The sequence below is a fragment of the Podarcis erhardii genome (genome assembly GCF_964252035.2).
Source record: "Podarcis erhardii genome assembly, chromosome: 3".
Classification (NCBI taxonomy): domain Eukaryota; kingdom Metazoa; phylum Chordata; class Lepidosauria; order Squamata; family Lacertidae; genus Podarcis; species Podarcis erhardii.
Genome location: NC_138507.1, coordinates 40,243,423 through 40,371,533, shown reverse-complemented (window position 1 = coordinate 40,371,533; position 128,111 = coordinate 40,243,423). Strand labels below are relative to the sequence as shown.

General features: G+C 40.3%; 2 protein-coding genes across 7 annotated transcripts; one reads left to right on the top strand and one right to left on the bottom strand.

Moving 5' to 3' along the window:
* The first annotated feature begins 17,188 nt into the window (after nt 1-17,188).
* PHIP (PHIP subunit of CUL4-Ring ligase complex) lies at nt 17,189-84,843 on the top strand. 6 transcript variants are annotated; one of them, XM_081856689.1, is made up of 40 exons: nt 17,189-17,627; nt 17,760-17,818; nt 17,931-17,960; nt 18,168-18,227; nt 33,297-33,447; nt 33,533-33,631; nt 34,344-34,504; nt 38,042-38,263; nt 38,709-38,809; nt 41,780-41,850; nt 42,351-42,451; nt 42,542-42,582; nt 43,717-43,815; nt 48,233-48,386; nt 48,953-49,087; nt 52,757-52,885; nt 53,192-53,417; nt 53,743-53,868; nt 54,902-55,085; nt 55,943-56,063; nt 56,907-57,047; nt 57,548-57,624; nt 59,292-59,523; nt 62,108-62,227; nt 64,482-64,589; nt 65,206-65,330; nt 65,808-65,890; nt 67,213-67,324; nt 67,523-67,635; nt 69,613-69,768; nt 70,178-70,298; nt 71,364-71,489; nt 72,647-72,719; nt 73,541-73,591; nt 73,973-74,122; nt 74,513-74,665; nt 75,275-75,438; nt 76,206-76,465; nt 77,460-77,621; nt 77,940-84,843. In XM_081856689.1, exons 1-40 carry the CDS (start codon nt 17,555-17,557, stop codon nt 78,611-78,613), a joined length of 5,544 nt encoding a protein of 1,847 aa, XP_081712815.1. In that variant the 5' UTR covers nt 17,189-17,554; the 3' UTR covers nt 78,614-84,843. The 6 variants fall into 6 exon arrangements, with proteins under 6 accessions (XP_081712815.1, XP_081712817.1, XP_081712816.1 ...); XM_081856691.1 differs by having other exon boundaries at nt 55,940-56,063; nt 76,206-76,456; XM_081856690.1 differs by having other exon boundaries at nt 55,940-56,063; nt 77,943-84,843.
* Nucleotides 84,844-85,384: 541 nt separating this feature from the next.
* IRAK1BP1 (interleukin 1 receptor associated kinase 1 binding protein 1) lies at nt 85,385-91,100 on the bottom strand. The gene is made up of 4 exons (XM_081857444.1): nt 90,675-91,100; nt 89,942-90,007; nt 88,772-88,902; nt 85,385-86,820 (listed from the first exon to the last, which is right to left on the bottom strand). Exons 1-4 carry the CDS (start codon nt 90,945-90,947, stop codon nt 86,538-86,540), a joined length of 753 nt encoding a protein of 250 aa, XP_081713570.1. The 5' UTR covers nt 90,948-91,100; the 3' UTR covers nt 85,385-86,537.
* Nucleotides 91,101-128,111: the final 37,011 nt, after the last annotated feature.

The following is a 128,111-nucleotide window of genomic DNA, read 5'->3' as shown; positions in this document are numbered from 1 at the left end:
AAGTTGGATACGTAGTGTGGATGCGGCTTGAAAAGGAGATACATTTTGGGGTTTAGAATAGTGGGCTGTGGCTGCAGTAAGAATGGATAGATTACTCTGTAGCAAAAAAATAACACAGTCAATAGAATTTTGAACAGCTGAGGTTATACTAATCCTTTTGTACATCTGCGAGCAAAATACCCAGGGGATTAAATATTGAATGGAGACAAACTTTGCAGTTCTAGATTCCCCCTCTTTCTGCTACCTGAAATTTGCTGTCAGAGTTTGAGCGCCCCGTTTTATTTTTCAACAAACCATGTAGCTGATGGTTGTGTGTGAGAGATATTTAAGGCCAGTGAAGAAGTGGGATATTTAGAACAACAACTAATTGTACACAAATGGCCCCTTTATGCTTTGCTATGAAAGTAGAAGTGGGATTGTTCTAAATATCCCACTTCTTCACTGGCCTTAAATATCTCTCACTAACTACACCCACTTTGGCGCATGTGGTGCTGTGGTCTAAACCACTGAACCTCTTGGGCTTGCCAATCAGAAGGTTGGCGGTTCGAATCCCCACGACGGGGTGAGCTCCCGTTGCTCGGTCCCAGCTCCTGCCAACCTAGCAGTTTGAAAGATGCCAAAAAATGCAAGCAGATAACTAGGTACTGCTCTGGTGGGAAGGTAAACAGCGTTTCCGTGTGCTGCTCTGGTTTTGGTGTTCTGTTGTGCCAGAAGCGGCTTAGTCATGCTGGTCACATGACCTGGAAAAACTGTCTGCGGATAAGCGCTGGTTCCCTCGGCCTGTAAAGCAAGATGAGTGCTGCAACCCCAGAGTCGTCTGCGACTGGACTTAACTCTCAGGGGTCCTTCACCTTTTTATATCAAAGTTTACCAGGCTTGTGTGTTGAGCACACTGCTTTATGGTAGTGAGATGTAGGCAACTTAACATCCAGGAGGAGTGATGCCTTAATGCCTTCCTCATGCACTGCATCAGGAAGATTTTGGGCATCACGTGGCAGGACAGTCTGAAACAAAGATGTGCTCTCCCAAGCCCACATTCCCAGATGTTTGCATTTCAGTCTCAGTAACATCTATGCTTGCTTGGTCACGTCTACAGAATGGAAGATTGCAGGATCCCCAAGAACATGCTCTACAGAGAGCTGGCTTCAGGTACCAGGACCATTGGCAGACCAACTCTGATGTCTGCAAATGTGACATGAAGGCTAGCAACCTTAATTTGACCGTGTGGGAATCCCTTGTAGATGACCGCAGAGTCTGGTGACAATCAGCCACGTTGCGTGGCGATACCCGCCCCCACGCACAGATGAAATAAAGACACCGGACACCAGAATTTAGGTTGATGGGTGAAAAATGGCCACAACTTTATTGATTACAGGTAAGAGGGGTATTGGCCCTAGGCATTGGCCCCTAACAGACTATCCAGTCTAACCGGGGAGGGTTAAGCACCAACAGGGGAAGCCCCCCAGATGCACATCCGTAGGCCCTCCCCCAGGGGTTACCGCTCGGGAGCGCGCTTTAGGCCCTAGCCTCCGTAGGTTTCGGACAAGGCGACGCCCCCCGGAGTCCTTTAACGAACGACCCTCCAATCAATGGGGGAGGTGATGGCGATCCTCTCCCCCGACCTCATTTGCATAACAATACCCCGGCCAATGCCTACCGCCAAAACCAAGGAGTTGTGACGTTTTGCTACGAGGTAGGCGAAAAAACCAAGTGGCTTCAAATTCAGCCAATTAGCCAAATGGAAAAACTCCTACCAGGCCCCTTGCGGCGACCAGCCAAAGCCCATAGCAAAGTCAAATGCCTACCTAAAGGGTGGGTGGGTGGGAAACCGGGCTGCTGCAAAGAGGGAAAAGGGGCGAGCCCAGGCTGCCCTGACCTTAAGTGCCCCCAGTTAACCCCACCCCCAGTGCCAGCCCATTGGCTGGCGCTGCCAAACATGAATATTTATGAGATTCCTGGGTCCTGCGGGGCTGGCGCCACCCCACGAGAATGTGGATGGGGGCGTGCGCCCGCAACCCCCCCTCCGTAGTTCGGGAGGGGCTTTCTGTAAACACAGCAGTAGCCAGAGGAGGAATGACCACTGGGAGGAGCGCAGAAAGAAGAAATGCCATGGTACACCTGCATCAGCAGAACTGGACACCTTCATCTGCCCCAGCTGCAACAAAACATGTCTCTCCTGTATTGGTCTCTACAGCCACAGCAGGTGGATAACAGCTTGACTTCACCCCCAAAGGCACACTCCCTCCACTGTCTCCGGAGACAGACGGATGCCAGCAATATCAGTTTACTTCTGCTGTTTTTACTTTATTTATATTCTACAACAGCAATGGCTTTTCTTTTACAGCTCCGTATTTCACCCATATGGTGAAATGAGTTTCATTATGAGTTTTTACATAATCATTTTTTTCAATTGAAACTTTAATAATTTTTAAAATGTCTGTAACTATTACTTTATTGGCATTTAATTAGAGGGAAATGGAAAACGCAGTCAAAGTTGGTATACCGATAGCATACTACAATGTAAAAGAAAACTCTATTTTACATTAAGCTAAAGTACCCTAATTTAAGTTGAATAAACACTTCCTTTGCACATTTACTTGGAAGCAGATCCTACTGAAATTAATGGGGCTTTCTTCTGAGTAATTAGGTTTATGTTTGGATACAAATCCCATTGACGAGTCATCCAGCTTAAGTTCTTATTAGCAGTAGTAACTAAACGTGTCACTGGTTTATGTAGACTGCATTAAAAAACACCATCCATTTTTCAAGGACTGCATCACCAGTCCTACAGTCCTCATCTGTATTTTGTTTCTTCATCAAATGAAACGGTTAATCTCTGAGCAGCAACATGCATAGGTCACTAAGCAGTATGGCAGGCTTCTACGTATGATGATTTCATCAAAAGGCAGGGTAGAAATTTTGTTTAAGTATTCTTCAGCTGTTCAGAACTGTGTTTCTATTAAGATGAAATGATAACTTAAAAGTAGTGTAGTGTTTGTGTTCAGTTTATTTCCCAAAAGCTACCTTCCATTTAGCAGAATATAATTTCTTATATATTCTATTACCTTAATATTGTCTTTAAAGCTGTTTTGACACTTTTGGCACTTTTGCCTGTGTAAATTTCTTGACCCGCCCCCCCCCCCCCCAAGAGCTAAAGGCTTATCTTAACTCCTGCATCTCTCTTTGCAGTGCCACTTTAAAAGGCGTCAAGTAGTAGGACAGAGTGGGAGCTGATCTGAATCAATGCTTTTAACTTTTCAGTACAGATGGACTGCCAAAGGCTTCTCAGCCTTACTGTCTGAATCAACCTGTTTTACACACCTTGCCATCCACCTTCAATAGCAGCTATCTTTAGAAGGAACTTCTTATTACAATTAGACAGATCTAGGGGGCTGGGATGTTGACTGAAATATTTACAACCATAGCAATCCTGTGCAAGAGGAGAAGTGGAAAGCTTGCTGGGAACTTCCTGTTGCACTACTTGGGGAAGAGCTGTGCTGAAGGGGGTTGGTTCAAACACCTGGGCTGCATTCCCAGTTCTTACCTGCTGGTTGGGTTGAGACTGCCTATGTCAGAGGGGTTGCCATTTTGGGGGCCCAAGGAGACAGGGACAAGAGGCCCTAGTATGCTTTTGTTGCTAGACAGCCTTAATGAAAAGACTGAGGAGCACCCGAAAGAGAGTCTGGGAACATGGTTCTCAATGGGCATGGTGTGCCACACAGGAGAGGATGGCAAGAGTGGTGGGAAGATTCAAGGACAATCAAAGCAACATTTAAACATTTCAGTGTAGTGTAGTGTAGTATTGTATAAAAATAACTTTATTTGCAGAATATGGATATGTTTTCAAAATGAGAGCAAGAGCATCAAATGATACTGAGGACTAATAAATAATAATAATATGCTAGTTAATATGCTAATTAATATGCTAGTATGATTTATCGACTACTTTTAAAATGAGGCTGCATTTTAACCTGTATTTTAACCTGTATTTTAAATTGTTTTTTTCTTTTCTTTTTCTTTTCCGCCTATTATGTTTTTACTGTGATGTTATTGGTGTTAGCCGCCCTGAGCCCGGCTCTGACTGGAGAGGGCGAGGTATGAATAAAATTTATTTTTTATTATTATTATTATTATTATTATTATTATTATTATTATTATTATGATCCAGAATCACCGTTCGAACATAGTACTAGAGACCAGCATTGTCTATTCTTCTACATTACCAGAAGTAATGTATTTAGTGCTAACTCCGGAAGTGTATACTCGATTCTGACCAAATCAAGTTTCCTGGTGTATATTGTGCTCTAGTTTGGAGGCTTAGTACCCACCCCTTATGCTGTCATGACTTAGCTGAATAGAGATCAGGTGAGTGGCACAGCCTCAATACTGTCCACTACTTTCTAATGCTAGAGGTGCAGCCCTGGCCTTTTATATGGCAAGTCAGCTGTAGCTAATGTGTCACGTTATTTCACGTATTGCCAGAGCAGACTGTGTGATGACTGAGATGTTGCTATGTTGCCGAACATAAATAACTATATAATTCCTATCATCACACACTCTATTATCTACTGCACAACAGCAACATTTGCTGGTGGTGTTAAGACACGTTCTGCTGTGATCTCACCAGCCAGCTAGGGACACAAATATCGTGGCAGTGCTTTGACTCTGCGCAACCTAAAAGACGACAAGTAGACTGGATTTTAATTCAGGAATAATTTCAGCAGCCCACCTGCTGCCAATAGAGCTGACATTTCTAAAATAAAGCTCTGCCTCAAAATAATGTTTTGTTTTAGACGGCACTAGGACTATATGATATATAAGAAAGGGATTATTATACTTTTACTTTTCAGGGCAAGCACAGAAGAAAAGCCTCACTCAGCAGGTTTCTTCACATTAACTACCTTTCGGACAGAAACCTGCAGTGAAGCTTGCAAAAAACACTTAATACATAATTTACTATTGAATGAATGCACCGATTTGGGTGTTCTAATTAGAGCGTTTACTATACAGCAGTGGTGCAGGTAGATAATTTCGGAACCTGGACTTAATGGTCTTACAAGCTACCCTCCCCCTTTAGATGGCCACATGTATTACCTCAGTTGTGAAACAGAATTAACATTTCTCTCCCCATCGCCTCAGGTCATTCTATGCTTTACAGCTGCTTCTATATTCTTGATACGTGAGATTGAAACACAGACAGCCCCAATTTAAACAAGAAATATTCTGAGCTGGTGTAGTTTCATGTTTTAAACTCAGTTAAATAATAGGATCATCGTGACTATGGGAATAAAATGGAGTTTGCTTCTGTTGCCCTGCTGCTACGCACATTTTTTGTGAATGCACATCACTTTGCTGTGGAAAATATGTGTGTGTATAAAATAAATAATAATAATAATAATAATGATAATAATAAAGGTCTAGAACTCTGTAGACATACGCACTGTATTTACTTGAATGTAATGCTCACCTTTTATGGCCAAATTATGTCACAGAAATTAGAGTGCACATTAGATTTGATGGTGCATTTACATTTGCTAGTAAATACTTCTTTGGTTTCAAGGTTTTGAAAATTGAGGTGCACATTAGAGTCACATAAATACGGTATTAAAAAGAAAGGATATTGCAACAGTCAGCATCAGCACCATGCTGGTCCAGGTACTGACACCAGGCCTGTTAGCTGCTCCTCCTATCACCTACCATTCACTAGTTGTTGTCTGCAGCTGAAATACTAAGAAATACAACAACTGATTATCAAATTAAACAAACACTACATTTCAATCTTTGGAAAGCAGACCATAGAGGTATGCATTTTTAAAAAAGAGTACTGTTTATTCATCTATGCAGATAGAAGTGTGTTGTGCTTTGTGTGTGTGTGTGTGTGTGCACGTGGTTGGGGGGGCAAGGAAGTGCTTTCCACTATGAAAACCCAGTATCCATCCCACAAAAGATGTATTGATTAATTTATTATTTTAGGAATTTATACCCCAACTTTTTCATAAATATGTTTGGCTTCCAGGATAACAACAATAATTTATTTGCTTTAAAATGCTTTTTTACTACTACTACTACTACTACTAATAATAATAATATCACAGTAAATGCAGCAGGAACAAAGTCTGGAAAGGCTCGATATGCTGGTATTAATTGCCAGGCCAAGCCTAGAATAGGAAGTAGGCATTCAGCAAGTGCCAGTAATGAAGGAAAAGTAGATGCTTGCCTTATCTCAGAAGGGAGCTTTTCTATAAACCATGTGCAATAACAGAAAACATCCACCTCTTTATTGTTGCAAACAGACCTCCACTGACTGCGAAACAAACAGGAGGGCCTCATTTGACAATCTTAAGGGAGAAGGCATTCCCTTAGAGAACCTGGTCAGAAGTTGCTTATGGCTTTATAGATAAATATCAAAAGCTTAAACCTGGCCCAGTAGCATACTAAAACCAGTTCAATTGTTTTTTAAATAAAAAGATGGTGTCACAAATTTGCAATAAATTGCCCCAATTAGAAAGCTAGCCATTGCATTCTGCACTAACTGCAGTTTCTCGACTGGCGTTAACAGCAGCCCCACCACAAATACAATTAAAACAACCCAAGAATGGCAAAATTAAGGAGGCAAAGATAGTAGCTAAAACAATAAAAACATGCATTGCAATGAATGTATTTGCATAACAGGTGAATATAAAATGCAATGAACAGGCAAATAAGTGCTGCATTAAAAAAATACTTTTAATTAAAGATTTTAGTTTACAAAAGCACATGCACTGTCGCTTTCTTCAGGTTTTTTCTACAGATAGTTACATTTGCTGTGAGACATTGACGTTAGATGCAGTATAGGGTTGGGAAGAAAGGGGAGGGGGGACGGGACGAGAGAGGGGGTAGGGTGGTAAAATTTGTGTTCTTTTACTTAGTGTATGTGTGGGGTTTTTGGGTCAGCATCACTTGGGTAGGCTCTCTTTCTATTCGCTTGTTATGTTTCCTTGGTGGTGAGAGGTTGAGGTGGACAACCAGTTGTTTTTCATTGGCTACAGTGGGATTTGTTTGTGCATGTATCAGGGGGAGTTTTTTAGATTAAGTTAGCCCTACTGAATCGTATGCTGTCGGTGGGTTCATGCTGTTGTCTTGTTGGGCTGTGTGTAAGTGCTGCATTTTGACTAATAACTAACTAATCAAGGATGTTATTAGCAGGAGGCATAGCTGCTCAGGACCCCTTCACATGCAAGCAAAATTGGCTGCTGCACATTACTGCAGACACTGTATCAGGAAGTGCAGCCAGCCTTGTAAGTTCACATACATTGCATGCACATATGTGCACATTAAAAATGTGTGAGCTGCCCATCAGAAATTTTCATAATTTCCTTGCTTTATTTCACTCACATGAGATGCTGGCCGTACTTGCTTTGTGGTAGTTTGTCACATCAATATATGTGTTTACTTTGCCCACCACCACTTAAATATTTAATTGGCAATTAATATGCTGAATTTTTACTATATTAATCAGTAGGTGCAAATGTTAAACAGCGAGGCTGAGTCTTAAACACACAGTTCTTTTTAAAGCTATTTTGGTTCTAGTGTAACTGTAACAGAGAATGAAAAAGGATATTCTGAGTGATCAGAAATGAACGTCAGCTTTTCCTTAATCCACTGTGTGCTCTCACAGTTCCTTCAATATCTCAAAAAGGCCCCTTCATTTATATCAATTTGAAATTTAAGTTTAAATTATTTTGTTGAAAGTCACGATGATTAATTGACTAAAAGGTTTAAATCGGTAGATAGCCCCACTTATAATATGTAAGCAAAACAATTCAACAGCTGCAAGAGCCAATTCCCAAGAGACAAGACTGTGAAAGCAGACAATATACTGTTCTAACCAAGTAGGAATAATTTATCTTTCCCCCATATATCTTATTGTGACAAATGGAATGTGTTTGTACATTATGTGTTTTACATGTACATTAAACAGACATATGATGTAAGGAAACTGTATACTTGAATGCATAGTGAATAACTGATTTGGAAGTAGCTCATTTAGAGAATGCAAAAACAATAAATATGCGATAAAAGCTTTAGAAATATATTTGAATTCTTAATGGCTTTCAAAGAACTTCTGTTAGATATAACCAGTTCATATTAGTTTTATAAATACAGTACTTGATTTAGTATCAATTGTAAATAGAAATATAAACATTGAACTACATTAAAATACCGTACCTACAAATAAAGGAACAATCAGTAGACCTTCCGAGTCACCAAATAAATCATTCTTGAAAGATATTGTTATAACTTTGATAAAGGAAATCTGCAGTAAAATATTATTCTATTCTTCCTTAATTAAGTTGCTTCCTAGCAATGTGATGCTTCAGAAAAAATACTTTTGCATTAGGAAAGGCTTGCATTATGTCCACAGAAAACTTTACTAATCTTGTGTGCCTAAACTCAGTTGGTAGTAGTTTGCGGCCTTATCAAGCTTTTATGAATATATATGATGCTGCCTTATACAAAGTCTCTGGGGCTTTTAAATCTGAAAAGGCAAGTAAAATACAGGCATATAAAATTATACACACTGGCAGAAAGTAGAATGTGAATGTTTTCTTCTTCTCCTAATACTAGAACTAGGTAAAGGTAAAGGGACCCCTGACCATTAGGTCCAGTTGTGGCTGACTCTGGGGTTGCGGCGCTCATCTTGCTTTACTGGCCGAGGGAGCCGGCGTACAGCTTCCGGGTCATGTGGCCAGCATGACTAAGCTGCTTCTGGCGAACCAGAGCAGCACACGGAAATGCCGTTTACCTTCCCACCGGAAGGTACTTTGAATTGCTTTCGAACTGGTAGGTTGGCAGAAGCAGGGATCGAGCAACAGGAGCTCACTCTGTCGCAGGGATTAGAACCGTCAACCTTCTGATCGGCAAGCCCTAGGCTCAGTGGTTTAACCCACAGCGCCACCTGCGTCCCTACTAGAACTAGGGCTCATCAAATGAAGATGAATGTGCAAAAGGAGGCATTTCCTCACACAGCATGCAATTAAAACTACAGAAATTTCTTTCACAACATGTAGTGGTGGCCACTAACTTGGAGCTCCGACTTTAAAATTCATGCATATGACTATCAAAGGCTACTAGTCATGATGGCTATGTACTACCCCCAGTGTCAGAGGAAGTATGTTTCTGAATCCAAGTTGCTGGGAACACAAGAAGAAAGAGTGCTGTTGCACTGATGTCCTCCTGCTTATGGGCTTTCCCTAGTTATCTGGTTGGTTACAGTGAGAACAGGGTGCTGGACAAGGTGGTTTTGCTCTGATACCAAAGGACTCTCGATATATTCTGAAGCCAGGTTATAGGTCTCGCTAGCTCTAGGCAACCTAATGTGAGTGGATGGATCTTTTCGATTGTTGTTACCTGAGAGCCTTTAACTGGAAAGGTTAGGGATTGAACTTGCAACATTCCATGCACACCATATACACCTTAGCACTGTTTAATCCTTTCTCTAGAAAGCTCCCAATCCGATACCCAGAGGATTCTTAATAACCATAGGAGACTAGATAAATGGTTATTTACAGAATTTAAAAAGGAATGGCATATGTTGGAAAGATACACAACGGCAAGGTTTTGGATGACCAAGGTTTATGATTCTGGGAACAAGTGCTCCTTCTCTGCCTCACCCCTCAAATCCTGGCTCATTATCTGGGCTTGTTAACTGACAGTAAACCAGAACCATCCTTCCAGTAGCACCTTAAAGACCAACTAAGTCAGTTCTTGGTATGAGCTTTCGTGTGCATGCACACTTCTTCAGATACACAGCTCATACCAAGAACTGACTTAGTTGGTCTTTAAGGTGCTACTGGAAGGAATTTGTTTTGTTTTGACTATGGCAGACCAACACGGCTACCTATCTGTAACCAGAACCATCCTGTTCAGATATAATGGGAACTTGGGCTTACAGCAAGCCAAGAATGAAGCTGCTGTGTGAATGGAAGAACATTTGATCCAAATTCTCATTCCTGGCTTCATAAACCATGGTTCATCAACTTAAGAAATAGCTTGAACGCTGCCAGCAAATGGTAGTTTAAGATGATGCTAGTGATGTATCTTAAAATGAAATATCTAATGTAAGGAGGCTTAGACTTGAATAACTGTGTAGTATACAGTAGGCATACACTTCTATGTAACTTCTCCCCATGGGCTTATTATTGATTTTAGATAGTAGCAACTAATGACATTTGTAAAAGGAGAATGAAATATCATGCAATTCCACTCCATACCACCACATATTATTGTTAAACTGTTCTACAGGGCAAGTCACTCATCTGACTAATGTCTTGAAAGAAGCAACATATTAAACACAAGGCTGTGTATTAAGATCAGTGCCCTGACTGAGTAACCCCTCAATCCATGTGGAACCCATCTTCCAAGAACTGTTTCCTCACTCTCTACAGATTCGTAGCAGATTCATTTGTGTGTATAAAAATTAACACTACTCATCCTCTCACATCCTACAGCTTAGGGACTGCACAAGGGTAAGGTAACACTTCAAAAATGTAACATTTAGCTGATCAGCTGTTTAGAAAGAGACAGAGGGTGCTTAATGCAGTCCTCCTGTCCACCAAACAGCCAATTTGGGGGACTCCCCCTCCCCACACCACCTTTGTATCAGGGCACTGGTTCTGAGCTGTTGACACCTCAAATGTTGTTTTCCCTTCTATTATCTTGAGGCTTGCTTGGTGATGATTGTTGTTGTGTAGTCGTTTAGTCGTGTCCGACTCTTCGTAACCCCATGGACCAGAGCACGCCAGGCACTTCTGTCTTCCACTGCCTCCCGCAGTTTGGTCAGACTCATGTTTGTAGCTTCGAAGACACTATCCAACCATCTCGTTCTCTGTCGTCCCCTTCTCCTTGTGCCCTCCATCTTTCCCAACATCAGGGTCTTTTCCAGGGAGTCTTCTCTTCTCATGAGGTGGCCAAAGTATTGGAGCCTCAGCTTCACAATCTGTCCTTCCAGTGAGCACTCAGGGCTGATTTCCTTAAGAATGGATACGTTTGATCTTCTTGCAGTCCATGGGACTCTCAAGAGTCTCCTCCAGCACCATAATTCAAAAGCATCAATTCTTCGGCGATTTGCCTTCTTTATGGTCCAACTCTCACTTCCATACATCACTACTGGGAAAACCATAGCTTTTACTATACGGACCTTTGTTGGCAAGGTGATGTCTGATGTCACTACTTTTTAAGATGCTGTTGGTGATGATACCAGAAAGCTAAGATCAGGATCAATCTTTGAGAAGGATCTTATTTGTAGCTTTGAGGAACGTTTCTGTAGCTGTTGTAGAAAGTTGTAAGTTGACTCAAGCTGTCTTTCAATCACTCATAGTGAACAAAGCCCTTGCCTTCTATGAAATAACCCTAATTTTTGAAATAGATACACAGCATCAGAAACCACATTAGCGTTAGGTAGCTCACTAGTCTGCTGTGTTGTAGCTTCTTAGCAGATTGGTTTAGCTTCATGACAGTAATTGTCATTAAGTAACTGTAGTGAAGTGAGGTAGGCAACTGCATTTAGGGACAAAAACCAATTGAAAGCAGTACTGTGAACTAAAAATTACAACTTTCCAAAGGTACAGGCCTTTAGCTATTAACTGACTTGTTGTTGCAGGGTTTTCAGACGATGAGTGTTATACTTTGTACATGTGTGTTTTTAAATAGTTTTGTTTTCAGTGCTGTTTTTAATACGGTTACTTATTTGTTTTTTAATATTTATATTTATTGTGTCTTTTAGTTGTAACTGCATTAATATATGCTGTGAGCAGCCTTGGGTCCCGCACTGGGCAAAAGGCAGCATGTAAACTAAAAAATAATAATAAAAATAATATGCATCTATTTAGAACTGCTGGTATGCAGGTTTGCTTATTAATAGTCTGAGACAAACTCAAGATACTCTGGGATGAGAGTGTTTAGATTCAGCAGATCCCAGACTTTCTTTCTAAGCTGGGGCTTTGGTGGTGTAAGCTCCTCACCCTGGTTGGGCTGGAGATAAGATGGTGGAACTTAGAACAACATAAGTCCCCCAAAAGGGATGACTGGGAGACAGGGCAAATAGAAATCTATTCCAAAACCTGTTCAGCCCAGTCATGTCACCTAGGGCCCACTCTTCAAAACTCATGTCCACACTCACCTGCCAGTTTAGTTGGCAACAATCCCTCCCAGAGGCTCCTAAATGCCATAACTTCCTGAAGTTAGGATTATTCTGCTAGTCCCCATTCACAATACTCACATGTCATGACTGAACTTCTAGGACTGAAATTACATGAAATGTCTAAGGGAAAATGTGCAAATGTTAATCCTGGACAATGTTTACATAATTAGCATTTAGAAGACCTTGATGCACACTTGTATGTAAAATTTAACACGAGAGACAAAATAGTAAAAAATAACTATAGAGGAAGAGAGCCAGAGTAAGAAATATTAAAAAGGCTATGAAGTTCATTGAAAAAAAATGTTTGCAAGACATCTCAACTACGGGCATCACCCCTCACATATATTTTCAGCACTACTTCCCACTATAGAATGTGACAATTTAGGATAACTTTAATTCCCTATGTTTCAGGCCTTTGATTGTGCAACAAACAAATTCAAGAATCTACCCTCACATATTCTCAGTGTATTAGCCCTGGCAACTTGCCCATTGTACTTGTTCCTCATTACTAAAACTGCAAGTTGAAAAGTACAAAACAGGCAAGGCAAGAGATGTATTGCTCTGGCTTTTTGCAGAAATGTATTTGTGTAGTCATTTTAAACAACTTTTCACAACATTCCTCATTTCACCACTTTCCTCAACAGGGTGTGTGCCAGCAAAAACATTTATGCAAATATATTGATAATGCACTATACGTGGGTCTGAAAATGGTATGTATAACTTGAGTTATCAATCCATATTCATTAGAGGTCTTTTACTCATACTGTGTTCTACTAGTATGTTATAGCTGTGATAAATATGTAGAAACATTGCTATTTCCTTTCAAAAAGAAAATATTTCCTGCTATTTGATTGTAACAGTATGTTTAGATCCAAATGTGTTGTTCTACAAGCAGAAAGCATTTTCTGCTCATGGAAGGGCTATTTCTGACTTAGCATTATGTGAAAGAAAGTGCAACACAGTTAGTGCAAATCATTGCACAACCACTTGTGAAAGACAGTTTGCTATATCTCTCTGGTTTCCATTGGTTGGCATTAGAGATAGCATGAGCGTCACTCTTGACTTCTATGAATGGAAGGGGGAATTTGATTCTTAAGGATTCCTTAAACCTCTGCTCCAGAGGATTGTGAAACCTTTCAAAAAGCATGGAAGGTGGCTCAGGTTGACTGCAGAAGGAGGGAGAAGTAGGTGAAAATCACTTTTTCCCCCTTTACATTTGCAAGTGCCTCTAGTAGAATAAAGGCCCTTGCAGATGTGGAAGGGCGCCTTTGCATCTAGCTCCAAATCTTCCAGAAATGCTTATAAGTTTAAATCACACATTTGGAAATCAAGCCCTAATGGATAAGGTGTGAGAAGCTCCCCATTGCAAAGCAAACCTTAATGGCTGGGGTGCAAAGAGTTCTGCATTGCAGAGTGAATATTGCAATGTAGAAATATTTGCACCCTAGCTCTTAGAGCTTGCTTTGCAGTGGGGAACACCTCTTAAACAACATGGGGCCCCCTATCTCCCTATAATTGATCATATGCCTAGATGCAACACTTATACACTACAGTATGGACCATACTTCGTTTGCATACTGTGGTGTACCTCCAGGTGCTTTGTTCCATAAAGTTTTCAAACAGTTCATGAAACAATAATAAGCATAGTTGTTCCACTCATGTTTCTTTGGATCCATCCCCCAAAGTGTTTCTCAGCCTTAATAAAAACATTTTCCTTTGGGGCAATGCCCTTCATGTTTCTCACAATTTCCTGTCTTACTGAAAGAAATGTACATACAATGATATGCAGTTAATTATATCTATTTCTAATATTCCAGAAATACTTCAGTCAGTGTTATCTACATTTGTTTTAGTTACAGCAAATATTTTTATTGTCAAATATTTTTCTAAAGAAGGAAATAGTTTCATAAACTGCTACTAAAGGTCTTTCAATTTCTCTGTAAAATATTGTGTTGCATCTACCATGGGGAAAACAAATATTTGTAAGTTTCCTGAAACTCAGCAATCCTACAGTAATGAAAGGCATGCCAAACATTCATTTTCAGAAAGTTAAATTAAAACCATGTTACTACCACTTGTAATTATAACATGATTTTGTAAAATTAAAACCATAACGTCACTAGTTAGACTACATCGTTACATATTTTAAATAGCTATTTTATTCTGAAAAGGGGAATCTTACTAGTGTAGGACAAACCTCATTATAACAGAAGCAGTTCACAAAGAACCTATTACATCTCAATGACAGTGGAACTAAAATATTTCTCTTTAAGGATAATGCAACTCGACACAAATGCAGGAATTTCAAAATATACTACTGGAGATCGTGTGAGAGATTTCAGGAATACATTTTTCTAGCAAAGAAAACAATAACATTACTGGGACTTAGCACAATGCACTGCTGAGATATCACTGATAATAAGCTGTTACAATTAAAAGAACGAACAAACCTCAACATCCTCTATTCTAAATGTACAATACCAAAATAATTCTAAGACTTCTGTAGAAGAAAAAACAACTTGCATGCAAAACAAAATCCAATGATCTTATTGCAGAGAAATAATTTTAAAATGATAGAACTGCACCTTCTGCTTGTATTTTTAGTGTGCTATACTGGTGATAATAGAAATGTCAGTGTTTTTGCATGTGAATTCAAGCAACAGAATTACTGTGGGATATATAATACAAAAAAGGAAAGCCTTTATAGTCACAATCATCTTTCTTCTAATTAAAAACTAATTTCTTTCAGAGTAAGTAACATTGAAATACTGATCCAATATCAACAGATCATAATTTATATAAATACCTTAGCTATATTTGTACACATATAAGCAATCATAAAAAGAGCAGGATAAACTTGCAAATCTTATTAGCACTGCCTATTAAGGTCTTTATTCACATTCTACATCTTAAATATAAGGCTCCAGAGTAACTGAAAAATATAGTACTTTATTAAAAGATTGATTAAATTAAAACCTTCATACAATTCTAGAATGTAAAATAAAAGTATCAGGTTCAAATGGGGGCCACAAAAATAGTAGGGAAATGAAATGGTGAAGATGCTAAAACAGAAAAGCTTGTAATACAAAATCACTTCAGTTCTAACTTAATATTAATCCTGTATTAATTTGTTACTCATCTCAAGATGACATGTGTACCTTCTAGATATCAATTTTTCTAATTCCAGAAATAACTAAAAGCAGTGTGGGACTTACTTCATACATTTTCCAGATATATGGTTTCTTTTTTGTGATAGGATGCAAAAGACTACTGTAGCAATTGCTCTTGCAATGCAATCATATTCAAGTTTACTCAGAAGGAAGACCCACCAAGTTTAATAGGGCTTATTTCAGGTGCAGGTAAGTTGGTGTAGGATTGCAGTCTTACTACAGTTCCAGTTTTGTGCTGAAATAAGCATATATGCAGCCTCTTTTGTGAGCTGGGGCCTTAATAACTTGACACTTAGAAAATCATTAATACAACATATTATATAATTATTTACTTGAAAACTACATACCTTATTTTAGTTCAAAGCTGCAACTTTGGAGAGAGGAAATCATTTTAGGTTAGCATAGTTCGAGCATCTCTAGAACATATCACTGTAGCTTTACTGTATTTGATGAGCAGTTTTTAATTGATTTGCACTAATTGCTTAAATGGCCGCTTTTTCTTTCTTTTTTGGAATACAAAAGTTGCCCTATGCCCAACTTTCAATCCCAAAACATTGATATATTACATAACAAATGCTGACCACTGTTTACTCTGATAAAATTCAAACTGTAACACATCATGCTTCTAAAGACATTTCCCTAAGATGGAAATAAACACTTTAGGCAGGTGAGCCCTGTTCATTACCTAAATACAGCATGAAACACAATATGTAAATGTAACCATTAATCATGCGATAACCCTTCTGTATGTTATCGATCCAGCTGTAAATTACCTCAAGTCCAGCCATAGGTTGCATCCATTTTCATCCTTTTCACTTGTCTGCTTTCATAATAATATTGCTGTCTTAACCCGCCGTCTCCCACTATCTAAGTAATAAACCAGGGCAAACGCAAATGTTGACATTGCACCTTTTAATAACACCAGGAAGTCATTTCATGCTCCTCTTTAAGCCAGAGGGAGAGAGTCAATAACAAAGGAAAAGCTGTAGAGACAAGGCGTATGAAAAATATATATACATTTTTATTTCTTCCTTACACACACATACATATATACACACGCTCGCCCACCCCTAATGAGTAACACTTAGGAAAGAGAAAGAAAACAAACCAAAACCACGCATGACATTGCAACTTACAAGCAGATGGGAATCTGTAGCATTTAAAGGCGACAAGAAGGCATGTGGAAGAAGAGAGAAAGCCTGGAGAGGACGGGCCCGACCTACTCACCCCCCTCCCCCAGTAGGCCCTGGCACGGCGAGGGCCGAGAGGAGCCTCTCACGCCCGCCTCGCCCAGTGGGGCCTGCGGTCCCTGGGGGCATTTTTTTTTGCCTCATTCGGTTCCTAGTTCGGCTACATTGAAACTGAGCAACTTCCAGCGCCACCGCCGCCAAAAGGCCTCTCGCGCGCGCTCTCTCTCTCTCTCTCGCGCACAACCCTCCCCCCCCCCGCCTTCCATCGCTCCTCCCGCCTCCGCGCGCGCCGTATCCCTCCGCCGCCGAGGCCTCCCAGCCCTTCTCTACAGAGAAAGCGCCTTTCAGCCGAAGCTGCCCGCCCACCCATCCACACCCCGCCTCTGCCAGCTCGCTCCGACATCTTCGCTCGGCTTTCCCCCCCCCACTAGTCCGGAGCGAGCTTCAGCTCGAGCGCCTTGTTTTGTGTGGGGAGGGGGAGGAGGAGGGGGAAAAGAGAGGCAGGGCTCTCTAGGGCGGGGAGCGCAATACCACCACCACTCAAGCCCGGGGAAGGCGACCTGAAGGAAAGGGAGTGAAGGGGCTTGAAGGAGGGGGGCGTGTGCGTGTTTGTGTGTGCGCGCGCGCCCGCCCTGAGGGGAGGGGGGCTGGGACTCTTTGTCTCGGCGGAGGGATCGCGTTCTCTACTCCGCCCGCTCTCTCGCTCGCTTGCGCCCGAAGCTGGCTGGCTGGCTGGCTGACGAGAGCGGCAGCAGCAGCAGCAGCAGCAGCGCTTGGGTTGGCGGCGGGTTTTGCTGCGAGTTGTTGTTTCCTCCTCCTCCTCCTGCTGCCGCCGCCGCCGCTGCTACTGCCGCCCGGGGCTTGAATGGTGGAGCCGAGCGCCTCGCTGCTGCGGCTCTTGCCGCCGAACAAACAGTGACAGCTCCCGGGCGAGCGCCGTCGTCTTCTTCGGCTCGCAGGGCCCCGCCGCCGGGGGAGCTCGGCCTCAGCCAGCCGGGCTCCTCTCGCTCGCCATGTCCGGGGACGGCGGCGGAGGCGGCGGCGGGAGCAACAACAGCGGCAGGCACACGGCGGAGCTGCGAGCGGGTAAGTGAGGGGCCGGGCTGCCGCCTCCTCCTCCTCCAAGGCCGTGTTTCTCCCCCCCCCCCGTCCTCTCACGGCGCGTGTTCGCCTTTCTCAACCCCCCCGTTTTCGCCCTTCTTCCCGCCCCCCCTGCAGAGCTCTATTTCCTCATCGCCCGCTTTCTGGAGAACGGACCCTGCGAGGAAGCGGCTCAGGTAAGCGCGCTGGCGCCGGGGTCTGGGCCTGCGGGGTGGGCTGCCGCCGCCGCCGCCGCCTCCTCCGGCTTCTGACGGCCCTCCTTCCGCTCCTCTTTTGTTGCTCCCGCAGGTCCTGATCCGAGAAGTCGCCGAGAAGGAGGTAAGCGCTGCGAGCGCCTTCCAGCCCGGCGCTCTCCATCCGCCTCAGCGCCGGCGGCTGCAACGGCCTCGCCTCCTCCCCTCCCCTTTCCTCCGCCATCCCGGGCGGGCGGGCGGGCGCTGCTGGGGCGTCGGGAGGGGGGTGGGGGGGTGGGGCGGCTAGTAGCCCTCGGTGACCGGGGGTGTGTGTCTTTTTTTCTCCCCCCAGTTGCTTCCTAAGCGCACGGACTGGACGGGGAAGGAGCACCCCAGGAGCTACGAGAGCCTAGTAAGAGAAGCGGCCGGTCGGCGTGGTTGCGATGTGATGTACTAGGGAAAGTTTGTGAGCAGCCCTTTAAAAATTGAATTTCCCGCAATTTTTTTTTTTAAAGCAACTTAAAAAAAAATAGGGGCCAGTTTTTAAGCTCACGGTTTTTGCTTCCTGGACGTGGCGGTGTGTGTTGTTTATAGGAAAGCAGATGGTGCCCCCGAAGTCAGAAATCTGGGGTCCCCGAGTTAGGGTAAATAATAATAATCCTACTAATGCGAGAGCCCTAGAGTCACTATGCTAGAAATAAAGGTACGTCATGGATGTTGTGCGGGGAAAGCGAGAGAACAGGGAGGGGAGGAGCGAGCAGGAACTGCTTGCGAGAGACAGGCAGGCCTGTAGGAGATGGGGGCGCTCTATTCCATGCAGTCTCGCTTCACATACACAATGGGGCTGAGCAGATATTGAGCAACTATAAGCAGGCTTTCTTCAGGGAAGCCCCACAACTTCCTTAAGCTTTTATCTTTTGCTTGGAACATAACTAATAAAAGCTGCTTTGTGGTTGTAGTCTCAGTCAGTATATGCATACAGTAACCTGCTCTTTGTGTCCGAGTTCTGGCAATGTGGAATTTCAGAGCAGAACGTTAGTTTTAAATAGAGATCTGTTAGGCAGTGGCAACTTTGTGGACTAGTGTGCTGTTTTATTGAACAATTATTGTGCGTTCATATATCACTTTGGTTGCAGAATTTGTTTTTTTCTGTCCTTCATGTCATTCTGCTTGTCAGTTTTAGGTGGGCTTTGTTTTCTACTCTTGATTGAAGGAGTGCTTGCTTTAAAACAAGTCAGGCTAAACTAGAAGAGGCACTCAGATCTGGGGTTTTTTTGGGAGGAAGTTCAAAGTAGCATTTAAGATGACTGCAGGATATATTTTACTGCCCACCCTTTTCAGGCCAAGGAGCAGGTGGGTGAAGAGTTGTAGATCAGGTAAACAGTACAGAGGTGAGAAGAGCTGAACATCTTTTCTAGCAATTTCACTCCTTCACATAGCTGCTTGTAAAATGTGTGAGAGAGAAATCTGAGAAATTTGATCATTTAGCCTTCAGTGGTTTTACTAGTTGTGTCTAAATCAACATCTCAAACTTCTATTAGTTAGGACACACTTTTTATGAGCTAAAATTCAAATTGTGCCATCATTTGTACACTCCCCAAACCATACTTTCATAGTATATTGGAATAAGAATTATCCACTAAAAGAACTGTTCATCTTGTGTGTTTATTTGAGTGAGTGATGTGGCCATGCCTCCCTGACTGAAAGCAAACAGGGCCAGAACAGTGACTCATACAGGACAGGCACAGCTAGCTGCAACATCCAAGGGCAGGTAGTTCTGCTTTGTTTCTCAGCAGGAGTGACTGAATGATAATCACACCCAAAATTTCCAGTGCCCAGTGAAGTCTTTATTACAAGGGCATAAGGCCAAAGCAGTAAATTATGCAGAGTTGCAGTGGTCTGCCTCTTTTCTGAGTGGGTACTATTGGCTCACAGAAGCTTTTAAAGTATTTTTGACATTCTAACAGTTTCTCGTGCAATGTGAGTTTTGGCATGGTCCTGATTATTTTTAATATGCTAGTAGTTTAGATCAATAAGCTGGAAATGTTTAGTGAACGATAAATGACTGTTAAACTACTACAGTCGGAATGTTCTTCTTTATACATCCATTGCAGCATGTGAGTGATATCCCTGGAGAGATAGCTCGCGAGTGCTTATGTTTTCCAGTGTTGTTAATACTTGAATGAGGCACAAAGGCACATGGAAGGCAGCAGTGTTTTTGGAAAGTAAAGTTTATGTATAATCCCCTTATTTTTTAAAAAAATAAACAAGTGTGAAGTCCTGGATATTTTTTTTGAATTGTTGGCTCCCCCCCCCCCCCAAGTTATGAAGTCAGAAATGTCTCTAGGCTCCTGGTTACCAGTACAACAGCAGACTTTTATAACAGCAAACATGATTTGAGGTCATGTTTGTAAAGTTCACTTTTAACAAATTCCTAAAGTGCTTTAACTTGACGCTGAAAGAAGAGGTGAGGTGAGGAATCATAGGAGTGGACTCCTTAAAGAGGAATCAATATGCCTACAGTTATTTAACTCTTCTTTCAGTACAGAATTGAAGTGCTTTTAAGAATTTAGACTCTAGCCCTTCTCAGTCACAACCAGCATGGTTGGGGATAATGAGAGTTGTGCTCCAGCAGTATATGGAGGGCTCAGGTTCTCCATCCCTGCTTTAGATAATGTAACTTAATTTTAAATACTGTAGTGTTGATGAATTAACTGTTCTGCATTCCCAAAGTTATATCCATGTTGAACATAAAAATGCTGAATGAAATTGCTTGTATGTTTCACTTTCTAAGTCAACAGCCAAATTCTGTAGTCTAACTAAGCAGATACCTGGTACTTGGACTCTTATTACAAGCAAAACAGTTATCACATATTAAGCCAGCGGTGCCCAGCTCTACCAGCATGAAATAGCAGAATTAAAATAGTGTTAAACAAAACGACCTGTAACACACCTGTCTGGTTTTTTCCAATTGCATAAGTTCTCAATCATTCATGTTGCAATGAAACAGTTCTCCTAGCAACACCATAGAGAAGACACTGGTTGGGATGGCTTGGTGCCATTGCAGACAGCCAGATAATTACCAATTGTAGCCAGTGACCAGGACTGAAACCATAGGTTAGAGTGCTACAATATTAAATGAAGGACGAAAGTCCAAATTCTATTCTTCGTAATTGATGCCATTTATTTCTTATTAAGGATTATTTTTGCATTGCTTAATAAGAAGAAAACTCTGTGATGTACATAATAAAATTATCAGCAAAACAGATAATATAAACAAGAAATTGTTAAACACGCATAGATAACTAAATTATATGTCTGGGTAGGCTTGCTGAAGTAAAGTTTGCCCCATGCTCACTCTGGATTTGAAGTTGAGCCCAGTTTAATTTTTGTTACAGTGAAATTTGTGGATACCTACATTAAAATACATTATTCCTACATTGTAAAAGTGTGTGTGTTAGAGAATGAATGAGAAGGAGGAGGCACAGTCTTTCAAGAAATAAAAGTGAAGGGTTAGTCAGTGGCTGATGCAGTATTGGGATCTATTCTGGCTCCTGATAGACATTGCATTGATTTTTTTTTTTTAAAAATAGAATGATCTTATATTTATTTTAAATTGAGTGATACAGAAGCAAGGATGAAGTTAGCCTTTCCTTATAAATCTGATACACACATTACTAATCACATGAATTCTTGCTAGCCTGTCTGTTTGCATATACTGCACATTAATTTCTGTCATATTAACTGCTTGAAGAAAGATAAATAATCAGACCTTAAAATTAAAAAAATAAAACCCCTTCCTTCTCTCACAAGGGTTATTCTTAACTGTAGCAGGCAGCCTGACAAGTAAGTGTTGTCAACTCAAATGAATAAATTCAGTACTCATTGGGATTGGAATCCTGTTACTCATTTGGAGACTTCCTAAGCAGCATCAGACACCATTCACAGTAATGCTTATTTAATCTTCATTAGACCTGAATTGTGATGTGCCACTTCCTTGTCCTCTCTCACCCTAAGCTTATTCCTGGACCCCTAAGGTTTTGGGTGATGTTGTCCACCTTCAAACCATAGCTCTGTGGGTAAAGCTAAAGCATGTAGCTTAAGGCCTCAGGTTCGTGTGTGTCTGGAGACAAATCTTGAAGACACTGGAGGGAGCTATGCTGGTCAGTATGTTTGGATTTAACAAGTGATCCAACACAGTACTATTGACTTCTTACACCATTAGTCCCTTTCTTCCTCATCTTTCCACTGTTGTCCACTTGTGTACTCTTTTGGTTAATTTATTGTATGGCTATCATTTTCTAAAGGTTCTAGATTCAGGTAGGTAGCCGTGTTGGTCTGACGCAGTAGAAATATATATTAAAAAATAAAAAAATTGTCCAGTAGCACCTTAGAGACCAACTAAGTTTGTTCTTGGTATAAGCTTTCGTGTGCATGCACACGTCTCCAGATACAATGAAATAGAAGTCACCAGACCTTTATATATAGTGAGAGGGTGGGGAGGGGCATTACTCGGAAGGGTGGTGGGAATGGGTGATTGGCTGATAGGTGTGGTAAACCTGTTGGTCTTACAGGAAAAAGCAAGGGATGAGATGGCCAAAAATAGCTTTATCATGTATAATGAAATAAGAATCCAATGTCTCTATCCAGACCAGGTCTCTTCATTAGTTTTCTAAAGTTGCTGCCTTCATGGCATAGTGGACCCCTGCTGTTAATTCTTGGTTGCTGAATGAACAACACTGCATGTTTTATTGAGCATATGGTCAGTAATACCAGAAGTGGCTATTGGGGACTGCTTAGCCATTTTTTTAGAATCTTCCGTCTACTCAATTCAGTCACTGGGTTACTGATCGCTGCACTTCTGTGTTGCATTTTGAACATATTAGATGTGTGTTTTAAGTATAAAACATGTGTTTTGGGCGCCTTTAACCAAGTATCCCCTCCTTCTCAAGTGTTAATGTATGTTCACATTCTCAAGGTGATTGCTATTAGTAGTTTCACTTCTCCATCTGCGCTTTCCGCAGTCCTTTTTGAAAGTCCAAACTTAGGTTCCTTGATGCTGCTTGTACAAGGGATAGTAGAGATGCCTTTTGGGTTGGTTGTATCTATGGGGTGGAGTACTTGGTCCTCTCATGGTAATTTATGCTGTCCTTCCTTCTTTTTCTGAAGCCTCCCAGGGGCTTGTGGTGGTTTGTCTATGGAACTTTTTTTTACTCACTGTGTTATTTTTATGGTTGCAGTTTGTTTTTTTATGAACTGCTGTGAGATCTTCATATGCCTTAAGTTGTGTGCATGGTTTGTGGTGCAGAATTGCATTGTTGCAGTTGCAGAATTGGAGTTTTTAGTAGCTGTTCATGTCTGCAAAGTGGAGAAGATAACACTGTGTCCATTTCTCATCACCAGTTTGTCTTCCACTCAGTGAGCCTGTTGTGTATTTCTTGTTGCTTGCATTCAGTATTCACGATCAATTTTTCCATAATGTTGCAGAGTGTGGAGCAGAGTAGTGATATGTGTGTTCCCCATCCTCTAGTTGCAGTTCAGATGTGACTGTGCAGTGTTGACTTATCGTGGCAATGTGTGCTGGCATTTGTTTTTAGTTGTGGTGCTTCATAAATATGTGTTACCTGTTGATAAAACATGGCTTCTATTTCCATAGCAGAAGCATTGTAAGATACATTGAATCTGCAAGAACTGAAGTTGAGTAGGGATCTATGTAAAGTTTATGCAATAGAAATCCAGACCTGTTAGATGCTCAAAAAGGGATGCGCAGAATTGAACTGTGATATACTTTTTTTCTTGAGCTGCATGTGTGTTTTGATGTTCACAAATACCTCCTGTAGGAATAAGCTTTCCAGTCATTTCAGTGGAAGGCACAGCAGTTCATGAGTATCAGTAATGTTTGCTTCTTTTGAATTGAGCTTTAGAAAACCCTACTGTTATGAGAACTCTGCTTGTTCATTGAAGCTCCTGTGCCTGTGAGATGTTACTAGACTTGGGAATTACTTGCTAGCATGCTTTTAATGTGCCACTTAATGTATTGGATTCCTATTGCTCACTGAGGTTTCTGAGTACTTCTGCAGTTTTCCTGTTCTTCCGTAAACTGGAAGGATATGTTTAGTTGTATGAAAAAATAGGTAAGTGTAAGAACATAAGAAGCCCTGCTGGCTCAAAGGCCCATCTAGTCCAGGACCCTGTTCACATAGTAGCCAACGGGATTCCTATGGGAAGCCTGCAGCAACACTCCTGCCACTTGTGTTCCCCGTCAACTGGCATTCAGAGGCCTGCCACCTCTGATACTAGAGAAAAAAAATTCAATCTTGGGAATGCCAATGATTTAAATAACTATCTGATAAAGCTACATGTCCAAAGTGTAGAATGCAAATCTAGACACTGCCAAATGCTTCTAAACATTGCTTCCCTAACTTGGTCGCCAAATGGTCATTCATTCAATGGAAGGCAAAGATGGGATCTGTTTGTGTAGACTGGGGACCCTTATTGTGAGTACAGATTCTTGTTTGTAAAGCCTTTTTTTGACTTTCTGCTAAAAATGTGAAAGTTAGGCGCACTCTGGCAGGTTCAATACTGCTCCCCCCACCATGTTTTGGTAGAATGTGTGGCTGGAACATGTAAAGAAGCTGTCTGAAAAATGTAATTGCACATCAGAAACCATTCAGTTTACATGCATTATATCCATTCATTATGTTATTAATTAATTTTATGAAACAATGCCTTTTTAGAAATGGATTTTTTTCTGTCAGAAAAATATATCAGTGGACAATTTTCTGGCACACATCTATAAGTATAGTAAGAATTAAATTAGACTCTTGGCAGTGGTAAATGCACTTGCTAATTGTGTTAGCACAACATTGAGGATGATTCATATATGACCCTTACTATGATAGGTGTAGAGTTGTGTTGGGAAAGAAATATTTGTTTAGAAGTTCACGATAGTTGCTTTTCTGTCTGTGCTATAAGATTGCTTAGGGGAAGAAAAAGTTATAGCATTTGGCATTCTTGTTATGACGTAGCTGGCATAGTATTTTCTAGCTGTATATATTCTGCATACTGGATTGGAGCCAGATTAATTTATTTGCACTTTGATTTTGAGTGAGAGTGTCAAGTATTTCTCAGAAAGCATATACAGAACAGGAAAAGATATGGAAAAAGACACCTAAGCTGATTTAATGACTGGAGCACTTCCTTTGCAATGAAGTACTAAAGCAGTTGCATTTCCTTGTTGAGAAAAAAGAGAGCGTGAGGGAATAAGGAAGTTGGTAACATTTTCTTCTTTTAGAGTGACGCTGGTAGCTTCGAGGTTAAGGACTTTCTCAGTGGTAGCAACTGAGGATGATATTGGTAATAACAAGCTGCAGAAAGTTTTTGAAAATTGCATGTGCTATTGCATGGTTTATTTTCCTACTATCTATTGTGTTTTTAAATGGATTGAATTGTTCATTGTTTAGATTTTTTTTAAAAAAGATTTTTTTTAAAAAAAACTGTGGCCTGTCTTGAGTAGACCAGAAAATAGAATATGAAATAATGTAAAAAATGCTTTTATTTACACTTACCAAAGCTGCCCTTTCAACTTTTCTATTGTGAAGCTCTGCATATCACACTGCTGGGCACATTTACTTGCATACTCACACTACATCATACCTCATACAGAAGCTCTTGAGTTGTCCTGTTCTTCCAGGTCTTGTTTACAGCTCCTCTCATGTTGATTATTATAGCTGTGAAAGTTCCTAAGCCCATGTTGGGATGCCTCACTTTGTCCCTACTTTCCAGTAAGTATTATAGCCCTAGTTATATTTCTGGACCAGTCCAGACCAGAGTCTATTGTCCTGCATTCTGTTTAAAGTAGTGACCAGCTGCATGGTTTGCAGCTTACTCTCCTATTAGTTGCTGCCTATAAAATGGGGATTCAGTTTATCACAATTATAATCCCTTTAGAGGTATTAACCACAGATTTGTGTGATCCCTTATACTGTCATCTAAAGCTAGTGACAACCATCATATTTTATGTGTGTTATACTTAGTCTTTCTTAACTTTTACTTCTAGCTTTGTGTCTCTGTTTACCTTAAAATCATATTGAGTTTGTTTTTGTTTTCCCCTAAACCTTTTTCTGATTCCATCTGTTTGGAAGCATCTTCTCACTTTTTGGTTTTAATGCTTTTAGTGGCTGTGCTTGGTTATCATAGGAATGAGCCACACTGAGCCTTAAACTTGTGTGCTCCCTCTCCTTTGGCATGGCTCTAAGGAAGCTTTTGCTTCCATTTTTGATTACTTACAACTTGTCATTATGTCTAAATCCTAAACTTTTGTTAATCTTAACTATGGTTTGTTGCTTCAAACTATGCATACACCAGAGCCATGTTTTCATTTACTCATGGTTTTCTTGTTTGCTTTCTTTAATTGTCTGTTGCTATTACTTTAATTTCTCCTGGCAACCTAGCAGTTTGAAAGCACGTCAAAGTGCAAGTAGATAAATAGGTACCGCTCCGGCGGGAAGGTAAACGGCATTTCCGGGCGCTGTTCTGGTTCGCCAGAAGTGGCTTAGTCATGCTGGCCACATGACCCGGAAGCTGTACGCCGGCTCCTTTGGCCAATAAAGCGAGATGAGCGCAGCAACCCCAGAGTCGATCACGACTGGACCTAATGGTCAGCGGTCCCTTTACCTTTACCATTACTTTAATTTACAAATTCTAGGGAGTAAAAACTACATTTAAAAAACAACTAGTTTAACTACTTAAAATAAGTTTAAACTGGTTTAGATTCATTGTTGCAAATTCAGTACTTACAACAAAAGTTTGTTGTTAAAAGCAGTTTGGGTGAGAGCTAATAACTGCAGGAAGCTCCTCTGCCACCACCAGTTCATGCTTGCTGAGAAGCTACTTGCAAATGTTGGAGAACCAGGAGCTATAATCAGAAGCATCAGTTGCAGAAATCCTGGTGCATGCACAAAAGTGCTTGAGGGGATGTATGGGGATATTTAGATGCTGTTGTTATTTGCACACTTGTAATACAGTACCACATTTTCAAGAATGAATTGAGTGCTTAGAAGGAGAATGAATTTCATCCCTCCAGATGATAGTTCCAATTGTGGTTATACTTTTCTCATGCAAACTAATTTATATCAGTTACGTTTATTTTTATGATTATGTGTGCATCTCCCCCATAGTAAAAAATATTTTTACTTTTATTGACAAGGAAATAATACTTTTGAACCTCCACCCATGAAAGACCTATGCATTTGTGGTCCTTGCTTTGTCTAGATCAGGCAAAGGCAACCTTCGGCCCTCTAGATGTTTTGGACTACGGTTCCCATCATTCCTGACCACTGGTCCTGTTAGCTAGGGATCATGGGAGTTGTAGGCCAAAACATCTGGATGGCCGAAGATTGCCTTTGCCTGGTCTAGATGCTTTGATGCTTGAATTGTCACACTCTTTGGGAACCTGATCAGTGTTACAAATTTGTATCCTGTCTTCCTGACTGACAATAAGACTTCTAAGTTATCTGAAAGTAGATGAAAACGGATACATATTAACAAATTAATAAGATTGTTTAAAGAGGAAGGACTGACTTATATTTAAAAAGGAAGAGGGGAACAGTGATGGCACATGTTCTCTTCCTAGGCCTTAGATGTTGCCACTTCTGTGTCTGTTTCAACTGCTGTTCTCTGAAGGTTCCATGGAAACCATAGAGGATAGTAGACCCCTCCCTTGTTTGTTACCTATAAATCAGGGCCAGGGAGTACCAGATGTTTCAGTCCCCAAGAAAATAGAGCATCTTCTCACATGGGCAGCTGGACAATCAGCAACTCCTAGCGTTTTCTGATAATGGAGGCCTGATGAAGGTACTGGGGGGACGGTGATGGAAAATGTCCTGTCTCTGAGCTTTGCTACTGATGCTGTGATTCTTTCAACTGCTGCTTTTAAAAGTTCCATGTTGACACTATGGGTGAACAACACCTCTCCTCAAAAAAGTATGCTACCTTATAACCCATGATCAGCCACTGCCAGATAGATTAGTAATCATCTGATGTTGCAGCTCCAGACTTGCTATAATTTAGTTCACTCTAATGGTCCAGTATTTTTACCCTGATTCCTTCAGTTCCCCTAGTCACTGGCAAATGGGTACTGATTATAATTTTCATGGGGCACATGACTGAGTTCTTCCCTCCAGCCCCAAATAATTTTTTTCCACCCAGGATTACCTTCACAGCTAAAGAAAGGATCAACATTCTTCCCTGCAGGGAAGCAGTTGAATTGGTAGCAAGTACTTTTTAACTCTACAGTTTTTATTTGAAGTATTTTGGGATGTCTAACCTCAGAAGTTCAGGATGGTGTCATTGGATACAGCCTTTCTCTCATACTAGTTGGAACATGGTTCCCTTCAGGTAATTGATCATGCCTGATTCTCATGGCAATAGCCTCAGTCACAGCAACAGGCTTTGCCTCAGTTGCCCTTTCAGGCTGAGAGCATGGACAGAATTCATGATGAATAGATTAATCAGATGATGCTCAGTCATGCACATTGTCCTTCTGCACAGCTCAAATTACCACCCATGTCTATGGATCTGTGGAGGAGGAGGATGGATCCAGCTGGCTGGCTAACTGGATCCAGAGGCTGATAGCTTGTGAACTGACACAACAGCTAAGACTTCCTTTCTGTTCACTTGTTGTGGTGCTTCTTTCTGGAGATGATTTGGCCATCATGAGGCCCCTTTTATGTCTTTGCAAAAGCTATTCGACTGTGGGCTCAGTTTTCCATCTTGTGAGTGCTCTTGGCAAGGTACTCTGCGAGTCCTGTTTGCTCCACAGATTTCTGTGGCGGTGGTCATCACATGATTCTCATCAAGGTTGGGGAGTAGGTTGTGGGAAACTCATCATTTCTTCTTTGTGGTATGAGGCCCTTGAAATGTCCATAGTCTTCCACGCATTTTGGCCAGCAAGATTCCCCTTGCATAGCATAGCAACCATTCCCAGAATAAGTAATTAGAGAAGTATGGAATCAGGTACTCTTGCCTCTGAACTTTAGCATAGCAGTGGGGCGTACACAGTGGCATCATTCCTACAGCAGTTGATCTCTGGGAGAGGATGATGATCTCGCAGGCTTCTTGGTCAGATGGGATGCTGATTGCACTGTGGTCCAATACTTGTTCCACTTCTGGGGATCTCTACCTCTGCTAACAAGAAGTACCTCGAAATCTGTTGCTGAGCAACCATAGGTTGTTGGAGAATGCATTTCTTTTCAGGTGGGATGAATATTTCCTTTCATACTATCTTGCTGATAACAAGGACCATCATAAAGATAAGATGGACAAGATAGACTGCATTCTTTCCAAGACCGCCATGGTTACTACTGTTTGCTGGACTTTTCAGACCTTTCTCCTTCAGATGGAGAGCAGACTTTCCTTCCCAACAATGTCAGATCTCAAGATGATAGTCTATCGGGTCTTTCGGATGAGACTGAGGGCACACAAACAGCTCATGTGGTCTTCTCTAAGGATCTCACTTGACAAGGACCCCAGGGATGCTCTGGAAGAACAACAACCCTACAGAGAACTTCTTTACACCTGGGACCTGGAAGAACTCTGTTTCATTGTTGATTAAGCAGAAGTTTGTTTTTTGTTTTTTGCAGGGGAAACCTTAGGAGAAGTGGAAGTTTATGCAGTATTTTCTTATAAAACAAAACTTCTCTGCTTTAACAAAATAAAATGTATCATAACTTAGAATATAAAATTGCACCATTTAATATATTTTTTATGAAATTTAAAATGGTGAACTGCGAATATCCCAAGTTTTAGTCTGCTTCTGTGGTTGGTGCTCAGTTCTTACTCAAACTTCCAGATTTTTCCTTTCAGGCTCTGGAACCCATAGTTCCTGTTCCACCTTTTTCCTGACCTTTTTTTAAATCAGCCAGCAGGCCAGGGCAGTAAGTTACTTGTTTCCCAGTTTGTAGCCAGGTGTCTGTCACAGTCATTTTGAGGGAAAAGGTGGAAGGGACCATCTTTGAAAGCATTTCACTCATTCTAAAAGAAAAACATATTTCATAGGACACTCACCCACAATGTTCTCCCCACATTTCCCCTGGAAACATTTAAAATTTATTTTGGAGGGGAAATAATTCTTCCCTACTCTGTATCTCCGCCCCCCCAACATGGGTCTTGAGGTCTCTAACTTGACCTCTTTGGGCCTGGAGTGTTTGCTGCATATGCTGGAGGGTCTTCAGAGCAGGTCAGCAGCTTTTAGCCAGGATTTCTCAGTGGATCCTTTAAGTTCAGAAGCATTATGGCACTCAGTATCAGGGTTGCGGGGAGGCAGGAGAAGGCTGCTCCTAACCCTAATGTTTCACTCATCTTTCACCTTCTCGGTTTCAGAGATTGCATTTCTGAAAGCCGAAGCAAATTATCACCTATTGACGAGGAACCGTAATGAAGGCTACTCAAGTTCTTTTTCATCAGATCCTTGACCAAGTTTTTTAAACAAGTTTTTGTGTTTCTTCAACCTCTAACAAGAGTGCTGCTGTTGAGTTCCCCACGACTCTCTATGACTTTCTTCAGAATGCTAAGCTGTAAAGGGCTCATAGAGGCCAATTTTGTTACCCCAACATTTTGCGTCCCCCCCACATTTGACACTCTTTCCATAGTTTCTGGTTTATACTGAGTGTGCTCAGTCCTCATTCTGTTTTGTGAGCTTTCCCTCTTGTACCTTCTGCAATCATGCTACATCTTCACCCTTTTCCCACCTCAGTGTCTCCAGTTTGCCTCCATTGCTGTAGGTATGGTTTTCCTATTGGAGGGATAATAAACCTTTTTGAAGCCATGCTAATTATCTTGGAGCGGTGAATTTCTTAGTTCCATCATGTGTTTTATGTAAAAGTTTTTTATTTTTGCCTGTTCTGAATGTACTACCAGTATGTTCTGTTGGGTGGCCCTGAGATCAAGTATTAGGAGAGAGGACAAAATCATTTCTCTATCAGCTTTTTCTACACTGCATAAGTTTATGCAGCTGTCACACCTCACTTCTTAATCCTCCCAAACTAAAACACTGTAGCTCTTCCTTACAGGGGTGATGCTTTAACCTCTTATTTTGGTCACTGTTTTCCACATTTCATTGTAAAAGATATGGTACTGGAAAAATCTAACATCTGACATGCTATTTTAGGAACAGTAACTACTTTTTATGTATTGTTTTAGTTCAATTTGCATTTACTTACTTTTTGAGGATTATCTTAAATATGTTTTTAATGTTTCATATTTTATCAGTATTTTAATTTGTGTGGGTCGCTTATGTCTCTGGGTGAAAAGCGGAATATAAATATAATAATTATAATATTAGTTACTAGTGTCCTTTTTCTTGCTTGTTAATACTAAAGTAAGGCTCTAGAGGAATACATTAAAAATACATTCCCCCCCCCCTCCTTATTCGGGGCCTTACTTTCTTGCTTCTAAAATTTTGCTTGCATATTGACTGACAAGCCTCATTCACAATCACAAAGGCATTTATATATATATGATAGAAAAATTGAATTAAAAGAAAAGGGAGAAACCTTTTAAATTTTCTCTAGAAGCTATAACTGGTAGTGAGAAAAGCAAATAGAAGTAATTTTTCACTTCTAGAACTTTGGTTTTGGTTGATTGTTATGCAAAGTGTGGCCAGAGCATGTTGTAAATTTAATTTAATTTCTTACTAAAAAGTTAGTGATGCCATTTAAATCCAGCAGTTTGTGTTAATTCAAATCATGCCCCAATTGGTTTTTATCCATTCACTTCGGTGAGTACAGCAAAATATTCTCCTGTGCACTATATCAGTATGAAAGGGGGAGGTGTGCCACCTTTTTCTTTTTCTTTTATAAAAAATAGTCTTTAGATGTGTTGTTCTGCAGCAGTTGACAAAAGTGCAGTGAGAAAAACACTACCACACCCATCTACAAAGGCAAGGTAGGGGGCGGGAGGACCCTTTAAAAACAAAAATTAGTTTTTTTTTTAAAAAAAGATTATCTTTTGTGCAACTACTTCAGTGAGAAGGGAGAAAGCTGGGTTGCTTGTCACTGATTACGTCATAAATTGTCTCCTGTAGATTGATGAACTTGGATAATGACATTTTCATGTGGCAATTAAAATAATAATGAACATTTTTATCTGGGGAGGAGTACTGCATTTTCCTGCATTCTGAATATAATAACCTTGTAACTTAAGTGCTATTGAGAGAAAAGACATGCAGATGTGCACACAAATTAGAAAAAATATTCTTTTAATATATAATAAACTAGTCATCTGGGAAAACCCGTTGTTAAAAAGAGTATCATCACAATTGATACTGTTTGAGTATTTGAACAAGAAGTGCATGAATTGCATGATGGGGTTCATACTGAGAGGGAAAATACAGTACGGAAAAGTTTCCCTGCTGAGAACAGTACACAGTTCTGTCTTTGCAGATCCAAATTTGGCTGCATTTGCATGTAATGGTAAGCCAGGGTTTCTGGCTTATTGTGGTATACTATAAATAAACAGTGTGCTAGTTCACACTGTGCGATCACTCCTTCTTTGCTTCTCTGGTGCAGTAAACAATCCAGGAAGCCTTGGCTTTCCATTATGTCCAAACCCAAGGATCTTGGTTTGTTTCTCCCTAATAAGTCATGATCTATAAGTTAGCAACAAACCTATGGCTTAAAATTTGACGAGAAACAAACCTCAATCCCTGGTTTGGTAGAACTGACTTTGGTAACTGCTCCTAGATTGTAGAGAAACAGACCACAAGCCTGGGTTCAGACAGCATTACAAATCAGACAGTAAGGGAGGTGGTCAAGGGAACTTCAGTGTGCTCTAGCACACTCATTCATATTAAATGAATCAGGCCTATGTATGTGCAGTGTTTTAACTATCAAAACACTTTAATGTTAATGCTAAATACTATTACTAAAATAGGTCACCTTGTTTTCAAATTGACTCATTATGATACTGTGTACAGTGGTGCCCCGCAAAACAAATTTCCTATGGGCTTGCTTTGCAAGACGAAAATGTCTTGCGAGTTGCTGCGGGTTCCCCCCCCCCTTTTTCTAAGCCACTAAGCCGCTTATCTGCTTATCCGCTAAGCCGCTAATAGCGCTAATCCGCTAAGCCGTCGATGGGCTTCCTTCACAAGACGAAAAAACCGCTAGACGAAGAGACTCACGGAACGGATTCTTTTCGTCTTGCGAGGCACTACTGTATTCAATACTATTTCTGTAGTGATTCAAATAATTTTGTTTGCAAAATCATAAATATTTTAAGCATTAGGTTAAGAAAAAATCAGTCTAGATTTTATTTGTGCATGTGATTCCTCCTTTAAATACTGCTTTCATTGCTGTGTATACTAGAAATCATAGAAGCATTTCAGGTGTCAAATACTGTCCCCTTTTCAAAACATCACCCCCCGATAGTTTTCTAAATTAACAGAAGAGTATTGGATATTTAACTCCTGGTTTCTTCTTAACAGGTAAAATACTACAGACACTTGGCACCTGATCACCTGCTTCAGATATGCCATCGACTAGGACCACTTCTAGAGCAAGAAATTCCTCAGAGCGTTCCAGGAGTCCAAACATTATTAGGAGCTGGAAGACAGTCTTTGCTTCGCACAAGTAAAAGTATGGTTCCCCCACCCCCCAAATGACTTGAACATTTATTTTGTTATGTTTCTATGTTTATGCTTTATTTTATATAATCAAATAGGCTGCAAGCATGTGGTGTGGAAGGGATCTGCTCTTGCTGCATTGCACTGTGGAAGACCTCCAGAGTCACCAGTAAACTATGGCAGTCCACCTAGTATAGGTAAGAGTCTTACTAAATAAGTGTGTAACATTGCTAGTGCAGCAGTTGGATTTATGTCAGTAAGGTTTGGTGGATATTTGTTGCTGTGGTGTGTGTTACTTCTACCACTTAGAATTCTTCTGTATGTTAGTGCTAGTGCTCATAAATCCTGGTATGACGTCGATTTCAGGCTTTAGGAAGGCATCTACATATTCAAAATAGCTGATTAGATGCCTTTGCATGTGTTTGTAACCATCACATCCCAGTGTCTGGGAGACTTCAGCACTGACTGAAACCTGCCAGACATTTGATTATAGTGTACATCTAATGAACGTCTAATTCTGTGCCTACAGGATTATTTCTGCATGCATGCTGTCTCTTTACACTCTTATTTTTTTGCCCATCAGTCTAGGTAGCAAGTCCAAATTGCTTCCCTTTCTTTTAGTTAGTAGTTTCTGTGCAAGAAGGTACTTGGGAGTTTGGAGAAGATGACATGTTTGCAAGTTAGTATAGAAAATGGCCAAGAGGAAGTCATAATCTGTTTCTTCCCACATTTATTGACTTCCTATTGAATAGTAACAGTGAAAGAATTGGGGGAATCACTGGTGGTCAACTTTTTACTGTCCAAAAAGGAACTATTTAGGAACCATTTTTGTATTGCTTTAGGAATGGTATTTGCCTCTTTCTGGATAGCCACCTGACTAACATACAAAATGTTTTTTTTTTTAAATAGCTGAAACTCTCTTTTCAAGAAAACTAAATGGAAAATACAGGCTTGAACAACTTGTTCCAACTGCTGTATATCAACATATGAAAATGCACAAGCGAATCCTAGGACATTTGTCTTCGGTGTATTGTGTAACGTTTGACCGAACAGGCAGACGGATATTCACTGTAAGTGCAAATTCATGAAAACAGGCATAGTCATGAAAATGTTTAAATATATCTTTAAGGATTATGTTCTGTACACATTACTATGATGCAAAGCAGGTAGGTTATGGCAAAAGGTTAATTCATCTCATTAAACACAAAATTTCTACATTTCTCTCTCTTATGGTGCTCTTGAAGGGGGGTGGTTCTATGGAGCCTCTTCTGAGGTGCTGGTCTGAGCAGTCCTATTTCAGGATGAATGTAATACTTTCTGTGGTGGTACAGGCCAGCCTCATAGTCTTCTTTTGTCAAGAAGACCTGCTTTCTTTGGAAATAGTTGCGAAAGTATTTTACTTGGATATACCGTATTTTTCGCTCTATAAGATGCACCAGACCATAAGACGCACCTAGTTTTTTGGAGGACGAAAACAAGAAAAAAATATTCTGAATCTCAGAAGCCAGAACAACAAGAGGGATCGCTGCGCAGCGAAAGCAGCGATCCCTCCTGCTCTTCTTGCTTCTGGAATAGCTGCGCAGCCTGCATTCGCTCCATAAGACGCACACACATTTCCCCTTACTTTTTAGGAGGGAAAAAGTGAGTCTTCTAGAGCAAAAAATACGGTAAGCAGAGGGACATTTTGGAAGCAAGAACTTTCCGCTGGAGGCAGGAAATTCATAATGAACTTAACTGAGAGAGGGGGCTCCATGGTCTGCTTCTGCTTGTTTTGCTATGATGTTTATTTCTTCTGTCACGTGTGCCCTTGGTTGCGTTTTCTTCCTCTTCCTTTTCTGAGTGGATGAAAGGTAGGGCGCCGAGGGCCTTCTGGCGGTTCCCTCACTGCAAGAAGCAAAGCTACAGGGAACCAGGCAGAGGGCCTTCTCGGTAGTGGCGCCCACCCTGTGGAACGCTGTCTCATCCGATGTCAAACAAATAAGCAACTATCTGACATTTAGAAGACATCTGAAGGCAGCCTTGTTTAGGGAAGTTTTTAATGTCTGACGTTTTAATGTATTTTTAATCTTTTTTTGGAAGCTGCCCAGGGTGGCTGAGGTCTGGCTTTAGCACTTAATTTAGGTGAAAAATTGTATCATTTTTCTGTTTGTGTGGAAGATCTCACTGTAGTGCAGTTCAGACTTCTGACTCTAGGAGAGGAACATTTGGCGAGTCATCTTGCCACTCCAAAGTATCGTAGCTTTGTTATTTCACTTTCCTCTTTATCACCTAGGATCAACCTGGGGTTAGTGAAGGTGATAATGATGGACTTTCTGTGTTTTTCTCCACCTGTGTACCTTCTGTTGTGCTGGATAGGAAAGATTAAAGGTTGATTGGAAGTGACTGGAGGATAACATGGAATAATTCCCATTTCAGTTGGATGTAGTAGTAGGTATCCAAATGAGTTATGTACCCTCCTGCTGCTTGGAAGGCAGGAAACCACAGATCATAAGTTTGCTGCAGATTTCCCCATCAGCTGAGTCTTCATTTCATTTCTTGACTCAGAACAATCCAGTTTCTTCTCCTCCATTGTGTTTATTTCTCAAGCTCAGAGAAATGGGTTTTTTCCTTGTATTGCTCTCTTTTTCCTGCCATTTTTGTCTTTGCCTCTTCTCCACTGTTGCTGTTGTCTATCATTTTTTATGTAAAAAAGAAGAGAGAAATCGTTCTATTCCTATGCCTTTCTCCTCTCAGACTTACCCCTTGCAAGTGCTGCTCAACTCTTGGCAAGTGAAGCACCAAGTACAGTGGTGCCCCGCAAGATGAATGCCTCGCAAGACGAAAAACCCGCTAGACAAAAGGGTTTTCCGTTTTGGAGGCGCTTCGCAAAACGAATTTCCCTATGGGCTTGCTTCGCAAGAAGAAATGTCTTGCGAGTTTTTCCGACTTTCCCCCCTTTCCCCCCCTTTTTCTAAGCCGCTAAGCCGCTTATCTGCTAATCCGCTAAGCTGATAAGCCGCTAAAAGCCGCTAATCCGCCAATGGGCTTGCTTCGCAAGATGAAAAAACCGCTAGCCGAAGAGAATCGTGGAACGGATTCTTCTCATCTTGCGAGGCACTACTGTAAAGCATACCTTAGTGGTCAAAACTAAGTGGGCTGTCTGAGCAATGCCTACAGTGAAATTTCCGCTGACTTCCTCACCCATTGTATACTTGTTCATCAGGAGCAGTCAGATTGTCTCCTGGAAGGGCTTCAGCTATCTTGGCTGTAGATGCAACTAGAGCATTGATTTCTGCCATTTCACTCCCCAATTGACAACTCTGGTATCTTCCCTGCTCCCCACAAAAGCAGCTAATACTGTCTCCTGCCCCTTTGTCTTCTACTCTTTGCCCCGCAGGCCTTAACTGAATTGCTTGTAACTGTGCAGTGCCTTATATGAACCAGCAGAGGGTGCAGGATCCCAACAACTTGATTGAAAAACACAATTGGATGGTGGGGGGCTTACTCTTAATGCTGCTCTTGTTGTAGGTGCCGTGCAGAGTGTTTGGATAAAACATTGGAACATTGATGCCACTTCTAGGTCTAATATAGCAACAATCCTAGTGGAAGATTGCAGCGTTTCCTACCTGCATGGCAACATGAAATGGAAGATTGCTGGAAAAGTCCAGTGGTGGCAATATTTGTATTAGTAACTTTAAACTATGGGTTCAACTTCCCCTGCCCCCAGACACAGTCATGGCTATATGCACTTTGTATTTCTCTCTCTATTCCTCCCCCCAATGTTTGGAGGTTTGGAGGAAGGCTTAGATGGGCTTGAGCCCTTTTGTTCTGGTGATCAGGATAATTGGTGATGGTTGTGGTGGCAATTGAAGTTTCTTCCTGTTTGCTTTTTCTGTTCTAGTGAACAGAGCGCAGTGCTGGAAATTGTTTATGTATGGGGTCACTGGGAAAGATGTAGTCTACTCTCCTCTCTCGAGGGGCCCTTATAGGTGTCACTGAACTTCCTTTCATACATTCCCTTATTAAGAGAATTTGCTGTCGGACTTAATGTTGTAATGCTTAGATCTCAGCGAAAGTGATAATTAAAAGTAGGCAATCAGACTAAAAGGATTTTAGTTTTTCTTCTTCTCCATGAATTACCTATGCCAGCACTCGTACACTGAGAACTTGTAAATGATACTAGGGATAAGAATTCTTTCTTAACACAGTGTAGTAAATAGTCCCTAAAGGCTTATTTTAACAGAAATGCTGGCATTTAATGCAGTGTTTGGAATTCAGTTTAATTGCGTTAATTCTGTAGCTTTGCCATCATATCATTAATGTTTTGCTCTTTCTTAATTTTTAGCATGTGTAATTTTTGCAGTTGTTGAAATATATATGTCTATTTCTGTTGTAGAAGGAAGGTGTGTGATGCTATTGGGCAGGGCAGGGAGGAGAGGTTCACATTCGGTACAATGACTGAATAGGAATCAGAAGCAAACTTCCTTGCAGAAGGGGTTGCTTGGATCCAAATGAGTGTATATTAGGGTCCGTATTAGGATCCATATGAAATCTGTATTGGAGTCTCATAAACTAGCTAAGTGCCATGAACCTCAATTGGGCAGTAATTGTGGTTAATCTGTTTTAAGGGTTCTGATGATTGTCTCGTGAAAATCTGGGCGACAGATGATGGAAGGTTGCTTGCTACTTTAAGAGGACATGCAGCAGAAATATCGGACATGGCTGTTAATTATGAGAATACCATGATTGCTGCAGGGAGCTGTGACAAAATGATCAGAGTGTGGTGTCTCCGAACATGCGCCCCTTTGGCAGTTTTGCAAGGCCACAGTGCATCCATAACATCACTACAGGTAACAGTTTGCTTCCTTCTATGGCATGATTTGAGCATTATTAATGTTATCTTCTCACTTGTGGATATCTATGACACTTGACTTAAACAAGGCAGGGCTGCTCAGTCAGATATCAAATGCCTAGACAAATGCTTATGTGTGAATTGTTAAGTGGATTATTTTGCATTCCTGTTTGAAACAGTATAAGTTTTAACGGTTCTGAACAAAGACAATAGCAGGGGAGAAGGAATATTATTTGTGATTGTGTGTGTGTGTGTGTGTGTGTGTGTTCTTCTGCCTGCAGTGAAGAGCTTTCTGACAGACTTATGCATGTGGCTGATTAAGTAACTTTTTATAGAAGTGGTAATTATGATAGAAATTTCACTTTATACTGAATCATTTGGATCACTTGTTTTCACTGTTTGCCAAAAATCAAGAATTATAAATAGCTTTATTTGTTTTGCAGTTTTCACCACTATGCAGCGGCTCAAAGCGATACCTGTCTTCAACCGGGGCAGATGGCACTATTTGCTTTTGGTTATGGGATGCTGGTACACTTAAAATAAAGTTAGTTTCTATCTTGTATGGTATTAAGCACACTGTGGAATTAAACATTGCAGTTGATAATGGGTGGCTTTTGAAAGTTATGGGCTTTTATTGTTGCTGTTGTTTAAATTTATATACTGCCCTTCACCTGAGGATCATAGGGTGGTTTACAGAATGAAAGCACAAACATACATTATATAATAACAAACAAAACCATACCCCCTCACAGTTTAAAAGGCCATAGGTTGTTTAAATAGCCAAAGGCCTGTGAGAAGGAGGTTTTTGCCTGGTGTTTAAAGAAGGCACCAGGGAAGCTTCCCTAGGGAGAGCATTCCACAAACAGGAAGCCACTGGAGAAAGAGCTCATTCTTGTGTTGTCAGCCTTCAGTCCTCTTGTGGAGGAGACACACAAAGAAGGGCTTCGGATGATGATTGCAGCGTCTGGATCAGTTCATGTTGGAAGAGGTGATCCTTAAGGTATTGTGGTCCTGAGCCATTTAAGGCTGTGTAGGTCAAAGCAGCACTTTGAATTGTGCCCAGAAACTAATTGGCAGCCATTGAAGTCAGATCAGGATTGGTGCAATATCCTCAAACTATCCTCCGCTGGTGAGCATTTCTTATTCTCTCCCCCCCCCAACTCTCCAGAGGTGATTTTGTGTGTGTATTGGGGGCTGGAGGGGACAGGAGAAGTGGAGGACGCTCCATAGAATTCTGCCCTAGGTTGTTTCTGTTTGTGTCGGTGCTAATATTATAATTTATATTGCTTTCTATATATCAGAAAAAGTAGCAGAGGATTCATACTAGCATAACAGAAAAATCCTATGCCTCTTCAATCATAAGTAAGCTACATTGTCTTCAGTGAGGCATGCTTCTTGGTTGATGTTCTTAGGATTATAGACTTACAGATTTTTCTTATTCAAGTCCCATTGAGTTTAATTAAACTTCTAGTTAAGTATGTGTAGGATTGCTGCCTGAGCCACGAATCTTCAGTGTTAGGGTTCAAAAGTCTCCTCCCATCACTACTTTTGAAATGATGATGCAGCATTTAAACACAGTCTGTTTACTATTTTACTAATTTCAGTTACAGCATCTTTTTTATTATAAAAACATTTCAAAATGTCTGAGCTGAATGTAAACATCCATGTTAAGGCTACTAATGTAACCTCTTTGGTAAATCAATGACTCTACTGGACGTCTTTGTGACATTGGGTGATTAACAGATGGGCAGCCTTAGACACCTGTCAAATTGGGCCATGAGGAAGGAAGATAAGAATCTAGCCCTTTGGCCACATTCAGTTCTCCACCCTCATTGTATGTGTCTACATTTTCATAGAGCAAAATGTAGGTAGGTAGCATGGGCATAGGTTTTAGATAGTGCTTCTATGCTGTATGACAGATCTATATAATTACAAATCAATACGTTTTTTAACCACTATAGTATGTGTTCTTATACAGGAAATACTCTTAATGAAACTGACTTCAATAGGCCACTGATTCATGTTAGCAACCCCTGATTGGCTTTCTCCTATATTAGAGCATAAGAAAGGATGGGATTCTTGATTTGTTTATTGAAATACTAGGAGAATGTGCCTGGGATATATACCCGGGATTCACAATGTGGCTGTAGCTCTAGGGCACGTACCCACTGTGTGTTTGGAGACTTGTCTCCCTGTCACATCTTTCATATTTATTGCAACAAACACCAATGTACCTGTAGTGCAGGGGAAAGTTTGAAATTGCTCTAGGCAAAGAGTAGACAGTTTATGAAATGATTTTGTAGTCCTTTCAAAAAGAAATAAAAAGGCATGGCTCTGGAAAATACTGACAATACCCAACACACAGATGTGGTTTCTAATGCATCACAGCCTTTATTTTATTACTAAGAAGTACTGTTCAGATCCCTGTAAAAGGAACTAAAATGTATACTGTTATAAAAACCTGTCTTTGGTAAGGTTGTATTTTGCTTTTCTGTTACAATGGAGTTTGCTTCATTATCCTAATTTGAATCCTACAATATTGCCCAGGGAATATAATTAAAGAAGATTTCCTACATGTTGTCCAGGCCTAGGGCTTGTGTCTAGATGTAGTAATAATTTTATGAAATCTTGGATTCTGATGCACAGCATGGTGATTTTTGCAATTATGAAGTGAATGAGACTCTGATTTATAACAAGCAGTTGGTAAAGTGCTGCAAGAAAAAACCCATGCCGCCATTTATTTTTTTCAAACTCTCCCCTACCCCTGCCCCCTATAATAACATTGCATGGAGTTGGTTGCTGATTGCAACCTATTTCACAGAGATCACTAATAAACTAAAAACAGATTAAAATATGCACCAGCACTCTCAATATCTGGGTAGACTTATCTAAACAAAAATGTTTTGTACAAAGAGTACAGTGAAGGTGCATGCCTGATACCAATAGCCAAGGAGTTCCAAAGTGGATACTATGTGATACCTGTAAATATGCCAGTTCTGCAAATTGAAGCTGCTGAGTAGGTGTATATGGGGTAAGGAGGTCTCACAGGTAAACTGGCCCCAAGTTGTTAAGGGCTTTATATACTAGCAGTAACACCTTGAACTTGGCCTGGTAGCAAATTGGCAACTGGTGCAGGTCTCTGAACACAGGTGCTATATGCTGACAGGTCTCATTCCTGCTGCAGTGTTCTGCTTTAGCTGCAGCTTCTGGATCAAAACATGGGAAACCCCACAATGAGTCTTGAAATTACCAATCCTTTAACTTTTGGGGCTCGACTATCCCTGTCTAGGAATAGCTGTAGCTGTTGAACCAATTGCAGGTAGTTCTAGCCACTGAGGCAACCTGAGCTTCCAGTGACAGAATATATCTTAGTCTAAGAGAGTAGGATGAACTCGTATTTTAGTTAAGTCTTCCTTGTCATTTAGATTAATGCCTTTATTTATGAGCTACTGACTAATTCAGTTGCTGTCTTAGATTCTGTTCATACTTTTAACTGTGTGTTTTAACCTTGCAGTCCAAGACCAACAAAGTTTACAGAGCGTCCAAGACCTGGAGTCCAAATGATCTGTTCATCTTTTAGTGCTGGTAAAGTGCTCCTCCACTCAAACCCTGTATTAGTGACATATTCATAACTTTTAAAAATGTAGCAGTAGAATTTGCTAAGTAGCATCCTGATGCTGAGTTCTAGATGTCTGAATTGTAAACAGTAAGCAAAGGATTTGTTGAAGGCCATCTTGTAAGGAGAGCAGTGTCTGAGAAAGACTAGTGATTTTCCATTAAGTGGCAACGTTCTTAAATGATACATAAATGATATACTGTACCTTTATCCTCTTCTGCCTAGGAAAGCTTAATTGCTAAAATATGTGCTCAGGTGAAGTATCTAATAATTGTGTCTAGAAACATTGAATCTCAATATAGATTTGGATAGCAGTTGAGTAAAAGTATTATTATTTTGGTGTTAAGATTTTTTTGTCCATGTCCATAATGATCAGTACACTGGAGCAGACATTGGGAAGTGAGATGGAAGATTGTCAAATTGAGAAATAGAATATTATGATGATGATGGTACTTTTTGTTTTCTTTAGGTGGAATGTTTCTGGCCACTGGAAGTACAGATCACATCATTAGGGTTTATTACTTTGGATCAGGTCAGCCAGAGAAGATATCAGAGTTGGAGTTTCATACTGTAAATACCTCCTCAAAATTGCTTAGCTATTTGATTGAAGTGCTTTGGCATCTTGTAGTCATGATGTTAATTTTTTTCTTGTTCACACAGGACAAAGTGGACAGCATTCAGTTTTCTAACACTAGTAATCGGTAAGCAACTTAACCATTTGTTCCAGTTACAGATAGGTAGCCGTGTTGGTCTGCCATGGTCAAAACAAAATAAAAAAATTCCTTCCAGTAGCACCTTAAAGACCAACTGAGTTAGTTCTAGGTATGAGCTTTCGTGTGCATGCACACTTCATCTGAAGAAGTGTGCATGCACACGAAAGCTCATACCTAGAACTAACTCAGTTGGTCTTTAAGGTGCTACTGGAAGGAATTTTTTTATTTTGTTTTAACCATTTGTGTATATCATAAGGAATGCCTATCAAATTTGACCCCTGTGGAACCAAAATCATTTTCCACCCATGGCCTAAGGATTTGGCAAGCTGAAAGGGTGTGTGTGCTGGTGAGCAGGGGGAGAATGGTTTTGATAAGGAGTAACAGGAGGGGATGGTTTTGACAAGGTGATCGGGGGTGGATAGGTAGGTTTGGCAAACAAAGTGAGCAGCCCTTAGACGATAAAATATATACTGGGGAGGGAAAAAATGCTTTTAAAAATATTGGCTCCATCCCCATGTGAGGTTTATTTTTTTTTTTAAATAAAAAAGGCTCTTACATAATCCTGACCTTGTGTTCTGCAGGCTTCTGTTCTGCCTCTACTTGATTCCTCTCTTCCAGCTGTGTTATCCAGCAATTCATTCTCCTTAGTGCCTTTTTTGCTTGGTGCCTGACCATTACCTGTGCTGCCTGAATCCAATGGCAGCTGTAGTCGAACAGCGCCTAGATGGCACCAGCATTGGCTTCACCTGCTTCAGATTATGTAGTTTGGAAGCTTTGGCATTGGGCTCAGGTTGTTGCTTAATAAAAGTTGGGCTGCAATCCTAAGCACATTTCCCTGGGAGTAAGTTCCAGTAAATCCATTGGACTTTGCTGAGCATTGGTCTACTTCTGAGTAGGCATGTATAGGATTGCAGTATTGTTCTCGTTACACAGCACTTTGTGTATGTCTTGCAGTTTCCATCTAACGCTGCTAGTCAGGAATTCAAGAAACCATAAATAGACTAGTGCACTTAAAAGTATTACTAGATTGCAATATGATCTTTTGTGAATTCTGTAGAGAAAGCATTGCAAAAAACCGTTTTGCTTGTGAAAGACAATAAAAGGCATTTTTCTCTTTGTTAGATTTGTCAGTGGAAGTCGTGATGGCACAGCACGCATCTGGATGTTCAAGAGAAGGGAGTGGAAGAGTATTTTATTAGATATGGCTACTCGGCCTGCAGGGTAAGGCATTTTGATCTTACTTATGTTTAGGTATCATCTACTGTAATAAGGGGTTCAGGGGTACCCAGCATTATGCAGATGTTTCGTGTGCAGAAATTCCCAGGCTCAATCCTCTCATCCCCATTTAGAAGGAATGAGCTATTTTCATCACTTAGTTCCTTTCAGTTCTGCTAGGGACCTTTTGGGCTTTTTGTAAATTTCAATGCAGATCCAGCACTTCTGCAGTGAGACCTCAAAATATACTGAGAGCACCAATGTAGGCAATCTTTAGTTTTCAGAACTGCTACAGATGGGAACAGTCTACCTGAAACTGGTGGGTATTGGAATCAATTAAGTGGAGTTATGGTCTGGCAGTGAAATCCATCTCTCTCTAGGTTTCTAGTGTTTCCCAGGCCAAAGAATAATGGAACTTCTCAGAATGCTGGTGGTCATTGATTTACCTTCTCACAGTTCAAGCAACAGAGATAATAATGATGGCCAGAGATATTCTGCAGTACCTGGGAGATTCTACAATACTTCCTCTTTAGAGCTTTAAAGATTTAAAGATTTGTTATCAGATTTCTAGCAATGAAGCGGTTCTAGTTAGGTTCTACGAAGAGCATCTTGGTAGCTATTCACCCAGGGGGGTTCATCTGTCAGGCTCATTGAAAGTTTATTTCAACTGCTGGAACCATCAGTTCCAATACAGAAGCGTTTCTGTTGGACGTGACTTTAGCTCTGGCTTCCATGATTTTTATGTGGTTGCTTGTAGGAATAGATAAGGACACCCTGGTAGATGCCACGGATCCTTCACTACCATATACTTCACCAATCTTGACAGATCTGTCCATTACACTGTCAGTAGTCTGTCTATGCTTCCACCACTAGAAAGTTTCATAATTCAGTATGAAGGTGCTTGCTAATGTGACAGTGTTGTTGAGAATGTTGTGGCTTCCTGTAAACATTTGACCAACTTTCACAGGATATATTAAGTAACAGATAGGTAGCCGTGTTGGTCTGCCATAGTCAAAACAAAACAAATTCCTTCCAGTAGCACCTTAAAGACCAACTAAGTCAGTTCTTGGTATGAGCTTTCGTGTGCATGCACACTTCTTCAGATACCTGGAACCATCAGTTCCAATACAGAAGCGTTTCTGTTGGACCTGACTTTAGCTCTGGCTTCTTCAGTATCTGAAGAAGTGTGCATGCACACGAAAGCTCATACCAAGAACTGACTTAGTTGGTCTTTAAGGTGCTACTGGAAGGAATTTGTTTTGTTTAGGATATATTAACTGATGCTTTCTAGGATGGGGCAGAAGGAAGAAACAGGTCCCAATTAAGGCTCTCATCCATCATTTGCAGGATTTCTTAGAGGAAGGTACATCTCAGGGCTTCATCCTAGTACTGAAAAGAGATGAACTTCAGATATTTACTTAGTCATCCTTAGAGTTTCATCTTTTGCTAGACATTCACACATTAAGCAGTTACTAAAATGGGCCACTTTCTTATAAAGTTTCTTGGGTGAAAAAATTTCCAGGTCAAACTTGAGTTCAAGTCTATTTTAAGGGTTGCATTGTGCATTAGTTTGGACTCCACAGCATTGAGGTTAACTTTGATAATCTCTGTAAGAGCAGTTTGTCACCTCAGCAGCATTTATGACACTAGTGCCTGACTAGCGGATACTTGTGCTGCAGCAAATAAAGCCACCTACATTTTATTAGGCACTGCCAGTTCAGCAGTGTTGTCACCAGTATCTTTTGATCATAGTCTTGCAGCTGATAGTATAATAGATACCCACCTAGAGGAGAAGAAGAAGAAGATTTGATATCCCGCCTTTCACTCCCCTTCAGGAGTCTCAAAGCGGCTAACATTCTCCTTTCCCTTCCTCCCCCACAACAAACACTCTGTGAGGTGAGTGGGGCTGAGAGACTTCAAAGAAGTGTGACTGGCCCAAGGTCACCCAGCAGCTGCATGTGGAGGAGCGGAGACGCGAACCCGGTTCTCCAGATTACACGACTACCGCTCTTAACCACTACACCACACTGGCTCAGCATTTTGGCATAGATGCTTTACATCTCATTTGTGCACCATTATGTCCTTCATTTTTGGACTTACTGTGAAGCTTCCTTCTGGTCATGCAGAGGACAGCTTTCTGCCTCTAGTGTGCACCTGCTGTGTGAGAAGGTTGAACGGTTTACCTGTAGTTAGAACAATTCTAAACCGGAGCAACCAGTTTTCTCCCTACTAGCTACCTGTGGTCCAAAAGCACTTGGCGTGCTCTCCACTAGGAAGCAGACTTTTCTTAGAATAAAAGACTTTGCCAGAACTTGGACCAGGACGTAGTTATTTCTCTTCCTGAACCCAGTCTTCTGCTGCCTACTCATTGGTTAGATAAAGGGAGACCAGTTTCTTTAAACAAGAATTAATGGTTTCACATGGTTTCTCAAATGGAGTTTTTTCTTCCACTTGATTTCCTTCTTCCTTGAAGTGGATGATAGAAGCGTCCTAGCTCTATAGGTTGTTGTCCTTTCTGTGGCCAGATGAACCCTTGTGCACAACTCCGCATTTATTTCTGCTGGAGGATATTACGGAACATAATAGATCTAGCATCCAGAAACTGAAAAACTTTTGACCTCTCTGAATAAAAAAAATTAGGATGGGAAAATGATATTTGCTCCATTTAAAACAGGAAAAACAAGGGTTGCTTTTCAAAATAGCTGTGGGACAGAGAGATGGACCTACTGGCGGTGGGGGGTGTGTGAGTGGTGCTGTCTTTGGAAGAATGTGACTGAGAATATATTGGTATCGCTTTGAAGGAAAGTTATCAGAAGACTTCAGCATTGTGCTGTTACAAAAACTCAGTTCCAGCATTTCTGTTTGCCTGATGGAAATATGCTGTTATGGGGGTTCAGATGAATCCCCCATGAGGGTGGTGGCAGGAAAGCCCCTCTGTGCTAGCATGAGTCCTTTTGCATGCTTCTGCTAGTAGTTCCACTTACTTGAATCTTGCCTTACAAATTGCACTCCTGGTACCTAACACTTTTTCATTTGAAGTTAGTAATCTCTCTCAGACTGTTTTTGGGTGGTTGAATGCCTAACATCTATTAGTTTGGTATTGAAATGGGCCCAGCTGAAAAAAAGAAGTGGCTTCTACATGCTTTCTAGGTATATAGAAGTGCAGAACTTTGTAAAAATGAAAACAAGCAAACATAAAACCCTAAGGCTGACAAGAATAATAAAATTCCAGAATACAGGTGGCAGCTGAACCAGTAGAGAGGGAAGAGACAGAGTCTAAAAAACCCAGACTCAGGTAGACTGTGCACCTGTCGGTTAAGTATGTGGTTAGAATTAGCTGAGGCATGAAATATTTAGGAGTCTGTTGGAAACAGAACAGGAAAGGAAGGGCAGGGGAGACAGGACAAGTGATATGCACTGCTTCCACTTAGAAATCAGTGAGGGCTCCATCCATACCACAATAGTAGGGATTGTGGAAAATGTTCTGATTCAACTAAGAATGTAAAAGGAATGAAGAATGAATATTGTTGGATAATAAATAACAAGATGAAAGATTTAAAAAAATGTTTTATTAAAAGATGATTCAAAAAGAACTCCATTAAGAGAATCAAGTCTTTTTGTCTTAAGACAGTCTTTAAAAGAATCTTTCAAAAAACATTTTTTTTAAAAAAATATTCCAGTAGCACCTTAAAGACCAACTAAGTATAAGCTTTCTAGGTATGAGCTTTCGTGTGTATACACACTTCTTCAGATACTCTAAAGCAGAGGTCGCTACAACCTTATAACTGTTGATGACTGTTAATGATAGCAGTTGGTTCCACAGGGAAGGGCAAGGGATTTTTAAAGGGATGTTGTTGTTGTTTAGTTGTTTAGTCGTGTCCAACTCTTCGTGACCCCATGGACCAGAGCACGCCAGGCACTTCTGTCTTCCACTGCCTCCCGCAGTTTGGTCAAACTCATGCTGGTAGATGACCAAAATTAGCTCTAGCGTGTAATAGAACATGAATCCAATATCTCTATTCAGACCAGGTATATCCATAGTTTTTAGTTTGGTAATGAGTTGTAGCTCAGCAACTTCTTTTTCAAGTATATGTCTAAAATTCTTTTGCAATAAGACAGCTACTTTAAGATCTTATATAGAATGTCCTGGGAGATTGATGGGTTGGATAAGTTAGTAGAATTTTGGATTCTATGCATATATGATAATTGTAATGCTAGTTCTCAGGATAATTTTCAGCCACCTGTGTTTTTTTAATGTTCAACTTTATTGTGCAGTCTCTTTGCATCTAGTACCTAGTGACTGTGTGAAAGGATCATGACAACTTTCAAGCTGACCAAATCTCTAAAAATAATCTTTGCACTCCTGAAACTCAGACAGTTTCTGATTAACATTTTTATATGCTATTTTGTTCATTAATTGTAGACAAACTTTACAAGGAGTAGAAGACAAAATCACAAAGCTGAAAGTTACAATGGTGGCTTGGGACCGTCATGACAACTCTGTTATTACTGCAGTTAATAACATGACTTTGAAAGTCTGGAACTCTTTTACTGGGCAACTTATTCATGTCCTAATGGTAAGGAAAATAAAGTAACATTCCTCTTTCTATAGCATTGCTGTGGCTTCCTACTGAAATTCTTCTGTTGTATATATATATTTAATTGTTTCAGATTGTTTAAAATATTGATTGTGCAAGATAGGAGAACAAATTTTTGGAGCGTGGAAGTGTTCGAAATATTATAGATCCTAATGGACTGGTTTGCATGTAATACTAAACTATGGTTTAGTGTTATGTAGTTGAGCTTCAGTGAATGCCTCTCTATTTCATCCACTTTTTGTATGGCCAGGAAGAAAACTGATTCTGAGATCACTCTCAGTTTCAAACAAATTGGATTTAATAATAATAGATAAGAATCTATTATTAGTTGCTAAACAAGCCAACTTTATAACAGGATTCCTGGTTTTTACGTAATGCTAAATCAGGATTCTTTGAAATGGTAAGGAATCTCATCATGGCCATGATGAAAATGTCATTGTATGGGATTTGGTGAAGTGAATGCTTGGAACTTGCTACATGTTAAATAACTGGATTTAACATGTTAAGTTTAGTTAATTTGTTTTCTGTTCTTTTTTAAATATCAGGGTCACGAGGATGAGGTATTTGTACTTGAGAGTCACCCTTTTGATCCTAGAGTTCTCTTCTCTGCTGGCCATGATGGAAATGTCATAGTATGGGATTTGACAAAGGGAGTAAAGATCCGATCTTACTTCAACATGGTAAATAATTTGGTTACTTATATTAAAAAGGATGTTATAGAAGCTCATTTTGCCTTTTATAATTGAAATCAAGTATGTGGTATATACTTATTATAGATGCATCCATAATAAAGACAGATTAGTAATGTGAACACTATTGTGCTGATACTTTACATTTTTCTAGACTTATTAATGTATGTACATTGGATAGGTGATTTAAAAACTAATTGCTGCTTAGTCACTTAAATCTGAAACCAAGAATATGGTGTTGATCCACTTTGTTCATTATCACAATTACATCTCAACTGGAGCACCTATTCATCACTTGAAGATTTTTTTCAGTCAGGATTGTTTGATGATGTTGTGTCAGCCCATCACTAGTCTGTCCAAATCTGGTCCATAGTTGGATCAGGTTTGGGCAAACTTAAGTAATTTAGGAACACGACTTGAACATGACTTGAAAGATTAGATTTTATAGAAAGAGAATGAAGAGCAGTATCCCCTGGTTGAATTCATAGAGGTTTTGGGGCCTGGTGATGATCACATGTAACAGCACAAATGTGCAGATTGATGTTGGTGACATGGTGCTATATCTAGATCATTAAGCAGAAATTAAACCAGCGTTTCTGAGTTGAGGTGTAACAGGAAACATTTGCTATGATATTGGAAGCGAGGAGTGCAAAGAGGAGGGAGCTGCAGCTTATTTTCCTGATATCATTAAGTAAACTGGGCCTCTGCCCAATCTTGCAAATGGAAATGTAGTATATAAGATAGCATGTTGAAATGAGTTGGTCTCATGTCATTCAGGCATACCAAGAAGGTATATACAGTTGTACCTTGGAAGTCGAACAGAATCTGTTCCGGAAGTCAGTTCGACTTCTTTTGGATGTTGGGCTTCCAAAAATAGTTTGCAAACCTGAACAGTCATTTCTAGGTTTGCGGCGTTCAGGAGCCAAAATGTTTGAGAACTAAGCTGTTCGAAAACCAAGGTACGACTATACCAGATGAACAAAGAAGCTCACTAAGATGCTTACCTGCTCAATGGACCAAGATACAAATGAGCCTTTTGGCCATGCTCACGTGCTCTTCCCTTCTTGCTGTGCCTAAATGCAAAACAGACACTAAACATAGTTTTCTATTCTGTGCAAACTGGGAAATGGTGGTTACCAGCTTTGGAACAAACCAGGATCATAAATCTAATTCAGAACATGGTTTAAGATCCTGGGTTGTTCTGAAACTGGTAGTCATAGTTTCCCAGTTCAGACAAAGCAAGAAGCAATTATTGTTTTGGTATTTCCTGGTTTAATTATGGCTCGCATGAAGGGGCTGTGTACACTGACAAAGGGGTTGTTGATATTTTCGTTTATTTAGCAGAAGTATGATCATCTGAATGTGGCTGTGGTCCATTTGCCTGGAACAGTTATTCTTTGCCAATAGCTATTTATAAAATTGCTGTATGAAGGAATTGGGACCACTTCCTTTATCCCTTGTAACAGGAACATTATTTGTATACAGTTGCTGCTTTGAACATGACAAGGGGAATCCTTCACATACTAATATTGCTCATTTCTAAACTCTATGGTGAAATCCAACTTTAAAAGAGCACTTGAGATTTATTGAAATGTTATAATTGAATTCTTTTTGCCTAGACTCTCTTTGGATAGTATGATACTATCTACTAATTCAGAGCAAATGGGTTCTTGTAAACTGTAAATCAAGCAGAGATTAAGGTTTGTGATACTTGTGATTATTCCACATCTCATGCTCATTCAGTAAATCCCTTGCATTTTTCAGTTGTTGTCTCTTGCTGAAGATAGCGTTGTATAAAAGAATAGATAAAACTGAGCCAGTGCAAACCAAAAGTTGCCTCGTGATCTTTTAGGGTGCTTCTGTTAGTAGTTGTGGTTATCACACACCATTTTGCTGTTAAGTGTAGCAGACTACTATCCAGGTTGTTGAAAATGTAGTCTTAATTTTAAAATTAAGTATTTCACATCTCTACTGCTATTCAGTACTTCCAGCACACCTTTTCAGCATCTGCCACTTTTCCAAACCTAAGCCTGCACTATTAATTAGATTCCCCTTATTGGGGATTAGATCCTGTTGAAATCAGGACTTTCTTTCAAGTAAACATGTATAGGATCAGGCTCTGAATGTTGTGTTAAGAAAAACTACTAAACTGGTAGTCAGATGACTTTTCTACGTAAACTAATTCTGTTTAACAGATTTGTAGACAAACTTGTAAGTCTTATAGCACTGAACGTTTGAATAGCAACTGACGTGAGATACAAGGCTGTATCCATCGCAGGCATTGCATTTTTGAGCTTGTGCTGTGGAACTTCCTCTCTTCCCATGATACAAAGGGTCCAACCTCCTTTCCCTTTGATATCAAAGACTAAAAATTGTACCATTAGAGAGCTTGAGTTGATACAAAATTTATGTAGCTATCTTTAATAAAGGTTGTATCCTATTCAACAACCCCTTCTTTGACTCCTTTCCGGATAGAATAGTAAATGCTTTTCTCCTGTTGTTTGGAAGTAAATTCTATTTGAACTAAATGAAATTTACTGTCAGGTAATATGTTTATTACTATGACTTCTTGTTTACTGATTCTGAAGCGCGTCTAGAATTTTGAAGAGCATGGAGTTACACCATAATCTCTGGGGCCCCTATGCTGTATACACTAATCAAGGCAACCTCTGTACCTTATTTTCTCGATGAGAAATAGGACTATTTATCATTCTCTTTCTTCAGAGAATGCAAGGTTCAGCTAGCTCTTATTTGTGGAAGGGAACCCCATTTCCTCGCTTGCCTTGCCATGGTTAGGTGAAAGTGTTTTGCGCTTAAGTGCCACTGAAATTATTTTGCAACTGGGAATATTGGTAGAGTACATAGGGCATGAAAGTTCAGAGTGGTGATTGGTCACCTGTGCTTGGTTGACAGGTTTCAGGGAAAAACAAAAAACCCATTTGTTCTGGATTAATGGAAGTGGAAAACCTGAAAATGAGTATCAGGTAAATTCTTTTTAAAAATATTTGCAGTTCTTTATATGAGTTGCAATCAATCAAATACAGTGTTCAGGTTGGAAGTAAAAAGCAACTAGTTCAAATATCCTTATTGCAGTGGCAACAATTGGGCAAGTGCTTTAAATATACGGAATTCATTGTGTTTTTCAAGAAGGGCCAAGAACTAATTTAGCACTTAGTCATGAAATGAGACCAAAGGGCAACTGTCAAATACTTTTGTTCCCATGTTGTAAACTAATCTTTATTGCAGCTTTTAATGATAGTTACATTAATAGCCTGATCCTAAACATGTTTACTTAGAAGTATCTTCAAATGCGACTTGCTTCCTAACAATAGAATATTAGGATTACAGCTTTGTCTTTATTGAAAATATAGTGGAGGAAAATGTATATCCTCCTTAAGAATAACTATATGAAAGACAGTTTAAACTTGGTTGAGTAACCTTATATTTTTTCTTAAAATGTCAGAAGACAGGAAATGTAGTATTGTTTAATGAATGGTATATTTGACTTTGCTTACAAGTGATATAAAAAAAAAAGCCACGCTGAATGTAATTTTCATCTAACAGCATATTTCCTTTTAAAAATAGGTTTGTCATGTGTTTGAAAATAATATGACAACTTTGGTTAGAAGTTTGTTGATATTGTGTGTTGTTGTATTTTAGATTGAAGGACAAGGACATGGGGCAGTGTTTGACTGCAAGTGTTCTCCTGATGGCCAGCATTTTGCCTGTACAGACTCTCACGGTCATCTTCTGATCTTTGGATTTGGCTCCAGTAGCAAATATGACAAGGTATTGTGCAGAAAACAGCTTAAATTTGTTTCAGTTGTAGCTTTTGTACAGGATCTATAACTTACCATGGCCATCCAAACTGACTCTGGTTTATATCCAGATACTCCTGCATTTATGTAGCTTTTCCTATTTCCTATTTAAATAGCTTTTCCTATTTGTACCTAAATAGGAACACAAGTGTTTCTGTAGCTTGCTAGTGCTTTATGGCTCTTCTGAAGTTGACTCTTAAAATAATAATAGGAAAGAGCTGCAAATAACAATGAAATACTAGTTTTGTCTATAATTTAAAATTTGATTTATTTACAGATAGCAGATCAGATGTTCTTTCACAGTGATTATCGGCCTCTCATCCGTGATGCCAACAACTTTGTGTTGGATGAACAGACACAACAAGCACCACACCTCATGCCTCCACCCTTTTTAGTTGATGTTGATGGTAACCCTCATCCATCAAGATACCAGAGATTAGTTCCAGGACGTGAAAACTGTAGAGAGGAGCAACTTATTCCCCAGATGGGGGTAACTTCTTCAGGTATCAACAACTTCAACTTGACTTGGGCCTTTGAAGTTTTATTTGAGTATGCAGTATTCAACAGGATTTCCAGGGAAGATGTCTTAGCACTGTTACCAGACTAAATGCACAGAGTGGTGTGCATATGGGAAAAGCAATGATTTAATGTTAATTGTTTTCCAGCATTATTATTAATGATCACTAATAAAGGAGCAATTTCACGTTCATAACCTCCAACTACCTTTAATGCAAAGGGGAATCACTTGCTAATATTCCAATACTTCTAATACTTATTGAGAAATTATGGATCAGCTAAAGAACTAAATTCAAATTCTGCTTTTCATAGGACTAAACCAGGTTTTGAGTCAGCAAGTTAGCCCCTTGGACAGCATGATACAGAGACTTCAACAAGAGCAAGATCAAAGGCGATCAGGAGAGGCTGGAACTAGCAACACTAACAGAGTTGGCCGGGGTAAAATAACTCCTTATTTAAATAGCCAAATAAGCAGGATCTGACTTGCCTCCATTCAGTATATCACATTTATGGAAAGAGGGCACTTGAGCACAATAATAATGTCTTTCATCACTTTCCAGTAATAAAATGCATTTGTTTTTAAACCAAGGAACTTCATCAAATTGCTACTAGCAGGAAAGCTTAAGGGAGTTACACAAGCTGTCTTCAGACATTAAAATAAGGAGTGGAGTGATCTCACGCGGAGGGTAGTAGGGATGAGCACTCAAGTTTCATGCCATGTTGCCATTTCGGTTACACTCCATCTTGTGAAGGGTGACTGTTTGCAGCAGAGAGCCTTCTGCTCACGAAGGTTCCCCATGCATATTAGATCCCTGGAAAATAAAAATTTGCATTGTGTGGGGAGTCTCTTGTACAAGAGTAATACAGAATAGTACAGGAGGTTCTGTGCTTCAGATTTTCACAATCTAGAGGGGGCAGCAGAAGTAGGGTGCTAATTTCTGCTGGCTCCCTCCATGTGTTTAATCATTGTAACACATGAAGAAGGCAATAGTGGCACCCATTTTACAGTTTACAGCCTTAATTAGTTGAATATAGTGGACTTACAGTAGTGCTTTATATTGGTGGTTAATTCAGATTGCCAAGCCACCTAACTATATTTAGAAATTGTATTTTTAATCTACATGTAATTTTCTTGCTTGGGATCCTAAGTTGTATTTCTGTGAACAGAACAAATATTCTGTCTGTGGAAGGGGTTCAGTTTCAGCAAAGGATCTTGAGCTGGGAAGGTGATTTTTCCTGATTCTCTCTATGGCTTTCAGTGCCACTTTTCACACAGTTCGGGGGGGGGGGTTCCCAAATCTCTGTAGCCAACTTTTGAGCTGGACTGTGGGGAGATGGGAAAATCCCCCTTTCTGCCAGCAGTAACATGCTGTGAGTGAGTTTGTTCACAGGAATTAGGTTCTAAGCCATTAATTTTATGCATCTGATTCCCTCAGAACTGTCTCTGAAAATATTGTTTTTCATTTCAAAGGCTCTGTAAACTCTACCTCTGAGGTACATTCACCACCAAATGTTGGGTTAAGACGCAGTGGACAAATTGAAGGAGTGCGGCAGATGCATAGCAATGCACCAAGAAGTGAGATAGCTACTGAGAGAGACCTAGTGGCATGGAGTCGAAGGGTTGTGGTACCAGAGCTGTCAACAGGAGTAGCTAGGTAAATTCAAGTATCTTGCTATCAAGTTGCTAAGTTTGAATAGCTAGGCTTACAATTAACCTTGGAAGTTATTTGTACATATTTCATTTAAAAGCCCCAAACTGGTATCAGTTTTCATAGGATGCTTTTGCTTTTCTTTTAAATCCATATAACAAGCAGTATTCCCAAATTTATTATTGGAGGAATGGCTGCAGATACAGAATCTCTTCTTTCACTTGCTGTGCCTGGAGTATATATCTATTATGCCCTTAGTGGGTCACCTTTAAAACAAAACAAAAAACCTATCACCCATGTTGGTTCCGGAGAATCTGCACCATTAGGGTCCTGAACATCTAGCCTTGAATTAATTATTCTTTATATTTTACTGTATCTATTCAATGTTGCAAGTTGCAATGTTGTTGTTAAAAGTTCATCTTTATGACACGGGGGGGGGGGGCGCGGGGGGCGGAAATCACCTATTTTAAAAATATGGGTTAATTTTAAAATGTGGGTTAATTCTGTGAGCCAGAAGTCGGTGTGCATTCCTTGGACTTAACATTTTAGAACTCTAAAATGTTCATTACAAAATTGTTCAGTTTTGTGAATATGAATAAATGTGTGTACAGATCTATCATCTTTTTCACCTTTTGAGGGGATTAAAATTTTTGGTATGCTATTTTAAAACTGCAGAAGGAGTTGTTGATTTATGTTGGCATAACTACTTTGGAGTCCTATGTTGTCAAACATGGAACATATTGAAGTGTGTGGGCACATGGCCTCTTCTCCAGGAATTTGCCTGGACCTTGTAATTCTACTTCATGTAGAATTATACTGTAAAATACGTGCACATTAGTATCTAAATTTCTCTTTTGTAGTAGGCAGGAGGAATGGAGAACAGCAAAGGGAGAAGAAGAAATCAAGTTATACAGGTCAGAAGAGAAAAGAAAACACATCATCCCTCATGTTCCTAGAGAGAATAAAATACCATCTTTACCTAAGGTAAGCAGTGAACCATTGTCTCTAATGCAGTCCCTCATGAAAGGTACAGCCCTAAACAGAATTACTTGCAACTAAGCCTCATTGCAATCAGTAGGAATTATTGCTGGGTAGACTCAAATATAATTGGGATAGAAGTCTGATATAAGGTAGAACAGGATTTCAACCATAGCAAGGCAGATCTTCGGGAAAGCTGAGGGTATATGGCATAGTAGGGCATGGCTTTTTAGGGGTGATTTTTTTTTTTTTTGCAAATTTCTTCTATGAAGGGGGTCTTTAAAATATGCTTTTGGTGTGAGGAATTCAAATCTGCTGTTATTTTTTTAATGAAGAAGCACATAAATTGCTTTTGGAAAACCAAATAATTTTAATTTTACTTTCTGAAAATGTAAACTACATGTGAATGCTAAATAATATTAATATATAATATAACTGCAAGTACTTGGAAATTATTTTTACTGATTTCTGTGCAATTCTACACACATTTTACTTACCAAGCAAAACTAAATTATATTAATTTAACAAAAATATTTTTGAATTCCCAAGTCGTGTTACCACTTTTTAGTACCTCTCATTTTTTGAATTTGAAAGTTGAAAAATTCAACATGCCCTAGGACGTTGTAGCAGTATGTGAGCTGGATCAGTTGCTCCAAGCAGAACCCTACATTTGTATACTTAGATAAAATGTTGCAGTTGCTTCATCCCGATCTTCTATATCATAAAAACCATATAAAGATAAATCTGTTCAAAAATTCAATCTACATGTTAAGATCGTTCATCAAAAAGAATTTGGAAACAGTGACTTCTTGTGTATCATCTTGTAATGGCCATTTTGTGTCTTCCTAGAATCATTCACATGATCATCTGTTAGATGTTGGTGATTCAAAAAAGCAACAGGCCAACCAACATAACTACCGTACTAGATATGCACTGGAAGAAACTGCCAGACCAAATGAAGATGCGGAAAAAGGAAGCAGTTCCTCAGAAGTAAGACACTGAATCTCATTTTATGGGACGGTGACAGTAGCATTCATTCAGGTTTATGTTGGTGGTGGGTCAACATTTTTGTGTGACATTTAAGTTGCATGCATCAAAATTGACATACTTGCTATAGCAAGGCAGTGCTGCAGTGTGGAGGGCTCCTGCTCATCATGTCCAGCAGCCAGGCCCTTCTTCCAGGAAACAGCATGTGGGTGGGGGAGTGCAGGGAGCAGTAGATGAAAATTGGAGAGGGATCTACAGCAAAGGGACCTCTGCTGGAAGCTAATTCTGCCTTTGTGAACAGAAGGAGCCCTTTGCTCACAGGGGACAAGTCTAGACCCAACCCAACTAATATTTCTTAGAAGAAATATTATTGGGGACACACACACACACACACACACACACACACACACATATAATATATGATGTTTGTATTATGTGGATAGATATTATATTCTAGTATGTATTACTAGTTATAAACAAACATTATATTCCCTTGCTCTTAGGAGGGAGAAGTAGTTGTTGCAAGTGGAGGAACATCTGAAGACGAGAGGAAAGCATGGCACAGTGATGGCAGTTCTAGGTAAGAGACTGAATATAAAGGTCCATAAAGGCTGTTAAAGGCGCATGTACGCACTCTCGCTATATATAGCATAAAGGAAAGAAAGAAATTTAAAAAGGGAAAAAATAAAAACAATTAGATTAAGAAAGGATGAATTGACAAACAGTTATGGAATGCAAAAAAAGAAAAGAAAAGAAAGAAAGAAAAGAAAAGAGAGAAAGAAAGAAAGAAAGAAAGAAAGAAGAAAAGAAAATACTTAGCCTGGGATTCAAGCTGCTGTACATGCACAGGGAATTTTCGTCCTCCCCTTTTAAGCACCAGTCTCTTCCATACTTTGAAACCCACTCTCAAGTTAGTGAGATGCTCTAGGGTAGCAGTCCCATATCCCTTGCATAAATAGTTCAAGTATTTCTAGGTCCCAGCTATAGTCTATAAGATTTTCTTGTCTAAGCTAAAGCAAAACTTGAACACTGAGAATGGATTTCCTCTAGTTTGAATAGTTTAAGATAGACATTGAAGAAACATGCATAAATATATTTTGGTCTAGAGGATAACTTTAGTTTAAATAAATGAAGGAACTGGAAATTTGTCAAAAAAATATTCTGTATTGATATTTTTGCAAAGTCTATATACTTGGGTCACTAGATAAAGGCAAAGCATTGTTGAGAGAATGCACAAAATGTAAGAAATCATTTAAATAACAGAAGAGGCAGTGTAACAGTGATTAAAAACAGTACTTCATGGGCCTATTTTTTGAGGCATTCAGTAGGACAATTATTCTTAAATGTTTAATAGCAGAAGTATATTTAAAGAGATTGGAAAAGTAGTTCTGCAGTTTTGCAAGTGACTGATTTCATGTGTTACACAGAATGGTAACTTGAACCTAGTTAGTATAAACTAGAAAACAGGAAATTTTAAAACATTAGAAATGTTACTTTAAGTACAGTAAATGTTAACCTATTTTTTCAAGCTTATATTTGTATTTGGGATCCAAAGCTAACTGCTATATTGAAAATAAGATCAAATATGTGTTAATTGGAATATTTAATGAAAGTTTCATAATTTGGTAGTTTTTATTTTAAAAATTCATTCTAATCTTGTATACCTGTTTTTATCCTTAGGATTATGTTGTATGAAATCCCATCTGTTCATCCTTTAGCGATCCATTCAGGAAATGCATATAGAGTCAATCAATTTTAGTTCTAGTAAAGGTGGGGTAGGAAACACTTAAATCTTCCAATAATAATAATAATAACCCTAGCCACTCTGGGCAGCTTCCAACAAAATATTAAAATACAATGGTCTGTTAAACACTAAAAGCATCCCTAAACAGGGCTGCCTTCAGATGTCTTCTAAAAGTATGGTAGTTGTTCTTCTCTTTGACATCTGGTGGAAGGGCATTCTACAGGGTGGGTGCCACTAAAGAGAAGGCCCTCTGCCTGGTTCTCTGTAACTTGGCTTCTCACAGCAAGGGAACTGACAGAAGGCCCCCGGCGCTGGACCTTAGTGTCGGGGCAGAACGATGAAGGTGGAGACACTACTTCAGGTCTGCACCAAGACGTTGAATTGTGCTCAGAAATGTACTGGGAGCCAGTGTAGCTCTCTAGATTTTAAGTCCTAGCTGGAAAGTTATTTTTGTGTGTGTTAAGCGTGCGTAAATTTATTATTAGTTTGTTTTTTTCTTCTAGTGACTATTCTAGTGATTATTCGGACTGGACAGCAGATGCTGGAATTAATCTGCAACCACCAAAGAAAGTTCCTAAAATTAAGACTAAGAAAGCAGAAAGCAGCTCAGAAGATGAGGAAGGTCCTGAAAAACAGAGGCAAAAGCAAATCAGAAAGGAAAGGAAAAAAGATACTGAATACAAAGATGGTCCAACATCACCAAAGAAAAGGAAACCCAAAGAGAGAAAGCAAAAGGTTGTATTATAGTAGTAGAATATTAGCTAATATAAACATTCTTCTGATTAGCAGTAATATTACTTTAATTGTTGTCAATATTGATTCCTATGAATGGCAGTTATAATTTTAAGGCACCCACCACACTACATAAATGTACTTACATGTTTCTGAACTTGAAAGTGCTACTTACTTTTTTACTTTGCAAGAGTTTTGAAGTCTTGCATGTGTTAAATACACAGGAGAGGAATCCTTTCATCAACAGAAGAGAATCTCTTTGATCCAACCCATTAGTAGAGTGGTTTTGTTCTCATGCAGTGTGACTTTCATTCAGATTAAATGTAGTGATGGTACCTGTCCTCCTTGTGCATTTTGAATGCACCTTTTGTTTAAATCATTCACCTGTGGAATGCTTTATGGATTATGTTAATCCATTGTCATAGAGGACAGCCACATAAAAGCTGTTTGGGGACTTGGAACAACAACCCTGGTTGTATTCCTGTATTTCTTCTGTGTTTTCTACTACTTTGTAGGGCTTTTCCATATATTGTTTTGGATCTCAAGTTGCTCCTCTGTTCCTGTAAGAAAGAAGGACATTTCTATAAAACCCCTTCTCTATTTGTAGCCCTCTGTACCATATCCCACACTGTTCATTAGGGCCTCCCAATCCCAGAGCAGATTTCTGAAGTAGCAGAATGCATAAAGGGAATAGGGAGGCAGGAAAGCTCTGTTCTGTGAAAGTAAATTCTGTTCTGTTCATAGATGTATGTTTGGATCCGAGCCAATGTTTTTCTGCAGCAGTTCCCTACTTGTTGATTAATTGTACAGGATCCTGAGTATCTGGGGGGGGGGGGGGGACTGCCATCCCTTGAATGGCAAAATCCTAACCTGTTTCACATATAATGCTAAGCTATGGTGTGTTTGTGTGTAGAATATTTATATCCAATTTCTAACAGAAAATTACTCAATATGATTTAATGTTATTTGCCCAAGCCTCAGTCCAACCCCCTGCAGTGCAGGAATATGCAGCTCTCCCATATGGGAATCAAACTTGCAACCTTGACATTATCAGCACCATGCTCTAACCAACTGAGCTATCCAGGCTAACTGTAGCTTCTCATGACATCCAAACCAGGACAAATGGCAGTTAGTCTTAGGTATGATTAGTGGAAATGAAGCAAATTGATTTATGAAGCTGGCTTGTTTTCACTAACTACAATATAGTTAAGATTAACCACAACTGAGTTTGGATGAAGGCTAAATTGTGGTTAATTTAAAGCAGAAGCTTCCGATTTCCAAACCAGAGACTGAATTGCAGGGTTGGTCTATATATCAGATTGGAGACAACTTGCAAAGTATCTAATCTCCATTTACTGGTCCCACTGCTTCAATCTTCATGGCTTCATTAATTCTTTTCATTAAAATTGTGGGGACCCACCATTAAAAAATAGCAGTTGGTAAAAATCATACTCTGCAGTAAGGATGTGAAGATGGTGACTATCTTGAAAATTTACTTCAAAGACCTCAATTGGGCTTTATTTTAATAATGTGAATATGAGCACAACCAAGGTAAATTCAAGCTTATAGAAGATTTTGATACTGTGTGTTTATATTCTAATAGACTTGCTTTCTGCTTTCCAACTGTATTCCTCAACGCAACTCCAAACATTAAGGAAAAATAATGGATACATTGAAAACCATGTACTTAAAACAAACAAACAAGCAGCTGAGCTGGAAAAGGATCAGCCACTTAACATAAGCTTTCCCTTTTCCCCTCTCCCTCCTGGAATCCTTTCCAGACCATAGTTGCTGTTAATGGCTGCATAGTGTGAGAGAGAGCAGTGTAGCTAGAGCAGCATTGCATTTGGACATTTTTTAAAGTAATGAAAAACATTTTGGGTGGTTTCCCAAACCACACAATTGAATTTATTTCAAACCAGATAGTTGGAAAATACAGATTCTGTAAATAACAATTTTGATGCAGTAAGAAGATTCTCTCTGCATTACAGAGAGCTGTTTCTTCATCTCTGCACTTTTCTATATATCCACCCATCGAAAAAAGTTAGCTCCCAGGGTTCCACTATGTTTAGAATCATAATGAGAACTGAATCTTGCAACAGAGCTAAATTATGCAGATGGAGTCTGGGTCGATTCTTAGTGGCAACCAGTGGATCAATGGGATTAAGCAAATGAACTGCAAATTGAGGTATAGCAGAAGTGGTTGAGTTGCATTACAGTAGGCAAAGCACCCACCCACTTGTGCCTTCCCATGGTCCAGGCAATATATACCCTCCATGCACACACAGGAACAGATGTGCTAGTAAATACACAATCTTTCATTTTCAGAGTTCTATCACAGTCTAGCATAAGAAGCAGGACCCATGGTGGGAGTCCTGTGTAGACAAGGGGTGTGTCAGGTTTGCTCCTGTTACAAACATTCTCCTATTTCGTTCCCCCCCCCCCAGGATGGCTAACCAAAATATTTCAAATTAAATATATTTTTCAGTAATTCTTTAGACTTCTAATGATGCGTCAAATACAGTTGTTGTTTTTTATATAAAAAATGCTAGAGATTAATTCAGATTTATTGGGGGGTTTCTTTTAGAGGTTGGCTGTGGGAGTGTTGGCAGAAAATGGCTTGACATTGGAAGAATGGCTGCCTTCTGTGTGGATCACAGACCTTGTTCCTCGCCGATGCCCATTTGTACCACAAATGGGAGATGAGGTACGTTAAAAAATTTCTTCCCCCCTCCTTTATTCATTCTGTGCTCTGTCTAGGTATTCTTGTTTTATTGTATTAGTCTATTTTCAGAGTAATTAAAACAAAAACAAAGCAGAACGCTGGAATAACCCAGAACAGTGGTGCTTGTTTTTAAAATACCAGTTATCTCTACTTGTCACTGTTGAGTGATTCAGACACCGGGGTGCTAACAGTATAAGAGGAATGCATTGCAATTCATAGAGAAGGAAAAACTATATATGTGATGCTTGTCTCTTAGGCCTGTATACTCTTCAGTCCACAAGATGTGGGAACCTTGCAAATCATTGCAGTGGTGAGGTGTGCAGAGTTAAGAGAGCATTTCTCCCCCTGCCTTATTTCTTCTCCCTTGGCAGGCTGCTGGGGCAGAGCTTTTTGAGAGCTCCTTTTATGGGAGCCATCATTAGAGTTGCCAATAACCCCTCTTTTGTTACAGTGCAGAAATTTTGGCTGGGTAGAGTTATTGATAAATTCAGCTAGCTCACACCATCTATATATAGTGCCAAATGTCCGATACCTAAAGCAAATTTACTCAGTTCATTATAGCTTCTATTACAGAAACATTTGTCTCTGGTGGCATAAGGGAGGGACATCCAACAATCCTTAGATTTACACCCAGTATAATAGGGTCTTCAGGGTAAGAAATTAGACTGATCTGCTCTCTATAAAGTTAGTAAGACTTGTTACAATAGATTCTTGGCAGAGAAGGGAAAACATGGTGTGGGAGAAAACATTCTACCTTACAGGATTGTTTAGTCCTTGATTTCAGCCTAGAAAACTGGGTCAGCCAGAAGAAATTATAGGTGTGGCATGCTTGTTGATTGTACGGACCATATTTATGGAAGATCGCAATTCTGGCAGGCATATCTGAGCTTAGGTTTTCCTCCCAAAGTTTTGTGGTGTCTGGATTCCAGTGGGCCTGTAGCCATGGCAAGAGGGCATGGTGTTTCAGCATCACACCATAAACTGAATCAGCCCTTTTGCTCAGAAACTGGAAAACTGTTTTGTTTAGGAGAGCTCAGGTGCTACAATTGTTAGAGTGTCAGAGTAGGATTTGGGAGAGAAAGGTTCAAAATTTCTACTCGGCTGTGAAGGTTGCTGGGTGACCTTAGGCCTGCTGCATACTTCCCCATCAGGGTGTTGTTGGGATAATATGAGGAGACCAAGAGCCCTGTATGCCACCTTGAGTTCCTTAGATGAAAGATGGATGTAATAAATAAAATTCCAGGTGTTATCTTATTCTAATGTTATAAAATAGGAGCAGGTAGTGCTGTGGTCTAAGCCACTGAGCCTCTTGGGCTTGCCTGTTGGAAGGTCGGCGGTTTGAATTCACATGATGGAGTGAGCTCCCATTGCTCTATCCCATCTTCTGCCAACCTAGCAGATTGAAAGCATACCAGTGCGAGTAGATAAATAGGTACTGCTGTGGCAGGAAGGTAAATGGTGTTTCTGTGTGCTCTGGCACTTGTCACGGTGTCCTGTTGCGCCAGAAGCAGTGTAGTCATGCTGGTCACATGACCTGGAAAGCTGTCTGGACAAACACTGGTTCCCTTGCCCTGAAGTGAGATGAGCGCTGCACCCCATAGTCGCCTTTAACCGTCCTGGGGTTCTTACCTCTTTTCTTTTCTTTTTACTGAATGTTATAAACTTGCACTGTGGTGTATTAAAAGCTTCAAAATGTTTAAACTGATTATTAGTGTTGAATTCTGTTTTTAAATATAGCTGCGAGCCTTATTAGCCACTTCACTGGTTTCATATTATGTGCAATAATGAGAAAAGCATAGCATGACTATTTTGCTATTGTAAGCTAGGTAGAACCCAAAATGTACACATTTCATAAATGTATAAAAATCTTATTGGTGCTTGTTGAGAGCAGGCACTTCTCAAAGATGATACAGAAACGTGTACAAAGCAACCACTTCATGTTGTGTGGAAAAGGCTAGCGGGAGTAGAAACAGAAGTGTAGCAGAGGACATGACTGGAACAGTGAAAATGAGGTAAGGGAAGAGGTGGCTGCTGGTCAGGAAGTAGAAATGACAAATAGCATGTCCTCTGATATTTAAGTATGTGTTATGCGGCTGGGTAAATGGACTTCCAAGTTTTAAAAAGAGAATTTCAAGAGAAATATCTCTAGACATTTAATGTTTTTGAATCACCAACTTTTTCACACATCAAGTCGGGTGGCTTTTTTTTTTTTTTAAGTCTCTGTTCTATTCTTAAGGTATATTATTTCCGACAAGGCCATGAAGCATATGTTTTAATGGCAAAGAAGAACAAAATATATAGCATTAATCCGAAGAAACAGCCATGGCATAAGATGGAACTACGGGTATGTCTCTTCTGTTTCTCCCTATAAGTTCTGTACGTATTTATCTTGGAGTAACTCCCCTAAACTCAGAAGGATTTATTACTTTGTAGGCATACATAGGATTGTCTTCTAAAACAAACCATGGCAAGGTGGCATTCTTTATCCTTGACCCTCTCCTATCTTGTGTGCATTTCCCTCCATCCCTTGCTGCCATTGACTGTTCCTAACTTCTTGTAAGTTGAGTGCAATTTCAGTGTTTTGTGGTCATGACAGCAAAGGATAAATATATTGCCAAATGAAGAGTAGCTGTTAGCATAGTCCTATTTCTTATGTTTTTGTATAATGTTTGCATATTAAGTTTCTGTATAATTTATACACCACATTGCCTTCTCCTCAGCCCCCTCTCATGTACTGTAGTATTTGAATCACATTCTCTATCGTCTTTAGACACTGAAGTAACCTACAACATTAAATACATTAAAAAATTACTAAAAAGTGGACTCCATTTCACTTCAAAATACAAGGAAATATATGGTAAAGCTTAAAACTCCCAGACTACTTTTGCTGTCATATGTTAACTCTTTCTGTTGTATTTTCTTAGTTTACTTAATGCAAGGCTTTTTTTGGTCTCCATCAGGAACAAGAACTCATGAAAATAGTTGGAATAAAATATGAAGTTGGGCTACCTACACTTTGCTGCCTTAAACTTGCTTTTCTTGACCCAGATACTGGTAAATTGACCGGAGGATCTTTTACAATGAAGTAAGGGCCACTGTTCACATACGGCTGTTGTAATATTTGTGGCTAAATAAGTGTTTGTAATATGCTCGCAGTGGATCTAAATTAAAAGGTCCTTATAAAATGAATCTTAAAAGGGCTTCCTAAGTAACTTTCAAATATTCATCGCTTTGAGCTTCTGAAAGAAATTCATTCTTCCCTTTCTTTTACCTGTTGAAAATAGAAGTCAAGAGAAGATAAGAGAGCAGTAATGGGCTATACTTCTGTGTGCACGCCTTCATTTTAATCAGCCCCCCCACTTCCCAGCAATTCAGTGTTAATTTGGTCTTCTACCAAACTTATACTTTATCCCTTAGTGTACTGGGGGACGACGACGACACTGAAGTTCTTTTACAAAGTCTACTAAATCTTTACTTGGCATTGATATGTTCTCAAATACCTTTAGCTATGAAATAGCAAACACCTTTCTCAATATTTTTGTCTTATTTTGGTTATATCCAGGTATCATGACATGCCAGATGTTATCGATTTCCTAGTCTTAAGGCAGCAGTTTGATGATGCAAAACACAGACGCTGGAACATAGGTAAGTACCTTTAATACAATCACGGTATCAGTAATTTTGGGAGGTGTTAATTATAATTCTGAGCATTAAATATAAATATGGATTATTTACTCAAACCTGCTAAGTTTTCTGCTTTGAACTAGAGATACCAGACTTAATGTGTTTCCCCAATTTTGCGTTTACTTTTTTAAGGAAGGTAAAAGCTGAGCTGACTAGGTCAACGCAGAAAACTGTGGCAACATGGCTTTTATCCAGCTAATTAAAGGCCTGCAAAGCCTGAGCTCCTTGATTAAGAACAGAAGTCCTTTCAACCAAGATCTCAGATTTTTGGGTGGATGAGTGAAACAGGAAGCCATATAGATTCACGTTAAAACAAGTTGCCTCACCTGAATTTTAGAAGCAACAATAATTGAAAGCAATTATTAAGGCAGAAAATTTTAAAAATTATTTTCTATACTATGCAGTTGACCATAGGATTATGATAAATCTTTTATTTCTTGACAATACTAATGAATATTAGTATTGATTAGTAATACTAACATAGATAACATTCAAAATCAATATTACTTTTGCAATACAGTTGGGTATGAAAAACTAAAAAAAACAACAACCCTGAAGAGAATTTAAACATTTTTGTTTTAGTATATTTTTAGGAGTATGTTCTGAATGAATAAGCTATTGTCTGCCTTGTCTTCTCCTGTAATTGTAAGTCAAAAAACGGGATTTCAGGGCCCATCTTTTATCCCTGGACCAACAGTGTCTGCTGGACAGATAGTTAGTGCTGTCAATACTGATCACATACAGGGGAGGGGAGAGAGGACTGAATGGAGAGGAGTCAGCCCTCGCCCTCTAAGCCTGGTGAACAGAGCTGGCTAAAGCCCACATGCAGGATGCAGATCTGTATTTGAACTGTTCATGTCTCATATGTTGAGAAAATGAATGCTGTAGTAGGAGGAAGGAATATGGGCCAGATTTATGGCCGCCTTCTTTATATCTGGAAACAGACTGCTTCTGTCATACAGTCTCAACATGAGATTAGAGGATGTGACACAGACCTCTTTAATAACAAAAGAGCCTCTGTGGCATCTTACCTTTGGGAGTATTTTGCAGCCTGCTGAAATGAATCTTCCTTTGTCAAGCTTATCTGGTTGTAATGGTGTCATTAGAGAGCTGAAGCTTTATGCAGTCCTGCTAATGGAAAGTTGTCAGGGTGTTGCATCTTCTTGTTTGTTCAATAGTTGGCAAAAGCTACCTCTAATAATACTGGTCATGATTATAAGAAACTGTTAAGATACAGTTTTATCCCTTCTGGAGTAAAGACGTGACTTTGTATTCTTGTCCAGGTGATCGATTTAGATCAGTAATTGATGATGCTTGGTGGTTCGGAACAATAGAAAGCCAAGAACCTCTTCAGCCTGATTATCCTGACAGCTTGTTTCAGTGCTACAATGTCTGGTTAGTAGCTTTTACTTTATACATGGGGTTTTATTTTTCTCTTTTTGTTTTTAATCTCATGTGTGTTTAATCATTAGCTGGTACGTTTTCTACCCGCATTTTGTTGAAAATCTTTCTGGGGTAAAGTGTTGATCATCTACATATTCAGATAAGAAATAGTAACTTTAACTTGATTGCAATTTTCTCTCTCTCTTGAAGTTGGGACAATGGAGATGCTGAGAAAATGAGTCCTTGGGATATGGAGCCTATACCAAACAATGGTATGTGTCTACTTTCCCCTAGATGTACAGAAAGGAGACAGAACTTACTATGTACGTATGTGATGAACTATAAAGAAGTTACGCTGATTATGCTATAAAAGAAGGGAAAACGAATCAATTTCTTTATTACATTAATAAAATGTCTGTGAACTAACTAGTTACCTGTTTTAAGAAAATTGAACATTGCATTTTGGTTGCCTGGTTTTCAGAAATTGATACAAAATTTTGTTGTTAAACTACTTGGAAGCAAACATTTTGCAAAGACTCCAAAACTTGTCCTTCTATTGCATTGCTGGGGTTAATTCCCAAAGCCAGAGTTCATAACACTGCTGGATTCATTGTAATTCACTGGATTCACCCTGCTCTGTTAAGTTCAACAGATATTGATATATAAATTGTTTAAGTTTAACACTTTAGGAGTATTATGATGATTGTTCCTACTCATGAGTGGTAAAGTGGAAGAATGAAGACTCTCCCAATTAATTTGCTTATGTAGGTCAGGTGTGGGAACCTCTGGCCCTTCAAATGTTGCTGAACTACAACTCACATTAACGTTAGCGATTGGCCATGGTTGCTTTGGCTGATGTGAGCTGTAGTTAAATGCTTGGAGGGCCAAAAATCCCCCACTTTGGTGTTGGTGATCACTTGAAATACAGCTGTATGGAGACAGCGGCACTTGGCAAACTATTTGGGTCCCCAACCCTCCAGAGCTGATTGGATAAGAGCTGCAAGGGAGACGGGGATTCCTTCCTGTTCCACTGATGGAAATCTGTCTGCTCAGCAACGCTTTTGGATACAACTTTCAGTCAGTCACTATATTTGTATTCTGTTCTTCTATATAAGTACACCCAAAAGCAATTCACAGAAAAGTATGAAAAACAAAGGGAAATTGTAAGTGACCCGGAACTGGTCTGTGACCGTAATAATAAAATTCTACTCTATTCTAAATAAACACCAGCAATACATTGTTATACATGTCATTTCCTATAAAATACAAATAACATTAAAATACTTAATTTAAAGAATCTCCATCAATGTAAACAATTCACAATTCATTACGAAAAGGAAGAGAGAAAAGGCAAGAGGCAAGAAGTGCTAGTCACCTCATCAACAGAGCAACTAAATAACTTTCTGCCTTGCTTCCAACCTTGGAGCTTGGAAAAGGGGCAGGAATCACTATGCAACTCCTAGAATGTACCCCACCCATCTCCATACCTCCAAAGGTGGAAGGAATGCTGATCACTTGCCATGTTGACTGCAGTGAGAAGAAAAGTAGAAACTTCATAAACCGCTTTCTATATGGAACAGCCTCTACTTTTATAGAGAAAAGCTTTGACTATTAAATGTTGGAATTGTCAAGGTTACAAAGTGGTTTAGTGGTTTACAAAATGCTTTAGTGTACCCTAGTGCTAGGAGAGACATAATTTCCCCTAACCATAAGTTTCTTTTGTGCCTTCTAACATTATTCTTCAAACTTAGCTACTTAAGATTCTAATTTTAGTTGGGTCTCATTTTAGCTCTTCCTTAGAAATCCTAAATGCTTAATGCCAGACTCCAGACTGGTTAACAAGAATGTTTATCATTATATTTGTGTGACGTGGAGATGAATTCATTTACATGCTGACCTCAATCAAGAAGATTTGCAATACTGTAAAAGTAATTAGATATATTAAAAATGTAGATGTGTAGCTCAAATGTATATAGCCTTTCATCCATCTAACTCAGTCCAACCCCTTAAGGATAGATTGTTTCATTTCATTCTTTAAACAAAAAAAATCCTAGCTAGCTGTGACTCTGTATAAGCATGTTAATAGTGGAAGATGCTCTGTAATGCAGAAATAAGTATTTGTTTTTCTTCCAAATGCATTTATAATATTCCACAATCAGTTGGTTGCTCTTAAAAACAATAGTGGGCTGTGAATTGTTTATACCATTGTGGGTTGTTGTTTTTTTAAAAAAAGGTATGCAGTTTCTTAAGTTGCAAGGATAATTATATCAGCTATTATGTTCATTTTGTGTCTCTTTCAGCTGTGTTTCCAGAGGAGCTTGGAACTAGTGTTCCTTTAACTAATATTGAAAGCAGATCATTAATCTACAAGCCTTTGGAAGGAGAGTGGGGTTCCAGGACTCGTGATGATGAATGTGAAAGAATAATTTCAGGGATAAATCAGCTGATGACTTTAGGTAATGCTTAATGTGAAAAAAGTGTTTGTTTTATCATTTCTATCCATTAAGATAGTCTCACATTCCTGCATATTTTTAATTTGGCCTTCTGTATTAAAATTCTTCTCAAAACACATACTGAAATTCAAGTTTTTCAGTCCACTTCATCTGTGGCAATCATTTCTATGCCGGAAAAAGGCATGCATGAGATGGACTTTGGAGAAAATATTTTTGTGTGTGTTGGTCATAGAATACAAATATTCAGTACCTTACAAGTAAAAAAAAAGTCACTTCTACTTCACATTCTTATTGAAAGACTTGTAGAATTCCCTCTTTAGCTAGGCACTCTCTCACTCAAATTACTGCTGCACATTAAGAAAATTGCTTCCCTATCACTAATGTAGTAATGACATCTTTGTCTTGTGTTTAGATATTGCTTCTGCGTTTGTGGCTCCTGTGGATTTCCAAGCTTATCCAATGTATTGCACTGTCGTTGCATATCCTACTGATCTTAGTACAATTAAACAGAGGCTGGAAAATAGGTTTTACAGGTTTGTTTTAAGTTTATTTTATTGTTGGTGTTTCCAAAAATGTTTGTGATTTTATATATGTTAGGGTAATTTCCTGGGCAGCTTTTGCTTCTAGCTGAGTTGTGTACAGCACAGATCAATTACTGTGATGTACAATGAAATGTCAAACTGTTGTTTAAGACTTTCTTGTCCTATGGTTATATCTTGCAATGCTCCAGCCCACTGTACCTTGATGTGGATTGCCTCTTGTCTAAAGGAAATCCTAAATGGCTTATGGGTCCCTTCTTTTCTTAACTGTTTTTCTAACTGAGCAAGTACTTACGTTAAAGCTGCTGTTCCTCTTGGAACTGCTTAAAAGGAAGCCTACAGGAGGTATTTTTGATTATAAGATCATAATTTTATCTCTTTGAGCCTCCTGTCATAACCCAAGGAACCAGAACCAACCAACACAGTATTCTGTGATTTCTTTTCTCTAGGCCAGCTGCAGAGTGTTGGCATTGATCTTTAAAACTCTTTATGGCTTGGACCCAGGGTAATTGTAGGGCTGCCTTAAGCCAGATATACGTACCTATACATTTGCAGTGGAGGGCCTGCCGTGAGTGCTGCCGCCATCTGAGATAAGGTGGGCAGCTACCAGAGCGAAGGCTCCCTCAGTGGTGGTGCCCCAGTTATGGAAGACCTGTCCCCAATTTGATCCATTAAAATCTAAATATGTAATGGCTCCACCTAGTGGTCAAAAGCAGGCAGTAGGTAGGTCCCATAATTCAGTTTGTTCCTGCCTTGACTGAAGCAGTCATGTATTAAGCTCTCATTTTTTTCTTCTCGTCAGGATGGTTTTATATTTCTGACAATTTGTCCATATTATTAATTTAGCCCTAGTTTGAGAAATGTGTATCCCGAAAATTGTTCCAGAAGCGACCCTCTTTAGGAGATTTTGGGGATGTGGGAGGGACAGAGAGGTAGGGTTATCAGAAGTTTGCTTGTACAACACTGAACATCACTCTTCGTTTCCAGGTCTTTACATATTTTGATCAAAATTTCAAAAGTTATTTTTTCTGTGATATGCATGTGTTCTTTATTTCAAAGGCGACTTTCTTCACTTATGTGGGAAGTTCGGTATATTGAATATAATACACAGACGTTCAATGAACCAGGAAGTCCCATAGTTAAATCTGCCAAATTTGTCACAGATCTGCTGCTGCACTTCATAAAGTAAGCTAATGAACAGACTCACAGTGCATATTGTGGAAATAGCATAAACCAGAGGAATTCTTTACATGCTTTTAATCTATAGTGAATGTTATTTATGTTTACAATGGGTAAGAGTGAACTATTAATTGTTATTGTGAATAAGAGAATTCATTTTTTTAGCAATTACCACTCTTCCAGAAGCAACTTTATCCATGGAAGTAGTGTGTTGTAAATTCCTTTGTGGACTCATTTAACCTTGTTCTCATTACTGGAAGGCAAGGAATTGGGAATACAGTACGATCGCATCTTATGCGTGATTAATTTGTGTGATATCAACTTTGTGTGGTTGAAAGCCGGGTAGTTGAAATACTGAAAATTAATTGCTGAAAGCTTAGAAGCTGCTTGTCTGTAGGGTTTTCCTGTTTTGTTTTGTTTTTGAGTAGAAGTGGCTTTGGATAGAGAGGCAGGAAAAATATAATCTGAGAAAGATACAAAGAAAGACAATGCTTTATACTAGGCATATTCTTTTACATGTTTAGAGGAGAGAACATTGTTAGTTAACATTACCATTTAAACAGTAGGAAGGTTGATATTTAAAATCTTCCTAATGTTGGGCAGTATTCCATGCTCCCATTCTGCTAGCGCAAAAGCCTTGTGATAGCAGAATGGAACTTTCTCTCCTCTGCCCTGCAGCTCCATGCACACCCTCAAAATCAGCTCTGGAAAGTTGAGGAAACTTCTTCAGAAGATTGGGGAGAGCAGAGGGAATGGAAGCATTGCATCAGGGAACTCTTCTGGCATTACTTTGGCTATAATCCAATAACATGAAACAATACAATTCTGTATTGTATAGACATTTAGATCCTGATTTGGTTTTCCATGAGCGTAAGGGTTCCTTCCATTAGTAGAAGGGACTCTAATCCAATGGAGGCTCCCACTGGTGGAAGGGAGAGGGAAAACTATCTTCAGTTCCACCTCTAGCCCCCAGTGCTGTCTCCTAGGCTACTCTAGTGGGTCACCCAGTGAGCAAGGAGCTGCAGTGGAAAAAAAGAATCAGCCAAAATTGCTTCCTCCCACCAGCAAGTATCCTGTAACTGGATTTCTGCTCAGGATCCAAGTTACTCTGTGCATCTGTGGCTGCAAATAAGCTTATTAATGCAAAGTGTTTTATTGAACAGAGATCAGGCTTGTTATGACATAATCCCACTGTATAATGCCATGAAGAAAAAAGTCCTGTCTGATTCAGAGGAGGTAAGCTAACTCAATATGTCATGCATTTCTTTAGAAAGTAGTTATATATATTATTTAAAGTATTTTTCTGCCCAAATTTAGCTTTCAGAGAGGGGTTCTGCAATGAGAATCAAATTCCTTCTAGTTCAAGCTCCTCATGTTCTTTACAGGAAGGGTGGTTTTTAGTCCCTAATTTATTTGAAGTAATATTTGTGTGCTTTATTCATTGCAACAACAATTTACTTGTTATGTGAATTATGAGTGAACATTATTTCTACATACAAGCTCCATGAAAGTCTATGCATCACACACATGTACACACCTCTGTCCCCAAATATAACACAATTCTAGTAAAATCAAGTATTTAAGCCTTAAGCATTCTGTATGCAGAGAATTTCATTGCAGGTGTGTAGCTTCCTCAGAATCCCTGTCCTTAGAACCACTGCTGTTGTTTTGATCCAGAAAATGCATCTCTATCTCAATACGAGCGTCATAGGGTACTCCTTGTGTATAATAAAGTTTGTACTTATTACCCCCCCCCCCCGAGTGGCTCTAGTAATAACTTTACAGGTATTTGTGGGCCTTGTATCACACACTGAACTTCATGGAGGCAAGGAAACAACTGGAAGACTGGAACTAGTAGCAGCAGTAACAAGCATAGGCAGTGCCTGTGGCTGCTGTTTACAAATGCTGGCTTCTTAAAGTGTAAAAATATTTTCAGACTTACAGGTTCTTAATAGAAAGGAAGTAGAAGTAAATAAATATGAAGTAGTACCAAAGTTAAGTATATTTCAAATGCTTAGTATTTCTGCATCATGTGATGAATATTTTGTTGCCCAAAGGAAGAAGAGAAAGACATTAACATGCCAGGCACTTCTACCAGAAAGAGGAAGGTAATATTTGTTTTACATCATTGATTTCTGCTTTGGTTATGTGTGAAGTGGGAACAAACAAATTTAAATAAGGCCTCTTTGATTATGTGTATCTTCATGTTTAATATTACTGATTATTTCAATAAATGTTGAAACTATTGATTTTCCAAATGGTGGGTGCCACCATCAGCCCATGGCTTCCTTCTCCTGATTTTTACCAGATAGATATTAAAAATTGACTGGGTTCAATTCAAGTAACAGTGCAAGGCCTCAAAATTTCAGAGAGGTCACAGAATATTTTTTTCCCTTCAGCATTTTTCCCCAAGGGGATAATCAGTTTTCTCTTTAATTTGCAAGAACAGCTACTTATTTGATAAGCCGTATTCAATATTGCTGTTCCAGGATCATCAGCCCAAGCGGAGGTTACGTAATAGAGCTCAATCATATGATATTCAGGCTTGGAAGAGGCAGTGCCAGGAATTGCTGAATCTAATTTTTCAGTGTGAGGATTCTGAACCTTTTCGCCAACCAGTGGATCTTCTTGAATATCCAGTGAGTATTTTGAAAATATGATGATGTTCTTCTGAAACATTCACCTTAGAAAACTGAAGTGGAAGAATAATGATAAACATTTTATTAAGTAAAAGAAAATGATGTTGAGTTTTCAGCAAAATATTATTCTCCGTCTCTCTTATAGGTGTGGTTGTATTTGGTATTTCATGCATTCTGTTTTTTGAGGCTGTTCATCTGCCACACATCTGATTTGTGGTATATTCAGAAATTTTAGGTCTTTTTCCATTGGGGGATTTTGCTTAAAAGACAGTATAAGATTTATGGTTTTTCATACAGGCTTATGCAGTTATTTTCTGCTTTTGCAGTAATTAGTAATATAACATTAGATTGTTGAAATCAGTTCATTAATGTTTCTAAACATTTCTAAAGGATTACAGAGACATCATTGATACGCCAATGGATTTTGCCACAGTTCGGGAAACACTAGAAGCAGGGAACTATGAATCGCCAATGGAATTGTGTAAAGATGTGAGGCTAATCTTCAGCAACTCCAAAGTGTATACACCATGCAAAAGATCAAGAGTATGGCTTTGCAATTTATTTCTAGATGTGTACTGATGTTCTTTAAATGTTGTGTTTGTTGCTAGAGAAGTGGAATGTGTAATTGATTTTAATATGGACAACAAAACACATCTCAGACTATATTTAAAGATATTGTTGGTATTACATGAAATAATACCTTATTTTGGGTCTTGTGTCTGTTCATGGATAATCCTGATACAATTCAACGGATCCTTATTCCCCTCTGTCTACCTTTTTCCCCTGCACTTCGCCATGCAGACAAGCAATGTGACGAGAAGGAACAATAGTGTAGATGTGAAGTCTGTGGCCCCTCTCCTGTCCTCATCCAGTGTTCTCTCTATCCGTGTTGGCTGCTTACATTCTGACCAAAAGCACCTGTGGAGAGTACAAGGCTGGGTGAAGAACTGTGCACATTCCTTCTAATGTTCCCATTGCGGTGCATGGGAAACAGAGAATGTGATGCTGTGGAGCCTTATGGGGATCTTCTGTGCAGTTGATCTTGCTTCATGTGTCTACTGATTTGTGTAAACTACTACGGGCAGAAATTAAAATGTGAGACAAACTGTTCAATTTTTTTGTCATATTAATACACTTTAATATTTTTAATAGATTTACAGCATGAGCCTGCGCCTGTCTGCCTTCTTTGAAGAACACATTAGTTCCATCTTATCAGATTACAAATCAGCCTTGCGTTTTCATAAAAGAAGCACAATTAAAAAGATAAGGAAGAAAAGAAGCAGAAGCAGTTCCCTTTCTAGTAGTGTTGCATCAAGGTATGATAGAGTTCTTCTTTCTTCCAAGTGCAATATTTGAATGTTTTACATTGGTGTGGCAGCACTTGTGGCTTCCTTTTATTAATATTTTACACTGCATAAAAAGATATTTCCTAGCTTACTCCCATGAACAGGCCCAGGGCTAGCTTTGATTCTTCCAGTCCACTTGTCCAAGCTGCCACTATCATACATGAGGCCACCAGACCCCTTGGTGTAGTTGTTGTTTTCTCCCTGCGCCCCACCCACACCCCAGCATCTGAGAGAATACAGTTAATCCAGTAAACTTACTAACTATAAGGGGATACTTGCAGACCAGTACTTAAGCTGTGGTTAAAACTCAAAGCCAACTAAAAAGATACTTAAAAACCTAGACATTAAAAAGGTCTTAGCTTGATAAGCTTTAGACATCAGACTCATTGGCTAATGGAGAACATTCTAGAGTCATAGAACCACAACATACAACGCCTTTTCCCAGTTTGCCACCCACCTAATTTTCAGCTGCAGAAGCAATCAATTTCTACTGAGAATTCTAAGACCTGGGCAGGTTCATGTGGGATCCTTGGATACCTGTGGCCCTAACCATTTAGGCCTTTAAAGGTTACAATCGGCATTTGAATTGCTGAAGAGGCATTGAGAGAGATGTGTGTGGGTGAATTGGACCACATAAAGACTGGCTCATGGATGAAATTAGCTGATAACCAGGGCCTATTGCTATTGCTTTACGCTATAAAATAGCATGAGTTGTCAGACTTGTCATCTGTTTGTAGTCCGGACAGGAAACGAAAAATAATAAAACCACAGCTGAAAGCTGAACCCCCTGCTACACCTTTGCCCTCTGCACCATCACGTTCAACATCCCTGAGAAACACTGCTGCTCAGATGAATGGAAAAGCAGATGTGACTTTGGTCCGAACAAGGAGTACAAGGGCAGTAGCAGAAATGGCTGTTAATGAACAGCCATCTACTTCTTCAGGAGGAAAGCCTACAACTGTGAAACCTAGTGCTACTGTTACATCAGGTAAATCAGGTGGGTAAACTTATTAATAAGTGGCACAGATCTGGAACCTAAAATATAATGGCTTCCACTGCAGATGCAACATCACATTTATATGTTTGTATTCAGATTAGGAAGATTAGGAATGCAATCCTAAATGGAGTGGGGTTGGGGGTGCAAAGGGGCAATTTTACTGCCACTTCCAAAGGCCTGCTGGGGGGGGGGGGAGCAACTTGCCTTTTCCCCTTCACAATGTAAAATTTTCATTTCTGACTCCTTTCCCATTGCAGATTCCAATAGAGGCAAATTTAGTTAAGTCAGCTGCAGGCTTGTTGTAGAGAGAGGGCTTGATTCCAGCACTTCTCTAATGAATGTAGGGGCTTTGGATACTACCCACCCCCAATACAGAGAGCCACGTCTCCTTCCAAACCCCATGCAGTCAGCAGATTTGGGGGTTGTGTAAATCATGGAAGTACCATATTTTTCGTCCCATAGGACTCTCCGTCCCATAGGACGCACCTAGTTTTTTGGGGAGGGAAATAAAGGGAAAAAATCCCCACGCTGTGGATGTCTGCCCGGTGTGAGGGGCGCTCTGCTTCAGGGCGCATTGTGTGCCGGGCGGCAGGCTGCTATCCGCAGCGTGGGGAGCCCTGCAGGAGTTCCTGCAGGGCTCCCCAGGCTTGCTGATAGCTTCCTGAAGCCTGGAGAGTGAGAGGGGTCGGTGCGCACCGACCCCTCTTGCTCTCCAAGCTTCAGCGAAAGCCTGTATTCGCCCCATAGCACGCACACAGATCTCCCCTTCATTTTTGGAGGGGGAAAAGTGCGTCCTATAGGGCGAAAAATACGGTATAGAAAACCATAGACTGAGGATAAATGAGTGAAATAATCTTAAATAGAGCCCTTCAACAATGTTTTGTTGAAAATATATTTCAGAAGAAATAAGGTATGTATTTATTTGACCAACAAATACATAGTAATTGAAAATCTTGTTTAAAACTTAACTCTTGCTCTCTCTGTTGTCTCCCAGTATTAGAGGATTCCACCAAACATTCCAAGAACCAGAATATTTTATCAGTCCATAATCAAACCAATTCTACTCATAACACTAGGAATAATACTGCAAGAGAAAATGTGGAGAAGGATAAACAAATTAAACGTAAACCAAAATCTTCCACTCTCAGCCCACAAGGTAAGCTTCTTATATTTTTAAATGTTGGTTATTATGGAATATATTATATATATATAGTTTTAGATTAAAAGTAATTCCCACCAAGTAATCACTAAGTAATTTATAAGGCAAGTTTTTAGCTTATCAGTTTACAGCCCTAATTAATACTAGAAAATTTTATGGTATTTTTGGTGTGTTTAATCATTCAGATGAGTCTAATTTGTATGCAACTAAATTGAGGCCTGATTGGTCCCATACTTAGGATTGCTCTGCACTTAATTTTTTATTTGTTTGCAAAGGAGATGGGTAAGTCACTGACATGTTACTCTGTCTTTATAGCAGATTGCAAGAATAATGTCATGGCTTTGGCATCAGGAAGCATCCAGGTAAATGGACATGGTGGACAGTCTTCAAAGCCTATGTTTAAGAGGGGTCCTGGACGGAAACCCAAGATTGAAACAAACAACAATAGTTGTGAAGTGGTGCACAAGAAAAGAGGGAGGAAACCAAAAAGCCTATTACTTGCTCAGCAAAAGAATTTAGGGCAGAACACAATCCAGACTACTAAAGACTTAACAACAACAACAGCAACAACAACAACAACAGAGGAAGCATCTGTTTCCACTGCATGCAATTCTCTCTCTGAAAATAATGTGAAGGAAGACTTGTTGCAAAGAAAAGGGCGTGGAGGCAGAAAGCCTAAAAGAAAGCTAGAGGCACAAGAGCCAGGATTAGAACTTACGTTTTCTGCAGATCCTAAGATTCAGACGAGAAGCAAGAGAAAAAAGACAGATGAACCTATTGAAGAAGAGCATGAAGAACTTAAAGATTCTGAACCCCACATGAGAACTAGAAATCAGGGTAGGAGGACAGCTTTTTACAATGAAGATGACTCGGAGGAGGAGCAAAGACAACTATTGTTTGAAGACACCTCTTTGACTTTTGGGACATCTAGCAGAGGCAGAGTCCGCAAGTTGACTGAAAAAGCAAAGGCTAATCTCATTGGTTGGTAACCAGCATTTAAAAATGCTAATAAACAGGTACAGCTGAGGAAGTGGTAGAACTAAGGATATCTGCTTTCTGCTGCTATTTACAAATGAGAATACGTTCTGATTTGGAAAAAGTATAGCAAAAACAAACTGAACATTTCTTTGAAAGAAGTATGTATTTTAAACTTTTGCTATTTATTGCCCTCCAAGTAGGTTATACATTTCAATTCACTTTGTTCAGTTGGTATTGAAGATTGTATAAATGGAAATTCTTGATTTGCAGAAATGTTACTGTAATTTTGGACAGTCAGTAACCTCTATTTGATTAAAATTGATAGAATTTTTAATGTAACAGACTGAGAACAGAACTCCTATTTTTGAATGAGCAAGGTACAGTACATTTGTATAGAGTGTAGTATCTCTGTGTTTTGCAGGATATTAGCAGAGTGTGGCAGTAAATGCCATTGAGAACAAATGCAAAATTCCAAACATTGCTAATAAGATGTTTAATTTCAGTAGTAATTGGGCACACAGCTTTGTACAAACAAACCTAGTGCAGCTTGTTGGTTTATCTAGGTTCAGCCAGAGAGAAAAATCACACTATGTAGATATATATATCCACATTGGAAAAAGTTTGACTAATATGTCTAATTTTTCAGACCTTCATTCTCGTATCAATCAAATCTCTGTTTATTGTGCCAAAGACTGAAAACCGGTGCAGTAGAAAAGTTTTTAGTGTCAGTGCAGCATACATTTTCCAATTATGCTTATGAATCTATGTTCTAAATATACACTGTTCTGAAAAATTATCTCTACTGGTACTTCGTAGTAAAAACAATTAATGCACTGGTGGGATCCTTAGGCAAAATGTATAATTGGGTTAAAGGATTCAAGGAAACTGCAGGAAAAGTGTGAGATTCTTATGTTTACGATGCGATCAGATTGATTGTTTATACAAATTGTGTTAAAACTGACTAAAATTTTAAAAAGTGTCTGTGTATGTATATATTATGTACACAAGCACATAAATATATACAATATTACCCAGGAATAATTTTTTTCAGGACTTTTTAGATAATACTAGATAAAATTTTAAAATGTCATACTTTTATTTTAAGGGGAAGATTGGTTATTTTCAATTATTAAAGATAAAAAGGCCAAATCACTTTTTATGCAATCATGTTTTATACAGTGTTCTCATTGCACATTGTTTTTCTGCACTTTTTACAGTGTACTTATCAAGCTGACATAAGTCAATATATACACCCTAAAGGAAAATCCCACTTAATGATTGTGCCTTGTAGTCTATTATTTTGTGCATCTTTAGTAAACTTAAGTTGTCTATTGTAAATGACTATATGACTTAGGGGAATGTATTGCTGTATGTACTGCTATGGAAAAAGAAACAGTTATTTATTTGTTTATGGTACATTTACTTATTTTATACCTTTAAAACAAAGTTTGTATTAAAACAAACTTTAATACAATTTCTATTGTTTGAAAGTATAGTCCAATTTAAAAGAAAACAAAATACATCTTTAAACAGTTGCATGGTACAAAAATGTAACCACACTTTTCATTGAACACTCTTTGGGAGAAGTAAGCCTCAATCTAGAGATGCAGATGTATACATACCTGTTCAAAAGATAATTGGTGCCGGCAGCCTAGCTGCTTGGATGGTAAGGATCTGAATATAACCTCCCATGCTTCCACTGGTGGGGGGGAAATGTTAAAGGGGCTGCTTTTCCACCTCTCCAAACAGATTATTGGCTCTACCATGTTGACAAAACACACCTAAACCTTCGGTTACGTGAATATAATACTGGTAACAACACACACAAAACGTCAGGTTGTTTGTGACTATGTAACTTCTTTTTCAAAAACAACTCAACATGTAATACACAATATCACAAGGTGTAATTCCATAAATCAAGAGAACATATTCTGATAAATTAAAGTCCAATGGATGGTCAGGAGAGACAGTCCATTCAGTTGTAAATTTGGTGAACAGGCAATAACCACGATATGGTATGCTTATCCTTTGGTGTTCCACATCTCACCACTTTCAGGATTCTAGCGTTCTAGTGTTCCTTACATGCAGATAGCAGATGGAAAACTTGAAAGCATGGCACAACAAGGATTCCGGGATAATACCTTGTTTCGCCCCATCAGGCTTTGTCAGCCATACATACTCATAACTCTATTATGTTCCATGTTTTCGGCACACAAGAATATGACTATGCACGGCTGACGAAGCCAGATTGGGCGAAACAAGGTATTATCCCGGAATCCTTGTCATGCCATACTTTCTAGCTTTCCATCTGATACCTACATGTAAGGAACACTAGAACGCTAGAATCCTCAAAGCAGCGAGATGTGGAACACCACAGGATAAGCATACCATATCGTGGTTATTGCCTGTTTGCCAAATTAATAACTGAATGGACTGTGTCTCCTGACCATCCATTGGACTTTAATTTATCAGAATATGTTCTGTTGATTTATGGAATTACACATTGTGATATTGTATATTACATGTTGAATTGTTTTTGAAAAAGAGGTTACATAGTCACAAACCAGTATTATATTCACGTAACCTAAAGTTTAGCTGTGTTTTGCCAACATGGTAGAGCCAATAATCTGTTTGGGGAGGTGATAAAGCAGCCCCTTTAACATTTTTCCCCCATCAGGGGAAGCCTGGGAGGTTATATTTATATTCAGATCCTTACCCTCCGAACAGCTAGGTTAACGGCACCAGTTATCTTATGTTTTGTGTGTGTCTACCATTTTGGCAACATTGACAGTCTGTGTTAATATGTAGTTTCCATTCTGGGTTTGAGGACTGCAGGTGGAAGCAACTTCAGGAACTATGTATGCAACACAGCTTTGTATGCAACTTGATACTCAGTTCATTAGTGCAGATATGTTGCTCGCAGTTGATGGCATCTGAGGTTCAAGATTAATATGCATCTTTCATCCATTTGTGTCCATGGCAATTGGTTCTTAAAATGCATTTCTGATTTTATCGCAAATACTCAAACATCAAGATAATTCACTTTTATTTGAAGTAGACTAATTGACGTTATGATCAGGCCAGTTTAGAATGTTTGGAGGCAGGGAAGATTCTGTTTTGGTTGGTTAGTTGCCATCACCATCTCCTCTAAATAACCCATATTGGTTTGGCTTTTAAGAAAATATCTTCAACTAAGAGTATTTGCCAAATCGTGATTTACAGTAGAATAATAAATTCTACTGGCACTAGTCCTCCTTGGATACCTATTTTCATTAGCATATTATAATTATGGGATTTGGGACACTGACTTATGTTTTTAAACATGCATTCTTACTAATATTGCAGACATTAAACATGAAAATATTTCAGCAGCCTATGTACAGTGATAGTTCATTTCACAATGGAAGCATTGCAGTAGATTTATCTGGTCCATTTAAGAATTTCACTGTTGATGAAGGCAATCAATTTCAAATGTGTGATTTCCTTTTGTTATCTGCATTGTTATATAAAAGAAATTGGCAAAGCAAACATGAAACCCCATTACTGTAAGTTACTCCTTTTATAACTATGTCCCACTTGGCATATATTTATGTATATACTTGTATACATCAAGTATGTGTATGTAACGTTGGAGAATGGAATAGTACACATCACCATCATAGTGTCTGAAAATTACACATTTCAGAACAAAAGAATCAAGTCTTATTTGCAGTACACAAATGTATTGTTCCCCATTCATGAATAATTTTGTACTAAGAATTCACAAGCTTATTTTTTTCTAACATTATTTTGGTAATACATTTGTGTAGAAACACTTAAAACTTTAATTGTGCTAGATATACTATATAAGTGCTTTAAATTGCATTGGTTTGACTTAAATTACTGTCATTGGTTAGATTTTACTGATTTGCAAAAAAAATATTGTACCAACACAGAAGAGCTTTTGATTTAGCACATTTTAATATAAGCAATAAATACTGGTTCACTAACTTTTGGAGGGGGAAACCGTAATGAAATGTGTTTGGATAAAACTATTGAGAGCAAAGTAATATTTATTTTATGACACATTTACATGGAAAATACTATGTAGACACTCTTTCTGTTGGTAATTACAGATATTCACACAAGCAATTATCTTACAAACTTGGCAGTAATGAAAACAAATGTAAAATGCAGTCTACTGATACAGCTTCTGATACAGAGCGGTCCATTAGTTCCATAATGCTGAACATTAAATTACTTCAATATTAACCAGTGGCTACTATACAGCGATGTCTGATAGCAGCACATTCCATTTTCTTTGATTGGGAAATAAGTTCATTTTCACTCCAGTAATCAATCCCTTGTTTGGCTAAACGGGTTTGAAATTTAATTGTTTCCCAGGGATTAAGCTTGAATTACATTGGTATAATACTGGGTACTGAAGAAATGATCTTTATCATTGTGGTATGAGTAGCGATGCAGCTTTACAAAACCCGTCTTCCTATAGTACTGCTGTGATGTAAACTTGCACAAAATTATTCGTACCATACTGTCAATTTTTCCATGTGTTGTTTAATACTTTATCTTAGTTTGGATTGATCTTTGTAAAATACCGATTCAAAAGCATGTAGTACTTCTCAACGTTTAAAAATGAATGGGGACATAGTTTCAGTACATAAGTTGTGTGCTGTGTTACGACTCTTTGTGAAATACCAATTTGAGCTTTCAGTTTCATGAGCTTTAGTACATCTAAAGTGATATTAAGACCCCAACCAGAACTCCATACACACAGCTCTTAGTGTGTTGATTTCTGCAAAGAGCTGATCCTACTGTGCTGAAGAATGTGGATCCTTTGCTTTGAAGCAAGAGCTCCTGGTGGTCTATTTAATGAAAGCTTAAGGCCACAATCCAGTCGTGCCTTGCATCCTCAGGGCATGCAGGAGTTTCCTGCCATCCATCTCACCCACACCGGCCATCAGACTTCCCACAACTGGAGAGGTGCACTTGTGGGACAGCTGTGTCCTAGTGTGTGTAAGGGACCGACTGGATTGATCCTTATTGTAAATTTTGATGTATCAATCTTGCATTTCATGTTCTTGGACCTAAGCAATCATCTGATAAAAGGGCTGTTCAGTTTCTGCTGTAAATAATGTACATATGTTTATAATTCAAAAAAGGTGTACATTTCATATATAGTGGCCAAGTCTGAAAATTATTTCCAATATAACAAAATCTGGTATTGTGTTTTTTTTTAATGTGCTAACTTTACATAATTACTCTTGGAATAATGGTGAAGCAGAAAATTATTTTGTTGCTCTCATTTTCCCATTTAGTTCACAACCTTTTGGAATAAAAGGTACCCTCTGTTTCAGGAAGGTTACATTTATTTCAGGATATTTTTTGTTAAAGTACTATAGATGTGAGATGGCATTTTGAAGATGGAAATAGCATAATATTTGCTGTTAAAGACCAAACCCCAAATCTGCCTTTTTTAAAGGGTAAATAATTTAAGGAGCTATTTATGTGAAAAATCATTTTTCTTTTGATACCAAAAAGGGAGCCAAATGCTGAATATTTGAATTTTAAATAAATGCAGATAATTGCTTCAGGATATGGTATAAATTTTTGTTCATGATATAATTAGTGCTGGAAATTACTACACCTTTAAAGATACAGCACCAAATTTCTACACTTTCACATAAGACATTTAACATGGTATATTTATCTCAGATGCATGTTTTAAAAAGGATAGGCTATTGACACACATTTTGAAGTTACATTTTTGGACCATTACACTGCAAAAATTGAAAAGAAAGTTATTGAGTGAATACCTTAAATCTTGCCACTTAATGTTGAAACATATAATGTAGTGTAACTTAAGGAAATTGTCTGGAACATCTAATTTTGAAACTGACACATTTTAAAGCTTTGCTTATTTTGTACAGTATGGTGTAAATCCCAAAAATGTTCATGTAACCAACATACAGTTTTACAAGTTTAGGTTTTATCAAGGTTATTTTCTTTCTCTTCTGCTTTATCAAGTTATAAAGTGCAGTCTCACACCAGGATGAACAGTGCCCTTTCTTTTTGTACATATTGATCGAAACTTTTATTGTTATGTGAAACACTTACGTTGGTTTTGATGAATAATACTTGGAATCCTTTTATACAAACTAGAATGTATGTGTATGAATTACTGTCACTGCAATGTAGTAACTACAAACCTATTTTTAAATAAATAGAAAACTCGTTTTTCTAAGCTGCTTTGCTTTGGTTATTAAACTAATATAAATGTGTGAAGTACACAAGTTGTGTCTAAAAACTTTCACCATACTGCAATCCTACGTTGACCCAAAAATAAGCCCCATCAAGTTCAATGAGTCTTAGTCCCAGGTAAGTTTCTACAGGACTGCAACCTCAATGACTTAAATATAAAGGATATTGATTGGCAACAAGAGCAATTTAGTTTCTTAACACAAATGCTCTAATGGAACTGGTAAATTTTACTACCATCATTACATGTGTGAGACAGCCTTACAAATTCTATTATCTAGAGATGTGTGATAAACTTTCTTTCTGAAGGCACTTATTCTTAACAGGTGCATAGGCAGGTATGATACTATAATATAAAATGGACATTGTGTTGGGCTAGGAGAATGAAAAACATCTGCATCATTTCCTTGTTAGGAAAAGCTGTCCCGTCCCCATAACCTTGCTTCCTTACATTAGCAAAGCCAGAATAAATTCCACAAAAATAGCAAACTGCAGATGAAATACAAAGAGTGAATAGTTCATACAGGTTGGAAAGTTAGAATTTTATTAAATTGGAGATTAAGAAACTATAGGCAGAGTTGTAAATTCTATCCTTTTTGTTTAAACTGCATTCCTTAATCTGTGAAACTATTCAAGCATAAATCACTCGACACCTTGCCTAGTCTCACCACAACACCCAAAAATTAGCAAGTTTTTCAGCAACAATGCAGTTTTACAGTATTTCCATCTCTTATTCATAATTTCTTAACTCAATATTTGAAGGCCAGGAGCTTCTGGCATCCAAGGAATTTCTCCCCTGATAAAACTCTCAGCAGAGATTTCTTGAACTACACTGACAATGTAGCATTTCACCAAATGCAATTTGTCCAGTGTAAAACACTGAAAAAAAGTTTCTGTCATCAGCCATTAAGAAAAACCAAGTGGCCTTTATACAATTCTTCAAACTTTGGAGTAACTGGATATCTGGACAAAACTGTTGCCCCACATACAAAGGTCTGAAAGACCTATGTGAAGAAAGTATGCCTCCATTCATTTGCAAATCTGAAAATAATCCACATGTACAAAGAGCTCCTGCTTCCTGTTGTAGGAGACAACTTCCAAGTTTACCTCTCTTAAGTTACCAAGCAAAAACTTTAAACTTCCTTGCTCCAGAAACACGCTAGAAGGGCAGACCAGTTCCTTAAAAACTAGTGTTCATTTAGTGTTCTCACAGTATATTTTAGTTTCAAATATTCGTGATTTCCCTTAAAATGTGCAGTGCCTTGGAACGTAACCCCTGTGTATAAAGTTGCCTGTATTTACATTATTTACATTATTCTAAACAGTATATTAAAAATGTACTTCTATCTATTGCTTTCACAAGCATTCACTAGGTTGATTCCAATGTTTGTTTTATTCATGGAAGGAGCTGCTGATAATGGAAAGTGTCTTCTATGAACACGAGGGCTTCTTCATGGCAAGAAGTTTTCTTCCAAGAAATGAAACATAAATTGGGATCCAAGCCACAGCTTGCGTCCAAGTGCAGAGAATTACAACCCGTGCTACAATTTTATGGAATTGTTTAAAAAGTGAACAAACGTCAGAGTCACTTTAACATTTTGATTAAGGAAAAGCTAGTTAAGCTTCCCAAGAATGTTCTTCCCAAAGGAAAACACAATGATTCAGGACTTCAGTAATAAATCAGTTTACATTTATGTGAGCTGCTTGTTTTCTCTTCCTTTCCCCCTTTATTTCAAAAACAGCATATACCCTTGAGGAAACATAGATGGTGGCACTCTGGAGTCTCTGCTGCAAACCCAGTGAGTCTGGGGTGTTGACCAAGTGATTTTCAAGGTGGCCCTCCCACTCTTTCACTTCCTCTTCCCTTATTAGCAAAGGCTTCCCAAGGGGCTGGCCAAGCAACTGGCAAACTTCTTGAGCTTTTTGCCGGGCACTCCCAACAGCAGCAAGACAAACCTGACGTCTGCAAAAAAACCCAAAGACAAATGGGAAGATTTAGCTAATTAAAGCAACAAAAAGGGAGTGTGTCAATTAAAACCGTTAACCAATGTTGTACCTACTTTTGAGCACTGTATACTCTGCTTTTCAATGAGAAAGACCTTCACAAAGCAACTAACAGTACAATCCTATATAGGTCTATCCAAAAGTATGTTACTTTGAGTTCATTGAGATTAATTCCAGGTATCAGTGTAGGATTTCAGCCTCTATATATTCAACAATGTTATCCCCTCCCCCATTTTACGACATTTAAAATTTATGCAACGTAAACAACTAAATTAACCCCCTTCCCCCACTCCACCAGTTTACATTGTTGTGAAAAACAACAACACACATGTTCCATGTCAGATTGGAAATCCAAGGTAAGTTTGTCAAAGGCTGAGAAAGGCAAATAAAGTTCCGATCTCACACAAAACAGAGTTAATTTGTCTTTTTTTTCCAGAGCAAAAACCAGTGAGGTGTATGCTGGTGGTGGAACCTCCCATGTTCTGATATGTTAACAGTTAATAAACATGTAACAAACTAATGGAAAAGTATTTATTTTTCTCCCACGGGCAACGTTTAACTTTTGTGTAGTTATGCATGAAAAGTTAGCTGCCCAACCCTTTGATACCATTGATCTATATTCACTCTTTGAAAGTTTTACTAACTGCATGCTTTCACAGACCCTGCTGCTGCAGTTAAACAGCTTAATAGTTCTTTATACTTCAGATCTGAATCAAGCCCTATACAGTGGTACCTCGGGTTAAGTACTTAATTCCTTCCAGAGGTCCGTTCTTAACCTGAAGCACCACTTTAGTTAATGGGGCCTCCCGCTTCCGCTGCGCCGCCGCTGCACAATTTCTGTTCTCACCCTGAAGCAAAGTTCTTAACCCGAGGTACTATTTCTGGGTTAGCGGAGTCTGTAATCTGAAGCGTATGTAACCCGAGGTACCACTGTATATACACAGTCATTTCAACCTTTCCATACCAGAAAGGCAAAACTGAAACTAAGCCAAAATATATGTGATTGCATTTATTTTCATTCATCTCTTCTTAGACTGGCTTCCTCCTCCTCATAGGCTGCAATCCTGTTCCCCCTTTCCTGGGAGTACAGTGGAACCTCGGGTTACGAACGTGATCTGTGCGGGTGGCACGTTCGCAATCAGCATGGCAGCGCCTGCGCACACGCGTATTGCAATTCGGTTCTTCTGCTCATAGCATGATTTAGTGGTTTTGCACATGCGCGAGTGCCGAAACCCGGAAGTAACCTGTTCCGGTACTTCCGGGTTCAGCGCGATCCATAACCCGAAAATGCACAACCCGCAGGGTTCACAACCCGAGGTATTGACTGTACAGGATTTCATGGTTATTCATGTACCAGCATTGGGGTGCTTGACTGAATGATTTGTCATCTTAATGACACATTCCAATTTAGAACCTTCATAAAAATATAGAGCCTTGTTTTGTTTTTTTGTCTACTTTAATATTGTATCAACCTCTTTCATGGGGGATTTGCTCCTGCCGTGGCTTGGCTTAGTGCTTCTGGTCTGCTTCTCTCCGAGTCACAAGTAGCAATCAAGGTTTGTTCTTGGTTTACTGTTCATGGTTTATTTGGGGAAAACAAAAGATGAGCTTGGATTCTTACATAATACAGCTTGTTTTCCAGCAACGGGACAAAAGTAAAACACCTGCAGTTTCCAACTGTGTGCACTAGCACATTCACTTTAAACCATCATTTATTTTAATGATGGTTTACTATTATGTAGGAGCCATATCTTTACGAACATGTGTATTCCATCAGCTGTTTTCTTGGACTGGGCAACAAAATAGAAGCTTTGGCTACTTATTAGAGAATAGATTTCCAGAGGCATGGCACTGGTCAATCAAGCTAGCGAGACCTAACTTTCTGGTAAAAGGAGGAAGACATAACTTACCGAAGGGCATCTACTGCCTCCACTGTATGGTAAAAGTGAGGTGGGCTGATGATAACAGAGCTACCTAGCTTCTCAACAAGGAAGTTACAAACGTCTTGCATTTTGCCGAAATCACTGAATGTAATGCAGACCTATATGGGAATGTAAAAATTTGCAAGCCTTTTTAGTGCCTTAGCTAAAACTTGGCTAAAGATGAATAATACAAAATCAATTATAATATGCATTTTGTACAAAGCTAAATTAGATTATACTTTCATTTATATGCTACCTCTGTACAGAGGAAGTTTTGCTCAATGTGGCTTACATAGCTTTCAGCAATACATGAAAAGTACTCATATCTGTATGCTTATTATTATATGGAATTAAAGCAGACAATTTTTGTCATATTCAAGTTTTTAGAATGACAATCGTTTTGTAGACCCAACTACGGAGAAGCAATGAATTTGCAGAATTGGAAAGACATTCAGGAAATTAATATTAACCCCTGGTTTATAACCGCACATCAACATGCTCTTAATATTTTAAGACAATTCAATCCTGCATGAGAAGTCCTGTTGTGTTAGGGATGTCAAACGTCTGGATTTGACATCTTGGCGTTTTTGTAAAAAGCTCAACAATTTCAGTGGCTTCCTTTAAAAAAGCAAACTTTTGGGCCTTCCTAAAAAAAAAGCTCAACAACAACTTATGGAGCGTCCAGGTTTTTACTACCCTACCCTGTGTTCAATAAGACTTCCAGATAAGCATGTATGGGATTGATGCCTAGATCCAAGGCTGCAATTCTAAACACAATTCACATAAAGAAAGCTTTTCTTAGTTTCAATATGAATGTTTTGAGGATTGGATTGTAAATTTGGTAGATGTTTCAATTTCTGCTTCCATAAATAACTACACCAGTACCTCATTATCAAGCGTGCTGTGATGCTGACATAGTTTTGTAAGGCTATTAAGATGGTATTGCAGGAAAATACTTCAGGAGTGGGATGGCAAAAAAGATAATATATAAATAACCACAAGCAGTAATACTGTAATGTATGAGTGTGGAACCATTTTCACCCTTGAGCAGAAAAGCATATTAGGACATAGTTTCACATTTCTTGTTTAATGCTCAAGATACATATAAAACAATGTTATTTGAGACACATGACCAATACTCATACTTAAGACACTTGCCTCTGCTTCCATCTTATACACATTGTCTATTCTACTAAAGTTCTTTGTCACAGTCATGTCGTTCTCCTAGGGGAAAAAAACAACAGCTTTAAGTACAAAACTAAGGAAGAGAATGCTTTTCGGTGACATTATGGTTGCTTAACTAGTACTAAGCAACGCAGCAGAGTTCAAGGTACACTATTTCAAGGTAAAAATAAAAAATAAATCCAGCTTAGCATAGATGAGTAAATCTTGTCTTCACCCACAATTACTGTATCAAATACTATTCTGGACTGTTAACCCAACCTAAGTAGAGCATGAAATCATTTATCATCCAGCCTGTTACTCCATAAATATATCTTGTTGCATCAAATACAGAGAGCAATTTTTAAAACCTGGTTGACATCTAAGCAACCTGTGTGCAGCCTTGAGTTCACTGACAGCAGGTCAGGACAGAAATGCAGCAAATACACAATCGGGAAATACACAATGATCTTGGGCTTTAACCAAGGGTGTCTTCTCTAGCCTAATCATCCCACTGCGCTGGTTTTGCTCAGTTTGAATGCTTGTCTAGTGGCGTTGAGGATATGTCTAGGGGTCCAAGCAGCCCACCCCTCCCACCAAACTATAAGAAAGAGCGAAAGCTTTTCCGGTGCAGAAGGTGGTGATGATGTGGTGTAGCCACAGAGAAAGCCCTTGAGCTGCGAGCATGCGCGAGAGGTGGGTCGGCTCTCCTCCTCGCCCTCCAACCCACCGAGATTCCTCCGCGTTGCCGGGCGCTCTGGGCGACATAATCCAGCCTCCGAGTGACGCTGCTCCTTGCCGCTCCGGCCTCCCCTTTCTTGCTCTTCAGGTAAACGGTGACTTTCGCCCGGTCCGGCCTAGCGCTGAGCTCCGAGGTGCCGCTGACGTGAACTTCCCTCCCCGGCGGCCTCGGGACTTCATTCTCCCGGCTGTTGTCCCCCCCGGCGGGCGGAGGGACCAGCTCGGCAAACACCCGGGCTGGAGAAAGCGGCGGCAACGGCATCCCGAGGGAGTTGAAGGAAGGAGACCGCTAAGGCGCCATGGCAACGGAGCCCTCCGCGCCCAAAGCATCACGGGGGATGTAGTTCTGGACGCGGCCTGGTCACGTGGCCTATCCGACGCCCCCCGTCGGGAGAGGCTCCTCGGCGCTTGGGAGCGCGGCGTCCCAGGGTTCGTAGCGCCGTCTTCCCGCTCACGTGACGCCCGCCGAGGTGCGCTGGTTTGTTTTGCCGAGGGAACCTGCTGCCCTGTTCAGTTTGGGCGCTCGGAGCTTGGGCGCTTCGAAGCAGCGAGTTCCCTTAAGCAGCTAAATCGAGTTTTTTTTTTTAATTCTCTCTCTCTACGTGGAGTGTCCTTAGAGAATAAGTTGGTAGTTTTCTCTCCAAGCAGCGTTAGCTCGATTCCAAGGAAAGCAACACGGGAGAAAACTCACCTGCACAGGAGCCCGCTAGTATAGGCTGCCCATGCACCCTTTCACATATTGAACTTAATCGGCGACGTTTTAGAAATGAAAATATCAAGCAAATATTAAGCATGTTTGCCTACTTACGTGCTGGAAAAGCCCGTCTAACTGTATGAGGCTTGTTACGCATAAGACTAAACCAGCTCTGTATTTTCACATGGAGTGAACTGAAATACAGTGGTACCTCAGGTTACAGACGCTTCAGGTTACAGACGCTTCAGGTTACAGATTCCACTAACCCAGAAATAGTACCTCGGGTTAAGAACTTTGCTTCAGGATAAGAACAGAAATCGGGCTCCGGCGGTGCGGCAGCAGCAGGAGGTCCCATTAGCTGAAGTGGTGCTTGAGGTTAAGAACATTTTCAGGTTAAGAACGGACCTCCAGAACGAATTAAGTACTTAACCCGAGGTACCACTGTAAAAACTCAGTCATTTCATTTAGGTGCAGCTCCAAGGACCTTCTGGTGATTCCCTCCCTGCAAGAAGTGAGGCTACAGGGAACCAGGCAGAGGGCCTTGGTAGTGGCACCCGCCCTGTGGAATGCCCTCCCAGCAGATGTCAAGGAAATAAACAGCTATCTGACTTTTAGAAGACATCTGAAGGCAGCCCTGTTTAGGGAAGCTTTTAATGTTTGATTTTTTATTGTGTTTTTAATATTCTGCTGGGAGCCGCCCAGAGTGCCTGGGGAAATCCAGCCAGATGGGTGGGGTATAAATAAAAAATTATCACCACCACCACCACTGGGTGTACATTTCTTTGATTCCATAACCCCTATCTTAAAGAACTGAATTAGGCACTAGTTCTAACCCCACTTACCTGACAGTGAATCCCACTGACTTCAGTAGGACTTCTACAAAGATGTGTTTAGGACCCTTCTGTTAGAATCTTTTGAAATTTGAAAAAGCGTATTTTCAAGTTGGTTTTACAAGCAGATCCTAAACGTAAGCATCGGCTCAAGCAGGAGGAAGTACAGATATAAAATGTAATTATTATTATTAATAATAATAATAAATGAGCACAAGTGCAGTCTAATAAAGCCCTCCTTGCTAGTTAAACCCACAGAAACCTGGTTTGCGCAGTTTCTCCTCAAATCAGTTTGTGGTGGAAGAGAGGGCCTCACGTCAGTCTTGCATTATGCATTATGAATGTAGGACCTGTAGGATGATTTTGTTGGGCATGTGCATTGGGAAGCTTTTACTAATGGAAAGTAATCTCTTCCATTTCTTCATTCAGCTGGGCTGTCCGGTACTGTAGAAATACATATATACATCTCAATTAATGACCAGATTTTGCTGTTGAGGGCAACTTTGAAACACCTGACTCTGGTGCTTCCAGTAGCAGATTCAGCAGTCACTCACATGCTACAGGCAGACAAGGAGAATGCTTATCCAATGTGCAGTGCTCATTTGATTGCACTGTCATTTAGAGTGATCACTGAAGTGTGTTTAAGAAGAAGAGATTGTAGTTCATTTCAGTAAAATCAATACAAATCTGACCTGCATTTTGCTTTGGGGATAAGAAAATGCCTGAGAATGTTTGCGACCAGCATATTAAAGAAAAAATGAGCTAGTTTGTGATTGTTTGGAAATAATAACAAGATTGCAATTGCAGAGATGCCCTGAATGTGAAGCTTTGTTGGCTTTGTTGTGCTTTCAGCTTTAATTACTATGAATCACCACAACCAAATGGATTTTATTTTCACTTTATTCTTATCAAAAGACCTTTGGCTGAAAATTTGCTTCTCGGCATACTTACTAGAAAGGGTTGTTGCAGGGAATAATTTGTGATTTTTACTACTGCGCACATTAGATCCCAGGCTAAGGGCATGTATCAGATTGTTATATAGCATAGTAAATACAAATTCAAAGTATAAAAATCTTTTTAAAATATATCATTTAAAAAGTATCCAAAGGTTTCAGTAATTTAATTTTTTAAATTTATGTTAGTGCATTAAAATAAATTATTTTATTGTACATTGTTCAATAAATAATTTCCAAGTAAATCATTTTATTGTGCATTTTATTGTGCATTGTGTTCACAATGTTATTGGGGCGGTTACACACAATCCGGCTTTCAGTACTGTTTGCACATGCAAAAGTTTTGAGATAAACATACTGCTTCATTCTAATTAGTGCGTGTCCTGTAGCTTCCTGCTAAAACTCATCCTCCCCCCCCCAAAAAAAAACACACATTCCAGGGTGTTTGTTTTGTCCCACTTTTTTGTGCTATAGTGCATTGGAAGAACATATCGGAACTAATGAAGTGGAATTAAGTGCTGGCAGTCCCGAATAAATCCACCACTAATGCACTATTATTGTATCAATAACAACTTGTAGAATATACCTGGGAAAAAAATCGCAGTCTGGATGAACCCTACATACCAATTGCATATGCTGAAACAACAGTTAATATTGCATATGCAATATTACTTATTTAGCCATGCCAGCTAACTATGCTAGCAATTTCTTAACAAAAACATTAAGTCAATTATTGAAGTCTGAAATGAATTTTACTATTTTAAAAGGTATTCCCCTCCAGAGCACTGATTTTATCAAATGCCATACCTGCTGACTTGTGAATTAGGAGCAAATAGAAACTTAGTCTTCTCTGGTCTACTAAACTTTTAAACTTCTGTAAAAATATCACTTACAGTTTCCTTTATACAGTGAAAACAATTTCAGAAGTGGTATGATAGCCAGATATTGATGCATTTTATTTTGAATCTTGTGCATAATGTGCTCCACAACTGTGATTTTATTGTCTCTATGTGCTTTGAATTTACTTTTGAGTCTGACTGTCCACAAAGGACAAAGTATACTTCTGGCGCTTGCACTCGTCCCAGAAGAATAGGGAGGACAGAAGTTGGGCACTGTAAATTTGGAAGACGAGAATCTTCCAGTATCATATATACCTTCAACTCACCTTGTTTGAGAAGGTGGCTAGTGTCACTGCATGCAACAGGAAAGCTCTTGTATCTTTAATAGCTATGGTGAAGAAACAGGCTATTGTGTCATACTGCCATACATTTTGAGAAAAGATGCAGCTGCTGTAATTCCCTCTTAAATTGTAGAATTGGAAGGGACCCCAAGGGTCATCTACTCCAATTGCCTGCAGTGCAGGAGTCCAGCCCACGTCCTTCCCTGGGTGGGCTCAAACCACCAACCTTCAGGCTAACAACCAGACAATGACCATTTGTGCCACAGTACAGAAGACCTGTCCTGTCACTTATCTGGTCACCCTAAAAACAACTGACTAGGATGGGGAAATAAAGTTCATTATATGCAATGGCAAGAAATCACATAAGGTGGCAGTAAGAGACTACGAAATATCCAGTCTTTCAGAGTGACATATTTCAGTAATTCATTATTCACTGAAAGCAAATGAGGGCAGAGCCATACCAAACACTGAAAGCATATACAACACACATTTAAAGGACATGACTTCTCCCAAAGAATAATGGGAGCTACAATTCCCAGCTCCCTCAACAAACTAACGTTCCCAGGATCCTTTTAAATGTTTTAAAGATTTTTTTTCTTAACTTTTCTGCATTAAGTGTGCATTCAGTAGTTTACCTCCTTTGTAATGTTTCATTTTGAAATCTTTAAGATAATATTTTAGTTTCCTGTAAAGTATGTCGCTTTGAGGGTATACTTTATATCTGATTTTCTTCAGTAATGTTTTATCCTGGATTGCTGTATTCAATGTTTTAATGTGTTGTAAACTGCTTCGTGATTTTTCCCCTCTAAAATATTAAGTGGTCTAGAAATGAAATGAATAATAGCAATAATAATATACCTGAACCCAGGCTCGTCTCCCCCAGGAGAGCCAGTGTGGTGTAGTGGTTAGGAGCAATGGACTCGTAATCTGGTGAACCAGGTTAGCTTCCCTGCTCCTCCACATGCAGCTGCTGGGTGACCTTGGGCTAGTCACACTTCTTTGAAGTCTCTCAGCCTTACCTTACAGAGTGTTTGTTGTGGGGGAGGAAGGGAAAGGAGAATGTTAGCCTCTTTGAGACTCCTTAGGGTAGTCATAAAGCGGGATATCAAATCCAAATCCAAACTGCAAGCCTCCATACAGATGTGATGCTGAACCAAACCACGGCTTAGCCCTGGGTTAAGGCAGCAGCAAGATTGTGGGGAAAGTGCTATGGCCATGATTGGCAGTTTGAGAACCTGCTTGTTTGCACTAAGGCATGGTTTGGTTTAGTATGCTGTCTAGACATTATTTACCTGTAATTCAGTGAGATAGAAATGATGAGACCTGTTTGCTCAAATAGCTGAATATGACATACATTTACATACCTGATAACAGCACAGCAAGGAGGCAAATCAGTTATTTATATATGCAGACATTTTATTCTAGCCTCTCGTGCAAAGTCACTGGAAACCACTTCAAGCCGATCTGATAGGGACAGAGCAGAACAAGCAATCGAGCAGGAGAGGTCTACATTGCTCCATAGAAAATCACAATTTAATTGATTTCCAAGAGCTTATCTCATGCCGCTTTTTAACAAGACTGGACCTGTCACCTACCACGACAGGAAAAACTCTGTATGAAATATGTCAAAGAGAGATTGCAGTAAGAGGCCTCATAGTGATTTCTTTAAATCTCAGGGCATAGATGTCGCTTTTCCAGGATACGGATTCTTCCCAACAGGTGAAAATTATACCACAATATCCCTGAGTTCTGTGCAAACTACTTTTACACAGGGATATTGATCATGGCCATGTGAGAAAGGCTTATGCCTGTGTAACAATTAAGTCACAATATGAGAAAACTAAACTCAAGAGAGTGATATTTGAAAAAGTGTGACCATGATAGTGTGTAAAATGGTCAGAGCCGCATTGCAGGCCAAAAACCCTAACAATTCATTTCTGGAAAATGCTAGAGCTCCTAAATCAACACATTCTGGGTTAAAGCTTGAATGTGAAGAAATGTACAAGTTTCAAGGCATTCTTTTTACACACTGGAGGGCACTGCAAACTGAATCTAGGTTCTGAGCCCTGTATGAGAATCAAGTCCATTGAGAGGGCCAATTCATGCATAAAAGCCAAAAGCCAAAGGGTGTATTTTTAGTATGCAGAGACTCAATAGAAATGTTTTTTTTAAATGTTGGCGAGAGATAAACCCATTCTCTATTGTGCATAGATGTGGAGTCTTTTGCTATGTACAGAGCTACCAAGAAGGTTAGAGAACCTGGCTATCCATTCATATCCATAATAGCAACTGAAATGAAAACTTTTAAATTGAAGGTGATGGTTCCATGCCCTGGTCTATTCCATATGTATCTCTGGACATTGGAGCTTTATTCTCCTCTGCTGAGCCCTAAGGTTATATTGAAGGCCAGTCCACAGATTCCCTGAGGAGAGATCCCAAGCCCTGAAAACCCCATTACCTCAAAGGAGTCAACAGTTGCAGAAGAAGGCACCAGAAATGGTTAGGAGGCAGTGAATGACTGGCTATGCCTGCTATGAAACTCAGCCAGTTGCTCCAGGATCTGAGACAATGGGATGTTTCACTTCAGCTTCAGGAGCACTGTCCATGGTGCTGGAGTCACACCTTGATCTCTGTCCATGGTTCTGACTTTTGTGTTGCCCTGTCTGTCTAAGGAACCAGAAAGTACTGACTCCTCCCCTTGCTCGAACCATTGCCCCCCTTTGGTGGGACATTGGGACACTGCCAGTGTGAAACTCCAGAGTAACTCATGGATAAAAACAATTGATTATTATATAAAAACCTGTGTATGTCTATATCAATAACAGACATCCACATCTGCTTATTTTACAGTAGGAAAAGGAACAGGGTTTTAAGCTGCCTTGGCTACGTTTAGACTGCCAGGGTGCGGAGAAATACAAGGCAAAGCATCAGACCAAAAAAAGAGAACGGTCAGGGACAGTCTTCCAACTGAGTTATCATCATTGGCAAAGGAAATAATGGGATACCAGACTGTCACAAATTTATTAGTAAATATTTAGAACCTGATCCAAACAAAGTTAAGCACTTAACTTTAATTTTATTTTGGCTGTGCTCATTTAACTTTGACTTTCTTAGATTTTCCTTCTTTTCTCCTGAGTTCAGGTATGGAGAGCCTTTGGCCTTTCAGATGTCGCTGAACTACAACTCCTACCATCCCTAGTCATGGGTCATGCTTGCTGGAGCTGATGGGAGTTGCAGTTCAACAACACATAGAGGGCCAAAAGTTCCCGCCCCTGCTGTAAAGTGCTGACAAGCCGTTTTACACTTATGTTTTTATGCAAATAAAGTTCTATCAGAGTAAAACTGCTTAATGCCTAAAAACCAAATTTCTCTCCCAGAAATGTAATGTGACACTGAATAATATTAAATCCCTTTCTTCCCTGCCTTTGCCTTTATAAGCCTTTTAAAATAATGTAATTGGTCTTGGCTATCTGATACTTGCTTATGCAAATGTCAGTTAAAATAATTGAGCTGAAGTTTCCATCTGGTCCTCTTTATAAAAGATTTGTGCAGTTGAATTTTTGTTGAGTGGCAAAATAGACTTGGTAGAGTGGTAAGGCCTCAAAGAGACAAAAAGTTCATCAAATAGTAAAATTGTTCTCATTCTGCACCATTTTGGACTACATGTAAAGGAATGCAGATGCCTCCTGAACGAAGAAACTATCACGCTACACACAGAAAATTAGCCATGTTAGGGAGAAAATCAAATGATGTGTTTTCGTCCTGACACCACTAGTTTTCTAGGGAAATATGTGGGTTTTTCTTTTTTTTGTATATGCTGTGTTTTACCTTCAGCCCTGTGACAGGCCACAAGAGTAGCTGGTAAACTGTCTAGATCAGGGGTAGGAAACCTAAGGCCCGGGGGCCGGATCCGGCCCAATTGCCTTCTCAATCCGGCCCGCGTATGGTCCAGGAATCAGCATGTTTTTACATGAATAGAATGTGTGCTTTCATTTAAAATGCATCTCTGGGTTATTTGTGGGGCATAGGAATTGGTTCATTTTTTTTTCTTTCCAAAATATAGTCTGACCCCCCACAAGGTCTGTGGGAAAATTGGCTGGCCCCCTGCTGAAAAAGTTTGCTGACCCCTGGTCTAGAATAGGTGTAGGGAATTACATGAGGCCCTCCAGATCTCTCTGTCCAGTCTTTGAGCCACATCCTTCATTAGCTCTCATGAGCTTTTGCCCGACTGGAATGTGTCATTGAGTTCTGATAATACCTTTTGCTTGCCGGGATGGAAAGAGGTGTGTGTGCAACAGGGATGGAGTGAAATTCAATTCAGTTCGTACATAAAGGCAGATCTATAAAAATTGCTTTCCCCAAAATGATATGAGAATGGAAACCCAGCTAGCCTCGGAAATTCACACTTATCCGAATTATGCAAAGCAGTTCTCCAACCCATGTTTGCAAAAATGCATATATTAGAGGAAAGTGTACATACAGATTAACTGGGCAAAAAAAACAACAACATACAAAAATGCATTTCATTTTTTTGCAAGAATGTGAACACTGCATACAAAAATGTGACATGGGAAATTCACACAAAAATGCTGGTGCGTGTTTGTGAGGATTTAAAAATAATCGCAAATTGCTGCAGAAATGTAGGGAACTGAATTTAAGATTGGAAAAATGAGAAGCAGAAACAAAATGGACATACGTGGCCTCAGATATGCTGCCATGTACCTCATGTTGCATGACATTTTAATGTGATTTGCAAGAGTAGTTCCGAAGTTCCCAGCAAGATCTTTACTCTGCAGATTCCATCTTAAGGTGAATTAAAGACCAAGCTTTCTCTTCTCCACTCATCTATTATGGTCCGTCAGAGTCAAGCAGTGAGGAACACCCAGCTCCAGGCAGTTGTAGGTAGAAAGTTGTTATCAACATATGATGTGAGCATTGGTAAATCCAAGGACTTACTATCATGTGCACCCAGGATTTAATCTAATAAAAGGGGTGTTTTCAGGGCTATGCTTGCACCACTTATCTAGCACAACACGGTCCTACATAGTTGTTTCAAGATTCCTAAATTACAGTTGTCAGAGTCACCCGTGGTCCCAGCTCACAAGAGACCAAAGTCCACTCCAGCTTATGTACAAAAGCTTTTATTGAAGAACATTATTAGCTTCACATCCGAGCTCCGTGACTCTACGTCTGTTACCCTTAGACCGCTGAAGTCCCCTCTGAGTCGGTCCCCCCTCTACACCAGTTTAAGAGGCTTGTACTGGTCCACCTCTTTCTCTCTTTCCTTTTCCGCAGGGTCTTTCTGCCCCCCTGTGTTCTCTCCCTTCGGGACTCTCCAGAGGCTGAATCCTCTGCCGCCTCCCCCCCCCTCCTTCGGGCTTTGGGACCAGGCTCCTCCCCAGGACTCTCTTCATTTCCGCGCGCCTCCCATTTTGAACTTGGCGCGCGTACGTTGCTCCTGACCTTCCCTTCGACAGTTACACTGCCCTCGATACTACTTTCCTCCCCTTCCGGCAGGACGTTTTGCCCTGATCTCCTTCCCCTCTCTGCTTCCTGTTCTGCTCCTTCTGACACACTGGTCACTCCTCCCCCCTCACTCCGTTCCAGCAGAGCAGCCGGTCTCGCTCTCCAACTCCCACTGGGGGTTCCCCCTTCGTTTCCCTGCTCCTGACTGCTTCCCCCTCTAGCTCCCCTTGGCTTGACCAGAGGGGCTCCCTTTTGGGAGTCCTCCGATTCACTGGATGGACTCATGGACAATCTTGGGTCATTGTCATCCTCTTCCTCGTCACTCTGGAATCCTTCCCCCTCACTCTCTGTCTCCTCCCTCATCTGCGCCTCTCTCCCTGAACCCCTGACATCAGTTATATTGTTTTTGTGTGTGTTTTAAACCATTTAATTTTCTGGTTTTCAGATTTGCGGGGGGGAAATTGTAAAGACAATCTTGTTTGGGGACACATTGGAAAATAAAATGAAAAGAAGTGATCATTCAATAAGCACAATGATATGACAGATATGCAAATAGATATGATTTTAAACAGATAATGCTAATAAACTTGGATGCACGCTTAGATTTCACTGAATGGCACTGTGGTCCTTGGAAGTGAAGATCGGCCGATTATGCAAGACTAGTATGTACAGGAAAGAGGACAGATGGCAGGAGTTTTAAGTGCAAGTTTTCTTTATGTAGCTATCATCGCCTTCTCTCTAGAAGATATTTTGAATCCCTTGCACCTGTTCTCTTACCCCCAACCCTACTTAAAAAATTCTGTTTATAAATAAATCAACATTGGCTTGACTCAGCTGTTCAAAATTCGCCAGCTAACTTTCTGTGCCACCGGAGATGAATATTGTAAAGCGTTTTTTTTCTATTGAGCTTATGCTGGGTAATGCATTTCATGCCTGAAAGAAGTGTGTGTGTGTGTGTGTGTGTGTGTTACACTTCAAGTGTATTTTTGGCATTTTAAAATGTAAAAATACACAGGGAACTTATGGGATATCTAGCATGAAAATGCCATTTGCTGCTCAGTCCTAAGAGATGCTGCACTCAGGGTTGGGTGCAAGGGTATCAGAAGCTTACACTAGTGGCTCCCAAAATATGCTCCTGTGGAACATGGGCTTTCCATGTGCAGGACCAAAGTGCCCTGTCACTGGAATATCTCTCTCTCTCTCTCTCTCTCTCTCTCTCTCTCTCTCTCTCTGTGTGTGTGTGTGTGTGTGTGTGTGAGAGAGAGAGAGACAGACAGACAGACAGACAGACAGAGACAGAGAAAAACTGTTAAGGGAAGAATGGATTCTTGGATTCTTGCTGTGACTCGTGTGGGAAACCATCACTCATCAGTGCTTTCTGATACTTTGTCCCGCCTCCACCACTGAGTATGGTCAATGGCTTAGGAGAACAGGCAGACTATGGGTGCTCAAACTTTTTAAATGAATAGCATTTGTAAACAAGAAATAGCCATTCTCTAGAATCTAGAAAATATATACTAATCGTCTCTCCCAGTGTTCACACATAATTTTGCAAAATGCAAATTTTTCAGAATAACAGAATCATTAACATAAAAATAGACAATATCTGTGATCATTATAACCAATTTGCAAACTTTAACAAAGAACAGATGGTAAGGGAGAGGACGCTATGGAGAAGGGGGTTTCAAATAAGTTTTCAAATCTATATATCTCAGGTTCTGTGAGATGTTGTTGTTTATTTCATTTGGTTGTTCTTATGTCCATTTGTTTCCTAAGGAAACAAAGAAACCAGCAAAATGGCTGGTGCTGAAATGGATACTTTTTTCTTGTTCTCTAACTGTGTCATACTGTAATTAAAATGATCAACGCCTGCATTATTCTGTAATTTGGGTTAAATGCAGGAATTTTGGGAGTACAGAGAATCTTGCCTCAGTGGGTGGATTAGATTGACACTGAAGCCTTCCAGCCTGTACTTTTATGCAAAGTTAAGTTTTGTTGAAAATAATCTGCATATTAGTCATGGCAAATCAGGTTTAAGACAACTTTCCTCAATACCCAGAAGTTAATACTTAGCATTTTGTGGCTGCTGATGTCTTCAAAGCACTGCATGGCATTAACTAATTAATTCATTCACAAGCACTTAAAAGAAATTCATCAAGAAAATTTGAGGAGTGTGAAATAGGAACAGTGAGTACCAGAGGTGATATTTCAACCTGGATTATTTGAAAAAAAGAGAAAGCACTCAAAGTGAAACATTTCATCGTTATAAAATTGCTACCAAAAGAAAAATTAATTCCTGTCAGAGCTTTCCATAATACCTAACACTCAGTGCAGGGTATTAATTTTGGATCTAGATTGATCTGTGAGATATAAAGATTCCTCAACAGAAGGTCATGGCAATTCATTTATACTTGAAGGGCATCTATCAGTGTGGGATCTACATTAACATTTTTTTAGTGGTATTTAATTACGTTTCACTAGGAGAAGACTCACTGAAATTAACAAACATGACTAAGTTAGGTCCATTAATTTCAGTGGGTTGCTTTGCATAGAAGTTATTTTATTATTATTAGACTTTACTGGCATAAGTTTAAACAATAAAATCACAAAATCATCCAAATATGTTGATAATCCAAACACATACAGTATATAAAAGACTAGATAGCCACCACTGAATAAACCAGGCAACTTTAGCTTTAAATACTCCAAAACAATCTTGGTAGTTTCGGGAGTATCATTCCTCAACAAATATTGGATTACAGACTCTTCGTAAACTGATATTTTAAGCTGTAAGGGAGTCACTAGGAGATCTCTGCGAAGCGGGGTTGAGAAGAGGGCAGTCCAAAATTATGCGATGTATTGTATCTGGCGTTTTCTTATAACAGGAGCAGAATCTGTTTTGGAAGGGGATTTTTTGAAACCTTCCGAACAAAACAGATGAGGGGGATGCATTTAGATGAGCTAGCATAAAAGCTCTGCAATGCGATGGAGTATCTAAATCATAAAAGAAATTAGGCATTGCCCCATGGTGGGACTGCAATCCTAAGTAAGCAGATGACCGTACAAAAGGTAGAGTTTTTGGATTTCATGGTCTAACAGTCTCTGCTTGATGAGAAGATTTGTGACTCATCTGATAGAAGAAGGGAATCTATTGCAATCCCTATTTGCCTGAGGATAATATCAGAAAACTATGTAAAATTATGTGTATCTCTCAATAAATAAGTTAGTAAACTTTCCGGGTCTGCATTCAAGTGAATTTCTGGCCAGTATTTGAAAGTCATAATCCAGCCCATGGATTCTAAGAGATGCTGGCCTAACTCTGCACACATAGAAGACACATTTTGGAGCTCCTAGAATTTGTTGGAAGAAGGATGCCTGTAAACCCTTGACTTTGTTGTTAAAGTCAGTTATCCACAAGGGAATCCCATAAAGGAGTTGTGAAACAATATAAAACTTAGTTGAATACCACCCTTTGGGTGGAATTTGGTGTCATGCTATGTTGATAGTTCTGTTAGGGCAAGCATTTTGTCTTGCCAAATCAAATGACACCCCCCACCCCCCCGTCCTGGCTTTCACTTGTAGAATCAGCTCAACTGTTAAGGCTTCATTCCAGAATTCCCTATAGCACCCCAGTGTTGATCAGGTTATGGGTTACACAGTTCAGAAGTCACAGCAGAGCTGTAGGATACAAGGCGAGGCATAAGCTAAGACATTGTCCCAATACTTGACCTGCTCCCTGAGCTTCCCTTTTGCTTTCCCAAGTTGTCTTCCCAAGCTGTGGGACTGGGCAAGCAAGGAGGCCTTCTCTGAATAGGCTGAGTCTGATGGGTCTGCTCATGCCATCACAGTTGGCACCATGTCCTTGGTGACAGAGGTGGTGTCGACATGCTGCTGGTCTAGTGTCCTGCTTGCAGGTTTGTTGGGAACAGGATACTGGATACTGGACTGGATAGGCCTGTAACCTGATCCAGCAAGGATCTTCTCGTATTTCTGTTTAAAGCATGCGAACATTCAAGAAGCATACAACTTGATTTTGACCTGTTTTTAAGAGGTAATTTAGTTATTGTTTGATTTTATACCCCTGTTATATATCTGATGTTAGCCGCCCTGAGCCTGACGTTGGCCGGGGAGGGAGGATATAAATAAAAGTTGTTTATTATTATTATTATTATTATTATTATTATTATTATTATTATTATTATTATTACCAAGATCAGGTGGTCAGGAGCAACTTTAGTGATAGGATACAAGGCCGTTCTGCAACCTCAGCATCTGAGACAGGACAGAATTCATGAAAAGATCTAGTTGCAAGGGTCAATCTCAAATTGGGGAGCATGACTGGAGCTGTAATTCCTATACAGTGGTACCTCAGGTTATGAACTTAATTTGTTCTGGAGGCCTGTTCTTAACCTGAAACTGTTCTTAACCTGAAGCACCACTTTAGCTAATGGGGCCTCCTGCTGCCGCCGTGCAGCTGCCACACAATTTCTGTTCTCATCCTGAAGCAAAGTTCTTAACCCGAGGTACTATTTTGGGGTTAGTGGAGTCTGTAACCTGAAGCGTATGTAACCTGAAGCATCTGTACCCCGAGGTACCACTGTACTTAGATAAAAAAGATACATTCTCATGGTTTGATAAAGGGGCACTCAGTGCTTTTTTTCAGGGTATTCAGCACTGGCACCTCTTTTGTTGTTGTTAAAATGTGTGGCAGGTTACTGTAACAACTTCATGGTGAGTACCAGCTGGGGGGCACCACATCTGTGACTCAAGAACCTCTCAAGAGGCTCGTTGAACCTAGATTTTTGAGAGAGTTAAAACTGAACATGCTATCGCACTGAGCAGGGCACAATGACTTTAAGCGACCTCTATCAAATACTTTAAGCAACCTCTCTTTGTTTATTTTAAAGTGCTATTTAAAAACAGGGCTGGGGACCTATGGCCATCTAAATGTTGCTGGAACTTCAATGCCCATCTGCCCCAGCCAATATGGCCCATGGCCAGGTATGGTCGCTACAGTCCAGCAAAATCTGGAAAGCCACAGCATCCCGATCCCTGATTTGACAGATATGAGGTGCTATCTTAAATGTGCCTATTCAGGAATAAACCACATCAAGTTCAATGGGATTTACTCCCAGATAAGTGGGTCTGGGACTGCAGCTTAAAACACACACTTGTGTATCCTCGAATATCCTGGCAAGATGCCAAAAGAGAGATTTTTTGAAAGCATTGACGTTTAATATCAGTTAGGTCAGGAGATGTACTCTTTCATGATACTTCACACTGAAATCTTGGTGCTTTTGATGGTCCTGAAAACAATGGATTGTATTGCAAGGTAAGGCCTGCCCTATCTCTCTCTGTCATAGCTAAGCTATGAATTGATGTGCTTTCTTTAATGCACTTTTCTTCTTGTCCTTAGGAAGAATAATATCTGTTCTGCTGTGCTATGCCAAAATTGCACTGAAACAGCTGTCTCTCCCTCGCTGGCCTAACCTTTTAATCAAAAGGATTGCAGACTTTAGTATAACTAATTAGAGTTTAATGTCTACCATGTCAGGATCTTTCCAAGCCGCAGACTAATTTATTTATGCTCATATGACTTTAAATATTTTAGGAGAGATGTCTTTCTTCTGTTTAAATACCATTTTGGAAAGTTAGGGAACTGACTCAGCAGATGTTTGAAATGTATGGTGCTGCTTAGCAAGTTAGCAACCAGGGTCCTAAGCCTTGGAGATCTGCCCTTTTCTAAGCAGATCCTCTCAGATGGTCTTCTCCAAAATTTCCTTCTGCTCATATGCACATATACAGAGAGTGGTCAATCTTTTAAAATGAAATGCTGTATCCTTTAACCCTTTTGTTGTTCAAATCACAAAACATGTCTATAGACAAATGGTTTGGGGCATGGATATTTCGACCACTGATACAGGGTCACATTTTTACAATTTCTGTTAAACACTCTGGGTAAACTCTACAAACCAGCCTTGGGGAACATTTCTCATGCTGAGGGCTATATTAACGTGTAGAAAGCAGGTGGGGGCCATATACACACAAACACAGCCATAAACTGTTAAGTTGTGGGTGAACATATCAGACGACACAGCGATTCTTCAAACAGCTCTTGTTTATTCAGAGGCCAGAACAGAACTGAGCTGAAAGGCTCACTCAGCCTCCAGTACCACGTTACTGTAACAACTTTCTAAAACTATCCAATCACCGAACGTCACTTTCGATCCTTCATTTGCATAACTACCTACAGTATCCCCCTGCTGGCCCAGGGTGAGAACTTCAGTACATAACATAAACCCTTAGCACACATACAATCACATGGACATACAAAGGTCCTGTAGATTCACGGTAACTCAAATTTCACCTTTTATTTTCTCCATAGACTTTTTCTGTTACAAAGCTTGCCAAACAAACAAACAAACCAACCTCTCAAACAGCCTTTATTTGTCCTGAATGTGCGAAAGGCAAAAGGAACTCCGTAATCCCAACAGAAGTATGCAAGTAAGGTCAATACACAGCTAAGCAACAAGCCCTGCTTTACAGCTATTTAAAGCCTCAACCTTCAAAATGTGCAGATGATCCTGAAAATTGCATGCACAGAGTTACAAAATGTGTGGGCTGCTTTTTACGTATTTGCAAGGAACACAGGCCTGCTGAAGATCCCCACTTCATGCTTTAATCTTCGTTCCTACATATTCTTATGGATGCAGGAATGCAAGTTACGGTACATCATCAAAGCCCTTTCCTCATCCTACTGAATAACTGGTAGACCTGCCACCTGACACTCCCTCAAATGCCTACTTGCATCTGAGGATTACCTTTCATGTGTCTGGTGAAGTGAGATTATGCCATACTAAATGTGTCAAGGTGTCACAAGGCTCCTTCTAAATTTGACTGTGCACCTTAAACAAATAGGTAGTTTTATAAGGATGCGGGTGGCGCTGTGGACTAAACAACTGAGCCTCTTGGGCTTGCTGATTAGAAGGTTGGTGGTTCAAAACCCCACAACGGGGTGAGCACCCGTTGCTCTTTCCCAGCTCCTGCCAACCTAGCAGTTCAAAAGCATGCCAGTGCTAGTAGATAAATGGGTACTGCTGTGGTGGGAAGGTAAATGGCGTTTCCGTGCACTCTGGTTTCCATCACGGTGTCCCGTTGCACCAGAAACGGTTTAGTCATGCTGACCACATGACCCAGAAAGCTGTTTGCGGACAAGTGCTGGCTCACTCATCCTGAAAGCAAGATGAGCACCGCAACCCCATAGTTGCCTTTGACTGGGCTTAACCATCCAGTGGTCCTTTACCTTTTACCTTCTATACCATACCTGTCTCAAACTTCAAGGTTCTGCTCCCTTGCTCCATCCCAACTCCCTTCTTTGCCCTAGGCACCAGCAGTTAAATTTTCCCCCACGTAACCCTAGGAGAACAGAGGGATACACATGTGATAAAACAATGAGACTCATACCATTCAAGTCCTCTTCTTAATCCCATGAACTATAGCAAGAACTGTAAAATCATTCTAGGTTTCACATCACACACTATTATCTTGTATTTTTTAAATACAAGATAGGTTACACAGGATCAAAATAATACAATATGGAATCAGAAAACTAGTCTGAAAGATCAGTGGTAATTAAGACAAGAGGCAGTTTAAAATCCTGGAAAACCTCCACTTAAACCAGAGGTTATTTTGGGATTCAGACAAGGCAAGGGGCATACTGGGTCTGTTCCTTGATAAAGATTTTATTTACAGGCAGGATAAGAAAACAAAGCAAAAGCTCTGCCAGGGGTAAACTGTTCCCGGGATCCTTTGAGGGAAGCAATGTGCTTTAAATGCGCTTTAAACGCATGGTGCTTTAAATAAATGTTGTGGCTGTGACCTGGATGGACCTGTGATCATTGCTTTAAGTATCTGTAGGGTTTCCCACTTTCTTTCTAAGAGACAACTAGAAGGAGACACCCAGCAGCATAGTAAAGGCCACAGCAAATAAAAAATCTCTGGAATTCTTGTACAACAACTCTCTAGAGACCTTCTTGCATGCCGTGATGGTCAGATGCATCACACCTTTAGAGAAAGAGGAGGAAACTGCTCACAGGTCTGCCATGGTCCCTTTTAGCTTGGCCCCAAGAGAGGGCTTTAAGAAAGAGAACAAGACTCTTAGAGGGGGGTCGACTCACACAGCCTGTTCATCTGCAGAACATGGCGCAAATGACTTTCCCTGTTATGAAACGGGAATCCCTCACATTTCTTTTCGCACCCTCTAGTGTAAAATGCTTTATCTAAGTAGCGGCAGAGTGTGAGGGAGGGTTTCTCTTGAGACAGAGCCTGTGTTCCTCAGCTAAAGAGCAGTGGGCAGAAATGACACTGATTGCATTTTCTTGTTCTGCTTTAGGTTAGAGCACCCTAACTGTTCTGGCAATTTCTGAAGTCAATGGCGCCGGTGTTTGTTTATGGCCTTTTGCAAAGGACTTGATGTTCAAGGTGATGCCTCATTTCTGTCTCTTCGTCTTCTTCTAATATAAGCAAACATCATCTTTCAGTAGCTCTCAGAGGACCCCTTTAGATGGCATATTTCCCCACGGACATCTCATGAAGCTATACTTTCCCACTGTAATCTGAATTTTCTTACGCCAGCCTGTAGTACAGGGCCCAGCCACTGCTCGCAGGGTGTGATGGGCTCCTTTAGAAACAAAAGTTCTACCCATACATGAAATGAAATCCCAAGGCCAACGTTTGGGACTTCAACTGCACCAGTTGCCCTTGGGGGGGGCAGAAAAAGGGTAAATAATTCATGTTCCTTTCAAACAACAACGATAATTTATTATTTGTACCCCGCCCATGAAGGTAATCAACCTTAAGAGTCTTGTATACTTTTACCTGAACAGCTTCTAAGGCAGCCAGATTGTAAGAACAGACTGTGTATTTATTTTTAATCTTTTGGCTACATGACGGGTGGTGGTGGGGAGCATGTTAGATTTATTTTAATATATAGTAGATATATGTAGCCATAAATAATGTCATCCCCTAATAAATGAGCAAATGAAGCAGAAGGCTTTAAACAAATAAATACAAAGAGGAGACTGCTTAATTAGTGCAGAAGCTGAGAATTTTTATTGCTTTTCAAGACAATTTTTTTTAAGCTCAATTGAAAGAACAGGGGTTTGATGCCACAACAACAAAATAATTCAAATTATAAAGGGGGGAATTAGCATGTTGGCTTGCTAAAAGCTGAGAACTAAAGATGAGGAAGGAGATAAAATGATGAGGTGGCATCCTTTAAATAAAAAGTAGGAAGCATTAAGGAAGCCTTTAAAGAAGAAGAAAAGAAAAAAATGTTTTTATTCTCTTAGAAGAATTCAAACCAACTTTTTATTTTTATGGATAGTGACACTTTGCTGTTCTTACAGATGACGAAGCAGCTGCTCTTCCTGTCTGCGTCAAAGAGGTTACCCTTCTGGTATCAAGATGATATTTGTCCCCTCCCTGTACTTGGTTTACTGCCATTACACCCACTCCCCCACTCCCTGAATAGTATTAATGCTTACAAAAAGAGATAGCAAAGGACAAAAAGTACTGTTCTCATGGCAATAACACAGCACCCCAACCCTTTGCTATAATCATGAACGCACACAAAATACACACAGAGCATGCTCTCTGTCTCTGTCATGCTTCATTCTTGTTTCATAGGCTGAGTTCACAAGCACAAATGAGACAAGCTGTGGGTGCTACTCAGGAGCAGCCTCTCTTTCTGAACCCGGTGTGCATGTTTTTAACCTAATCTACAGCTGCATTTGGGGCTACACAGGTCTAACTTGAGCTAGAGGTTCTGATACTCTGGAGGTTCTGATACTCTAGAGGTTCTGAACAGTATCAGTTAATCAGCCTTTGGTGGGAAGCAAATAAATCCAGACCCTCACACTTTCTCCAGAACAGCTGGTTCAGAGCACCTAGCTAACTGATCAAGCTAAGGTCTGACAGTCATTTGCAAATACGGTAAATACAGTGGCACCTTGGGTTACACTCTGCTAATCTGGAAGTAATACCTCAGGTTAAGAACTTTACCTCAGGATGAGAACAGAAATCGCGCGGTGGCAGCGGTAGGCCCCATTAGCTAAAGTGACACCTCAGGTTAAGAACAGTTTCAGGTTAAGAACGGACCTCTGGAACAAATTAAGTTTGTAACCAGAGGTACCATTGTACATGGAAGCAGGAATCGATCAATCTGTCAGTTTGGGTTTCTCATTTTTTCCAGGCTGAAATTCTGTTCTCCACATTTCTGGAGCAATTTTTGCCGTTTTGATTTTTGCGCATGAAATTTCAACAGCATTTTGTGGCACATTTCCCCAAATACACATTTTTTGTATGCAGTTTTTATTAATATGCACATTTTTGCTAGCCATTTCCCCATACGTACTGCATTGTTGTATAGTCATCAGGCCCCTATGTGCATGGCCAGCAGAGGACAGGGCCAATATGTGGGGGGAGGGCAGTGGGTGAGACGAGCCTCTGCAGCCCGTCAACCCCCTCATGCTTTGGGTGAATGCATGAGGGTGTGTGAGTCACATGTAATTTCCCCCCATGTGTTACTTATGCATTCACCAGTTACGATTGTGGGCTCTTATTAACCCCCACCCCAAATATGCCCAATTCCAACATGCATCTCTGCACCTGAGTCACACCGCAAATTATTATGATGTGATACAAAATGCCATGTGGAGACGTCTCCATAGGATAATGAAGCAGTGAGAGGTGTGTACCTGAGGAATACCCCGCTCTCCTTCAAGATACTACATATGCTTAGCAGCTTGCATAAAAAAAATAAACTGGGAGAACAGCTGTTGCAAATGGACATGTCTGTGGAAATGTAGCTCTAAAGAAATCTTTCATGAATGGGCCCCAACAGTGCTTTTCCCTCTAGAACAGGGGTCAGCAAACTTTTTCAGCAGGGGACCAGTCCACTGTCCCTCAGACCTTGTGGGGGGCTGGACTATATTTTGGAAAAAAATATGAACGAATTTCTATGCCCCACAAATAACCCAGAGATGAATTTTAAATAAAAGGACACATTCTACTCATGTAAAAACACGCTGATTCCTGGACCGTCTGTAGGCCGGATTTAGAAGGCGATTGGGCTGGATCCGGCCCCCGGGCCTTAGTTTGCCTACCCATGCTCTAGAAAAATAGGTGCTGCTACTCACAATGAAGTTGTTACAGTAATTGTCAGACATTTTAATAACAGAAAAAGAGGTGCTGGTACTGAGTACCCTCGAGTACCCCCTGGAAAACAACAACAACAACACTGGGCCCCAATAATGAAGAAGTAGTATGTTAACTTTTAGACATGTACACTTTCATCTTACAGAAAGGAAGGAAGAAAAGGAAGAGAAACTTCTAACAATGAGGGAAGAGGGTGGATGATGCCCAAAGTTGAAGCACATTGTCAGACGTCAATCCATACAGGAAATGACATCACAGGAGGGTTAGCATCCTACTAAACAGGAGCCTTTCGGTGCTGTGTTTTCTTTTTAAATGCCACATATTTCCCAGAGCTTTGAGGCCATTTCTAGTGATGAAATCGCCTCACTGTTGCCGCTAATGAAGAAAACCTTGAGGAATGAAACCTCCAACTTTTCACCTGCTTAACTAGAGAATTAACTTAAATCTGCGAAAGCCCCACAGATGGATCACAAGCACGGCACAGTTAACACGTTGATGGCCTTTATGGATTATGGAGATGCATTTCCATGAATAAAAACACTTTATCTCATTCTTGCCTCTGCCAAATGTAATAAATTGCAGCTGAAAAGCATTGAATCACAGCGGACTGTGATTAGCACTTAGCATGGTTTGCATTTTGATGCGGCAGTCAGTCTGAATTAAACTCAGCCATGCACAGACATGCCATCAACAGCTCAGCAGCTACCCTCTCCCCACGTTTCTCAGGTGGAGCAGCTATGTGGGAAGGGCCAAAGCACAGGGGTAGAACATCTGCTTTGCATGTGGCAAGTCCCTGGTTCAATCCCTGGCATCCCCAAGTAGGGCTGGGAAGATCTTGGTCTGAAACCCTGGAGAAATCTGCTGCTGCCAGTTACTTAGGCCAGGGATAGCCAAGGTGGTTTCCTGCAGATGCTGTTGGATTCCAACTCTCACCAGGCCCAGCCAAGATGGCTGCTGGTCAGAGATGATTGGAGTCCTAGTCCAGCAATATCTGGAGAGCACCATGTTGGCCAGGCTAGGTGGGCCAATGGTCTGGCTCAGCATAAGGCAGCTTTCTATGTTCCCATGATGCCCCAGGTTCCATATTTCTAACTGGGGCACCAGGCTGGCAAGGTAAATGGATGTACTCTTCCTAAAATACTCTGAGGTGAGGATTTTGCACCCAGGCTTCTGATATCTTTGAACCTCTAATTATCCCTTTATAACAAATCTGTTCAGAGTCCTTATGACATTTAATTTTAATTACATTTTCCAAAACAGTAAGTAAACTTTGGGACCTGCCTGTGGTTTGGGGGGCTAGAGTCTTGCTTGTTCTTCTTTGCGGGTAAAAGCTGACTGCATGAGCAGCCATCTTTGAAAATTATTGCCTTTGGGGACAGATGTCTTTGGTGGCTATTCCCCCTCCTCCAAAATGTTACACTTTCATTTCATGTTGTAGGCGCCTTGACCCTATTAGGCAACATCAGGACCAGCCCTATCATTTGACCAAGTGGGGCAGGTTTCTTAGGTTGCAGAGTGGGGAGAAGGGAAAAGTAGCAAGGTGTTGGTTGGACAGAGCTGTGTGGGCCTTCTGGTCTACCCTGCAGCCCTAAGCTAACCTGCTACCCTTAGGTATGGAATAGGGTGTTATCCCATCACCAGTGTTGAAGTAACATTCACCTGTCAGTCCAGGTGGCATTTTTATGTGCAATGTCTGTGTGTTTGGCACCTCAGGTAGCAAAAGGGTATTGCTTTCTTGCCCTTGGCAGCATACACATCTAGGCCTAGACACCTGAAACAACATGTCTATGTCCCTTAAAAACTTGCCCCTGGTGTTTAGCTTCACACATGGAGAACCTTTGATGTTTTTTTAATCAATCAGCAACCTGCATCAAACCCAATGGATTGTGTGGTACCACAGTCCCATGGGAAGATGGGCCATATGTTCGAATATCATCCAAATAATACTTTGGAGAATCCTGAGTAGACACATCTAACCTTCATGCCCAGCTTCAGGCACAGGAGATTCATCTTGTTCTGTTTCCTGCTCCCTACCTTGTTTTTGCATAGCACCAGGTTCGCCATCCCTTCTATCACTTCTGTAACAACAACAAAGATCCTTATTTTAACACCTGATTTTAGTTCATTGCTGCCCACCACCACACACATGGCTAAAATCTATGGTAGAATATGGACATAATTTTAAAATGTCTATCCTCCCTTTCCTCCCAAAGGAGCCCAGGGCAGCAATTATAGGATAAATATTGTCGAGAGTTTAGCTGGTGTCTCCTCTTTGTCCTCTCCTGCTCCTGCTGAAAGGAGATGTTCCACTTTTCTTTTTATAATCTTGCTAGTCAGATGATAGAATCCTCAGAGTATTTTAAAATGTCAAGTGCTCCATGTAGCTTTGTTTGTTTTAAAGTTATATTCTTAGGAGAGCAGCGTCCTGAAACTTGATAAAATGTTTACCACTTTTAACTCTTGCATTTCCAGCTTGCATTTCTAACTTAGTTATCGCAAACCTATAAAGTCAGCATATTCCAGTGCGGAGGGCTGGTGTGATTGACGACTGAAACCCTTTGAATGAACAAACGAGTAGGTGGGTGTCATGGACTGGCAGGATGATGGGGAGGAGGAAGAGGATCCAGGTGAGGGGTGTAGCCAAGACTGGGACACCCCGGGGCAAACAGGGGCTGGGGAAGGAAGTACTCACAGGGTGATGGAAGATGGCAAGAAGATGGGGGTCAATGCACAGGAACCAGAGCAGCAGGACCCATCACCAGAGCCAGAGGGACCCCTGTCTCCATGAACACGGTGGGGTCTGAGATGTAGGGAGCTTCATGGTTGAAACCTTTGTGTTACAAATCTGTTTTAAATATGCATGGGTTCACAATGTTTATTGCGCTTTGTTATGATTACCTTTAAACCAAAACTGTTTCTATATATTTTAATTCACTCTGCTAGCTTCTTATACAACATGTGGAACATGTAATGTACTTATACAGAAACATTCTTTTCGCACTATCCATATGCCAAACGATGATTGCTGTGATTATCATATTTTTAATCACTAGATACCGAGCCATTCCCCATCAGGTTTTATAAGACATAAAAAACACACACACGAAAAAGCTATAACCGATACCAAGAATTAAACAGTGTTGTTGGGCATAAGGGTTCTAAAATATATCATCTTGCATGCAAAAGCATCCTCTGATAGTAAAAATGGCATGAAATTAAAGAGAAATCAACAAATTGCTTTCCTCATTCTGGCAAACGTAGACTTACAGGGAGAAAATACATTAACATTTTCCCTCTCTAAATGAAGTCGCTAAAATGCTATTTATGAATAATAATTGGTATATTTGCATACAAAGCTAACTGCAGAGTAGGGGGAAAAGTTTGCATTTGCATATTTCTTCTTGCAAAGTTAAAGAATAAGGACAACTGTTCCCAACATCAGTGCTCGATATCTGGTATACTTAACGTTCCTTTTCAAAGGAATGAGTAGGCCAGTCTGCAGTGCAGTTAAGTCTGAGGGATGTGGGTTATGCAGATTTGGTCTAACTGAAGTATTTTGTCTCGGTCCATAGAACCACAAGGCTGACTCTTACAATGCTGGCCAAGGCAGAACCAGAAGCCTTTGATGTTGCCCCCTAAAAGGTCATCCACAGAGTTGGGGGCTTTTGCCTGTGATAGTTCCAGTCAGCTCCTCCTAGGAGAGGATGGTACACCTGCACCTTGGAGACAGCTGATGGATTGTTGGATAAGAGATCTCTGCTTTGCCTTCCCCTCCTCCAATGGATAAATATGCATCAAGATATAAATTGCAATATTTGGCCTGGATTTATTTCATTTTAATTTATATTTTTATCTCACAATTTCTCTAAGGAACCTGGCATAGTGCACATCAGGTGTGGCGAAACTTTGACCCTCCACTTGTTGCTTAATGCCAATTTCCATCATCCCTGGGGCTGATGGGAGTTGCAGTTTAGCAACAACTGGAGGACCTAAGGTTCCCCACACCTGATATACATGGTACCTGCCTATTTTACTCTCTTAACAAACCTGTGATGTTGGTTAGGCTGAGAGACAGTGGCCCAGAATCACGTAGTGAGTATTATGCCCAAGTGGGGATCTGAACCTTGGCTTCTCTGGTCTAATCCCAACACTCTAGTGACTGTTTCATCACTTGTCATCCTGGGAAGTGGAAAATCAAAGCCACTATCATCTGGCAACAGCATAGAGTAAGCCACAGCCTAATCAAACACAATGTACCGTGTTATGAACAGGGACTTTATTTACACAGATTCATCATTAACTTCATTTAGCAGTTTGGGAGCTGGTAGCGGTAACGGTAATAAGGATGCCAATAGGGTTTTAATTCAGTTTTAATTTGATTATTAGCTTTATCGTGCAGTTTTAACAGTGGGAAAAGAAGGGTGCCTATGCATTTCAAATCTGGCCTAGTTGACACGGAGGAGACCAACTCAGCAAATTTATATGGCTTGTGCGCACACTGTCCAGTTAAACCGCATGGCTTCTGCCAAAGAAGCCTGGGAACTGCTGTTTGTTAAGGTTGCTGGAAATTGTAGTTCTGGGGTATGTAAACTACATTTCCCAGAATTCTTTGTGCGACGTGTTTTCAATGTGTGGTGCAAACGCAGCCCTATGTGAACCCTAGCTTTATCATTTGTGAATGGAAGATAGGACTGCAGGTGAGGCAGAGCACAGAACAATATCTGGCTTTCCCCCACAAGGCCCGTTTAAACTGGTTTCAGAATTTAGCTGGCAGCCAGTGCACAATAATGGTTAGACTGAACTTTCCAAACTGTGTGTCGAGACATGTTAGTGTGTTGACTGCAGTGTGTAGGTGTGTTGCACGAACACACCCTGTGCTCCTCCTGGGGCTGGAAAGGGTTAGTTTAACCTTTGGTTTGTTGGTAAAACTGAATTACTGCATCATGGAATGATGCGAAACTGAATTACTGTGTCATGAAATGATGCATGTCCAAAAAGTATGTAACAAACTTAATGTTTGGAAAGCTCTGGGCTAGACTGTCAGGCTAGGACTCGCGCAGACCCAGACTCGAATCCCCACTCAACCATGAAGTTCCCTGGGTGACCTTGGGCTCACCATCCCACACTTTGTCATACCTTATGGTGTTTTGGTGTGGTTAAAATGTGTGTGCAAGAGAGAGAAAAATGAAAGCATGTATTCTTTTTTAAAAATAAGTGGAATATAAACAAATGTTCACATCTTCAGCCTTTTGCATCTTCAGGGCAGCTCTACATGTGAAATTTTAGGGTGCACTTTTTGGTTTGATACTTCCCCCCCCACCTCCCCAGTAAGGTACAAACACAGCTGGTTTTTTTTTAAATGAACTTTCCTCCACAACATTCCAGCCCAAAGTTGTAGGAATGTTTCCCCCTCTATCCTGCAAGTGTGGATAGTGGAGATCACCACAGAGGGGGAAGAAGCCACATGGCATGCAGAAAGATTCCCAGCTGCCCGACAGTACAGTGGTGCCCCACAAGACGAACGCCTCGCAAGACGGAAAACCCGCTAGACGAAAGGGTTTTCCGTTTTGGACGCGCTTCGCAAAACGAATTTCCCTATGGGCTTGCTTCGCAAGACGAAAATGTCTTGCGAGTTCCTGTGGGGTTTTTTCCCTTTTTTCCCCCCTTTTCCTAAGCCCTAAGCCGCTTATCAGCTGATCCGCTGATAAGCCGCTTATCAGCTGATCCGCTAAAAGCCGCTAAACCGCTAATAGCGCTAATCCGCTAAGCTGTAAATGGGCTTGCTTCGCAAGACGAAAAAACCGCTATACGAAGAGCCTCACGGAACGGATTAATTTCGTCTTGCGAGGCACCACTGTATCTTGAAAAGCAGAGACATCACCTTGCCGACAAAGGCCCGTATAGTTAAAGCCATGGTTTTCCCAGTAGTGATGTGTGGAAGTGAGAGCTGGACCATAAAGAAGGCTGATTGCCGAAGAATTGATGCTTTTCAATTATGGTGCTGGAGGAGACTCTTGAGAGTCCCATGGACTGCAAGAAGATCAAACCTTTCCATTCTGAAGGAAATCAGCCCTGAGTGCTCACTGGAAGGACAGATCGTGAAGCTGAGGCTCCAATACTTTGGCCACCTCATGAGAAGAGAAGACTCCCTGGAAAAGACCCTGATGTTGGGAAAGATGGAGGGCACAAGGAGAAGAGGATGACAGAGGAAGAGATGGCTGGATAGTGTTCTCGAAGCTACCAACATGAGTTTGACCAAACTGCGGGAGGCAGTGGAAGACAGGAATGCCTGGGGTGCTCTGGTCCATGGAGTCATGAAGAGTCGGACACAACTAAATGACTAAACAACAGCAACAACAACTAAAGGCAGTGATAAAGGTTCTTATAATGACACACACCTTTATGATTGTGTCTAGTTACAGGAACAGGGTAATAGGGACCTTCTGCCAGGTTGTTTGAATGAAATAGACACATTTCTCTGGACTGTGGTTTGAATTAGAAAGGGTTATTTTCCACATTACATGCCTCATTAAGCATATTCATACAGAAAACATTTACAGGCCGATTCTTACTATCATTTGGGAAAATAGCTTCTGTCTGTGTGAGACCCTTTCTGCCCTTTACATTTTACTGCTGTTGTCATCATCACAGCAGGTCTCCAGTGTGGTGGAAAGGAAACGGCAAACTGCATTGTGAAATCCATCCCGATTGTGAGAGTATTAAAAACAGCGTGAATGGCACCCAAGTGAAGAGGTTCGCATGGTTAAAATGTCCACTGTTTGGTTGCATCCTGTGACATGCGGTAGCAACTTGTACATTAACCTTTAATTCCTGTAAGATATCTCATAACACAGCTCACTCAAAATTAACGTTTTAAAAGGGCAGAATAAATATTAGAAAAACCCTTTAACGTCTGACAAAGAGATACTATAGACAAGAAAAGAGTATCTTAAAAAGATGGCAGGGGTGTTGCTAGGTATTTAAAAGCATGCAGGGCACAGGCCTGTGACAAAGATTTGCAAAAAATAAATAAATGCATATGCTAATTTAGATGCATGCATGCCTTTGGGAAATTAAGATGGTGACTGACTGGGTTTTTTTTTTAATGGGTGGAGATGAGAGGCAGGAGACTTGGGACCTACTGTAAAAGACTTAAGTATTGCTCAGGTCTCCTAGCCACCCCCTGATGAGTACTTGTAACCAGGCAACGTAGCATCAGGTCATAGTTGAGGTTCATACTCTGTTCCTCAATGTTTCCTTGGAGCATGGAAATCCCTGGAGAACAGGCAAAAGTGAAGGAAACAAGGGAAGGCTTAAAACTAGCATGAAGAGCAGGGAAGTCTGGAGGAAGCAGCTGTTGAGGTAGATGATTAGGAGAAACTTCACATCACTGACTAACACATGTAAAGGAGGCTCCAATGCCTTTCTATGTAAGAAAGCAAAGCTGCTTGGGGAGATGAGAATTCACAGTGGAGAAGCATCAGGGAGATGATGCTTCACCCTTTCCCTACCTGTTGTTTGTCCCCCACAGCCAGGACTAGGCACTGATGAAATAGAGTAGGGATGGCCCTCCAGGTATTGCTGGACTCCAACTCCCATCAGTCCTGCCCAGGATAGCTAATGGTTAGGGGTAATGGGAGGTGAAGTACAGCAAAATCTAGAGGACTACAAGTTCCCACACTGACACTGTTGTCTAAAAAAGATGTGGGAAAGTACAGAAAGAAGACATCTTGGGAGGTCAGAATTATGATAGTAGAAGGATGGGCATTTAAAAACTATTCTGGTTTGAGTGACATTTTAGCCTGTTTCCTTTCTTCAGAACAGATTCCTTAATGATCATTTTTATTATCTCTCCAGGAACTCAGGATGCCTTGGGCTATAAATATGAATGTATTATGAATGACTTGGTTTCAGAGATCCCATGAGTGGAATTCCGCTTGTGCAATATTTCATTGCTGGCCAAAGGGGAAAGAAGGTGATTTTGGCTGCTTTCCCCTTTCCTCTATGCCCACCTGCAGCTTTGCACGGAAGGGTTGAGGGGTCCCTCCAAAATAGTGGGAGGGGGGAATGGGAACCAGGAAAAATCACTATGTCCTCTACCCCAGTGGGAGCCTAGAGTGGGCCCAAGACCTTTCTGTGAGTGGTAGAGCAAGACTAGATCCAAGTTATTACTGTTTTTGTTTATGGTGTTATTGGGAAAACACACACCATGATGTACATTTGTAGTAACATGAGGTTTCCCAAGAGGATCTCATTGTTACTATGCAGTGCTTTTTTCTGGAGGTATGCAGGGGTTAAACATTTTGTGAATCAAGTTTGGCCTCATTGAGGGGCAGTATTTCAATATGAGTAGGAATATGAGAGTACCCCTAAACATTTTTTAAGAAAAAAAGCACTGTTCCTATGAGAAAGCACGAAGGATGGGAAGAGGGGAAACAAGAATGTGGTAAAAGAAAATATAGTAGTTACTTCCAACTGTCAACATGCTTGTGGAGAAACATTTCTCTCAGATTCCCAGAGGACAGGGACATTTCTATATTGGATGTATTTGGGGGTTTAATGTGACAGGTTGACACCACCAAGTGAGTGGAAATATAACATTGCCCAAAGGACTCTTGTCAAAGCAATACTAATTATCCCCCCTCACACTCCATTTTGCACCATTTCCATGATGACATGGACAGGCTATTGTCTTGCTTGAATTAGTAATATACCTGCCTGACAATCTGACAGATGTACAGAATGCAGTACATGGGGCCTGTAGCTGCCATGCCCACACACAATATATCCTCCTGGGGACAGAGAAGTGCAGAAGTATTCTTCATGTGTGAGACACCCTAGAATAAGAAGCCACTCACAGGAGGTGAAGGAACTGAAGAGGGAGAAGCCAAAGAAAGAGGACTTTCTTCACCTCTTGTTTTGCCTGTAGAGATAGCTTGTGCTCAAGGAATTATGTTTGTTTTAACACTCCTGATTTCTAGAGTTTAGAGCAGGTGGGGGGCAACCTGTGGCCCTCCAGATGTTGCTGAAAGCAACTCCCAATTTTTCTGACCACTGGCCATGCTGGCTGGGGCTGGTGGGAGTCTTAGAACCATGGAATTGTAGAGTTGGAAGGGTACACAAGGGTCCTCTACTCCAACCCCTTGCAATGCAGGAATCTTTTGCCCCACATGGGGCTCAAACCCACGACCCTGAGATTAATAGTCTCATGCTCTACCAACTGAGCTATTGGAGTCCATGTTATATGGCTTTTGCTGGCGGCCTCCATTTTGTGTCCAGACGTGAACAAAAGATGAATTTATCTAAAGTGGGTGATACTAGGAACTGATCGCCTCCAAACACCTTGAACTTATGTGCATTCTTATATCTTATGGTCTCTGTGCCTGACTTTCTTGTCAACTAGGTCATGAGGAGGAACAAAAGTCCATTCGTCCTTAGGAGGCTAGGTTGCAATAATAACAGTAATATAATAACTGTTTAGTAAACAAAAATGCACCAGGTTTGAAATGCACCAGCTTTGAAATCATAAAGCCTCTTTATGAGGCTCTTTCAAGTGAAGGTACTTCTAGCAGGGAGTACAGTGAGACATGATAGTCGAGCCCCTTTTGAAAAGGAACATATTAGAGAATGGATCCTTTGGTAGTCTCATATCAACTTGCCTGAGAGTCACATTAATTCACACAAACTATATACTTCCCATTACCAAACATCTTTAAAAAGCAGCAACATGCCCAATGGAAACTCTTACTCAGGTTATAGCCAGTAAAGCATAGGCCTGGTCCTCCCACTAAGCAGAGCAAGACATCTGCCTCAAACAACTGATTGTGGGCCTGTGAAAGAGCAGCTAATTGTTAGTTAATTAACATAATTACTGCATTGTTCATTCCTAGGGAGATTTTTCTGCCTCAGGTGACAAAATATATTGGCTGGCTTTGGGTACTGTGGGGGGTATGTGTCATTTATCAGCCAGCTCAGGCAGCAAAATGTCTTGGCCCTGAACACAGGTTCTCTCCCCTCTCAACCTCCTGAAACAAAAACCCATGTAACTGCCCTTCTAATACCCACTCTGCCAACAGCAAACCTCTTAGTTAAATGGTTAACTAAGCTCTAAGGATTGATTTGTAGCAGCCGCTGAGGTACCATATACACAGGCTGGGATTTAAAGCAGTGGTTTATGACACACTGACAATTTCTGACTGACATCATTGGGCTTCATTAACTTCCAGGGGGATGTTTGTCTGAGAGATCCAAGCCAACTTTTAAGCTCACAGCTATAGGTAGAATTACAGCTTGCTGCTGTCCGTGCGGCAGTGCTGCCAAACGTGATTAATTCACAAAATGTGATTAAACATTTTGGCAGGATTTTTCATGGTTTTTTCCTCCATGAATTATTTCTTTTCCGACACGGCCATTATATTTCGACAGAGCACAGCCTCTGAAAAAAATGACATCCTGATTTTGACTTTAGTGTCTGTGTCTAGTGCTTGTATTGTAAAAAACTGCATTCAGCTAAGCAGGTGCTAGATCCTGGCACAGTTTTTGATGCAGCAAAATTAAAATCACATGTATCACTTTAGGGCTTGCGGCAAAAGTGAAAACAGAAAACTAGGTTCTGATGGAGGCTTTGGCCCTGCGGAACAATATCTTAGATCTATGTTAGTATTAAAACAGGAAACATTTCGGTGTAACATGCAATTTATACAATAAAGTTGTCAAACAGCACTTAAGTGGATGTTTCCATTACATGTGCCTTTCCCATTGCTTATCTTAGGCTCCTCCATTACCTTCCACCTAGCTAGTGTAATTACTGCTATTTTAAGCTGAGTACTGTAGTCATCCCATGTGTAAACAGTGCATAATGTCAGAATGAGAAGCATTTTTAGATCATAGACATTAATCGAAGTGCTGGTACCCATGTATGAAGATGAAAATGTCAATCACGCCACAAAGAAAATCCAAAATTTGCAGGGATTGAGGGCTTAGAAGCAGACTGTTCTGTGGGTGTCACTAGGCAACTATCCTGGAGGCATGAGCAGGGTTCAAGTACAGTGGTACCTTGGGTTACATACGCTTCAGGTTACAGACTCCACTAACCCAGAAATATTACCTCGGGTTAAGAACTTTGCCTCAGGATGAGAACAGAAATCGCACAGCGGCAGCAGGAGGCCCCATTAGCTAAAGTGGTGCTTCAGGTTAAGAACAGTTTCAGGTTAAGAATGGACCTCCAGAACGAATTACGGTAAGTTCTTAACCCGAGGTACCACTGTATAACAAAGGCCAATGCTAGCATGACTGAAGGTACAAAGCAGGGAGATTTTCTGGAACTTAAAATGTGGTGAGGTGTGTGAGCCTCAGCAGTTGATTGTTGGGATCTATAAGTGGAGGGCCATTAGAATCACAGACTTAGTTGGAAGGCATCTCAAAGAACATTGAGATCAGCCACAGCCAGTGCAGGAAATCTACTATTACGGGATCTCTATTAAAATGCTGTACTTAAAAACCTCTAGCAAAGGAGTCATGAAAGGGTGTACAGCATATTTGGACAGATCCTGAACTGATGAGGGCAATTTGGGACAGATTTGAGGCTTCTCAGAGTCAAAGCAGGACTTCTATGAAGCACCCAGCTCACAAAATAATGGAGATTAAATGAATCCCTTTTAACCATCCCCAAATGGTAAAAGCTTCCCTTTCAGGAACACTGTTGTAGTTAGCCTTCTGAAATTTGGCAGGACTCATCCTCACCCCCCCCCAGGAGCTACATGTCAACAAATTTTATTCAATTCTGCCAAAAAATAAAGCCATAAGCAGTTTCTTTTCTTCTCTTGTTAGTTAAAATTATAAAGGTACCCAAAACGAAACTCACTGGACCTATTTTTCTGACCACATAGGGCAGTTCTGAAGCTGGCTCAGATTGAATCAGGCTGAAGTACCAAATTGGGGTCAAACCCAAATCTTGTGGTCAGTGCAGAGTCTACCATTTTTTAAGGCAGAGTGTTCCACTATCAAATAGCTCAAACCATCAGAAAGTCCTTCTAATGTTTAGTCTAAATCAAAGGTCTCCAAACTGTGGTTTGTGGACTACCAGTAGCCTGCAAAATTTATTCAGGTGACCTGTGGCATATCTCTATTAAACATGCATATTGATTTTTTAATTTTATTGCTTTTTTAAAGGTTGTATTTCATTGTGTTTCAATTTGAATTCTGTGGAAAGCACACTGTAATGCAATTAAATTCAATATAAGAAATAAAAGAAGCAATAAAAACACCATGAATCATGCTGCATCTAGCACAGCACAGCACAGTTGCTACAACAGGCAGAAAAATTATTAAGTGCTTCATGAAGACTGCTAGCAATTTTCAGGTGTTCTAGAGGAGGGTGGAGTTTAGGAACCACTGGTCTAAATATTTTTTTCTTGAAATTTGAACCAATTAATTCAGCTTCTAACTCCTAGCAACAGAAAATAAACTTGATCTATCATCAATGTGACAAATATTTGTCGCATAGCAATCAATTACCTATTTCCTCAACCCTTTCTCATAAGACTTGATCTCCAGGTTCTTCACCATCTTTGTTTTCCTTGTCTGGACATGTCAAGGTCCAGTTTGTCAATATCTAAGGCCCCCAGAACTGGACTACTGGTGATGTCTGCCCAGATAACAGAGTTGGCGCTCTACTTCTTGCAGTCTGAAATCTGTATGCCTGTTGATGCAGCCAATCACATTCGCTGTTGCATTGCACTGCTGAATTGTGCCTAGTTAAGGGTCTGCTAAAACACCTTGATCTTCTGAAGAACATGTACTTCTGTCAAGCTGGTGTCACCTATCCTGTATATACATCTCCCTTTGCACTTTTTAATGACTTTCAATTTGTAATTTTCTTTTCTCTTTCTCAGCTCCATTCATACTCCTCTAGCATAGTACATCTGCTCCCTAAGCTAAATGATGCCTTGTTTGGGCGAGCAGATAGCCCTGAGAATCTGAGAGGTAAAATGAATGTCAGGAGTGGGGAGTAATTTGCCTTCTGTATTTTGCTCTTCCTTTTAGTTTAGCAAGGTTGAAGCAATTCAAAAGATGGCAGTGTCTGATAACTAACCACACGATCCTATTCATTCATCTCTCAGTGGATAGAAAGGATACCATCGCTCAGTTATATTTTAGTGCTACAGCAAGCAGAATTGTAGTTAGCACCTTAGGTATGTAGCATCATTCACAAATGACAAATTAAATGGCACCAGCTTATGCAAGTATACATATTCCGGTAAAAAGAACAAAATAGGCAATTGCTTGAGAGTGGGCACTATCTTTTTTTTTTTTTACCTCTAGCCATTATCTATGTGTGTCTGTTAACACATAAGCAGGGTGCGAGCCATTCTGATAGCTCATTTTAGGTGCAGGAATGTCAAGGCAAGCATTAGCGTATTTGGAGTTACACCCTTTCCAGTGCACACACAGCAAGGGCTTTTGTTCACTGTTGAGAGACACCCCATATGTACAGTGTATGTGTGAAGTTACCCTTCAGTTAATGAGGAGGCAGGGTCAACCCAAATGCCCCCCAACCCCTGAAGTCAAAGTGCATAATATCCAAGTTCAGCTTTCCATTAGTGAGGTTCTACCAGGTTTTATTCAGTCTTAAAAAGGAATGGACCGGTAAAGCCACTCCCGACATAAGGAGGGTGTGTGTGTTGCGGGCTCACGCCCCGCCTACAGCCTTGTGGGACTGGCAGCAGTCCCGTGGGACTCAGGGAATTCCCGGTCATCAATATTCATTAGTCACTCTGCCAGCCAATCGGCTGGCGGCGGGGGAGGGCTTACTAGGGGGCAATTTAAGGTCGGGGCAGCCCTAGCTCGCCCCTTTCCTTCCTTCTAGCAGCTGCGGTTTTCCACCCACCCACCCACCCACCCACCCACCCTCTAGGTTGCATTCGGACTTTGCTATGGGCTTCGGCTGGTCGCCGCAAGGGGCCTGGTAGGAATTTTTCCATTTGGCTAACTGGCTGTATTTTGGAAGCCACTTGGTTTTTTCGCCTACCTCATAGCAAAAACTTCACAACACCTTTGGTTTGGGCGGTTAGGCATTGGCAGGGGGATTATTATTACGCAAATGAGTTGGGGGGGAGGAACGCCATCACCTCCTCCAAATGTTGAAGGGTAGCTCGTTAAAGGACTCCGGGGGGCGTCGCCTCGTCCGAAACCTACGGAGGCTAGGGCCTAAAGTGCGCTCCCGAGCGGTAACCCCTCGGAGAGCACCTAGGGATGTGCATCTCAGGGGCTCCCCCTGTTTGGTGCTTAACCGTTCACGGTTTTATACCGATAGTCTGATAGGGCCAATGCCTAAAGCCAATACCGCTCTTTCCTGTAATCAATAAAGTTGTGGCCATTTTTCGCCCATTAACCTTAATTCTGGTGTCTGTTGTCTTTATTTACTCAAACTGTGGGAAGGGGCGGGTATCGCCATGCAATTCAGTCATGCTTGTTAATTTCAATGAGTCCACACTGAGTAACATTTAGTTGCAGCTTGCATCCATGAAAACCTGCATAGGATTGTAACCTTCACAAGATAAAACAAGGAGGAACAAGCCATGGACTGTGCCTGTTTGCTCCCCTGTCTCTCTCCCCCCCCCCCCAGTGATTTTGGATGGCCTGCAAAGCCGCTAAACAATTTGGCTTGCACTCCTAAACAAGTTTTTCTTTTTAAAAACATTGTTTTGTAACAACAGGTTGTGCTGTTGCACCCACAGATGGAGAAAGAGGGTGCCTCTCTCTCTAACAGAGCACCGTTCTTAGAAGAACAGGGGCTGGGGCAGCCTCTGCTATGCCAGTACTGCCCTAGAGAGCAAAACCACTGCTGAGTGAGTGCCTGTCTGTCTGCTTTCTCATCCCTCACTATAGATATGCATGCATACAACACATTGCAGAGACCTATTCATCCAGCTGGGAAAACTTCTGGGAATGAAAACGACTTGAAATTACAAATGGTGGGCACCTTGTGTTGAGTCTGACCACTAATCCGTCTTTCCCAGTATTATCTACGCAAACTGGCATCTGCTCTCCAGGGTTTCAGATAGGGGACTTCCCTTCTGCACCTGGAGATGCAAGGGGTTGAACCAAAGACTTTCTGCACACAAAACAAGTGCTTTGCCACTGAGCCACATCCCTTTCTAAATAAGCACATTCAAAATGGACAGAAAGTAGAAATATTGTGATTTGTCCATCCCTACCTGATGATAAGCAATATGACTTCAAATGAAATAAATAGGAATGAAACAGAGGTCTTCAGCTTCTCTTGTAGGTTTGGCACACTGGTCATGATCATAGCTGTCAACTTTCCCCCTTTTAAAAGGGAAATTCCCTTATTCCGAATAGGATTCCTCACAAGAAAAGGGAAAAGTTGACAGCTATGGTCATGATATGGGGCAAAGGCTTTGTTGTTACTCTGCTTGTCACAACTACGAGCTGCTTTTCAGGCCAGCGTTGGAGGAAAAATGTACGGCCATCACAAAAATGGAGGATGGCTGTTAAGTTCAAAAAGATCCAAACTCTAGATGTGTTTCATCAAGAAGCCTCAGGCAGAGCAGCCAACTTATTCCCAGAGGAAGATACAAGTAGTTGCTGCAAGGATCCCATCAAACTTATAATCGCTCTCTTGCTCACTCTTTTTGGAGCACTAGGGGGAAAACAAGCCACTTTCCCATGGATTCTGTGTCAGCTATGATTTATTAAAAGCATTTTCAAGCATTATTTCCTTTTATTACACAGCAAAAGCTTATTAAGATGGCCCGGGAATCAAGAAGGAAAACAATGAATCACTCATGAAGAATAGGAAAATGATTTTTCAAGAGGCTCCTAATAAAGGAGCATTCATCATCCTTTCTTCATCTATCTTCTCCGTCTCTGAGCTGCAATCCCATCGCCAGAGCCCCTGCCTCTGCCTCTGCCTCTGCCTTGAAGCTGACTACCCAGCTCTTTCTTTGATTCACTCCTCCCTCCCTGCATCCGACCAGGTGGATCATCTTAGGCGGATGGCATCCGGAGGCAAAAGGAAACATGCCAAGATGCTCTCCCTCCTCCCCTCCTCCCCCTGTTCTCTCTTGCCTTCTCTCCTTGCTGCTAAGCAAACATTTTAACCAACTGAGCAAAATGAAAGATTTAGTATTTTCCTTCCTACTGTCTCAGTGTATTTCTTTTTTTAAGACATGCATTATTTGCTCTGCTTATTGAGCCACATAGAGAAGAACAATTTAGCCTGATGGCTGGAAACGCAAAAGCATCTGCACTCCAGTCTCTAGCTCTTTCCCAAGGACAGCATCTGCTTCCAGTCTCTTTTCAAAGCTTTTGCGCGTCAGGGCAGCTTCACTCAATGCAGATTAGGAAGGGCTGTAGCTCAATGGTAGAACTGCTGCTTTCCACACAGAAAGCCTCAGGTTCAATCCCTGGTATCCCTAGTATCCCTGGTATCCCTAGGTAGGGCTGGGATTGTCCTCTCTCTAAAACCCTCGAGAGCCACTGCCACTCAATAGTACCAAACTAGATGGACCATAGGGACGCGGGTGGCGCTGTGGGTTAAACCACAGAGCCTAGAACTTGCCAATCAGAAGGTTGGTGGTTGTTGCTTGGTCCCAGCTCCTGCCAACCTAGCAGTTCGAAAGCACGTCAAAGTTCAAGTAGATAAATAGGTACCACTCCAGCGGGAAGGTAAACGGCGGTTCCATGTGCTGCTCTGGTTAGCCAGAAGCAGCTTAGTCATGCTGGCCACACGACCCAGAAGCTGTACACCGGCTCCCTCGGCCAATAAAGCAGGATGAGCGCTGCAACCCCAGAGTCGGCCACAACTTGACCTAATGGTCAGGGGTCCCTTTACCTTTTTTAGATGGACCATGGGTCTAACTTGCTCATAAGGCAGCACCCTCTGTTCCCATAGTATAGCCAGACTCAACCAGGGGCAGCCCAAGGCATTTTTCTGCCTGAAATAGAGCCTTTCCTATTAGGGGCAACACTAGAACTTCTTGCTGAACCACCCAGACACAAGACCAGACTTGTCTTTCTAGAAGCCACCTTGGACAGGTGATTTGTTTCACCAGTACACCAA

What these genes read in the sequence shown, in the direction of transcription:
- PHIP (XM_081856687.1), top strand. Translation starts at nt 17,555, where the DNA reads ATGTCCGGGGACGGCGGCGGAGGCGGCGGCGGGAGCAACAACAGCGGC. An exon ending in CACGGCGGAGCTGCGAGCGG is followed by an intron (nt 17,628 to 17,759) that starts GTAAGTGAGGGG and finishes CCCCCCCTGCAG; the next exon opens with AGCTCTATTTCCTCATCGCC. An exon ending in AAATCAGCTGATGACTTTAG is followed by an intron (nt 69,769 to 70,177) that starts GTAATGCTTAAT and finishes TCTTGTGTTTAG; the next exon opens with ATATTGCTTCTGCGTTTGTG.
- IRAK1BP1 (XM_081857444.1), bottom strand. Translation starts at nt 90,947, where the DNA reads ATGCCGTTGCCGCCGCTTTCTCCAGCCCGGGTGTTTGCCGAGCTGGTC. An exon ending in GGCAACGCGGAGGAATCTCG is followed by an intron (nt 90,008 to 90,674) that starts GTGGGTTGGAGG and finishes TTTTTCCCCTAG; the next exon opens with GAGAACGACATGACTGTGAC. An exon ending in TGTATAAGATGGAAGCAGAG is followed by an intron (nt 88,903 to 89,941) that starts GCAAGTGTCTTA and finishes ATTCCCATATAG; the next exon opens with GTCTGCATTACATTCAGTGA.